The 144179-nt window shown below is 41.3% G+C and overlaps 2 protein-coding genes and 2 long non-coding RNA genes across 4 annotated transcripts; 2 read left to right on the forward strand and 2 right to left on the reverse strand.

The window, feature by feature from the left end:
- Positions 1-13665: 13665 nt before the first annotated feature.
- LOC134298712 (uncharacterized protein F54H12.2-like) lies at positions 13666-14976 on the forward strand. Its single transcript, XM_062979782.1, has one exon. The coding sequence runs from the start codon at positions 13666-13668 to the stop codon at positions 14974-14976; it is 1311 nt and encodes a 436-aa protein (XP_062835852.1).
- A 2247-nt stretch (positions 14977-17223) lies between these two features.
- Positions 17224-27453, reverse strand: LOC134298521 (uncharacterized). The gene is made up of 7 exons (XM_062978972.1): positions 26667-27453; positions 26451-26555; positions 24482-26352; positions 22280-22445; positions 22104-22184; positions 21888-21947; positions 17224-21790 (listed from the first exon to the last, which is right to left on the reverse strand). The coding sequence occupies exons 4-7, from the start codon at positions 22419-22421 to the stop codon at positions 17394-17396; spliced, it is 4680 nt and encodes a 1559-aa protein (XP_062835042.1). The 5' UTR covers positions 22422-22445; positions 24482-26352; positions 26451-26555; positions 26667-27453; the 3' UTR covers positions 17224-17393.
- Positions 27454-51785: 24332 nt separating this feature from the next.
- LOC134298522 (uncharacterized) lies at positions 51786-52912 on the forward strand. Its single transcript, XR_010005630.1, has 2 exons — positions 51786-52322; positions 52406-52912. It is a non-coding gene; the product is annotated as an uncharacterized LOC134298522 (long non-coding RNA).
- A 10005-nt stretch (positions 52913-62917) lies between these two features.
- LOC134298523 (uncharacterized) lies at positions 62918-93908 on the reverse strand. Its single transcript, XR_010005631.1, has 3 exons — positions 90899-93908; positions 78500-78684; positions 62918-66124 (listed from the first exon to the last, which is right to left on the reverse strand). It is a non-coding gene; the product is annotated as an uncharacterized LOC134298523 (long non-coding RNA).
- Between the last annotated feature and the right edge of the window lie 50271 nt (positions 93909-144179).

The following is a 144179-nucleotide window of genomic DNA, read 5'->3' on the forward strand; positions in this document are numbered from 1 at the left end:
ATTCAAACCACTGTCTATCTTTTTATGTACAATATAAATCCCCAATGCGACTGTGCAGAAACGGCAACCTACATAACATCTCTTGTGGAAAATAATTGAATTAAATATCCAGTGAGATGAAGATTGTCCCTTGGAAGAAAATACAAGAAAATATAGTAAAATCCTCCTTTAAACTCGGTTTCCTTTTCTCAACAGGCTACAAAATATATGGGTTGGGGAAGATGGGGCCCAGCACTAGGAGAGTTTCCATTCAATCTGTGGGAGGAGCAGCAATAAAACCTTAAATGGACACACTGCTCTCACAGGGATGGATCCACCAGTCAGTCCCTGCAAAGTTGTAGTAACTTACTTTTTGAAACCCAAGTTTGCTTTGCTTGGTTCTGTTACAGCAAGCAATGGCAAGTCCATTATCTAGAACCTGACTTCTGTTTTTGGCAATGCAAACAGAAGTCTTATAGAATGATGTTTTGCAGCTGCCTTCGTTTCCCCTAGGAGCATCACTGTTAACATCTGTTCCAGCTGTGAGGTTAAAACTCCAAAAGGGGATATTAAAGGAATGAAATGCATCAAATTGAAGGTACCTAGGCTTTTCTCCCCCTTGCTTTCTTCCTCATTTGGGAATACAGTTTGCAAAATTCTTTTCCACCATCTGCCTCGCCAGCACTATGAAATATTTGGAATTCATTTGAATCCCCTAATGAACATGCCATCGTGGGCCCACATCAGACAAGAGAGAGCAAATCTTTCTAATGAACAACAAATGTTCTCTGCTGCTTCAGCTACTGTTGCCTGGAGCACTGGTATGATGGATACAGACAAAAGGAACGAGGTGTTTCCATCATTTGCCAAGGGCAGCACATAGCACATGTGGAATAATCCAAGGTAGACTTCTTTGAAATCCAGATATCCAGACAAGAGTGTGTACTTTGGGAGTAAGAGCAGCATACTGGAAAAGAAGCATAGCTCTTTGGCAGAGTGCATATTTTTGAAGGCACTAAATCTCATTTCAGTTTCTGGCATCTCTGTGGTTGTATCCATATTGGGCAATTATAATAGTTCTTTATTTATTTATTTATTTATTTATTTATTTATTTATTTATTATTTACAGTATTTATATTCCGCCCTTCTCACCCCGAAGGGGACTCAGGGCGGATCACATTATAACACACATAGGGCAAACATTCAATGCCCATAAACACATCAAACAGAGACTGAGAGACACATGCAGAGGCAAGTTAACCTTCTTCTGAGGGGATGTTCGATTCTGGCCACAGGGGGGAGCAGCTGCTTCATCATCCACACTGACGGCACTTCCTCATTCCTGGTCGTAAATTAGTTAATCTTGCCTCCCCACTTATAAGTGGTACCTTATCTCCTACTTGATAGATACAACTATCTTTCGGGTTGCTAGGTCAGCAACAAGCAGGGGCTATTTTTTATTTTTAATTGACGGGTGCTCACCCCGCCACGGGCTGGCCTCGAACTCATGACCTCATGGTCAGAGTGATTTAAGGCAGCTGCTCAACAGCTGCGCCACAGCCCGGCCCCTTTGATTGTACTTTAACTGTTGTGACTCCATCCTATAGGATTCTAATATTTGCATTTTGTTGATGTACACAATATTTTGTGCTAGAAAACACTTATCTGTTTCCAGGACTGCGGTACCTTACCAAACTACAACTCCCAGGATTCCAAAGAACAGAGACATGGTGCATAAAGTCATATCAAAGTCCTGCAGCTGTGTGTATAAACCCTGTTTAAAACCATGATGAGGAGTATATTTTTCCCTCCATGTTTTCAATAATTATAGACTATTTGACCAGAACAAAAGGAAGTTTAAAGCCCAAAAACATCAGTAAGCCACAGATTCCCCAGCCACGAATGAACTACATTTCTTTTAGTGGTGCTTGAAGATGAGTTGAGATAGGTTTGGGAATTTCATAAGGCAGGAAACATGTAGTCAATTCGATCAGATCAGTCTTCTGCAACCGGGTGAACTCCAGTTGTGTTAGACCAGTGGTTCTCAACCTGTGGATCTCCAGATATTTTGGCCTTCAACTCCCAGAAATCTTAACAGCTAGTAAACTGGCTGGGATTTCTGGGAACTGTAGGCCAAAACACCCAGGGACCCACAGGTTGAGAACCACTGTGTTAGATGATAGTGTTTAGCAAGCCTCAACAACCATGCTATGTGTGGATGATGACAGCCATAGTCCAACATATTGAAAGCATAGCTTGTTATGATATAAAAGCACTGAACAAGATGGGTCCATGGTCTAATTTTGGGACAGACAGACAATCTACTGATAGGCTGTGGAATAATCTATAGTAGAGCCTTAGTGCAGAGCCAAGGGATATAACTGAGGCACCTGTCTGGCAGGTTTTGTTGGATTCGTTTCAACTTGTTCAGCCTGATGATGTTGACAAGGTTTGTTATGGTTGAGCCTTATGGCTCCGATACTGGGAGACGTGGTCGTAAGACTCCTCGGGAGTCAGACTCTCTTGAGGAGCGAGAAAGGAAATGGCTGCGGGACTTATTTGCAGAACCAACTGACGAAGACTCCTTTGAGGGTTTTACCGAGGGAATGGAGGAAGAGATGGTTAGCTCAGAGGAGGATGATATGGAATGGACTCGTGTGAGGGAGGATTTGGGTGCCACCGGCAATGATAGTATGGGAGGCGACTGGGGGGTTGCAGGATTAGACCCGTGGACGAGCTGGAGGGATGGGACGGGATCCACAGCTGGGGATGCTGTGGGGCGTAGTCAAAGGTGTTTTAGTTCTGATGAGGAGGATGATGATGAGGCACCTGGAATTAGGGTAACAGCTGACAGCGATGAGAAGTTGTAAACTGGCATAAAATGGGGTTTAGAATCCAGGGCTAATTGCGTTGGGCAAGGTAATCTGGACGAACACTTGGGCTCTTGTTGGGAATTTCCTGAAGACGGGTGTGATTCGTTTGCTGAATACCTTGGACCTCCGTCGTCTTTTTGACGGACATTAATTGCCTACTCTGGATTGACGCTGGACTGACTGACTGACTGACTGACTACGACCTTGGACTATCCCTTCTGTGATTATCGGTGGAACTGGTGAACTAAAGACGTCTGTACCTGGCCTTCGACCTTGGACCGGATTGGGACCCCGCTGACTGCTTCTGCCCTGATTGATGTGTTTGGACCCGGAGTTCGCTTGCTGCACGGAGGAGTAACAACTTAGTTAATCAACCACAGCTGTTGAGTAGCAGAGAGTAATCTGCTGCCAGTTATTTATGTTTCATTGAATCTTAGTTTACCAGTTTTTGTTTGTTTTAAGAGCCAGGCTGAAGTAAGCATTTTTGGTTTAACCCGGATTAAACTCCCGTTTAATCCGGTTTATTTTTTGAACTGTTTTTTAGTGTCTTTTCATTTTGAAGGCGAGTCTTTGCCTAGCCCTTTGTCTTTTACGGGCATTTTTGGTTCTGTATCTTTAATAAACTGTGTTGAATCTTATCTGGTGGCGTTCTGTCTGTGACAAGGTTCTTGGAGTGGTGAGGCCAACCACATGTACCCTAGACCCTTGCCCATTATGGCTCATTAAACTTGCCATTGGGGGGTTGGCAGATTGGTTTACGGGAATCATTAATGCCTCTCTTCAACAGGGGCATATACCATCTTGCCTCAAAAAAGCAATCGTGAGGCCTATATTGAAGAAGGCGGTCTTGGATCTGTCATTATTGAACAACTACCGTCCAATCTCCAACCTTCCATTCTTTGGCAAGGTCTTGGAAAGGGTGATTGCTTCTCAGCTCCAGGAATTCTTGGTTGAGACCGATTGTCTAGACCTATCACAGTCTGGCTTCAGGCCTGGTCATGGGACTGAGATGGCTTTAGTCGCCTTGGTGGATGACCCCCGCAGAGAGTTAGATAGGGGGAGTGCATCCCTACCAGTTCTCTTGAACATCTCAGCGGCATTCAATACTATCGACCATGGTATCCTTCTTGGTTGGCTCTCGGGAATGGGTCTTGGGGTCATTGCTCTGCAGTGGCTCCGCTCCTTCCTAAGGGGTCATACCCAGATGGTTGTGAGGACTCATGGGCCTTGTAGTCCTGTTCCTAGTACTATTGTGGCAGACGAAGAGGAAAACATGGGGTTTTCGCCGGTTCAGCAAGAGCCGGAGTCCCTTCACCTGCAGGATGTTGATGTTTGCCCTCAAGAATTCAGCCAAACAGGCCTTGGGCAGAACTCCCCTCCGTTTCCCAGAAAAGAATCTTATTCCAGAGAAAGGGGAGTCAGAGAAGCTCAACGGAGGAGTTTACGCATCGCTGCCAAACAAATGGCTGATTAGGCCTGCTTCCCTTGGGAAATTCTAAGGAGTCACACATCTGGACAGAGTTGGGTTTCGCTTCTCGTTCTCTAGGGAAAGAATTCTGTTGGCGGGAAAACGAGACCCAATATAGGTGTTTGGCGCGAGGGATTCTTTGCGGAGTCAATTGATCAGCTTCAGGAGAGAGATCGTGTGTGGACTTCGTAATCCCAGTTCCTTGCTTCCCGGATCAAGCTTCAAGCCTTGCCCTGCCTCGAGGTTTTACCACGAACCCTGCTTCATGCTTCATGTTTTGCTTTGTCTCCAGTCACGGATCTAGTCAAGAATCAAGTTTATTTCCAGCCTTGTTGTCAAGCTTCATTGGACTCTAAGACTCTGCTATTTCCCCACACTATTGCTTGGCAAAGTGTGTGTTTCGGTCAAGTGGATTAAAACTTTGAACTCTAATATCATTTATTGGACAATACATTTTTGGACTATATTTGACCTCATTTGAAAGGTCTGCTTCTGAACTATATTCTTCACTTGTTTTTATTGATTTTATATATTTCTTTAATAAAGATATTAGATAGAGACTGGCCTCTGTGTAAGGTTATTGGTGCCCTGCTGCCAGGGTTCTGACAATGGCGAAGCTGGGGAATACCTGCTTGGACCCCATGCCTTTGTCCTGTGGGGTCCTGCAAGGTTCTATTCTATCCCCCATGCTTTTTAACATCTACATGAAACCGCTGGGTGAGGTATCTGGGGTTTTGGAGTTTGGTGCCATCTCTACGCAGATGACACTCAACTACTACTACTCCTTTCCACCTAATTCCAAGGAAGCTGCCCAGACCCTAAACCAGTACCTGGCAGCTGTGTTGAGCTAGATGAGGGCTAACAAGTTGAAGCTTAATCCAGACAAGACAGAGGCCCTCCTGATCAGTCGTGGGACTAATCGGGGTATTGGGTGGCAACCTGTGCTCGACGGGGTTGCACTCCCCCTGAGGGCACAGATCCACAGCTTTGGGGTCCTTCTGGACTCATCACTGACACTTGAAGCTCAGGTGTCAACGGTGGCCGGGAGGGCCTTTGCACAATTAAAACTTGTGCGCCAGCTGCGACCATACCTCGAGAAGCCTGACTTGGCTATGGTGGTCCACACCTTAGTTACATCCAGGTTGGACTACTGCAATGTTCTCTACGTGGGGCTGCCCATGAAGACGGTCCGGAAATTCCAACTGGTTCAAAGGTCGGCAGCCAGGTTTCTAACTGGTGCTGGTTATAGGGAGAGTACAATGCCCCTATTGAAACAGCTCCATTGGCTGCCGATAAACTGCTGGACCCAATTCAAGGTGCAGGTATTGACCTATAAAGCTCTACATGGCTCGGGCCCTGCCTATCTCCACGATCGCATCTCCCCCTATGAACCGGTGCGGGCCTTGAGATTGGCCGGGGAGGCCCTTCTCTTACTCCCACCACCGTCCCAAGTACAGTTGGTGGGGATGAGGGAGTGGGCCTTCTCGGCAGTGCCCCCCCCCCCGGGGTCTGGAATCTCTTCCAAAAGAGATCAAGCAATCCCCTACCTTATCCATCCTTCGTAAGGGTCTAAAGACCTGGTGGTTTTGGCAGGTCTTTGAGTAATCCACTCTGTATACCTCTGACTTATGGTCTTAAAAATTATATGCTATACAAGACTCTTATTTTGTACAGTTATATTGTTTTTAATATTGTATTTTATTGCTGACTATGTAATGTGCATTGTTGTTTTGATTGGAAACCGCCCTGAGTCCCCTCGGGGAGATAGGAGAGTATATAAATAAAGTTGTTATTATTATTATTATTATTGTATGACACAGCAAACAAGATAAATAAGGTGGATTTCGTTTCACAAAATCACAAGTCGAACACTTCCCAAGTGTCTAGGACTGTGTGATGTATTTTCGGATGATACTTGCAGATCCCAGTAGGGTGGCCTTTTGCAGTTGGCAGATCGTAATTTTGCCAATGTCAATTGTTTCCAAATGCTGGCTGAGATCTTTTGGCATGGCACCCAATGTGCCGATCACCACCGGGACCACCTGCACTGGTTTCTGCCAGAGTCTTTGAAGTTCAATTATTATTATTATTTTATTATATGACACAGCAAACTAGATAGATATGCTGGATTTCGTTTCACAAAACCACAAGTTGAACACTTCCCAAGTGTCTAGGACTGTGTGACTGTGTGCCACCTTGACGTGGTGGTGGGGCTTAACTGCTCCAATGATGACTGAGGGCTGTGCTGGCGGTAGTGATGACTGAGGGCTGTGCTGGCGGCAGGTCCAACCAAGCCAGAGAGGCCTCAGCTGAGGAGCAGAACTAAGAGCACCTAACCCATTAGCATTATGGAGAATCAAACCCAAACGAAGTCTATACTGGCTCGGTCGTCGCCCAGGATAAAAAGGACCGTGGTGGATGCTGCTGATTCTGGACATCCATCGACAAGTGGGCTACGGAATCATCAAAACCCAAATGAACAGTCACAGAAGCGGCAGAAATATACAATGCCAGAAAACCGCATTATTATTATTATTATTATTATTATTATTATTATTATTATTATTATTATTATTATTGAGATGCAAGGATTTCCAAAGACCATGATCCTTTTTGCTGCATTGTTACAGCTATACTGCTGTGAGGAGGCAAAGACAGCTGTGCTGGCAGCAAGAAGAGGAAGGTTCAGGGTGGCGCATAGGCATGTAGGAAGAGATAGGTGCCTGCTTTGAGCTGCCTATTTTTAAAGCCTGGTTTGATTATGGGATCACTGGAGTTGAGGCAGTTTGAGAAAGGCAGTTTACCAGCTGTTAGGATTTCTGGGAGTTGAAGACCAAAACATCTGGGGACCTACAGATTGAGAACCACTGCTCTAGTCTGTTTAAAAACTTCTAGAGAATGAGATTCCATCACAATCTGAGGCAGCTTATTATACTGTCGATCAGATCTTATCAGCATCTTTCCTAATGTTTTGGTGGACTTTCTTTTACTGTAGTTTGAATTTGTTGTTCTTGTTTCTGGAACAGTAGAAAGCAAGCTGGCTCCATCTTCAGTATGGCATCTTTTCAAACATGGCTGTCATGCCTCCTCTTAACCTTCTCTTCTTCAAGCTAAACATTGCCTCATCTCAGAGAACATAGTTTTCAGCCCTTCTAGGTGTAAGTGTAGGGTAACCTGGTGTTATAGGTTGTTGTTTTCCTGCCAAAGAACAAAATTCTCATACAACAACTTTCCTTGACCACATGCTCACGGTAGCCTTTTCCTGAATCCTCCACTCTTCTGCCAGTCATCTCCCCAGTTATCTTTCCACAAATTCCACAGCTACAATAAAATATGGATGTGTCAGAGCGAAAACATGTTTCCATATTTATTTATTGGATATCTGGATTATCTGACTCAGAGCTTTGGAACAGCTAACCGTACTTCACTAACCAAATATAAAATATCCAGTTAACTGAAATAAAAACAGCAGAATTACTCAGACATGCAGAGTTTATACACTGCAGTAAAATTGAGTTCATGGATCTTGGGGTGAGGGAATGTGATTATTTCTGTACAACCAATGAAAACTCTTGCAAATGCAAGAATATGCAATGATATCCATCTGTAGACTGGACCGCTCTCTTTTTTCCTCTGATAGAAGCTTCTTCAGCCATGTATAAAGCCATTCCACAAAAGTTTTCATAGTTGGGCAGACGGTATGTTACAAATTAGCTGGAGAGGCCCTCCTAAGCTTTTCCAGGGGACTTGTGAAGCTTCACAATCCATTCAAAAACCTTGTGCATAATGCATTCTGCTATGACATGCATCTTGTACTTGAACCAGATCAGTCTTGAAAATTATGGACCCTTCCACATTATACGATTGTAGCACAATGGTTCCACTTCAATTGTCATTACTGCATTCCATGGAAGGCTGATGTTTATAGTTCCAAATTCTGAATGTCCTTTCCTAAACTGCAAATCCTGGGATTCCAAAGCAATGGTGCATAGTGTCATAGTGCTATGATTCTAGAAAGAACCCCTGTACAGGAATGGAGGTAGTATTTTCAGGATAATGCACATATTATCATCTAATTTGGCACCAGATGTGGGGATCTAAAACCCATCATTCATGATTTAAGCCAGAGTGTAATCTTGAAATGACATGTGCCCCCCAGGGCTATTATTTTTTTCTATTTTTTGTTATTATTATTCTTTAACATATACATTTTAGACAACATCAGCCAACAATCAGACTGTACAGAAACAGAGTATCAAGTTTACATGTTTGCACAACTAACAGAAGATGAAAAGTTAAAGCAGAATACATTGAAACAATAAACGCTACACCTGTAACCCTAACGACCTTATCATAGGGAGCTAAAATTGGCGGCAAAGGGTGATCTAGCCCCAGTCACCCATGGAGCCAGCCGGCTCCCATCAGACGATGTCATGCCAGCGCTGTGGGTGAAGAAGGGTGGAATTGGCGTGCTGCTGCCACTGCAGCAACACAGGAAGCTTCCCGTGTTGCCATAGACCTTCATGGGGGGAAGCCGCACACTCCACACACATACCACGCTTTCCCCATGGGATCAGCTGCCAGAGGAGCCTGGAGATGCAGGGCATGGGGCAGCAGCTTCCCCACACCCCACAGCAAACCAGGCCGACATGGGACACTTTCAGCGGTTGTGTGACAAGGTTGTGAGTTAAATAAACAGAAGTGAAATGTTACCTCCAATTACTATACTAACTCAGTCTTCTTTAAAAAATAATAATTCTAAATTTGACTTTAAATATGGTATTATTTTATATGTTATCAAATTTTACATATTTTTCCATCTCCAAAGACCATTGTACACTCACTTTCCCCAGACGCTAACTTTTTCTAACCCAAATGAGAAAATAACTCTCCAGAAACAGCAATTCACTTGTTTTCTAGGTCAAAATTCCTCACTACACTAATTAATGTTTTAAAAATGCATGCCAAACGAGAAGTGGACCATAAGTAAGTCCTGGCTTTGTTTGTTTTTATTTTACTTTTAAGGTCTAAACTTCTAGTTCAAACTAGTGTAAATCCACAAATCAATGAGATGTATCGAAGGGTGCATCTACACTGTAGAATTAATGCAGTTCCACACCACTTTAACTGCCATGGCTTAATGTTATGGGATCCTGGGAGTTGTAGTTTGGTGGGGCACCAGAACTCTCTGGCAGAGAAGGCTAAAGAGCTTACAACTCCTTATGATTCCATAGCATTAAGCCGTGGCTGTTAAATGGTGTCAAACTGGTCAATGATAAGTCACCTGTGTTGACTTATCATTGGCTAGGTGATTCCATGAGTCTACTCAAGCTGAGAAAAACTGTTGGATCTGAGACTAGCAATTGGATTTTCATTGGTGGCTACTGCTACTCTTCCTGTTATGTTCTTTTAGAGTGCTTTTCAGCATGGAAATTATGTAGAAATGGTGTATTCCCATTTCTTCCTTATATTTCTAATGGTTTTCCTTGGGACCCTGAGACATTCTGATGTTTTGGGTTTTTTTTAGAAATTTCAGTTGTGATTGCTATCCTTTATGCTTAGTAGTAATAGGGGCCACCTCTCGTCAAACTCATTTTTGACAGGTGCCACGCCCCCTTGAAGCAGGAAGTCCTGCCCCTTGAAGCAGGAAGTGCCACCTCCTAAAAGAGGAACTCCCTCCTCCTAAAAAACAGGAAATGCAATCCCGGGAGACCCTTCCCCCTGAGGTGAAGCCCTCCCACAGCCCACAGCCCACCCCCCCCCACCCCCACCCCTACCATAAGCCGCCCATGTGATGGGTATGTCTATGGTGCATGTTCCCTACTCCTACTGCAGGAGCTTACCACGTGGTGGGGCAAGCACAGACATGTTTCAATGAGGCATTCATGGTGATGCGTATGGGCTGAAAGGCCCCTTGCCTAGACTGACCCCTCTGCTTGAGGAAATGGGGCAGCCAGGACCGTGTGCTAGGTCTTAGTGGTGAGCTCTGTGCTCTGTGACCAACAGCCAATGGATTTAGGCCCATAAGGTCATCATGTGATACTGGGAGGGCCCATTAGGGCGGAGCTTTTAGGAATAAATACTCCATGTGAGTTTTAGTGCATCCCTTGACTGCTTTCAGAGGAATAGAAAATATGGAATCACCAGATGGCCCTTCAAGCTCAGCGTGCCTTTCAGTACCGGAAGTGCCTAGAAAGAAACAAACTGCTATGAAAAGAAGAGCTGAAAGCGGCTATAGGTATTGGGCCTATCCAAACATGTCAGGAACAACAGGACTTTCCCTACCTGTGACACCAATGAATAGTCCTAAAAAGCCGCGAGAATCCTCGAATGCTAAACCTCCGACAAGGCTTAACTTATTACCAGGTCTTTATGCTGTGAAAAATAAATTCACAGAGGTTAAGCCTGATTTAAATGATCAGGGCACAGACAGGATCGATTTGAAAAAGCTTTTCCCTGAAATGCCGAGAATGTATCATGCTGATGCTACTGCTGTTCTTGAAGAGGCGGATGAAGAGATGCTTTGTAAAACAGACTATAAGGATATTGAGAGAACGGGAGAAGAACCAACCTCAGGCAGATGCGTCCATCGGTCACTCCTAGAGGAGCTGTTGAAGGATGGAGCGGCGGAAAAGGAAGTCATGGCTGTTGATGAAAACACAACTGATGGTTTCGAGAATATTACGGTACGTGTTAGAATACTTGTTTGGGGAGTTGGTGGGGATTGGTCTGGTATGGGGAAGGGAGATGTGTGAGCAATATGAGATATCTTTAGGAATGATGAAATGAGTGTTGTAGACTCAATGCTATTTGTTTGATCTCCGTAGGGCTGTATCCAGTTTTCTGGTGATGTGGAGGATCTTCAGATTGGCGACTCTCAGACCATGGAGCTTTTCAGCATGCCGCGTGTTTAAAGCCTGTTCTGCAGAGCAGAGCTGCTATGTGTGTCTCACAATAAAATTGGTTTGTTTTGTACCCCTGTGTTCATACTTGCATTCGGTGACATAATGTCAGAGTCCGATGAAATCCTAAAGAAAATATATTTTTCGCCGGGTAAGGTAGGAAGCCTCGGAGGTGTTTGGCCGCTTTTTCAAGAGGCCAAAAAACAATGCAAAACTGTAAGGAAGGGGGATGTTACTCAATGGCTATCCAAACAAGACAGTTACACGTTACACAGGCCAGCAAGGATCCATTTTAAAAGAAACAAGACTATTGTATCTCATGTGGATTCTCAATGGCAGGCTGATTTAGTGGATATGCAGCGACTTTCCAAGTTTAACAGGGGTTACAAGTACATTTTAACAGTGATAGATATCCTGTCTAAATACGCATGGGGGTTGCCTCTGAAGGATAAGTCAGGTAGAGAGGTGTCGGAGGCCTTTAACACTATCTTCACTCAAGATGGTCGAAAACCTGAAAAATTACAGACAGACCGGGGTCGGGAGTTTCTAAACAAGGCGGTAAGCACTCTGTTGAAACATCATGGGGTTCACCACTTTGTCACCAACAATGAAGTTAAAGCAGGAGTTGTGGAGCGGTTTAACAGAACTTTAAAAACAAAAATGTGGAGATATTTCACAGCTCATAACACTTTTACATATATTGATGTATTGCCTATGTTCCTCAAAAGTTATAACCACAGTTTTCACCATACTATCAAAACAAGGCCCGTAGATGTTAACGATTCCAACGCTCTAGACGTGTGGAGGAAAGTTTATGGGCCACATGTGAAAAGAAAAGAGGAGTTATCGCAATTCAGAAAAGGAGACCATGTGAGGATTTCCAAAAGCAAGGGTAAATTTGCTAAGGGGTACGAACAGAATTTTACCAGTGAGATATTCATCGTGGACCAGGTTCTTCAAAAAACATCCAGGCCTGTATTTCTATTGAAAGATTATGCGGGTGAAGATGTCATTGGCACCTTTTATCCTGAAGAACTGCAAAAGATTAATACTGACAAAGACCGCATCTACAGGATTGAAAAAATTCTAGCCACAAAAGGTCGGGGTGCGAGAAAGCAATGCCTAGTGAAATGGTTAGGCTGGCCTAGCAAGTTCAACAGTTGGGTTCTGGCTTCCGAAGTAACAGAACCTGAGTAGCGGCAGTGTTTTTTATACGCCTAGGAAAATGGGGGGAGGTAGTTTTTATCTCACACTACCTAGCAACGCGAGTGCTAGAGCCTTCCCTAGGAACAGCATTTCAAGCTTTACTATATCTTTAGCAAAACCTCTAGAGCTCTCAGGGGCATGGGAAGTAGGACTAGTTGAGATACAGTACCCCCACACCTGGAATAACGTGACCACCGACCCACGCTTTGAAATTGCACAGGGGGAAAAGAAGTGGTCCTTCCAGCTGCAGAATGGATATTATTCCAGCATCCCCGAGCTGTTGGAATACATGAACGAGCGCATATCATCACGCAAGAGACCGCCCGATGCGATTCTTAAGTATGACCCCGCAACCAGAAAGGTCCTAATTAAACCCGAGAATCAGTGTACAATCGAAGCTGACGTGGAATTACAGCGTATATTAGGACTGTCTCCCAACATTCCTCTCAGAGCGTCAGCTTTCTCAGCAGACATCACAGGAGGTTTCAACACATTATATGTTTACACTAATATAGTGGAGCACCAGCTCGTTGGTGATTTCTACGTGCCTCTGCTGCGCTGCGTACCTGTGAAGGGAAAGAATAACGAGTGTGTCAACATTTGTTACGATAAACCTCACTACATTCCGGTGAGCAAACACCACATCGACACTCTCACTGTTGAGATAAAGTCAGACCAGAACAAAAAGATACCATTTCGCTTTGGAAAGGTGATTGTGAAGCTACACTTCCGTCCCAGGAGGACATTGGATCTTTAAAAAAGAAAATGGTCATCCTGAAATCCTATGGGGATCCCGGTCTTTATAAAAACTATTACAGAGCACAAGCTGGAAATGGACTTCCGGGTTATCATGGTATCCCCCAAATGTACGGCTCAGGACTGGGTGGGATTTTCAGGAGCCTTTTCCGAAAAGCTGTACCGCTTTTGAGAAGAGGCCTGGACATCATTAAACCCCACGCAAAAACAGCTGCGCGTAATATAGCCAAAGACATGGTCGGTCATTTTACACAGGCAGTTCTAAACAGAACAACCCATGAAAACCCACAAGAGGGATCAGGGCTGATGTATATTAGAAGGAGAAGAGGCTTAAAAAGAAAAGCATCACAAGTGAGGTTGAAAGGCCCGCCCCGCCCTGTTAAAAGGAAAGCGCAGCGTAGAAAGAAACCACAGAAGCGTCGTGGAGCGAGAAAGAGGCAGAGGATACAGTCTATGAGCGATATATTCTAAAACAGCATCATGGCTTTTATTCACGGATGTTCTGAAGAGTGCACTAAATCTGAACTAGATTTGTTTCACATTGGGCCTACACAAACTAGTATCGAGAGAAGCCTTTATATCGAAGTACCCCCACTAACGGCTCTTACAGAAGCCGCACCCTTGGATTTTTTTATTGCTGGAAATGGTGAAGACTACATGGATCTCAACAACACACTTCTATATTTGACGTGCAAAGTGGTGAATGAAGACGGAACAAACCTCCCCAACGATGCTGCGGTAGGCCTCGTGAATTACCCGATAGCCTCCATTTTCAGTCAGTTAGATGTGACTTTAGGGGACCGTCTCATCAGTCAAAGTAACAACTGCTATCCTTACAGAGCATACATTGAATCCGTGCTGAACTATTGCGAAGACACACTAGCCACGCAATTTACAGCGGGGCTTTTTTATAAAGATGATGCTGGGGAGCATGAGTCTACCGAGCTGGATGGAGAAAATGATGGTTTTATCAAAAGAGCAACCCTGGGAGCCGGTAGTAGAAAAATAGACTTGATGGGACATCTCCATGCTGACCTGTTTTTTCAAGAAAAACTGCTGCTGAACGGTGTCGATGTGAAAATTAAACTTACCCGCAATAAAAATGCCTTCTGCTTAATGAGCAATGATGCAAACAAGCGTTACAAATTACATATTTTATCAGCCTCCCTCTTTGTCAAAAAAGTGAAATTGACACCCGGTGTCCGCCTTGGACATGCTGAAGCCCTCTTGACATCTAATGCCAAATACCCAGTGGACCGTGTAAGCATGAAAGTATTCAGCATACCGGTAGGGAGCCGTGTCTCCAATCAAGAGAACCTGTTTTTGGGTCAACTTCCTAAACAGGTGGTGATAGGGTTGGTCGATAACGATTCTTTCAGTGGTGCATACAATAAAAACCCTTTCAACTTTAAGCATTATGACATCAATTTTGCAGCTCTCTACTTGGATGGAGAACAGTATCCCATGAAACCATTTCAGCCCAATTTTGAAGAGGATAATTGTGTGAGAGAATATATGAGTTTGGTTCAGACTGCTGGCAAACACATGAAAGACAGCGCACTTTTAATTAACCGTGAGGAGTATGCAAAAGGCTACACGCTCTTTGCGTTTGACTTGACTCCAGATCAAGAATGTGCCGACCACTACTCCCTGATTAAAACTGGAAACCTGAGGGCAGAGCTGCGTTTCGCCAAGCCTCTACCAACAACCGTCAATATGCTGGTTTACGGTGTTTTTGACAACGTGATAGAAATAAATCACAGGAGAAATGTCTTGTTTGATTATATGTGAGATGGATAGCCTTCAGTTAACTCATCTACTAAGCTCAAATCCCTATACTCAAAAGAGTTTCTATGGGGTGTTACCATGTGACATGCTTCCGAGAAAGCATCTGCAGCAAAGGCCGCTCGCGTAGATTATCAACACTCATCCCCATAACCTCCCCGGGGAACACTGGTTAGCTGTTTACCTGCCGAATGAAAGAACTGCAGAATTTTTTGACTCATATGGACACCCTCCTGACTATGCCTTGTTTCCCAAAACCATCGTGAACTTTTTAAAAAGAAACGCCGACAAAACTGTGTATCAATGCAGGCCTGTACAGGCCTCAGACTCTGTTGTTTGCGGACATCACTGCATATTTTTCCTTCATCAACGCTGCAAGGGACTGGACTTTAAAAATATTCACGCATTATATTCCGACGATTTGGATAAAAATGACAAAATGGTTCTTCAATTTGTAAAGAAAATGAACACAAGACCACGTGCCTCGGATATGTTCCAAACGATACAACAATGTATGTCCTGTAGTGCATTTCATAATCGTGTTTAATAAAAAGCTCCTCCTAGAGCTGCTTTTGGAATATGATACGTGTCTGTCGTTTTTAAAAGAACATTCACAAACAACAAAATAGGTTTTAAGAATATAAGTATTTTATTCATTGAAAATAAAATGTATTATAAGCTGAGCCATGCAGGGGTGCTGGCCTGGCGTTGCTTTTTAGAAGATCTGCGTGACAGAGACGGAGTTTGAGTTGGGGGTGAACCCTTAGGGTTCTTTAGATAGTCCAGAAGTTCTCTATTGGACGTATTACCAACCACAGATGTCGGGGTGTTTATTTCGGCCAAGGCCCTCATAAAGGCATCCCACCCTTTAGGGAGACGTGTGACAGGTAAGGCGTGAGTTTGGATCGCAGCTTTGACCAGGTCCAAGATGTTAGATCCGGGAATCACCGCTCCTTTATACACAAAGGATCCTTTATCATCCCATGTAGAAATATTCTTGTTTTGGCTTATTTTGCTGAGCATCAATCTCGCATGATTCTTGTATCTAGCAGGCAGGCCGTCCACCACTTCACGAAACACGGTGTCAGAAGGGGGTTGTGGTGTTTCTTCAGCAGGTGGTTCAGATAGAAACAGATTTAAACTTTGCTTCTCAGCATCCCTCTGTTTTACATGAGTTAAATATTTTTGAAGTAAGGTATCGTAGAGTCGTGCTTTTTCATGTTCGGATAAATCAGACCTTCGTAGAATCTCTTGCATTTCTCTATCTAGGGATGAGATGGCTGTAGTTCGGATGTTTTCATCCTTGGGAGGTGCGCCTCTTAATTGATCCAGTTGACGGCTGGGAACCAGATACATTTTTTCAGCATATTCCATCACTGTTTGGTTAGAAAACTGGTTAACAGAGGAACGGCAAAACTTAGCAGAGGTCCCAAAAACCCTCCAGACTGTTTCACAAGGCACTTCTTTTTTCGAAGAGACACTTTGCTGTTTCCCAGAATTCTAATAAGGCGGCACCTTTTTCTCAACGCCCGTAGCTGGTGCGGGGCCAAGGGGATGTTTCCCTTTAAAGTATTGAGTGCTATTTCTGAGATAGTAGCAATTAAATCATTGGAGCCCGTGCACAAAATGGCTTTTCTCTGGCGTGGAGGTACCTTAATAAGTAGTTTTAAAAGTTCCAGGTTTCTCTTTACACGATTGGACATATTATCCAGGAGGAGCAGGCAGCCGCAGGTCCTACGCCGTTTTAAAACAGTTGCCTTTTGTAACTCCGGGATTTTTTCTTCATCAAATATACCACAGGCCAATCTGGTGGGAAGATTCCAGTTCTTAATCTGTATGTTTCGGGTGTAGTACCATTCAAATCTATCATTAAATAACCGTGAGGTTTGCTTGTTGCGTCTGCGTAGGATTCCATGAAAAAACTCACATTTCCTGGATACATCTGTCGTGCCAAAGTAGCAATTTGTAGTTTATCCCGGGGGTTTTTAAACAGTACCATATATTTTGCATTAAGACTGATGGTTCTGTTGCTTTTTCCTTTGCAAAAAATATTTTGTGTGATGAGGAAAACACTTATATTCCGGTGATGGACATACTGGGTGAAACACATCTCCAAACCACGGTTATCGCAAGCAGGCTGCATCAAATCATCGATTACTATAAAATTGACTTTATTGGGTGGTAACAATTCATCATCATCAAATTTTTCAGGTAAACCCTGCACAAACTGGATAAAGGGGTATTTACATTGGAGTTCATTGTACAGGGGTTGCCAGCAACTGTAAAACCACACAATATTTTGAGGTAGTACAGAGAACACATGATCGGCATTATCCAGCATATTTTTTATAAAAAAGGTTTTACCACAGCCGCTCGGACCTGCTAGAATAGCAGAGAAGGGATGCTGCCATCGGGTCTGCAAATCAGTATCCATAAGGGAGCGTTGTAAATCCGTCTTTAATTACTCTTTTATCAAAAACAACCTTCTGTGTTTTTTTGAGGGTTTTCGTATGAAGCGTCCACTGACGCTTATTTCGAACAATACCCGGCTGATGTATCACAATTTCACGAGGCTGGCAGCCTTTCTTGTCCGAGACGTAAGCGAATGCCAAGTCTTTTAGACTGCTGAAATTAATTTTCTCACAGTTAGCACTATTCAGGGTGATTCCCTTAACTTTCAAACAAGCTGTGCCATCAGTCAATTTATATCCATAGGATTTTGGACCTACACTGACAAATTCTGTGATAGACCGGCCTGATGAAATTTCGTCAGTAAGATCCCCTAAATAATCTCCTAGAGCCGGTTCCCATTCCCCTTCCCGACTCACAAAAATGACACTGTCCGTGTCGTGATACAAAACACGTCTACCTAATTTATCTAGCAACTTGTAGAGTTCAAGTCTAGCATAAGCAGTGGTAAAACATGCTATGAATTCATTTTTACGCCCAGCGGTTGTCACACGGTCCTCTGAATATTTCCATGAGAGACAGACAGCCTCATCATCCAGACATTCAGACATGGACACCTTATAAGCATCAGAAAATAGAATCTGAAAGAAATCCTCAGGATCTCTCAGTACTTGTGTGACAGGTAAATTTGTTCTCTGTCCAAACTTGCCCCACAATGAGTTTAAAAACAGTTTGGCAATTTGACGTTTTGCAGGATTCACTGCAATCTTGTTTCTGCGTAAACGCACCCCCTCCCGTGCATGATAATCCCTTATATATTTAGATTTATCTTGTTTACTCACACACCACTGTGGGTAACCTGAAGCCTCCTGCTTTTGACGAAGATGCATCTTTATATACCCTGAAAACAGATCTGCAGAACGATGCTCAAAATGCCACACCTCATAAATTTCAACAACTTTGTAGCCCTTCTCTATAGCTACATTCAACTCGATTGTACACCATGTTCCAATTAACGCTCTTTCCTCATCTGTGTGGTCACAAGGGTCCAGATGTCGTGCTTCTGCACAGGTTGAGCACAGTACGAACATGAGTTTTCCAGAGATTCTGGAAGGCAAAACTGGAAAATAGAGATTTCTAGGGGGAAAAACCTTGGCCTTAACTAGTCCAAAATAATTTGAAAGGGGCTTGAAATCCTTGTAAATGATTTCAGGATGCCCCAAGGGGTACTCTTTTGTTTTGTTTACATAGGGGTACAGACTAGTAAAGTCATAATATTTCACAGATTCCCCATCTTTAGGTTTATAATAGAGGCATATTGCATTTGTACGACCCCCAAAAAGCGCATCGCGAGGTTTTAGGGGTTCAGGAAAACTGGCTTTTGCAAGATAAGCCTGGACTTCCAAATCTGTTTTTACCATATTTCTCCACTCGTGCTCCCAAATGGAACGCACTTCAAACCCTAGGCTTTGGAGCTCCGCGGTCCTTTTCTGTGTCGCGTTAAAAAGAAACTCGTAAGATTTCCCCACCACGGGGTTGTCCTCCTCTGGAGAATAACAAATCAAACAACCATGAAAAAAACAACCGAAATACTCATAGGCAACTTTCTTATCATCCACAACTGCAAAACCATCCAGAAAATAATTTCCAACTTTAACCTCCCCACCATTCAATGCGTGACGTATTTCAACTTTTTCCTTATGACTGACAAAAGAGAGCCACTGTATAGAGGCGGATGAGAATCGCTTGTACTGATTATGGTAATCATTACAACTTGGAATCGCTATAGTATTTACCCTAAGAAATTTGAACCTATACATGGCGAGAGCCACACCTGCAATGGTAGGGTATTGAAAAGGATCAATAGCGACCCTGTACCTCTTGACTTTGTCTTTTTTCTTGCCTACCATGACTTCTCTTATACCCATTGTGAGCTGCACTATTTCATGTCTGTACTTGGTACAGGCCTGCTCCAAAATCTCAACATCCTTCTGACAATAGAATGCAAGCTCTTTCTGCATATCAAAGGTTTTTGACTGGTTCTCTGCATACCAGGCTGTAAAGGCTGCCTTTTCAGCAGGCATCATGTATTCTACGCCATAGCATTCGGGCTGTGGCATTGGCCCTACATAATCCCAATTCTCAGGCTTGTTAAAATAATGTGGAAAATACCCCTTGGCATCCTCAAATCCCAATGCCTTTGGTAATTTAGAGAGTGCCATGGGTAGGTGACTGAGTGAGTCAATGAATTTTATGGAGAGTCCTACCACAGTAACACAGATCAACTTCCCACCCTGTGCTATAATTTCAACATCCAGTTTTTCTTTCACCAACTGTCGGAGTATAAAATAACAGTCATATCCCTTTGAATTGTGAGCTATGAATGTTGCATCTTTAAAGGCTCCATCTTTTGTAAACGTTTTAATAAATTGTTCAATACAGTTTTCGCCCTTAAATTCCCAGGTTTTGCCTGCAAACTTCCATGGCTCCCTTTCCCCTTCCACCTCAATTTCACCATCACTGTCTTCAGACCCACTATTCTCCTCCACAAAATCTGGTTTAAAACACTCCACAGTCTCCCCAGAATAAGCTTTTACAAAGCAAAAATTCGGCACGTGAGCCCCCGTACTCTGGTGACATTCAAAATCGTAAAATAAATATTTCACAGAAAGCTTTGGCTGTTTAAGCGGTTGCATGTAACACAAATGACCCTCATCTTCAACAATGTAACCCCAGCAGACCGTACACTGTCTCCCTTTACACTTTTCATCATCGTGATCCAGCTCCTGATAATATCGACACTTTGTACAATACATTCTCGCTAGACATTTGACTTTCTTCTCTAAACCCAGCTGTTGGTGTAATTTTAAGCAAGCCTCAGACCTACAATGAAACTTACATCGGGGGCATCGAACCTGTTTCCCTATCACATTATCACACCCCTTTCTCAAACACATTCTGCAATAAAATAGACATGAATGATGGTCATGATTATAGAGTTTGCGACAAAATTGACAGTAGTTTCGGATGCCAAATAGCGCTTTTACATTCAGAACCCCATAGAAATGCTCATCATGTAAGAGTAGAGTATAGGCTTGAGGATAAATGGGGCCCTGTGTTTTAAACAGAGCCCACTCTGACTTTTTTGAGTAATAAGCAACATCGATATTGACTCTTAAATGTTGTTCAACAGTAGAAATATCATTAAGGGTTACCTTTTTTTGATCAGACCATCCGAGTTCCATATGCAGTTTTTGAGCAGCTGTCAACATTTCTGAATCTGTGGGTTTATGTAAACTCATAACACCAAATAAAGCTCCAGCAAAACACATATTGCCACCTGCATAATTCAGGTCTATCAGATACTGTCTCTTCCTAGCAATTATTTCACTGGCTGGAATGGAACTCAGTTTTCGACGTGCTCCACCTTGTGGCGGTTTTGTTATAGTGACCACGAGCTCAAAATCACCATGAGCGCAGATTTCCATATTGCTCTGTAATAGACGACTCAGCTGGACTAGAAACTCCTCAGCATTAAAGAGATCCCTACTTCTTTTAAAAGAGAAGAGTGGATTTCGTAACCCTGAGGCTTCTAATCTCACCTGAACAAAATCTTCGGGATCAATTCTCTGGTTCAGATTGTCTAAGATGCCCTGGATCGCTGTGTATAATGCATTTATAACCTGTGCATATGACCTCACGGTTTCTAAATTTCTGAAACGGTATACCTCCCCGATCCGCAATGTGTTATAACTAGGAAAGGTAAATTGCCACCTGTGCACGCATTCTGCAAACACAGGGGGTGACCCATCATCCTCCTCACCAGAGGTGTCTTCCTGTTGAGGTCGGTACTCAACCTCGTTAGATGGGGATTCTACCTGTTGAGGTTCAGGAGAATGTCCATCCCTCTGGGTGTCTGTACTGGAAGAAGAAGCCGGGTCTGACCTCATTGAGTCTCTATTGCTTTTATGTTTTTGTTTACTTCTGGACCTGGCAAGAGTTTTTCTTGCCTTTGTTATCAATCTACGTCTCCTTTTCCAGTACAGTTCTCTAGGTGTGAACTTCTTTTGCTTTCTTCTACCCCGCTTGTGCAACCCTCTACCTATCTGATAGTGAGTTGAGTTTGTAAGAGGGTTATAATTTTTACATGCTTTAATTGCTTTGAGAAGTTTTGGAATTTCATGACCGACGATTTGATCCAATCTCATTTTTAAAGCAATAGACTGTTTATAATTGTCGTCCGCTTCATCGTTCAATCTACGAATTTCAGCAAAGCATTCCCCCGCAGTGCTCATAATTTCACAGTCATGATCATCTTCCGAATTCAGCACAATGTCATTGTTGCCTTTCTTCTTCTTTTGAGGTCTAGCTGATTCCTGAGTTTCTGGCCTGGCTCGCTTCAAGCGGGTTCCTAAAAGATATAATAAATATAATAAAATACCTAAACACAATCACGTGTGGCTATTTCTCATATTTACAGAGAGATGTTCTGTGGGGCATACAATTACCTCGAGTTTTTGAAGTTGATAGATTGGTAGTCTTTGGAGTGGGCATGTTGGTCTCCTTATCTGGAAATGCAAATACATACACCTGAGTAGCTGTTTCTCATATTTACAGAGTGATGTTCTGTTGATTTCTGTAAGTTTGTTATTTTGTGTGATTGCGACTTTGTTAATTTTTGTTGTAGTATTTATGTTCTGTGTTTTACTACCATTCATCATTACCTGCATGCTTGGAAGTTGGTGGAATAGCCTTTGGTTTCTCCACAGTCTTGAAATCAGCATCCTCATGACGAAGTGCTTGTTCTGTGGAAAACAGACAATCATTTCAGAAAAGACACACACACACTGGGTGGGCGTTCATTTTATTATTAAATAACCTTTGGAGTATAAGGACAAACCCATCATTTGAGCATCATCCACTTCCAGCTGAGAAATTTGCACATCCTCATAAGTAATTTCATCTGGTAACGGCATATTTTCTATGATGGCTGGGTACTGGATATGAACGTTAGGATAGAAATGTTGGTTGATGTTGCTCATTTCTGATGGTTTGAGTTGTTGAATCTAAGAAGGTGGAGAGGGTTAAGAGGCAAGCATTAAACAGGTTGTGCAATCATTGCTGAGACACATTTCCATACATGGATTGGACCCACCCTGACAGATTACCAGAAATTGAAAAACAAACGTTCAGGATTATTCAATCTTACCTGAATTTGGCAGCTGGAAAAGCCCCCAAAACATCATTAGATACTGAGATATGTATCTCTTTACAAAAAATGAATGAGTTGGATGCCAGGATCTTTCCTATAATATCACCTCTGCAATTGGACACTCCCACACAGAGCTGTGAAATCCTTCAACATGTGATGCAGCAAACATTTTCCGATGGCAAGATTAACTGGGGCAGAATTTTTTCTATAATATTATTTGGATGCATTTTAGTCAGAAAAATGCCCTACACAGAAGTTCATGTCGATAATGTAGCTGAATGCATCGCAGCATTCTTGCTAGATCATGAATCTAAATGGCTTTGCCGTCATGGAGGCTTGGTAAGTAAAATAAACTCTTAAAACTTTATAATATTCAATTTAATATACATTATTGTGTATACATATAATATTGATAATAATATTATATATAATATACAGTATTGTATGTACATATAATTTATTGTATGTACATATAATATTGGTAATAATATTATGATGTGGTACAATATAATACTAATATTAATATTACAATATAATACCGGTAATATTATACACATACACACACACACACATATATAAATAATATTACCGTATAGTGTCATAGTACAATATGGTAATATATGATGTTAATATTGTACTATGGTAATAATATAATATATTGTATGTACGTATAATTTGTGAGCCAAATTGCCCCCCCCCCACTTTTCTGGTAAGAAGGCCAATATATAAATATAGTAATTAGATTAATTAATTAAAACTAGCATAACAGAATCTTATTTCTCATTTTTTCTAGGAACATGGGGTGAAATACATGAATGCTCTAATGGATGGTAAAACAAAATTGTCGATTGTTGAATTTATGTTATATGTTTATAATCTAAAGTGGTTGATATTCCCTGTATAAATAAATAAAATAAAAATCTACATCCTTTTTGTTATTATTTATATAAAGCAAACAAACAAAATAATGTACCCTATTTTCTGTTGTAAAAATAAGCCGTAGCTTCCAATGAAACAGATTAAATTATAGGGTTGTTGTATGTCTTTTGGGCTGAATGGCCATGTTCCAAAAGTATTCTCTCCTGACGTTTCGCCCACATAATAATAATAATAATAATAATAATAATAATAATAATAATACTTTATTTATACCCCGCCACCATCTCCCCAATGGGGACATCTATGGCAGGCATCCTCAGAGGTTAAATTATATATAAAAATCTATTAAATGACAATTGGGTGTCTGACCTCAAATGAAGCCAGCCTAGAGGTATAGGATTGTGTATTAGGTTAGAGTACCAGGCACAAGTAATTCATTAGCCCTGATTTTCATAAGTACCCATTTGCCTAGGATGGTTTGAATGTGTATTACCTATTTCCAGAGGAGCATTCTTTTGTTACAGTAATTAGGTCAATACAGTAGATAAGCATATACAGATAATCTGCAGGGGCCTTTCATGTTCCTTGACTTTTTTTGAATGGGCCTTTCTCCCACCTAACCAAACAAGACACGGCTATGGAAATATATATAGCTATGGAAATTAGCTATATATATTTTATATGTAAAATATATAAAACTCTATTAATAACAATTTAATAATAACAATTTAATAACAAATAAATAACATTTTAATTTAATGTTAAGTGAAATAGGTACAGTTTTACCACCAAGGGTCACCCATCATAGCCTTTTAAAGGACAGGATTCAGCCATAGAGACTTTTTAAAAAAAACATCCCATAAGAGGTTGACCCACATGTTAAATTATTTTAAAATCTTAAACTATATATATATATATATATATATATATATATATATATATATATATAGAGAGAGAGAGAGAGAGAGAGAGAGAGAGAGAGAGGAGGTTGGGAGAAAGGTTTGGACTTACCAATTCAGCCAGAAATGTTGCATGGGCCAGAGGATTGAACCCAGGATGTCCCAGGGTTTTTAAAGCGTAAGGGGGTCCTCTTTTCTGGTTGGGGCCGCCTTTCCATCCGCTTTTAAACTGAGAATTCCCATTGGCTGATGAGACAAACACCCTCCTTTTGAGGTGTGGTCATATTTGCAGTTAGGCATACATGTTGTACAGAAACATTTATATAAATCTCTATTAAATAAATGGGTATCATACTTTTTTTTATTTTGAGGGAAGGGGTTGGGGAAAGGTATATTGAAGAAAATTAGCAATATACGCCTTAAAGAGTAGTTGAAATGTATTTCCAAAAGGGAAACCCTCAAATAAAAGCACATTGTGCATTATGTTTTTTTTTAAATCCATTTTTATTTTACCCCATTTTAAAATAATCTGCTAAATGGGGCATGATGGGCTATAAGGACTTGTATTTTCTAAAGGACTGTAACACTCTCCCTTCCCTATAGACATTGGGTTGTTCTGTTGGACCCTTATTTTATTATTTATTTTATTTTTGGTTGTAAAAATAAACCATGTTTCCAATGATGCATTTTAATATATATATATTAATACATGGTTAAAGAAAGGGGCCCACACTTCGCCTTGTGTATTCAGTTAAAGATCCAGGCACAGAGATGCTTATTATCTCTGTTTTTCAGAAGTCTTAAGCATCCGGCCCCACGCCACTGAAAATATGCATATCCTGATTGTCAGAAGGATCAATAAACAGGCACATATTTTCACTTTTCTATTTAGTTAGATATATATATATCATTAGAAATCTTATGAGTGTTCATTAAATGTACTTCTAAAGGTAAGCCCCTCAAATAAAAAACACAATGAGCATTATGTTGTTTTTAAATCCATTTTATTTTACCCATTTTAAAATAATCTTCTGGTAAATGGGGCATGTTGGGTTATAAGGTCGTATTTCTAAAGGAATGTAACACTTAAAGATCCAGGCACAGAGATGGTTATTATCTCTGTTTTTCAGAAGTCATCAGCATCTGTCCATGGCATGACCACTGAAATATGCATTTCCTGTTTTGTCAGAAGGATCAATAAACAGGCACGCATTTTCACTTTTCTATTTAGTTAGATATATATATATACATTAGAAAACTTATGAGTGTTCATTAAATGTACTTCTAAAGGGAAGCCCTCAAATAAAAAACACATTGAGCATTATGTTGTTTTTAAATCCATTTTATTTTATCCCATTATTGAAAGTACCATATATTTTATTTCAATGTAACACACTTTTTTGAATTTTTAAAAACAGTCATCAATAGCTGCAAGTTTTACTCTTTCTTAAAATTAGTTATAATAGGCCAAAATTTGACATAATGTTTGTATGGACGGTTTTTTAGCACAGTTTTGACTTGCTGCAGAATCTCCTGGTTGCAACTCTTCAATCCAGCATTTAGAACTTTAATAGCCTTATCAGTTTGGCCAATATATGTTACCAAATTCATAATGTAGTCCAATATTTCAGAGGTCATATACAGAGAGTTTTGACAGTAACCTATCAAAAGTAAAATATGAAGGGTATTTATGAAGCATAAATTTCCACAAATATCCTTCAATTTTTTGCTTAGGAATTTGTTGTTCCATAACACACATTCATGACTCATCTGATTCCCTGCAAAAATCTGACAACCCGGACACGCCTCAAATAATATTTCGTTTAAACAGTGATCTAATATCCCGTAAACGGTTGCTTTGGCGGTCTCCAACATGACCGTCTTCTGCTCTACATTCCCTGTTTCAGTCTTGACATCCAATCCAAGAATGCTTGACATAATCACATGGCCTGGGCGTTGAATAGCACTCATTTCAGGGGTCTCCTATAAATAATAAAATTAATCAGATTTTAAAACACGCACATTCAGTGACTACCACCCCACCCATACATAAAACACATCTCTTCAAAACTCATACTTACTTGTAGCTGGCTTGATGCTACGCAGCATAGCTTCCAAATAGCAGCGATAGATGGTGACTTCACTTCTTCTTCTTTAGCTGCCCCTGATGAATTTTCTGTAACCCCCTAAAATGATTTAAAAGATAAGTGTAAGTGCTTTCAGTTCACAATTTTGCTCCTTGAAATAGACCCTTTCAACCCTAAGAGGGATCAGAATAATAGTTTTATGTTTTTTACCTGCTCAGAGGATGGTATTGCTGGTTCTGATGAAAGTGTTTCCAAAAGCCTGTTAGCTGATTCGGAAACCACCCGGTCTTCCTCACATTTTCTTTTAGCTAAATCACAGTCATCATCCTCATCAGAACTTGAACTTATGAAGCGTTTCCTGCTTTGGGATTCATCAACTGTTGAATCAGGTAGCTCTGAGGAAGAAACACTGGCATCTGATAATTCCATATTTTCCATTCCTCTGAAAGCAGTCAAGGGATGCACTAAAACTCACATGGAGTATTTATTCCTAAAAGCTCCGCCCTAATGGGCCCTCCCAGTATCACATGATGACCTTATGGGCCTAAATCCATTGGCTGTTGGACACAGAGCACAGAGCTCACCACTAAGACCTAGCACACGGTCCTGGCTGCCCCATTTCCTCAAGCAGAGGGGTCAGTCTAGGCAAGGGGCCTTTCAGCCCATACGCATCACCATGAATGCCTCATTGAAACATGTCTGTGCTTGCCCCACCACGTGGTAAGCTCCTGCAGTAGGAGTAGGGAACATGCACCATAGACATACCCATCACATGGGTGGCTTATGGTAGGGGTGGGGGGGGGGGGGGTGGGCTGTGGGCTGTGGGAGGGCTTCACCTCAGGGGGAAGGGTCTCCCGGGATTGCATTTCCTGTTTTTAGGAGGAGGGAGTTCCTCTTTTAGGAGGTGGCACTTCCTGCTTCAAGGGGCAGGACTTCCTGCTTCAAGGGGGCGTGGCACCTGTCAAAAATGAGTTTGACGAGAGGTGGCCCCTATTACTACTATGCTTATTGTCAGAATGCCAAGTACTTAAAAATAATGATAGTTACAATATAGCACCATATTCTAAACATCAGCACCAGAACAAATCTGCTTATTTTAATGTGTGTGTAGTCAGCAATTAACTTATAGTGACTCCATGAATTTCATAGGATTTTTTAATGGAAGAATCCTTAGAGGTGGGATTTGGTGCCTTTAAGATCTATCCTAACTTTATTTCAACACATGAGAGGTTATCTCACCTGCACCAACGTATTACTAGATTCCTCTCCCTTTGTGGATTATATGAATGGCTACCAAAGAGTGTTCTTTATTGGCTATGACGTCCAAGGCTAGCATTGGCAATCTTGTTTTGTTAAAAATTGCTGTTATATTTTTGTCATTCACTTAGGAAATAGTAAAGTTGAAGGACAGAACTGAAGCTTTCCAAATAAATAAACGCTATAAGAAGACAGCAGAAGGGGGGAGGGTTGCCGCACATTTCCCAAAATGGGTTGAATTTTTGTGATAGTATCAAAGGCACATTAGCATTCATGACATAAATCGGTTTGCTTCAGATTGAAATGCGGAGATCTGTCATGTTCTCTTAGCTTAAGGGGGAAAAAAATAACAGAGAGACATAACTTCTTGCAAGAGAATTTCCTCAGAGCTTTGTTATGGAGTCTTAAAACAGCTTTGGCTTCAAGGAATACAGCAATACGCCCAAAGAGAAGAGACTTTAAGTGAGCAATTTTGTACTCTTAGTATGTTGGGGGATGTAGTGGAAGACATGTTACTGTTAGGCTGGTTGAAGGGCTGCTATATCTAATGCAAGTTTGGAGAAAGTTATGCTTTGGGGGCTGAAATCTAGTTGATGTACACCAAACATGTCAGAATCCATTCCACATGAAATTGTCACAGAAAGAATGCAGTGGCACCCAGAAGAGGCTGCAGACCTCATGCCACCCGTTTCCTGAATGCTAAGGCACTCTGGAAGGGTTAGCTATGTACTACCCATGCCACAAGAACAAACCGTTCCTGGCCATTAATACCAAGCTATCTTTTCTGGAATGATATGGCTTCAAGACCTCATAGCCCTGGAAGACAGGCATTCAGGAAATATGTGGCCTACTCTTGTGACTCGCCTTTTTCTCCCTTTTCTTACTGCCAATGCACGTGTAGCTTTTTCTCTTCTTTCCACTGCCATCTTCATTTCCATTACAACATTTCCACCAGCAACACAGCCAACAGACTTCTGTCCTTGGGTTACAAATTTAGTTCTCTAAATTATAGTAAGGTAAAGGTAAAGGTTTTCCCTGACGTTAAGTCCAGTCGTGTCCGACTCTGGGGGTTGGTGCTCATCTCCATTTCTAAGCCGAAGAGCCAGCGTTGATCGTAGACACCTCCAAGGTCATGTGGCCGGCATGACTGCATGGAGCGCCGTTACCTTCCTGCTGGAGCGGTACCTATTGATCTACTCACATTTGCATGTTTTCGAACTGTTAGGTTGGCAGGAGCTGGAGCTAACAGCGGCCGCTCATGCCGCTCCTGGGGTTTGAACCTGGGACCTTTCGGTCTTCAGCTCAGTGCTTTAACTTCACCACTGGGGCTCTAAATTGTACTCTGCAGAAAATAACATTTGCAATCTTTAATCCAGTGGTTCCCAACCTTTGACCCTCCAGGTGTTTTGGAATTCAGCTCCCACAAGTCCTAACAACTGGTAAGGTGGCTGAGATTTCTGGGAGTTGAAATCCAAAACTACTGGAGGACAAAAGGTTGGAAACCACTGTGTCTAATCCTAATGTGTATCAACCCAGAAGGAGAGGGGAAAAGTAGAAAGCAGGAAATGAGTAAAAATGACAGACGGTCTCAGCAGACATCCCTGGAAATGTTGTCATACACACATGCATATTGGGGAGGAATGAAAGAGAAGACATGCAGCACATGACCCACAAAACCCATTGGCCTTCTGAGCCAGGAAAGGTTACATTTGAGTAACCATTTCCACAATTCCGAAAGACCATACTAACTGGAGGAGTCTTGTCCAAAAGGTAATTTTCTGAGCTCTGGATTTTGGACGATCCACACAGAGGAAGATTCCATTTATTTATTTATTTATTTATTTATTTATTTATTTATTTATTTATTTATTTATTTAGTAATACAAAATCCAGTATATATATCTTCGTTTGCTGTGTCATATTATGTCTTTGTGTCAATAATAATAATAACACCAACAACTTTATTCTTAAAACCCGCCACCATCATCCCGAAGGGACTCGGGGTGGCTTACATGGGGACCGAGCCCAGCATAAACAAGGAATTCAAAATTACATAAGTAAAAACATATGACAAATAAACAATATAATTAAAACAATTAAAACCAGAAAAATAAAAATACATCAATCAACATGACAACCAGTAAATGGAAAAAGTGGGCATGTTCAAATTCGAGAGAGAGAAGGGCAAGGCTTGTGCAAAAAGCAGAACAACAACAACAACAACAACAACAACAACAATAACTTTATTCTTGTATCTCGTCCCATCTCCCCTAGGGTACTCATATGGGAACCAGGCCCAACAATATACAATAAAATACAACAATATAAAATACATATCAATCACAGCAAATTAATACATCAAAACTATAAAACGCAACATCACAAAATAAAAGGGTAGCCAGTGGCCACAGGCGACATAATGGCACTTCAATCTTCAATCTTGGAGGAGAGGAATAAAATTATAATTGTGCAATATATTGGGAGTACTAATCACATGGGCTAGTGATAAATTGCAGAAGACTAGGAAGTAGGTAAAGATAGGGACTCAATCAACTGTTCTTCTTAATCAAAGGTGGCTTGAAAAAACCAAGTTTTTAAAACAATAGGGTCGGAGCTGGAAGTAAAGTGCTGAAAAGCCAAAACAATAAATTAGGGCTAGGCAGCCACAATCGAGAGCTGAAAGGAAGAGTTATAATGAACATTGGCAGCCACCAGCAGTTTACTATACTGGCCTGTGGATGGGATGGTTGCAAGAGATGACCCCCACCATGAAAAAGGTGGGAAAGATGTCATTGCTCACATAATGCCAGTGGCAAAAAAGCAAGCAAGAGAGCTTCCAAGTCTGGAAGATGCATCTGTAATGGATTGTACTAGATGACCTTTACATATGCTCCAACAGTCCCAATTTGGCAGGAACAATTCCTATTACTCTTACATTTTCCCACTATTTCAGTTACTTTTAAAATGTCCCAGTTTCTCTCTTTCTCCCACTCTCATTTTTTGTTCTCAGTTTACTTCAATTGCTGCAATTTGAGTCCAAAGTGAAATTTGCTCTCCTTAACTCAGCAGGGGGAAGAGAAGAGTTAGAATCTTGCAAAACCAAACTCCTGCCTTGTGTGTTTTTCCACATTATTCACTTTTGCCAGCTACAGAAAGAATCCTAGCAGAATGTAGAGAATCCCAGGTCTGAATTATCAGTCAGCAGTAGAAAAGGTGGTAAGGCCTTCCCCTGCCTTGAGGCATGCCTGAGCGAGGTAGGAGGAATGCAGCTTGGGCCAACAGGTTGAAATCTGCATGGACCAATCAGTCTTTTTGCCCCTTCCAGTAGCATTTATGATCAGTTGACTTATTTCCCATTTCTTTCCCCGATAGATTGACCATACAAGGTGGAATCCCAGAATTACCTTTTCCTTCCACAACAGCTCTAGATGATGGCCTCATCCTCATCCACCCTGAAAGGATGTTTCACTCACTGTACAAAGCATCTAAGAGGAGCCGCTTAAAGAGCCAGGTATCTTTATCCTGCAGAAGAGAAGGCTGAGAAGAGACATGATCATCATATTTAAATATTTGAAAGGCTGTCATAACGAAGAGGGAGCAGACTTGTTTTCTGCTGCCCTAGAGACTAAGACTGAGAGCAATTGGTTCAAATTACAGAACTTTCTGACTGTAAGAGCTGTTCAGCAGTGGAACTCTTTGCCTCGGAGTGTGGTGGACGCTCCTTCCTCAGAGGCTTTTAAACAGAGGCTAAACGGCCATATGTCGGAAGTGCTTTGAATGTGTTTTTCCGTCACGGCAGTGGGTTGGCCTATGTTGTCTCTTCCAACTCTATTATTTTATGATTCTGTGATTCTATCTGATTGAGCAGAATATAGTAGAAGCCATGAAGCTCTTTGCCTGGTAGCAAAGATCTGCTTGACCAGCTCCAGTGTGCAACTGGAAATGCCATGTCTTGTTTCAAGGGAGAATCTTCCAAGTGATACAAGGTAAGATAATATCAGAGAGATTTTAGTCCACACTTTAAGAGAACTATCAAATGTATTACACACTCATCAAACAAGGTTCAGCACCTTACATGCCTTTACATTTGAACTAAAATCCTTTCTGGTACTGGAGTCATACCACGGGCATGGTTTCTCTCAATGTGAAGAGAAAATGTTTCTATGGTAGCAGCAACCCATGTGTATGTGTATGTGGACCCACAAGATGTATAGTAACAGGTCCTGATCTCCATATCAATGCAACTGTGAATCCACTCCATGTGGATTACAATCTGCAGCTATCCAGGGTGCTAACTGTATTTTGAGGGATAGAGTTCAGCACATCGGACTGCTCTTTTCTAATTCAGACTAAAATTCAGCACAAATTCACTATTTTGCTGACATGGGAAACAAAAGATGTGGCCACAGGACTGTATTGTCCAGCCCTTAAACAGGAAATGCTGTCCTAGGTAGAGCAAAAAGGAAAAAGATTTGGAAATGTGAACGTTATCTGGTTGAAACCCTAAGGAGTTGTCAGGCAGACCAAGTACACTGAGCTTAACAGTGTTCTGATCTGGCATGCGGCAGCTTCCTATGTTAGCCTTAACTTAAACGTAAGCAACTCCTTAGATTTCCATTTATATTTGTGTATATTTGTATAGTCTACTGGACATTCGCATTGGCCCATCTCAAGCATGCTTCATATTTCACCGGTGCTATTATGCTGTCACTGAGTTGATCATACAAAGCAGAAGTTACAAAACACATCTGCAAGAGAGACTGTTTTCACAAAACACAATTTCGTCCCAGCCATAAGCATAACTGATGTGTGTGGAGGACAGCCGGAAGGAGGAGGAGAGAAAGGGATAAGGGAAGGAGAAGATGAAAACCGTAACATATGTGGGGCAATCACAGCCTGTCATTATTAGCTAAATCTGTTCCTCCAAGAACATAGTGGCATTCTATCACACTGTCAGTATTTTATGCATTTATTTGGTACCAATCAACAGACTTGGGGCCTGAATGCTTAATATATACACATATGTATATGTACAAACCCTTGATCAGCAAGGAAGAATTCAACCTCTTTCCTCCACCAATAATTGTCACTCTTATCTCTAAAATAGTCTGAAGTGCAACAAGACTACTCTGCTCTTTCCCGTTACTGTATCAAATGCTAACAAGCATGTGGGAGTAGGCCATCACAAGTATAACCCTGCAAATAGCATTTTCATATCACCTGACACACAGGTGATCTCTTTTCAAGAGACCTCAGTTCACACAGGACTTTATCACATCAAGCTGCTATTCCATGGCAGTAACACAAGCAGCGACAGTGGATACGTATTGGCACGATTGCCCTCATTATCACATCTCTCCCTACAGTCACACAATTGTGCTGATTTGCTGATCATGGTCCTGTGCCTCTATTTCTGCATACTTTCCCTGAATTTCTGCTCTTCTTTTGCTCTGTAATGTTTTTTAAAAGTTATTTTAAAGACCATTTTGCAGTTAACAGCAGTGGTTAATTTTTAAAAAGCAAAAATTACTGTACAAAAAGCTCAGGAATACTAAGAAAAAGAGGGAGAGGGAGAGAGGAGGGAAATCCCACCTAATGTATTGCCAGCATGCCAGCACAGAAGCAGAATGGCCCCATTGCACAAAATAGGTGATGGGAATGTTGCAGAATTAATTTTTTGACAGCTTTTGCCTGTCAATACCAGATGGTGGGTTAATTGTGGGAAGGAAGCAAACCAGCAATGTTACCAGGTCATTTTGCCTCCTTCATGTGATAAAGTCCACTGTCAATTGCTAGTAATCCAGTGTGCATTAATTAAGAGCAGAAGCATTGAACCCTCTTAATACATGGGTGGGGAACATGTGGATGTTGTCACACTGCCACTTCCACCACTGCTAGCCACCAAATCAAGGGCAAGGGAACATAAAAACAAATGTTGCAGCCAGAGCCTCAGTTCATCTAGCTCAGTGGTTCTCAATCTGTGAGTCCCTAGATGTTTTTGGCCTTCATCTCCCAGAAATCGTAACAGTTGCTAAACTGGCTGAGATTTCTGGGAGTTGTAGGCCAAAATCATCTGGGGACCCCATGTTGAGAACCACTGATCTAGCTGATATTGTCAGCTTTAACACCTAGCTGCTCTCCATAGTTTCAGTCAGGATCCTTCCCTAGTATTACCTTGAGATTTCTGATATCCCTTAGTGGCCTGATGCCAGATCAGCTTGCCAGATCAGATGAAATTTGTGGGGATGTTGTAGGGATTTGTACTCCAATGATACCTGGAGAGTTACATGTTCTCCACCTGTGTGTTAAAGTATTTGTGACCCAGGATATGGAAATGAGTATAAATTAGATCCATGAAGACAGCCAGCATGGTGCAGTAGTTTGAGTATTGGACTTGTATGACTCTGGAGAACAGGATTTGATTCCACGCATGGAAATCTATGAGTGACCTTGGGCAAGTCACACACTTTCTGCCCCAGAAAACCCTTTTGGTTTGCCATAAGTCAGAAACAACTTGAAGGCACACAACAACAAGAAGATTCATGAGTTTCACTTTTACTTAGCAATTGGATGTCTTGTTCAATCTTTTTTTTTAAGACAGTTTGTATGGGCATACTAGAAAGGAAAACACTTTATCCAGTTCTCCCATTACTTCTGATTCCCAGTGTCATTCTGAGGATCATCTTAGTAGAGTAGAGGACTCCTCAGTATTCCCTTTGTCCCATTCCAAACTGGGGAACATAGTGCTTCCCTCCCTTTCTTGCTCTGATAATCACCTCCCTTTAGCTTCTGTCATCCCTCAGCATGACAGCAACACTGGACTGAGAAACCAGCAAGAGATCCTTCAAAAACTGTAGTCATCCTCCATTCCAGAGTGGAGGTAGTGAGAGATCAGGACCTGAAAGTTTATATAAGACCCAGGTTGACACCAATCCTTTCTTGAGACAATATCTTTCTCTAGCTCAGGAAACACAGAACATTGTAAACTAAGTATCCATGGTTCTGGCTGCCTAAATCAGTCAAGAGCAAGGTGAAGGTTAACACACTTGCCTTGACTTGCCTTGACCCAACTGTTGTGAAGCTTACTGACCTTAATCTGATGCATCAAGATTGGAGCTGACTCACAGTGAATTGACTAATGGAATCTGATCTCCCTGTCCCCAACTGATTTCACCTGGAACTGCTCAGTATAATTTACCTCTGCCCAAGCCCTGTCAGTAAACATTTGTATCACATTTGCATGGGCACCACAAAGTACCTCAAACAGAACGTTGAGCTAAAAAGATGTAAAATATACTGTAATTTGCTAGTGTGTTATCTTTTTGGTATCTTCTCTTTTGCAGGGGAGCTCTTTTATTAGCGGAGTCTTTCTAATTCATTTTTGTTTGCCTTTCCTAAAATTTTCTAGACACAATATATTTTTTTCTCTCCCAGTAGGACTCTGGGGCTCAGTAGATATTCTAGGAAGGAAAAATGGTATTTTAGGGGCTGAAAGTTAAATAGTGCCTTGAAAAAATAATACAGAAATACAGTAGAGTCTCTATTATCCAACATAAACGGGCCAGCAGAATGTTGGATAAGCGAAAATGTTAGATAATAAGGAGGGATTAAGGAAAAGCCTATTAAACATCAAATTACATTATGATTTTACAAATTAAGCATCAAAACATCATGTTTTACAATACATCGACAGAAAAAGCAATTCAATACATGGTAACGTTATGTAGTAATTACTGTATTTACGAATTTAGCACCAAAACATCACAATGTATTGAAAACATTGACTACAAAAACAATGACTAAAAGGAAAACTGTGTTGGATAATACAGAACGTTGGATAAGCGAAGGTTGGATAAGCGAGACTCTACTGTAATACAGAAATCTCTTGACACAGATTCGGTATATTTGTGTCACCCACTATCCTCAATCCAAGGTGGCCATTGTTTTTTTTGTGTTATCCAAGCCATAAATGGTGCTCTAAGTTATGCTTAGTTCGCAGGATCCCTTTAAAGCAACTTGTTTGTGGGAAAAGGGCTACTACTCACAGATTCAGAATTTTTTGCCATAATTCCAATACCCCTTTTTCATGATTTATTTTGGTAGATAGAAACACCTTTAAAACCACAAGTGTCCACATCACAGAAATGCGATGAAGGAGGTCTACTAAGGAAAGGATATAACCTAGCTGCTTGTTAGATAGGGACTTGATGAAATAGAATTAAGGCAATTAGAGGCAGAGTGATTAGGAAGATAATAACTGATAAGATCACTGTCTGTTTTCATTTAAGCATGGAAAGGCAGAACTGATCACACTTTTTCATAATAAACTCAATAATCAACACATTCATTTGGTCAGTATAATAGCCACTTTGAAGCCTGAGCACCTGATACAAGGAGGATCCCAATAATAAAAAGGGGAAGTGAATGGAGCCAGTAACACCCTCATGAGCCTTCTGTACTAGATCATACCATACTATTGTAGATAAAATATCAGAGAAATGACAAAATCAGTTACTATTTTTAAAAAACCCAGCAGCAATGAAAACAACAGTGCCTACATGAAGAACATTCAGATCAAACTATGTAATTTGAAGTATCATTATAATTGGGAACTAATGACAGCTCTGACCAAAGTGAGTTACAAACATCTGACTTACCAACAATAGGAGTGAGACAACAGGAGATGAGAGAAGTCTACTCCTCTGAAGGGAAATTCACTCCCGAAAGAATTGTCATGGGGAAAAGGTGTTTCAACTGGAGCTGCCTCACCAATCCGTGTTTCCACAACAAGGCAATTTTTTCAAAACCCAATTCTCACAGGGATAGAAAGTGTGGTGAAATCTTCTGAACAGGGGCAGACAGCAAAACAAACCCCACAAGGGTGTTAACCCTTTCGTATGCTATCCAAAGCTAGCTAGCTCTCTCTCTCTCTCTCTCTCTCTCTCTCTCTCTCTCTATATATATATATATATATATATGGTGTGTGTGTGAGAGAGAGAGAGAGAGAGAGAGGGAGAGGGAGAGATATGTGTATTGATACAATGCATGTAAGCTGGGCTAACATTTTTTTTTGTAAATACAGTAGAGTCTCACTTATCTAAGCTAAATGGGCCGGCAGAAGCTTGGATAAGCGAATATCCTGGATAATAAGGAGGGATTAAGGAAAAACCTATTAAACATCAAATTGGGTTATAATTTTACAAATTAAGCACCAAAACATCATGTTATACAACAAATTTGACAGAAAAAGTAGTTCAATACGCAGTAACGTTATGTTGTAATTACTGTATTTACGCACCAAAATATCACGATATATTGAAAATATTGACTACAAAAATGGCTTGGATAATCCAGAAACTTGGATAAGCGAGGCTTGGATAAGTGAGACTCTACTGTATATCAAACTATAGGGTTTTTATAAATATAAAAAATAAAATGTTGCTGAGATACTACACAAGATTTTTACAGACAATCATTTTGATGTCTCCTCTGATGATGTCACTGATGTACGGTTTGTATCCCTCCCCCCAAGTGATGCCACTAAATGAAGCCCAAGCATTGAAACTGAGAAGCCAACCTAAATAGGGATTCCATCACAGCTTATCTTGCCATTTGAAGTTGGTTCCATGTTCTTGCATTAGAAGTGTCCACTATGTTACTATTTTTACATATGAATCAGGTCACAGAATAATTTGTACAATTTTGTTTGGATCAGTATAAAATGAAATTTCAAATTGTACCTTCTCCATCTGCTATAGCAATGGCAAGTATATGCCTTATTGCTGACATGTGCAAACAAGGTTCCTCTCTTTCTCTTTTTTGAGGGTAATGTAAGCTCTTAGCACTTAAAACTGCTTCAACCATGCAGTTTCTCATCACTTGGGTAACTCAATTCAGCATAGAATATCTGACATGTGTGAACGGATGTCACCAAAAATACCTTGGATCCTGTATGGGGAGAAAGGCACGATATAAATAAAACAAACAAACAAATAAATAAATGTCTGAGATGACATGAAAATTATATCTGTGAAATTTGGCCTGTGAAATCCTGAAAGTGGTGAACATGAAAAGTGGTGATCCACCCTGTTGATGTGATGATGATGTGATGTTTCCATAGTTCCATGTGAGATCTGGGAGCAGGGTTGCCTTTCTAAGCCTCCATTAAAGTTGAAAGAAATGGTGTATCGTTTGTTTGAAAGGGGAGACAAAGAACTCTGGGAAGTCCTGTCGTGGTCATTTATGCTATAGTGGAAGATCATTAAAGAAAGGCTACTCACTTATGAAGTTTGAAAAAGATTCTAGGGAGCCCTGTAGTATCAAGGCTGACAATACAATATAAGAACAATATAAACACAATTTGTTGTTGTTATTGTCAAGTTGACTTCAGCTTATGGTGATCATATAAATAGGGGATCTTCAAGTCACTTAGTTATCTACAACACTGCTAAGGTCTTGCAAACATAGGGATGTGGCCTCCTTGATTAAGTCTATCCTCCTGTAACATAGCCTTCTTTCATTCCTGCTGCCACCCACCTTACCAAGCATTATTACCTTTTCTAATTAGTCCCATTTTCTTATGATACATCAACAGCCTCAGTTTAGGCATTTTGGCATCTAGGGAGAGTTCAGACTTGATTTGCTCTGAGACTGAATCCTTTGTGTTATGGTCATAGAACTCATCATTAGTACTACATTTGAAATGAACAAGAACAACACAATAAATGTGCTGCTGTGAAAGTAAAATAGGAGATGCAGCAATGAAAACTAACTAATAAAATCCCATAATGGATACAACTAGAGTCGATACTAATTTATATGTTGCATTGCCTGGTCAAATATATTTACCTGGCATGAAAATTACATCAGAATTGTTCAAAATAAGCATGTTTGGGGACGGCATGTGATATTCTGTGAAACACAGAGAGAATGGTGCCTGCAGACTTGGTGACAGAGGGGTTTTAAAAAAATATCCCTGCACTACTGAAGAAAAGCATACAAATAATTACTGGTCAAAATATGTTGGATTTGGGGGGGGGGGGAGGGTTCTGTGTGTTTTTATGCATTTTGTAATTTTCTTTCTTTTATGTTGGGATCCACTTGATGCTTCCAGTTTCTTTTTGTGTTGTTGCTGCTGTTGTTGTTGTTGTTGATGATGATCAACATTAAAACTGAAATGAGCTATTCACAATATTAAAACAATGTAATACATAGACTTAAAATGAATAAACAATATTTTAAAAGTGCAATTAAGACAATACATCACTGTCTAAAATACCCTTTCTTTAAAATCATTCCATTTTAATTGCCTGCAGGTATTTACAAAAGTTTTTGCTTGCTGAAGAAAGGACTGCAAGGGGGGAACCATTTTGGGTTCCCTGGAAGAGAGATCTAGAGTCTAGACACAACCATTGAGAAGGCTCTATATCAGTGGTTCTCAACCTGGGGGCCCCAGATGTTTTTGGCCTACAACTCCCAGAAATCCTAGCCAGATTACCAGCTGTTGGGATTTCTGGGAGTTGAAGGCCAAAAACATCTGGGGACCCACAGGTTGAGAACCACTGCTCTATATCAAAACTCCAATTAACTGTACCTGTGAAGGTAGCAGACTGAAAGAAAGGCCTCTGAGGATCTCAGGATCTGGACAGGTTTCTAAAGGGAGGCATGGTGTGTCAGATAGCTGGAACTTTATAGATCATAACAATAACTTCTGCAGGCCCTTGATAGAATCATAGGATCCACTTTTCCAGTCATTAGTGCCAAATATGTTGTACCACTAGAATCACAGAGTTGGAAGAGACCACAGGGGCATCCAGTCCAAACCTCTGACATGCAGGAACATACAAAACACTGCTGATAAATAGGCACCCAGTCCCTGTTTATAAACCTCCAAAGAAGGAGGCTCTACCACACTCCCAGGCAGCATATTCCACTGTTCAACAGCTGTTGAATGTATTGCTCCATGTTCTAATCTCCAGAGCAGTTGAAAACAAGCTTCTTTCATCATCAATATGACATCCTTTCAAATATTTAAACATGGCTATCATGTCTCCTCTTAATCGTCACAGCTCCAGGCTAATCATACCTAGCTCCTAAAACTGGTCCTCAAAGGGCTCGGCTTCCAGATCTTTTACCATTTAGGTTGCCCTTCTCTGGACACATTCTAGCTTGTCAATATCTTTCTTGAAATGTGTCTAAACTGGACACAGTATTCCAGGTGGGGTCTGGAATAGAGTGGACTAATACTTGTCTTGATGTAGATACTATACTTCTTTTGATGGTGCCTAGAATCACATTGACTTTTTAGCTGCTGCATCACTCTACTGATTCATGTCCAGCTTGTGGTCTACTAAGACTCCTTTCACATATATTTCTGTCAAGCCAGGTCTCACCATTCTACATCTCTGCATTTCATTTCATTCCACCCAAGTGTAGTTCCATACATTTCCCCTTGTTGAAACTCAACTTGTTTATTTGAGCATAGCTTCCTAATCTGTTAAAGTTATTTTGGATTTTGATTCTTGTCCTCTGGGTATTAATTATTCCTCCCAATTTGACGTTATCTGCAAATTTGATAAGTATGTCCGTATCTGTCTACCAGATCATTGATAAAGTTGTTGAATAGCACTGGAACCTAAGACAGAACTCTGTGGCACCCCACTGGTCACTTCTCCCCAAGATGAAGAGGAGACATTGGGGATCACCCTTTGTGTTCAGTCAATAAACCAATCACAAATCCACCTAATAGTAGCATTGTCTAGTCCACATTTTACTAGCTGCTACATAGGAAGCCAATAACCAAATCAGTCCTCTCACCAATTGCTGAATGATAAAGAAGGAGGGGACCAGAGGAGGTTCTCAGTAGATCAAAACAAAGCTTTGGTGCATGTATAAAAACTTCTACTTGGCAATCACCTTATCAGACTATACTAATCAAAATGTATTCTTTGGTATTTAAATTCTCCAGCAATATAACCAGTGAAATTCTCCACTGGTTATGGTCACTGGTCATGCTGACTAGGCGCTTCTGAGGATTGAAGTTAAAAACAAAAACAAAATCTTTCCAAACCTCTGCTTACACCCATACCTATTGAAAGCCTTCCACCAGCCTTCCCCAACCTGATGCCTTTTAGATATGCTGGATGCCAACTTCAGTGGATCCAGCACATGATGAATCCATCACACGTGGAAGGCACCAGAGCTGGGAAGGCAGACCCGCATCACTAAAAATCTCATCCATTTCTTCATACATATTTACAGGCTTTAATAGCATTTTGTTTTCAAGCCATTCTTGTGATAGTACAAAAAGAAGGGGAACTGGCACTCACCCAGACATGATAGACAATTGCTGCAGGTGGGAGTAACTTATGCTGTCAGTGTTCAATTAGCACTGAGTTAAACTAAATGTCTTGTGAATATTTCATAACAATCTGGCCGCCTCCTATGTGAACTTTCTGGCTTTTACCAAGCCTTTTCTTTCCAAAAGTGACGTGATGCAGAATTAAGTGGCAATGAAGGGCAAGTCAGGCATATTTGATTATCTGTTTTTGGTATCAAGCGTTACTTCTGTCAATCAGCTGAACATCTTAGAACTGTTCTATAACTGTACCATCATCATCATCATCAGCCACCATCACCATATCATTGCTACATCATGTGTCAATTGTAATGCTAGTATTAGATTTATCTTCTGTTATTTTCCTACAACACGTTTTCTCAGTCCAGATTAACATTCAACAGTATCCTGCAAACTAGTTGTCTCCAAAGAAAAACTGGGCCAGATTGTCCTGTTCTGTGGGTGCAAGTATCCAACAAAATTGGTAAGTTAACTATTTAATGGATGTCTTAATTAGTTAAATAAAATATTTTGATCCTACCCTCTATTATGAGATCTGAGGATGACACACAATTAAAACGATAGGATCAGTTAAAAACCATTCTAGAAGAAAACAATAGAATCATTTAATTAAAAATAAAAACATATTAAAGAAACCACCAGGATGGGAATGCAGAAAAAAGGATCAAGTACAGTGTTCCCTCACTTATCGCTGGGGTTAGGTTCCAGGACCACCCGCAATAAGTGAAAATCCGCAAAGTAGGGGCACTATATTTATTTTAATATTTATACATTATTTTAGTAGTTGTACACTATTTTAAATCTTAATCGACCAATCGTGTGTTGATAAATCGCCTCCTTCTGCTCCCGTTGCTGCTTGGGCTCCTTTTCTCTCCCTTTGATTTCTCCTTCCTCCCTTCCTGAGGCTGCAAAATGTAATTTTTTATGATTTATAATATTATTTTATCATTTATTAAAAAACCGCGAAACAGTGAATCCGTGAAACAGTGAATCTGCAAAAAGTGAACCGCAAAGTAGTGAGGGAACACTGTACTTAAAATTGACATGTAATGAAAGTAATATGAGTAGGAGTCAAAGTCTATAATAAAAAGACATGTTTAACTTGGCACCAAAAAGAGATCAAGCTGGTGCCACTTGGGCCTTCAAGGAGAGGACATTTCATAAGTACATAGCAGAGGCTGGATTGGATCACCTGTGCAATGAAGTAGGGTGCCACAGAAGAAAAGGACCTCTCCCATGTCACTGCATTATATACCCAGCCTCTGTTTAAAACCCTCCAGAGGAGGAGGCTCCACCACACTCCCAGGCAGTATATTTCAAAATTTGAAGAGCTCTTACCATCAGGAAGTTCTTCATAAGGTTTAGGGGGAACAGCTTTCCTATAGTCTGAATCCATTGCTCCATGCCCTAGTCTCTGGAGCAGCAGAAAACCAGCTGGCACAATCTTCAATATGACTTCCTTTCAAATATCTAAACATGGCTATCATATCCCCTGTTATTTTCCCTTCACCTGTCCAAACATACCCAGCTCCCTAACCTGTTCCTCATAGCACATAGAAATCTGAAACAAAGTAAGGAAAGCTGGGAAACCACCAAATGGTGATGGCATGTGAAGGCCGGACTGTGGCGCAGGCTGGTAAACAGCTGCTGCAATAAATCACTCTGAGGTCATGAGTTTGAGGCCAGCCCGTGGTGGGGTGAGCACCCGTCAATTAAAAATAAAATATAGCCCCTGCTCGTTGCTGACCTAGCAACCCAAAAGATAGTTGCATCTATCAAGTAGGAAATAAGGTACCACTTATAAAAGTGGGGAGGCAAGTTTACCTAATTTACAACGTTGGAATGAGGAAGTGAGGAAGTGCCATCAGAGTGGATGATGAAGCAGCTGCTCCCCCCTGTGGCCAGAATCGAACATCCCCTCAGGAGAAGGTTAAATTGCCTCTGCGTCTGTCTGTCTGTTGTCTCTGTCTCGGTTCGATGTGTTTATGGGCATTGAATGTTTGCCCTATATGTACATAATGTGTTCCGCCCTGAGTCCCCTTCGGGGTGAGAAGGGCAGAATATAAATACTGTAAATAAATAAATAAATAAATAAATAAATTTTGGGCTTCTGTTTCCACTTGAATTGGATGATAGTCAAATTTATGTAACAGCTACAAAAGCTATCAGACTGCAGCAGTTAGGCGCTATTGAACCTTGGGTGACTGAACCTGAAGAAGCTGCTTTCTACAGCGATTGCAACCCATAGAATGGGCAAGAATATTTTTGATTTGCAATACTCTGATGGAAATAGTAGTTCACAGATAGAGTTAGAAACACACTCTGAAACCATGAAGAGATGAAAAACACGTGGATGTACAACAATGCTGAAATAGTACACAAAATGTATTTTTAAGAAGCTAGATTCCTTACATGGATTACAGTATGATCAGTGATGAAATATACCACAGTTATGACGTACCATATGACGGAAACCCAAATGGCAAATCTGAAGAATTTCTTTCCAATTCTTTGCTTGCTTCCCAAGCAAAGAATGTTCAGTGTATTTAAAAAGAGATGGGGAGCAGGATCATGCTTCTCTCAAGATAACTACCTGACAGAATTTGCAGAAGAGTTGAAGCCACCCTCCCAACTGATGAAAGCTGAATAACATGTGTTTTAAATAAGCATTAAAGAATCTTTGCATGTGTTATGTTTTATTGGTTGTTAAACAGACATACAAGAGTACAAAAACATTAAATATTCAAAAATATAAGAAATAAAAATACACGTAAAATGAGAGGAAAAGAAAAATCAAGCACATATGTTTGCACATATATTTTATATATATACATAACTGACTGCAATTAAAACTAATCAAATACTAGACTAAGACTATTACATTTTAGTCATATACTAAATGAGTGGGTTGCTGTGAGTTTTCCAGGCTGAATGGCCATGTTCCAGAAGCATTCTCTCCTGATGTTTCGCCCACATCTATGGTAGGTATCCTCAGAGGTTGTAAGGTATACTGGAAGCTAAGCAAGGAAGGTTTATATATCTGTGGAAGGTCCAAGGTGGGAGAAAGAACTTTTGTCTATTGGAGGCAAGTGTGAATGTTGTAATTAATCACCTTGATTAGCATTTAATGGTCTTGAAGCCCAAGGCCTGGATAATTCCTGCCTGGGGGAATCCTTTGTTGAAAGGTGTTAGCTGGCCCTGATCGTTTCATGTCTGGAATTCCTCTGTTTTCAGAGTGTTGTTCTTTATTTATTGTCCTGAATTTAGAGTTTTTTTAATACTGGAAACCAGATTTTGTTCATTTTCATGGTTTCCTCCTTTCTGTTGAAATTGTCCACATGCTTGTGGACTTCAGTGGCTTCTTTGTGTAGCTTGACATGGTAGTTGTTAGAGTGGTCCAGCATTTCTATGTTCTCAAATAATATACTGTGTCCAGGTTGGTTCATCAAGTGCTCTGTTGTGGCTGACTTCTCTGGTTGAAACAGTCTCAGGAGAATTCTGAGATGTATAGTCATGCTAAATTAGACTATACATCTGAGAATTTTCCTGACAACACAATTACTGGTCATGCTGGCTGGGGGAATTGAGAAACTATAGTCCATAAAATAAAGAGGCCATCTCATTCTCCATCTTTTATCCGATGACTGTTATGTAAGTAGGTAGCTTTGCAACAGAACTTGGGAAGGTTGCTTTTTCAGACTATACTTCCCAGAGAATAACTCCCAGAATACTCTTGCCAGACATTGAAGATTGTGCAACTATCCCCCAATGCTACTTGCCAATGCTATATCTGGATCCTGTATGAGGTACCGAGAGAATACTACATTTGCAGTGAGAAGTTGCTATCTGGAATACTCTCTTAGCATGTCCATTCTAGTAGAACAAGTCTTCCGTTAATGACGTTAATCATTTATATACCTGGCACCATGGCCCATAATGTTTCTGTCTCTTTTGAGAACTGCCATGGAAACTGGAATTCTCTCCTTCTTAGAACAGAAGCCAGATTGCATTACTGAGAAAGACATTATGAGGACATTTTGTAATTAATATTTAGTGTGGATGATATGCCGTTCTGAATTCCACTGTAGATCATATGCGTTGACCTCTTTTCTAATCGTCACATAAAAGTCGTGAAGGTTCCTTGTCTTTCTAGATCCCAGAATTGGAATTACTCTTTTCTACATTGGGCTTATTTCAAGGGTTGATAGAATTCTACCAAGACATGGTGTCAATATTTCCTGTCTGAAAGACTTCTAAGGTTTTCAGAATTTCTCCAAGTGGAAGATAACAAAAAATTACCCCCACGAAGGGAATGTGTTAAGGTATACAGAAAATGTTTTTAAAGGATCAGCACCAAGGTTGGAGTAGATATATGTGTTAAGGGAAAAAAACTCCTTCTGGTGGTCATTATATGCAGGTGCTCATTAAGGCCAGTAAGTTTGGGTCATACCTGGTGGGATATAACTGGGTGTGTTTTGGGATACATGTTGCTCTCTCTCCCTTGCTCATTCTCTGGGGATGATGGGAGTTAGAGAAGCCATGCTCTCTGAGTTTATGTGATGCATACAAGGACTATGTAAGTTTTGTTACCCTGGAGAACTTATTTTTAATGCAGTGCCACAAGTTTATGATTTTGACTCTGCTGAACAAGAGTAAATGTATGTTTCCTCTTTCATCTGTGTGAAGTTATGTGTCTTTGATAGACTATATTCCGCATACACTGCAACAGGATGGTGGTTGTTACCCTGTTTCCCCTAAAATAAGACATCCCCAGAAAATAAGACCTAGTAGAAGTTTTGCTGAATTGTTAAATATAAGGCCTCCCCCGAACGTAAGACCTAGCAAAGGTTTTTGTTTCGAAGCATGCCTGCCGAACAGAACACCAGAGCATGCAGGATTGGTAAATGTACGTACCATAAAGTGTTGTACATGTAAATATTGGTAGTAACAAGAAATTCTTGATAGGATTCAGTTTGTCTGGTTATGCTGGTTTGTGATTACAACTACTGTACAGTATATAATAAATGTTCATTTTTGTTGTTCAACAATAAATGTGAATTCTTCTTCATGGAAAAATAAGACATCCTCTGAAAATAAGACCTAATGCATCTTTGGGAGCAAAAATTAATATAAGACACTGTCTTATTTTTGGGGAAACACGGTATGTGCTTTCAAATAGATGCCAGCTTATGGTGACTCTATCCAAAGGTTTTCTTGAGCAGATTTATTCAGATGAGATTGCCATAAGTTGCGGTTTTACAAGGTCTTTAGCCTTCTCTGCCTAAGAGTGTTAGTGCCTCACTAAACTGTAGCTTCCATGGTGCCACCGTGTTGAGCCATGGCAGTTAAACTGCATTAATTCTATGGAGGCAATGCACCTTGAGAGAAAGGTCAAAATGTTCTCTCTAGGGAAGAACTGACATAAAAGGAAATGCCTGGGATGCCCTCATTACACTTAGAAACATTGGAAATGCTAAAAATTGAAAGCGAGACCTTCGTACAAAGGTCTTTCCTCCCATGCCGAACCAACTTGGCCTCTCCCACAGAGTCAAACATCTATTTGCTCAGGCACAGTAGCTCTTGGAAAGCAATGGAGATTAATAGGGGCAAGTGCATTGTAAAAAGGCAGAACCTTTGCGATTTCCTTTTCTTCCCCTTTATTGAGTCCTATATTGGTAAAAGTAATCAAAAATTACCATTTTAAGCTCCATGCGTGCGTGTGTGTGCATGGCTTTACAATTCACCTGGTGCCTGCAGGTTCCTCTGAGATATTTTATTACCATCATGTTGTCAAATGTGTGGCATTTTGGAAGGAGGAGGGGAGAGGGAAAGTCATGGGGTTGTTGTTAATGCCAATTTAATGGTGTTAAAATGATTAAGCGTGGCAGGTTTTTAAATAATGAGGTATCGAAAAGGTGTTAATAATCTCTTAAGAGCTTTCATAATATTCTAGGCTATCATAAAATGTTAGTAATTGGGCCTCTTTAACTTTCATCTGCCATAAAGTAATGAGAAGGGGAGGAGGAAACCTTTAATGGTATAGCCCAGCAACTGGCAATTTTATTTTAATATTAAAGGAAGAAAGGGTGGGGAGGAAAGAGAGTAGCATTGTAACTTGGTACTACTTGGTGTGGAACAAAACGCAAAACCGAACTCCAAGGTACAGCTGAATGGGATTCAGTGTTTTCAAGAGCAACCTTTATGAGGAGAAACAAAGAAGGAGGTGATAGAAGAAACTACAGAACAAGCAGCACGGAGTCGGTTGCTTGTTATTCATTCTCCCTGAAAGGAATAAATAAACACCAAATTTAGGACTTAATCGTTTATTTGTTAACACAGGGCCCTTTCACATTTTCCATTTTAACAGCCATTGAAACTTCCTGTAAAATCTTGGGATTTGCCATTTAAGGCAGGCTATTTAAAATTCTCATCCTGAGAGCTTGAGTGAAAACCACAAAACCCAAGACTCTATACAATGTTGCCATGGAAGTTAATGTAGAAACACGGCATGGTAATTGTGGGGTGTGAGGGGGCCCATAGTGACCTGCAGCAAGTTATTAGGCTTGTAACAAATATCACCTTTCAGCGTAACATTGCTGACTTTTCCAGTTTGTACTGTCAGCCACTGACTACACAAGTTCTCAATGGGTCCATATATGGTTCTCTACCAGTCTTGGGATTTCAAGGAATTTCATCGCAATGTTTGGCTGCTCCTCTTTCATAGATTGTGCTTGGCACTGAAAGAGAGGGGGAGGGATGAAGGGAGAGAGGGAGGGAGGGAGAGAAAGATATCAACAGAGGACTGGCGAAACTGCTTTTTTTGTTTTCACTTTAGGCACATTTATAGCAACCCACCCGTCTGTGCCGCTCACCTTCTAGTTCCAGCTCTATTTGTGGAGAGCATAACCAATGTGTGTACTTTGGAGTCTGACATTGAGCCACTGAGAAGTTTGCTCACGTTCCTTGACATGCGAGATATATGGAGTTTAATTAAAAATTGTTCTCTCTTCGACAGGTTTGTTTTACTGCAAAATGTCAGGGAAGTAAGGCTGTTCAGATTCTGTTGCCAACCATGCTATACAGACTCCATTAAAAGCAACTCTTTCTTTCTCTCTGAGTGAAGCCTTGGTCTATCTTTTTCCCTTGTAGTAATTTGACAGAAACTAGGGTCTCATTGTTTTTTAAAAGTAAAACATGTGCTGTTTTTGGCCAGCCAAAGCTTTGAAAAATCAGTTTTGGAGTACAACCCTGAGAATCCCTCAGCTGACTAGGAAGTTCTGGAGCTGCACTTCCAAAGCAAGAAAGTTTCTCCCACTCACAGTCTTCCTGGTTCTATATGGACTATAGTGAGCGAGAGTAATTTCAGATAAGACTTTTTAACACACCATCTGCTTCATTGACTACATTTCACACCGTTTCAGCCTCTATTTGTCATTTCCCCCTTATTTTTCCACCACTTCTTCCATCTTTTCCCATTAGGGAGAAAAAGATGGAATAGCTGTACAGAGTCTTTTAATTACTACAGGTCAAGTATCCCTTATCCTAAATCCTAGTTTAGACGTGTTTTGGATTATGGAATTTTGGGGGTGGGAGGAGGTTTGGAATACTTGTGTTTGCATACATACATAATGAGATATCTTGGAGATAGGCTCTTCCACTTTGTCATTTCATCTTACAATATACTCAACAACAACAACATCTTTATTCTTATATCCCTCTCCATCTCTCCAAAGGGACTCGGGGCAGCTTACATGGGGACCAAACCCAGCATAAACAAGTTTACATAGTAATCACAATTAAAAACATATAACAAATAAACAATATAATTAAAACTATTAAAACCAGAAAAGTTTAAAAATAAGTACATCAACTGACCTCAACAACCAGTGGCCGGGAAAAGTGGACATATTCAGATTCGAGACGGCAGGGCAAGGGATTGTGCAAAATGCAGACTCTAGGGCCAGGCTGGGAATAAATGTCCAGGACATAATAGCTCAATTTTTAGTCATTTTGGTTCTGTCACTGTCAAATAATCTTTGCCAATCTGCAGCAAATCATACAGACCCCTAACTGGTGGAAATATCATTCACTCATGCTCCAATTGCCAGCAGAATGGACCACCTTCTCCCCATGCAGTTTATGCCTAGCTAAAAGAGGGAAGGTATACGTTTTGCCAATAGCATCACAATTGTGACTAAGTAGCAGTAATGATTACAGAGCAGTTACCTGGATCTACTTAACTGTTCTATATTCATGATAGCTATTGTGACATTATTACCCTGATTGTAATTCCACCCCAAGCTATTTTACAGGGCATCGGAAGCATGGGAAAAGATCTATTCTGCTGGAGATCAAGGCATGGATGAATGATGTTTCTTTCCATCGGGATTGTGGGGTGATGTTGGTATTGAGCCAAGACAGGCTGCAAAAGCTATCTCCACACTGTGAGATTGTAGCACTGCAATGCCACTGTAGCATCCATCTGTCTGTCCTATGGAATACTGGGATTTGTAGATTGAAGATGCACTTGGACTACTTTGCCGGGTGAGCATAATGGGGAGTAGGTTGAAGAATTTGAATTGACTTGCCAAGCTACAAATTCCAGGACTCCATAAGCCAGAGGTATAATTGTTAAAATAGTATCCAACTGCTACAATTGTGTAGTGTGAATACAGTTCCTTATTAGTTTAACTAAGTTGATATGGAACACTGACCCTTGTCCTTTAGCACATTCTGGATATGGATTGTGCTTTTGGGACTTGCCTTTGAAACTTTTTATTTCACTATTCTACTGTTCTGTGGTGGCAAAGCAGGGCATTCAGAATATATAATTGATTCTGGCTTAAAGGGAGGAGAGAGAGAGAAGTCGTTCTTAAGATTCAGAATAGCCATCATGCGGTTCATTTAGAAAAGGCTTCTTCCTATCCTTGTCTTTAAGGTTGGTATATTTAGCCATGACCTAGAAAGACCATCCTTTTGAGGGCTGAAATTGTCATTCACACAGTCTGCTGACTAGCTTAGACGTGATCCTCCTGCTTGAGCAGAGACTTGCAATGGTGCCAAATTGCAGCTGATGCAAAAGGTGGGAGAAAATGGAGAAAAATAGCAGACCTAAGCAAATGTGTTGGGGTGAAGCACCGGCAGCAATAAGTAACGTGACTGAAGATGCTTACGTGATATATTTATGTGCAGTGGAAATTGCCCATTTACCACAAAAATCTATGCAATCACATCACAATAATGATTCAGCAGTTGTAGCCTATATTCATGCTGTCCTTTCCAGGGCACTCTGTCTGCTCTGTACATCAGAAGCTCAAGCAAAAAAGAAAAGAAAAAAGGAAACACTGCAGGTTTGTGGACTCCTGTTTATCCACAAAAATGCAGCCAAGTATATGTTACAGAGGAGTAGCAGGAAACACAGTGGTCAAATATTAGCTAGTCATGGGCCCAAAATTTGTTTCATTTGTTTCACCTGTGTTTTTGTTTCATGCCGGTCATTCGTTTGGCAAGATAAATGCTAAATGGAAAAAGCAGTGAAACAAAAGGAAAGTGAGATTGGTAACCATTTGGTTGCCTGATTTTCTTCCACTTGGTGCTTAGCACTCACCTGCAAGCCCTGGCCAGGCAAGCATCCAGTGCCTAGTAAGAGGCGCTTCGTGTTCTGGCCAGGGCTTGCAGACAAGCGCTAAGTGCCTAGGAAGAGGCTCTGTGCACTCTGCTCAGCACTTGGCACTCAGCTGCAATCCCTGGCAGCCACAGAGTCTTGCAGGCCACACACACTCTCTCTTAAAGAGAGTCTCTTTCCAAGTTACTGTGTGTTGAAGAGTACAGGGGCGCCTTGCTACCCATTTTAAAAGATAATGGAACCTGAAGAAGAGCTAAGGGTTGCAAAAACAGCATCAATGAGCCACAGACTGCATTTTGCCTATCCTGATTTAGAGACGCGTTTATCTCACCAACCCTAACAACTCTAATAAATGCTAGAGAGAGCCAATAATAATAATAATAATAATAATAATAATAATAATAATAATAATTTATATCCCATCTTCTACTCAAACAAGAAGACTCAATGCAGCTACAGTTTTTGATAAAAATATAAATATAAAGTTATCCAAAAAGTAGTTAAATAATGTATCAGATTAAAAATCAAAAACATTAAAATGCTATGTACAAAACATAAAACATAAAAAGCACAGCACATCATTAAAAGTCCATCCCAATTGATTTTTAAAAGCCTAGTTGCAGAAGAAGAGCATCATGGGAGGAAAGGAGGGAATTCCAAAGACGGGGAGCAACCACCAAGGTCCCCTTCTTTGCTTCCACCAAAAGAATCTGAGAATAGAGAGAAGGATTCTCCAGAAGATCTTAAAGTTCTAAAGGTCTCTACAAGGGAGATATGGTTCTCCCAGAATGGACCTGAGCCATTTAGGACTTCATAGGTCATCACCAGAAATTTGAATTGTTCATGAACATGCACTGGATGCTAGTAGAGCTGTTGCAAACTAGGATCAGTTTGTCCAAAAACTATAGCGGATTGGTAACTGGTATTTCTCCCTGTCACCAACCCCAGTTAGCACCCTCATTGGATCATATGAAATTTATCAGCATTTTTCAAAGGAAGATCCATGTAGACCACATCGCATTAATTAAAATGAGAAGTAACTACCAAGCTATGTGTTAAATCTTCTCAGAAATCAAATATAATATATGTGTTATGGTTGAGCCTCATGGCTCTACTACTGGGAGACGTGGGCGTAAGACTCCTTGAGAGTCAGATACTCTCGAGGAGCGAGAAAGGAAGCGGCTGCGAGATATCTTTGCAGAACCATCTGACGAAGATTCTTTTGAGGGGTTTACTGAGAGAATGGAGGAAGAGGTGGTTAGCTCGGAAGAAGATGATATGGAATGGACTCGGGTAAGGGAGGATTTGGGTGCCACTGGCAATGATACTATGGAAGACGATTGGGGACCTTCAGGATTAGACCCGTGGACAAGCTGGAGGGATGGGACGGGATCCACAGCTGGGGATGCTGTGGGGCGTAGTCAGAGGTGTTCCAGTTCTGATGAGGAAAGTGATGAGGAAACGCCCGGGCTAAGGAGAACAGCTGATAGCGATGAGGACTTGTAACTGGCATAAAATGGGGTTTGGGAGCAATAGCAAATTGCGTTGGGCAAGGTAATCTGGACGAACGCTTGGGATCTGTGTGGGAAGTTTTCCTGAAGACGGGTGTGATTCGTTTGCTGACTACGTAAGTTATCCTGGACATTGGGCTCAGACGGCGGGAGGAATTGTGTGGGGTTTTGTTGTGCAACCTCTGCTTAATCTTAATAGCTTTGACCTTCCGTCGTCTTCTTGACGGACGCCATCTGCTACTCTGGATTTACGGACTGAACTGACTACGGCCTCGGATTCTCCTACCTGTGTCTGTCGTTGGAACTGGTGAACTACAAACGTCTGCATCTGCCTTACGACCTTCGGAACGGACTGGGACTACGCTGACTGCTTCAACCCTCGTCTGCTGTGTTTGTATTGGGAATTTGCCTGCTGTGTGGAGGAGTAACTTCTAAAGTTACTCAAACATAGTTTTTGGCAGCAGAGAAGCATCTGCTGCCAATTAGTTGCATTCTTTTGAACCTTTTGTTCACCGGCTTCTGTTTGTTTAATCCCAGGCTGAAGCAAGCTGTTTTGATTTAGTCCGAATTAAACTCCGGTTTAATTCGGTTTATCTTTTGAACGTTTTTCTTGTCTCTTTTTACTTTTAAGGCCAGTGTTTGCCTAGCCCTTGTCTTTTACGGGCATTTTTGGTTCTGTAACTCCAATAAACTCTGTTATCTTTTATCTTGTGGCGTTCTGTCTTTGACAATATGCACATACAATTTAAATACAATGTATTACAGTGCATTGGGAACTGGTTTGCTTTACTGGGCCTGGAAAAAAAAATGCAATAAACACTTGAAAGCACTTCATTTTTACTTTAAAAATCATTGTGATGTGAAGAAATCAAAGCAACAAGAAGGGAATGAAAAAGGAAAAGCGATGTTGGCACCCATTTCTTAGACTTCCTGTAAACTATAGGCACTAGGTTAAGAATTTGCATCTTAGAAACTCTTCCATGTCCTCAAATGCAAACCTTTCACTTGACAGGCACTCTTCATTTTCACATTCTTATTCCACTCAGAATGGCAGTTTATGCTGATGATCCAAATAGGCCATGTTGCTGTCAGAAACCTTTTCAAAACTTGAGTAAGGGCATTGGATAATTTAACCAGCTATTATAGTGCACAGCAGTTTACTTATAAATGAGAAAAAGAAAGAGAACCCAGGGCAAGCCTGTAACCAGCATCCTTCCATACAACACAATGTCAGTACAATGATCCCACTTTAACTGACATATCTGCATCACATGGCACCTTGGAACTTGCAGTTTGGTGAGGCACGAATGCTCTCTGGCAGAAAGTTCTAAGTGCATCCTCCTGAACTGCATATGATAGTATTGTGGCAGTTAATATGGAATTTAGCACCATACTTGTGTAGTGTAAAAAAAGCCCCGGAAATTCTGAGTCAGAGTAATCTGAGTATAATGTGTGTGACCTTGAGAGTTAAATGAAAAGCAGGTGAGACCCATCCCTTATCATGAGAAGGGATGGAAACCTGTTGGTGTCTTATGTTTCCATAAGCCTCCCTGTGGAAGTAATATTTCTGTCTGATACAGAACATCACATTTTTGTTCAGGGTTGCCAAAGTGGATTTGCATTTCCAGTGCCATTGTGCATGGAGGTGTGCATTGTGCATAGATGTGCATTACACGTTGCAAGTTGATGTGCATGCTCATTTGCTTGGGCATTCAGTTTGGGCATCTTGGTTCAGTTGCAGAATATTGTCATTCAACCCAAACAGTTGCATGGACATAGAGGCAACATGTTATAGTGTTGGGCCAAGACTGAATCTCTACTTGGCTAAGGATACCCAGTAGTTGATAATAGACAAGTTATACTCTATAAGCCTAAGAGGAAGGCAGTGGTTAACCACTTGTGAACAAATCTTACTTTAAAAACTCTGTACTGGGTTTGCCTAGGGATGCCATAAGTTGGAGAGGACTTGAAGGCACACAACAGCAGCAGCAGCAGCAACAACAACAGGAATTTACAAGGAAACCATCAACCATCAATATTTGCTGGAAAACTGCTTATTCCCCCTCCTTTCCTTCTCATATCCTTTTCCTGTTGTTCCATGTCTTGCTAGACAGTACACTTCCAGGTAAATATGGAAGGCACTTAGGAGCTCTATTTAACAAAGAAGCAGGATCAAAATATTTAACCTCAATCAATAGTAATAAAAGGTATAAACCTATGAACACTAAACTCCTTAGAGATAGGATAGGAGATGTAGTCAAAATAATTTTCTTTTTCTTTTTTGCTGCTTCCTTTTGTCCTGCTCAATAATCCTGTTCTTGTGCTATGTTTTACCACGTATGTCATGTATAAGAAATGTCTCGTGTATATGCACACCCTTAGATTGGCATTTGAGGATGTGTTCTGGCCAGCTCCTTGTCAAATATCAGTCGAGAAAATGCTCTCTGTTTTCATTTCTCCTTCCTTCCTTCCTTCCTTTTTCTTTCTTTCTTTCTTTCTTTCTTTCTTTCTTTCTTTCTTTCTTTCTTTCTTTCTTTCTTTCTTTCTTTCTTTCTTTCATTACTTTCCCCCTTCCTTCTTTAGTTCTACCTTGACAGAGTTACAAAGCCTTGCCCACATGCAAAAGATAACAAATTCCACCCCCACCCTACCCCCCAAATCAATCAGGATTCTGATTGATGGATGATGCTCACCCACTCCCTCAAATCCTCTGAATTTGGATTTTCAGTCTGAGATCTCCCTTCATCTCTCTTTGATTTTTCTAGGCACTGAGCCACAAGAACCGAGTGTAGCCAGACAGCTGGTTGGACTCCAATCAGGCCTCCAAAGGTGAAATCTTATATGAAAAAAACAGGAGGGGATGCAGATGGTGTCTACAAACTGTCCTAGTAATAAAGTCAAAGAGTTTAAGTCGGAAAAAGCCAGCCTAAATCCAGTCTGAAGGAGAATGCATGTGAGATTTGAGACACAGGTTTAACTAATAATTGTAGGTTCTTTAGATGGGTGAGGATTTCTAATCCATCCCACCCACTTAAAAATAACAACCTCAAATGATTTGAGGAATCAGAATGGAATTGCTTGTGTTTATCAAGCCCTGTATGTGCTGTACTGATAGTCTCCATGGATCTTACATATCTTATCTGATACTGTATTTCCTAGAAGAGTAACAATATTATTGCTAAGTAGTCTCTCCAACCTACTTCTTTTCCTGCATAACAGTCTGCCAGTTTCATTTACATGAGACCTTGCATCGATTGAATTTAATGATATTGCAGGTTTCTTAAGCTTCAGTCACATGGCCCATGCTGACATTCAAACCGAGTTCTTGATATCCACACTTGCCTGGTAGCCATCTTCACTCATAGATAACTTGGGAACTTGCCACTGTGTTTTAAGGGGAGGAAATTACCAAGGATTTCTTAAGCCTGGAAAGTCAATGTGACCCTGGGTCTATTCACACTATGGAATTACGACAATATGATTCTGCTTAGACTGTTATGAGTTCATCTATGGAATCCTGGATTTTGTAGTCTGGCGAGATATAAGAGCCCTCTGTCTGAGAACTGATAAACCTGCTTCTCTTAATTGCAAATACTAGGATTTCATGCAATGGAACCACGATTGTTGAAGTGGAATCATAGCACTATAATTCTACAGTGTGGACATCCAGACTGTATTCCTCTACCTTTTGTAAAAGCTCCTAAGGCTCTTCTTATTCCACAGGAGCTTATTAGAATACTGTTGCTTATCTCAAATGTTGGAAGTCTTCCTTTTTGGTCCGCAAATTCCACAATTCCTTAGCCACCATGACCAGTGTTTGATTACTGAGAGATTTAGAGTTGGTAGTTCTTTCAAAAATATTCTGCAATTTCTAACTGGTTCCCAGTAGCATATTTCCCATAAACACTCCCATTTATAAAATCATGTTAAATATGTTTTATCTTGTAATAGTATGCATGTATATGCCCTTGAGTCACCTGTTGCATTATGGCAATCCCATGAATTTCATAGGTTTTCTTAGGCAAGGAATGCTCAAAGGTAATTTTGCCAGTTCTCTGCTCTGAAATATAGCCTACAGCATCTAGTATTAGTTGGCAGCCTCCCATCCAAATAACAACCAGGGCTGACCTGCTTAGCTTTTAAAAAAAGATGGGATCTGGTGTCTTCAAGGTGTTTAAGCTCTTATCTATCTCTCTGTGATCCTGAGCAGCAATTGGATTTATATGCACACATGAGTGCATACCTATCAAATGACTGCATCAAGTCATATTGGGCTGTATCTAATGTGTATATCCCACAAACTGGAAATCCTTCTGCTCATCCAAGACTGGGCATCTTATTTCTGCCAATCCATTTGTAGCCTCTTGTGCAACCTGTAATTCTGCTCCTTAGAGCTGAGGAACCATCTGAAACGGAATGAACCTACGACGAGTGACAAACATAGGGTAGCCTGCAGTGTATGAGCAGAAGCACAGACCACTAAAGCAAAGCTGTTATTGGATACAACATCTTGTTCTTGTTGTCACTTCTCCTCTAGGAGCAATAGATAACTAATATAATTGCCTCCCACCTTTGAGAGTGATGACTGATGCCATGCAAACGAGAATGGGGGGTTTAAACTGCAGATCTGCCTTCCTTTGGAGAGCAGTTATAGATACACTTCACTTGAGTCCTCTGTTGTCATATTTAAGCTGTGTCTCCAACCTCTCCTTGTCCTTGTAAACACACATACTAGAAAAACTGCCCAAAAGCCTTTGCTTATCTATTTTAAGAGGAAATCATAAACCTGGGGTACGTGCTGGACCATAATACTTCTCGCTAGTCAGAGAAATAGAGTGAGCCTGACAAAACAATATTAACATTTTATTTCATCTTCTCACTTGATTGTAATCTTAAATGCTCTCTCTGTTTCTATAGTTTATACAAGAAAGATGATACTAAATGCAAGAGCCAGTAAATATTCTAGAAGCTACTGCTAAAGTGAAATTTCCTCCTCCTCCTCTTCCCTTCAGAGCAATAAGTATTAAACACTTTGAAGACCAATGTTCCTGGCAAGTAATGGAAGTTTCCCTTATTCCCTTCCAACAGGATTCAAGTGTGGGAAGGAGGAACAGGATCTCCACACTCCATGTGTTTCATGTATATTGATTTATTGCTGTGTTTATGTAGCTGCCCCATGACAGAAGTTCTCTGGGAAGCTCACAAACGGAAGTAATTGGCTTTCTCTCTGCTGAAAGCGGCCTCTTTTCTGAGGTTAAAAATTCCATGTCCTGACTTTTGATCATTAAGCAGTACAAAACTCAGTTGGGAAAGAGGCAACATGATTGCTGTCTCCTGATGCTTGAAGAGCAGTTATATGGGCGATAGAGGAAAATTCTGTTGCTCCAGAGGGTAGAACCAATGGGTTCCAATAAAAACACAGAGGATTTCAATTAACTAGTAGGAAAACTGTTAGGAAGACAAAGTATTGTCAGTAGTACAGTTTGTCTTGGAAAGTGATGTATCCTCCACCCATGGAAGTTTTTTTTAATGAAGGGTGAATGACCATGTATGGGAAGTTCTACAGCAGATTACCAGCTTTGGCAGGTGCTCATAATATCTTTTTTTGCAATTTGGGTTTATAATTGCATTATAAATGTAATGATCTGTAGGGTATTAATTGGTGCAGAAGTATGTATTCATTACAGGATATATATCATTCTTCACTTTTCAAGGGCAATTGCTGAGAGTCTGCATCACAGGCATAGACAAAAATACATAACTTTTTATTGGCCCTTTCATGACTACCCCAAACTACCATTACAGCCAGCAGGCTCACTAGAGATCTGTTCTGTTTTAGTTTTGTTTTTTTCATTTCAGTAGTGACTTGAGAAACTGCAAGTCACTTCTGGTGTGAGAAAATTGGCTGTCTGCAAGGACGTTGCCCAGGGGGATGCCAGATGTTTGATGTTTTACCATCCTGTGGGAGGCTTTTCTTATGTCCCTGCATAAGGAGCTGGAGCTGACAGAGGGAGCTCATCCTGCTCTCCCTGGTGTTGGAGATGACATTTCCAGCCCCTTACTGCCAGCAAGATGCAGGGTGACATTGATAAACATTTTCTCCTTGTTACACCACAGCTCACTGGTAAGCAGTGGCTGGAAATGTCATCCTGGGGTACGCCAATTACGTCTGTCACTTGATGTACCAGCTGGTTGTTAAAGTAGGTTTGGGGGGGATTTGCAATCATGACGATAGTACTATGATCATAAATATGAATAGCAAACAATTACAAATCAATATGGCTAGCTTATGAATTTGTAACTGCTCAACAGGATGCCAGCCACGGTTTCTTGGACTAGATTTCAGCTTTTCTCCAGAAGTACCAAAACAATTGGGATGCATTCATGCATTAGGACATTTTTCATTCTACTGGCAACACATTCTTTAGCCAGTTTGAAAGACCTTTGGTCGCAGTGTAGCCCATGGGCTAACCAAAAATAAAACATTCAATCTAATGTGGCAAAAATGAACCAAGCATCTTTAGCATATCAGTATCGGCTTCGTCAGACATCGATAAACCCAATTGCTAGCCCTGACAAGAGTAGATCGTTTCTATTGCTTCCAGTCCCATCCAGATGGTGTCAGTCATCACTCCCAAAATTGGGCTTTATATAAATATTGACTTCCCATTCACGTGGGACAAATCGTTCTCATTAGTCCATCTATCTATATAAAAGAGTGATGGAATCAGGGCACCGGACAAAACAACAAAACTACAGGCCCCCCAACCTTGAAATTTGACAACACAACCCATCATCCATGGCTCTAGGTTGATACAACAAAAAGAAAAGAAAAATAAAGTCCTAATTAGAGGGAGAGCAATAATTGTTTTTATCCAATTGCTGCCAGTTAGAGTGCTAAGCTCCACACATAGACCCCCTCTATCCTCACCACTTTCACAGTACACAAACAACCAAATGCATACTAAACATAAAGACAACCATACAACACACATTCAATACCACCACTACCTCAACAATTTCTCACCACCACCACCAGACAACGCCACAGCAACGCGTGGCCGGGCACAGCTAGTAACAATATAAGATGGAATTAAAAAATATATAGTCCAATGCTCAAAGCACTGCACCATATTCAGTCCCTAAACTATTTAATACAAATAAGTAAACATCTTCCTCCTCTTCATCTAGTGGGGAAACAAGGATAAATAATTTCTGACCTTCACCCTAGATTTCCTGGTCCATTTTATAGCTTCAGAGACACATCACCTGCTATCAACAACGTTTCTAGGCGTTAAGAAATCTGGTCTCAAGGCAACCAACTTTAATAAGTTTGTTGTTGTTGAGATGTTATTTGCCATTATGTCAGCATCCTGTAGCAATGGTATAAAAGAGAGACTTCCAGGACCCCCTGTTATCAGCAGCCCTGCTCAGGTATTGCAAACTCAAGGTTGTGGCTTCCCTCATGCCATCTTTCTCTTTTCACTGAATGCACATAAAAGGAATTCTAGTTATTACCTTGCTGAGAGTGACATCCATGGAACCCCAATCTCACTGCAGTATCCATACTTTTGTAAATTGCTTTATTTTAGGCATTACTGCCATTGGTGGATGGAATAAAGAAAATGAGGGTATCATACTTTGACCACGTGACTTATTGAAAAAGATGACAATGCTTGGTAAAGTGAAAGACAGTAGGAAAAGAAGGACACCATATTACAGGTGGGTCGATTCAACCAAGTAAGCCATGGTCTTGATTTTGCATGACCTGAGCAATGCAGTTGATGACCAGGGATTTTGGAGGTATTTCATTCATTGGGTCACCACATGTCCATGAGAACTTGATGGCAAATAACAGCCACCACCACAAATTTCTCCCGGAACCTTAAGAGTGCCAGATACATGTCCTTAAATGGTTTTAAAGAAGGGAAAGGAATCTTGTGGCATCTCTCAAGCTGGCATGCAGACAGCTGGTGATTTGATAGCCTATGGCACGAGATATGGAAAGTTCTTTCTTACTTTCTTAAAATCAGCACAGATCCCATCTCTTTCATGGTGCCCACTCCCAACACTTCTGCTTCTCCTTCTCTTTCAGTCCCCAGCAGACAATTGCCCACATTCAAGCCAGCAGGCAAATTTGTTCTTGACATTCATAAGAGCATCATGAAATCATTGTAATTGCCAGTAATTCTCTAGCATGTCCTGGTGAAAGAAGAATGGGAGCAGATAAGTGTGGTTCTAATGAGAGGTCATTTATTCCCAAGGCCATTTTCCAACCAAAGCTGAGCTTTTAATGAATAGTTTTAAAAAAATTAAAAACAAGCAAAGAAATTAAAAAAGAAAAATCCTTCCAGATTTACAACAATTCTTGCCAAGGCTACCTTTAAAAAAACCTTCAAGAAAGACAGATGGATACTTTCAAATAATGTCAGTCAGATGCTACCTTCCTCTCTCCCGCTGCCCCCTTTGGCTCACTATATATTTCCACCCATGTTCATGAAACTAGAATTAGTGACACTAATAATGACAAATCAAGCGGCTAGTGTTGTTTGACCTTGTTAAAGTGTGTTATTACATTTCTATGTCCGCACAGTTTAAATGCTGCTTAGCTTAGACATATGTTTTGCTATCTGTTTATTCTTTACAAACCAGAAATGAATCAGCTGCTGGAGCTATGCGCCGTCTGCCTGTAGGTTTGCTTCTTTAATTTAATATTTTCAAAAAGGGTGATGAAGGGCAGGATGGGGTGTGAGGTCTGGTTGCATGCCAATAGAGTCTGGGCTGACAGTACCCAAATCTTTGGGAATCTACTGATGAGGCTCAAGCATTTATTCTCTTGCCATCTCATCTTCACCATAGTATCAATCATCAAAAAGTGTTGCTTTGTGCATCGAAATCATTTCCAACAGATGACGACTTTAAAGCCCCTTCTACACTGCCATAAAAAATTCAGATTATCTGATTTGAACTGGATTATATGGCAGTGTAGATTCATATAATCCAGTTCAAAGCAGATAATGTTGATTATCTGTGTTGATAATCTGAATTACATGACAGTGTAGAAGGAGCCTAAAATGAAACTTTCACTAACAATCCCATTGCTCCCAGTTCAGCATCAGTGCAGGAATTCATTTTCTTGATTGGTTTGCTAAGTTTTTTTAAAAAAAATATATACCTCTTGGGACTTTACCATATCAGCCTGTTGTCTGATGGCATTCACATTGTTTGAGCAAATTGAAAGATACTATTATTGGAACATTCACTGGGTGATGCAAATTATTGTGATTGGTAGCATTACTTCCTACCCATGTTCACCCTACCCTATTTTGCCACAAGGTTTGAAACAACTCATCAATTGGTTGGTGACACCAATAATATGTATACATTACGAAAGATCTGGGAATCTGACCTCAGCCTGGCAGAGGGAAATGCCTCCGGGTTAGATCTGATATTTGGAAAAGGGGGGGGGGGGTTAATGTAATAATATTATTAATAACAACAGTATTTTGGGGATGATCCAAATGTTTTAAAAGTTGGTGGGCTAAAAGGAATAGAAATGCCCTCAGTGTGTGGTGATTTTCACCCCTCTAGCCCAAAAACCAATGGGGGGAATGAGCCTCGGAAGCCCTCCCATTGCCACCAATGGCACGAAAATGTTCATGTTTTTCGTTAGCCAGATGAAAATTCGTGTCGTATATATAAAAGGTAAAGGTTTCCGCTGATGTTAAGTCCAGTCATATCTGACTCTGGGAGTTGGTGCTCATCTCCATTTCTAAGCCGAAGAGCCGGCATAGTCCGTAGACACCTCCAAGGTCATGTGGCCGGCATGACTGCATGGAGCGCTGTTACCTTCCCGCCGGAGCAGTACCTATTGATCTACTCACATTTGCATGTTTTCGAACTGCTAGGTTGGCAGGAGCTGGAGCTAACAGCGGGCGCACATTCTGCTTCCAGGATTTGAACCTGGGACCTTTTGGTCTGCAAGTTCAGCAGCTCAGTGCTTTAACACACTTCGCCACCGGGGCTCTGTCGTATATATAAGTGGCCCATTTTCATTAGCAGAACACAAATACAAAAATGAGACAACACGAATGAAACTACACAAAATGAACAGCAATTCCACACGAATGCACAACTCTAGAGGAAAGATGTTGTTGCTGTTGTTTTAAAATCAATTTTCAAGAAATGGCCAGACCATTTCTTGTGTTAGGACTTGGCAGCAGAAGTTATGCCTTTCTATTAGCTGGTGGCCATCAAAGGGAAGATCCATCTCTGTTTTTCTACCTAAAGGAAATCCATACACCATACACTCTTTTCCTGAAGATCGTATTATAGGTTCTATTACTAAAGACTGTATTATGAAAGTTATGTCTGCAGGTGCTCTGTGAATCCATGTCTAGACACTCCTCCTGTTTTATGAATGTATTATTCATTCAATCAGGCTATTAGCTCTTCTAGGTTTTAGGCTACTTCACAGACGTGTTGCCATTTCAGATTTCTTATCCACCTGCTCTCTTGCTCAGTCTCCTGTACCACCAGCTGCTTTTGCTCTTCTGTGTGCAGACAAAGCTCTCTGATTAAGGTAGTTTATTTCCTTGATCCCTTCCAAACAACACACCAGAGTGACTATCTGCAGAGAAATCAACTTCAGCAGGATCAATCAGAATTCACCTAGAATGCTCCCAGCATCCTATGGAGTCTCACTGTGGTTTTAATATCCAATCTAGACAGAAGTGCTCAGGAAAATTGATGCAAGACTATTAATGATTCGTTCTTTTATTTAGTTGATTAAAATATTTCTATCCCACCACTTTAAAAAATCTTAGGGTGACATACAAGTACAATCAATGCAAGCATGACAACCTAAACAATTGAAACAGACAAAAAACAGACAAAACATGAACAAATTAAAAAAGGTTTAAAAGATGAAAAAAGTTTAAAATATCATGCACGTAATCATCTTCAGATAAATAAGACTAAATTAAAAAATAATAACAAACAGCCATGTTTTTACTCAGTGCCTAAATGAAAACCTTGGAATACCTCAAGGTCTTCCATGCTTTGGCTCAGAATTAATCCATTAATCAGAATGGAGTCAAGAAATCAGAATCTAAGAGGTGAGAGGAAGCTATAAAGGAACCAGGTAAGGTCCTCAAATGTAAAGATAAAGCAGGAGATACCCAAGTCAGAATAGTTCATGCCATAGTATAGCCAATTCCTATGTATGATAGTGAAAGTTGGATAATGAAGAGAGCCACGAGGAAAAAAATTTGAAATGTGCTGGAGGATAGTTCTACAGATCTATGAGATCAATCTTCTATGATACATGAATGGGACCTAGAACAAATCAGGCCTGAACTCTCCTCAGAAGCCATGATGACTAAACTGGGGGTAATGTACTTTGGAGACATAATGAGATGACATTTACCGTATTTATTTATCGTGTCAGTGAACCGAGGGTACAGTTATAATGTATTTAAAAAGACAAAGTTTAAAAACTTGGCATTATCCTAAATGTCCTTTGACCAGAACCAGAAGGGACTTGCAGCCTGAGACATGACTCACTAGAAAAGACGATAATGCTCGACAAAGTGGAATGCAGTAGGAAAAGATGAAGGACTTGTGACAGGTGGATTTATTATATCATTCCTGAGTTTGTGAGACCTGATCTCTTGGAGATCTCTGCCATGGAATTGGTATAAATCAAAGTTGAATTGATGGCAAACAACAGTAATATGCCCTTTTGGATTAACTACTGGTTGTCATGTCATCAGACCCTAAAATTCTGCAGATAATCTTAACTATGGTTTAATAAAAGAAGCCAAGTTCAAACCACAGTTTGAAAACCTAGCATCTTTCAACATATTATAGTACAGTAGAGTTCCAGTTATTTGACATAAACGGGCAGGCCGAATGTTGGATAATTGGAACTGATGGATAATAGGGAGGCCCTATTATCCCTCCCGGCAAGCTCCGTGTGTGTTGCTGCCTAGCAGTGCTCATGGGATGCCTCCAAAGGGCTGAGTGCTTGCCAGAGAGACGAGCTCCAAAGGGCCTCTAAAGGGCCGGCCTGGCACGTCAGATAATATGGTAGGTCGGATAACTGGAAATTGGTTAACCGGAACTCTACTGTATAATGAACCATAGTTTAGAACGTAAGTTTAATGTTACGCTGTTGTTGATTGGAACCAGAAATAGAAACTTCCTCATGGCCATGCTGGAGGAAGAAAGGGTAGGGGAGAGTATGCAAAACTAAGCCTTGTAACAATTAATGCTTCTAAGATGGCTTACTGTTATGGGGCTTCCAGTTGCAAAAGCTTGTTTGCAGCTGACAACATCATGTTCTCTTAAGTGCTCAACTTTCTACTTTTCTGTGCAAAGAGTCTGATGGAATGTGTGACCTGACACAGAGCAAGATAGAATACTTGAGTGATTCCCTGCTTAGTTAAAAGCTTGCCTCCAGCTTTCAAAACATTGTTGCCCGGAGGAATGATGTGGAGAAAAAAAAGAGGGGAGAACAAAAATAGAGAAGAAAGCCCTGCTCATTCAGTCAAGACATTCATTTTATTTAAACCCAATGTTCTGTTTTTTCATTCTCTCATTTACACAGTGCCTGCTTTAACCAGGCATTCAAGAATAGGGTGAAACAAGAGTCCCTGACCTTTTCCCCATACTTGCAATCCAGATTCAGAATCAACAGCAAAGCAAAATAACGCCATCACAAGTCTAAAAACAAAACAAAACTCAAAGAAGCTGCTCTTGAGCACTTGCCCCCTTGCCTTTTAAAAAAATTTTAACGAACAGTGAAAACACAAAATAGGTTCTGATTTGTGGAATGACAATTCTGTGTGAAAGGATTCCCTCTCCCTCTTTAGAAAACATTGAAATAAAGGATGTCTTATTTGTTTCTTGACCAGTGAATCAGTCCGAGGTCAGGCATAGTTTCGTAACAATTCCTTTTGCCACTGAGTCAGCACAAGGCACTTTGATTGCAAGCCTTTTGTTTTGACTCTGCCTTGGCAATGTTGTGTCTTTCAAAAGCAGAATGAAAGCCAACACACAGTCATTCCAAAAGGTCTCATTTCATTTCATTCTGGAGATCCTCTAAATCAGGGACAGCTACGTTATTATTTCTTGCTTTTGTATCCTCTGGTTACCAGAAACTCCATTGGAACATAATATTTTGACCAAATATCTTTTAAGTGCTTGAGTTGTATAAGGCTTTTCAAGCATGTTTATGTGGAGGAGGTGGTGCTTCTTGACCTTGCCATCTCTTCCGCTGCCCTCCTCACCACCCACCTACACCCACAGCATAATTGCAAGGATGTTCTTTGTGGGTGGGAGCTGGAAGATGAATAGTGACAAGAAGATCTTGGGGGAGCTCATCCAGACAGTCAACAGGGCCAAGGACTCTGGAGAAGTCCAGGTTGTTTGTGGTGCTCCCCCCATCTACCGTGACTTTGCTCACCAGAAGTCTGATGCCATGTTTGGTGTGACTGCACAGAATTGTTATAAGGTGGTCAAGGCAGCTTTCACAGGAGAAATAAATCCTGCCATGATAGATTCAAAATATTTTTTTGTCTATTCAAGGCTTACCTGATCAGATTGCTTCATTTCAGATGAGGTTTGAATTGCACTTCTTTTTGTTGCATCAGAATCTATCACTATCATTTTTAGGTTGTTTGTACCTCTGGTTCCAAATTTTCTGTTCACTAATTTACTGAAGTACATTATTGTTGTGTGCCTTCTAGTTGTTTCTAATTTATGGTGGCCCTAGGCAAAGTTTTCATGTTTTCGGATGAAGGTGGGGAGCTCAGAATGTCTGACCCACACAAAGTCTCCTGGTGGGTTTCCAGCGCAAAGCGGGGAATACAAACCTGGTCTCCAAAGTTGTTGTTCACTTCATTATGGGGTATACCTGTCAGTAGAAAAAATCCCAATTATTCTAGCACAGAGCTTGGGAAAAATGCAACCCATGTGCTTTTTGGGTGCTCACTATTTCAAAAAGTGATCTCTAAGACACTACAAAAACAAGCCCTAATTCCACAAAAGGTGGTAGTTCTGTTTCCTTGCCTGTTTTAGGCACTTTGTATCATATCTAAGCCGCACCGAGTCCCTTCGAGGAGATGGAGGTAGGGTACAAAAATAAAATTATTATTATTGTTCTGTGATAAGATCTTTTTTCTTAAATAAAGCTTCTAGGCTTTTGGGGGCTAGTATTTTTTGAACTAGAGTTTGCCTATACATGTAAAACACTCACACTTATGTATGTCACAAACAGGAATCCTTCCACCATTTTTCAAGAAAAAGGCTTTTCTTCTTTGCTTTGAAATAGTTGCCATTTTGTAGGCAGTCTAATATTGTTTTAATCATACCTTTTTATGTTTTTGAGCTATGAGGGTTTTTTTGTACCTGTATTCCTTTTTATCTTTTAAGCCACTCAGATTTGGGGAAAAGGCAGAAACAGAGTAACTGACAGACATATATTATTTAGTATTTAGTCCATTAACTAGACTAGAACTAGTAGTCTGTAACAAGTTGACCTTTTTTGGCAACATTGGGCACAATGAATCCCCACTATATTTCAAAAGGAATATAGTGGGGATAAATTGTCTAGTTATTTTTAAAGGGCCTTTACAGAGGCCTTTGGGCAGGAATTTTAAGTTTTATATCATTCCTTTGCTAATGATGAGGATTAAAAAAGAGCAAAAAATCTCTATTGCAATAAATATTTCAATGAGTTATTTCTCCAACATTGTACTGAGAAAGAGGAACAAATTACTTTTTAAAAACTATAATGTAAATTACACTAAAAAGAATGATTTTTCAGATTCAGATTCTACATGTTATTCTGATTAAGACAGCGGCTTCCACTGTGAATAAACTTCAGGCTTTAGTCTGAACACTAAAGGAACTATTTAAGGTTTTAAACTCCTACTCCTACAATAGTTTCAGTACCTTGGATAGCTCCTTTAAAATTCAGATTGAAATTTGATGTCTAGGGACACATCCACACTATCTGCTTAGGTAGGGAAACAATTCAATTGAGCGGATGATTACATGTGAAGTGCTGGAACTGGTTTTTAGTCCTGAATGGTGCTTATATACACCACAGAGCTTAGCTGTAAACAGATCCCAAGATCCCAGCGGCCGCTGTTAGCTCCAGCTTCTGCCAAGCTACCAGTTCGAAAACATGCCAATGTGAGTAGATCAATAGGTACCGCTCCAACAGGAAGGTAACGGTGCTCCATGCAGTCATGCCGGCCACATGACCTTGGAAGTGTCTATGGAGAACGCCGGCTCTTCGGCTTAGAAAAGGAGATGAGCACCAACCCCCAGCGTCAGACATGACTGGACTTAACGTCAGGGGAAACCTTTACCTAATGTTGTTGCTGCACATGTCTACACTGTGCATGATCTAAACATTACACTTTTTTCATGTCAGGAGTGACTTGAAAAACTGCAAGTCGCTTCTGGTGTGAGAGAATTGACCATCTGCATGGACGTTGCTCAGGGGATGCCTGGATGTTTTTGATGTTTTACCATCCTTGTGGAAGGCTTCTCTCATGTCCCCGCATGGAGCTGGAGCTGATAGAGGGAGCTCATCTGCGCTGTCCCTGAGTTGGATTCAAACAGGCAACCTTCAGGTCAATAACACAACCTTCACGTCAGCAGTCCTGCTGGCACAAGGCTTTAACCCATTGTGCCAGCAGGGGCTTCTAACATTGCACTGTCAAGCTGCTTTCAAACTGCATTAAGTTGTCAGTGCGGATGTGCCTAGGGATGGCCAGTGAGTTTCATGACTTAACAATAACAACAAAAAAGCTTTTGAAATATCATGAAGTAACAGGAACAAAAATTATTGTGGTTGACTTTTGCCTCATCTATTTAGGTAAATTAGCCAAATAACCTCCCCTGACCTGACTCCCTCAGACCTGATGAAAACATCATTCACCCATGCTCCAACTGCTAGCAGAATAGACTTCCTTCTATATAATAATAATAATAATAATAATAATAATAATAATAATAATAATAATAATAATAATAATAATAAGTTTATTTTTATATCCTGCCTCCATCTCCCTGAAGGGGCGGCTTACATGGGGACGAGCCCAACATCAACATAGGTTAAAATACAAACCATGAATTAAAACAATATGGCAAAATAAATATAAAACAACATAAAACACATCAAATGCTTTAAAAAACTAGACATAAAATACATGTGCAGAGAAACTTGTGCAGAACTCTGGATAGGACTCATAAATAGTATAAAGGTGATCAGGAAAGGGCGAAGGGACGGTCTTATTAAAACACTGATGGCCTATAAAAATGAAGAGTAGTGATAAGGTGCAATGAGATATTGTAAACAAGCTGGGTAGTTGGCCGGATTGTTCACTCAAAAGCGCTTCTCCTATGCAGCCAATGTCCAATAAGGCAGGTTGCATGATGTCACGGCAGTAGTGTCAGAAGCATGATTGAACAATGATCGTGAATGTAAAACTGCTCTGGACATGTAAATTTAAGCTGCCTTAAGTGATGGAGGTCTTTTCTGTTGGTGATTGAGAAATGGCTAGATGAGGTTTTCAGCCCATCCAATGATCTGCAATGAAATGAGAAGTTGCCATAGGGGTCTTGCTCAATCCTAACTACCAGCAAAAGAGATCTCCATCATCTGATGCAGTTGCTGCTGTTAAGGTAAATTTAGAAAGCATTTGCATTTACGACAATAATGCCACAATTGTAAATGTCAATACTGAACATATAAAAGTCCAGCTCAGGTTGTCAGTCACATCCTTTAAAAACATCATCCTGATCAACCTTTGGGATTACTGGTTGTTCTGGTGGCTGATCAAGGATTCCAATTGGTATATCTAAAAATATAGGTAAAACAATAATTTCAGTCTTCAACACTGAGGATTCATTCATGCTCATTGTGAATGTAATGGGCACATGAAGCAGGCAAAGTAATACATTCAGAAGAGGGGGAAAAATCCTCAACAAGCAGGAAGGACACATGCATTGATTCTAAAAAAAATCAATGGTGTTCCCTCTACATACAGGTGTCTAAGATTAGCCACATACCTTGAGCAAGTAGCATTTGGCAAATGCATTATCTGTATAACTTTGTTCTCATTATGCATGTCACAGAAGCATGACGGGAGTTGCCATAACAACTCTGAATTGATAGGTACCTATAGAAATATGGGACCCGTCAAAAAAGGAGGAAAGGAGAATGAAGCAGAGAAAAGACTTTTTCTCAGTTTCTCAGTCTGCCTTATTTGTGCCATTTTCCAGAATTGCTCTCCATTTACATTTGATTAGATGAGGATTAGTGAGTGGGTGTCTCCATGTATTGATCTTCTCCACTGCCATTTCAGGAAGAGGCAAGTGGTCCATAGTTCCCAGCCTGTGGGTCCTCAGAGGACATTGATCTATGACTACCAGAATCCTTCACCACTGGGCATACTGGCTGGGAGTCTAGCAACAACTGGGAACCCAACCGCTGGTAAGAAAGCAAGGCCAAGGAGACAAGGAACCTACTTTTTATTGGAATTAGTACCAGGGTCTGTCTATTCCAAAGTCTGAGTTCCCACAGTAGCCTGATTGAGTAAGGCTCAGTCTGCGTGAGATCAGGACGAAAAGGATGACATTCTGGCTGACCTCCTTAAATTTATTTATTTATTTATTTATTTTTCAAACTTATATGCTGCCACTCCCCTTGGGCTCGGGGCGGCTTACAAGAACAGGCTAAAATCAACAATTTAAAAACATCTTAAAACATCTTTAAAACATCTTTAAAAATATCTTAAAAACATCCTAAAAGCACCTTTTAAAACATCTGACAGAACTCAAAGGCCTGCCGAAACAGGTGTGTCTTACATGTCCTGCGGAAAGCCGACAAGTCCTGCAAGGCACGGACTTCAGGTGGCAAGGTGTTCCAGAGAGATGGTGCCACTGCTGAAAAGGCTCTGCGTCTAGTTGCTGTTAGACGCAAGGCCTTAAAACTGGGGACTTCCAACAGGTCTTGGTCCTCAGAATGGAGGGATCTCTGGGGTTTGTAGGGAGTGAGGCGGTCCCTGAGGTACATCGGCCCTAGACCATGTAAGGCCTTAAAGGTAAGTACCATCACTTTGAAAGTGATCCGGTGCTCAATTGGTAACCAGTGCAGCTGCCTTAAGATTGGTGTTATGTGGCATCTCATCGGGACTCCCGCAAGGAGCCGGGCAGCTGCATTTTGCACCAATTTGAGCTTCCGGATCACCGACACAGGAAGGCCGATGTAAAGGGCATTACAGTAGTCCAGTCTCGAGATGACCGTAGCCTGGATCACCGTAGCCAGGTTGTCCCTAGACAGATAGGGGGCTAGCCGTCTAGCCTGCCGAAGATGAAAAAAGGCGGTTTTGCTAACAGCAGAGACCTGGGCCTCCATCGTCAGTGAAGGGTCCAAGAGGACTCCCAGACTCTTTACTAGTGAAGACGGGCGTAGCGCTTCACCATCCAGGATTGGCAACTGGATATCCCCACTGCCTGGTCGGCCCAGCCACAGGATCTCCGTCTTTGCTGGATTCACCCTTAACCTACTGGAACGTAACCATCCAATAATGGCCTTAAGGCACTGATGAAAATTGTCGGGTACAGAATCCGGTCGGCCTTCCATCTTTAACACAAGCTGAGTGTCATCAGCATATTGATAACACTCGAGCCCGAAATCTCGGACCAACTGAGCAAGTGGTCGCATATAGATGTTAAACAACAGAGGGGAGAGAATGGCCCCTTGAGGCACCCCACAAAGTAGAGGGGACCTTTCAGAGACCAGGCCTCCCCTCTCCACTCGCTGTCCATGGTTGTGAAGAAAGAAGGCCAGCCAATTTAAAGCTGTCCCCCTGACTCCAACAACGGCAAGGCGGTGGGTCAAAAGATTATGATCGACTGTGTCAAATGCTGCAGTGAGGTCTAATAACACGAGCAACACCGACCCGCCCTGATCAAGCTGGCATCGAAGGTGATCCGTGATGGAGACCAGCACAGTCTCTGTCCCGTGTCCCGCACGAAAGCCAGACTGGAAGGGATCTAATCCGGCTGTGTTGTCTAGGAACTGTTGCAACTGCTCCGCTACTGCCCTCTCAATCACCTTGCCCAGGAACGAGAGGTTCGAAACTGGGCGATAGCTGGAGGGAACCGAACGATCTAAATCTGGTTTCTTCAGCAGGGGAGAGACCACCGCCTCTTTTAAACCCTCTGGAAAGACTCCTTGCTCCAGGGAGCTGTTTATTATCTTCAACAGAGGATCACGTAATCCCTCCATGCAGGATTTTACCAACCAGGAGGGACATGGATCAAGGGAGCAAGTGGTCGGTCTAGCTGCAGCTATGAGCCTATCGACAGCCTCTGCGTCCAGTGGGATGAACCGGTCAAGGGTGGGCCCAGCAAGTGGCCATGGAGTCTCAAGTTCTCTCCTTGTATCAATTGTGCGAGGGAATGCGAGGGAACCACCATTTGGAGCCACCCTTTTGTTGCCACTCAGTCCTTTCCCAAGCAGTAGGAACAGGGATGACTGTAGGGGAGAAAAGGTGTTCACATTTACCCTTCTTATGATCTCCCTACCATTGCTGAAAATACAAATAAGCAGTGGTGAAGGAAAAAGTTGCTTTGCCAGCCCATTCAGCTGTCTAAGGCAAGAGAAAGTCTGCATCTTCAGTCTACATGGAACTTATCAGGCTAGCAAGGCACAGACACTGAGATCTGCTTTGTCAGCCATGTGTTGCAGTTATATGTTGAATAGATGGATGTAAGGATGGATGGACAGATGTATGACTGAATTAGTGTTTGAGAGTAAGAGAAGAAGGTGGATGTGTGAATGAATGTAAATGCAGACGAGATTGGATAGGTAGGAGCACTGATCTTGTGCTGAACTTGGGGAGAAAAACATTTTGGATTATAGCTTCCAGAAGCCCCAGTGAGCCTGTTGCACTACATTTCCCAGAATCTCCCATTTGTTTGGTTCTGGGAAAGACCACTGGGAAAAAAATGATTTCACAGATCTGGGTTCTGTTCATCTGCTTTTAGGTTTGTCCCCTCAGCAGAAAAGTCTCGCCATCCATGCCTTAGAGTGGAATAGATCCTGCCCTAGTCTTTCACCTCTGGTCGTCATGATGTATATTGACTAAGATGCACACTCCCTTTTGTCATACAGTGTCATACTTAAACAATGTTGTGAAAAAAAGTTTTCAGTGAATCAGCTCAAAGTGAAGCAGCCTCCTTCTCTGCCTCTTTGTGATCTCTCGGGACTGAGTGTCCAAATTATTTATGACATCAAATTATTTTTTCAAGGACAAGAGAGTTTGAGTCACTGATGAAGGTAAGATACTGGGGCAGGAATGCAAAGTTGGGTCCTGAGGAACAAGGACAGCTATTCAGACCAGTTTAGGAAACAAATGTCGCCCCTTTAATCCTCTCCTCTGTTCCTCCACAAACCAAATTTCTCTGGAGTACGCCCTGCTCACTGTATTAAATATTTCATCACACAACATTATCTAGTTTTCCTGCAGGCTTGATGATAAGCAAAGCTATTCATCATCACAATTGAGTTCATCATAGCAACAACTGCTGTTCTCTTGCTGTGTTACTCCTACATATTGGGATCAGTTTTGAATTAGGGCTCAGTATGTGGCTCAGCCCCATAATGTATTCAGGCTGCCTGGAAGACTCAGTGTGGTTTATCCAAAATGATAACAGAAACAGGGGTTCAACTGCCGTGTGGCTGTCTGCTTCCATTTTACCACAGCAGACATTCGTAATTTATCATTTTCAATAGTTGGATTTTGCAATATTTACAATTTGTAATTTTAACTGGGTGTTTTCATATAGAATGCTAGCTGCCCTGAGCTAGGAGTTCTTCACAAGTAGCCTCTTTCAGAATGCTCCTCCTGTGTTTTTCTCAGGCATGATATGCCAGAGTTCAAACAGTTTAAAGAGACTATGAATTGGTGCTGCTTCATGTTGCTTTGGAAAGAGTGGTCAACTTTTAGCTGCTTAGTTTCTGCCATGTTTTTTTAAACAAACATCCTCTTCACAACTCATATAAGATGTGTCATGCCATACCCTCAACTGAAGCTTGGGACACCTTAGCTATGGATTTGGGGCACAGTGGTCCAAAAAAGTATATTTTCCAATTTCTACACTTCAATAGCCAAGCCCATTCCTAGTGTTCCAAAGAAGACCTGGCTGCTTCAACATGGTTACCTGAACTTTTTCCTTCTTGTTAAAAAAATATTATTTCCAGTTTTGCACATATATGCTAATAGTTAGGTGACAGATAGGTAGATGAGTAAACAGACTGAAGAAAAGACAGTGTCTCAAAATAATGAAATGATCTAATATCAAGGCTAGGAAGGAGTGGAGGAGGAGGAGGAGGAGGAGGGGAAAGAGAGAGAGAAAGAGAGAGAGAGATAACCAATTTTAATACACTTATAGGACAAATTATTTATTGAAGAGTGAAATCCTTCAATGAAGGTTCAATTTATCACTAGATATTAAGTACTGCTCTACCAAAGACTGTTGTGGGTTTGAGTTAATATACTATACATGCTTCCTACATCTTGAAGTGATGAGAAATGTTGGGGACTTAGGTTTCCTTTTTCAGATTGTATTGGAGATTGAATGATGTTTTTCTGATCCTGCTTTATTTATACAGGGTGAGTATTCCTTATCTGGAACGTGTGGGACTAGAAATGTGATGGATTTTAGATTTTTTAAAACTTTGGAACACCTAGATTTGCATATACATACAAAATGAGATATCTTGGGGATGAGTCCCAAGTCTAAACATGACATTAATTTATGTTTCCAATGAACCTTATAAACACAGCCTAAAGCAGTTTGAAAACATGCAAATGTGAGTAGATCAATATGTGCCGCTCTGGCAGGAAGGTAACAGTTCTCCATGCATTCATGCCAGCCACATGATCTTGGAGGTGTCTAGGGACAATGCTGGCTCTTTGGCTTAGAACATGAGCACCAACCCGCAGAGTCGGACACGGCTAGACTTAATGTCAGGGGAAAACCTTTAGCTATGCCTTTAAGGTGATTTTATACAATATTTTGAATCATTTTTCATGTGAAGCAAAATTGGTGTACATTGAACTACCTGAAAGCCACCCATGTAGCCAATTTTGAATTTCTGATAAAGGACACTTAAGCCATACTAAAGCTTGGTTAAATACCTCCTCTTCACACACTTTCCAAAGAAACTTGATCCTTTCTGAAAGTTGAGGTGTGTTTGTGTGTGTATGCAATTCTGTGACTTTCAGCAGTTTGAATAATTCTAAGAAGGGAAGAGGGTGTTCTTGCCTTTAAGTCTGAGACAGTCAAGTGCCCATCTTTATTTTATTTAAAAGAAAACAAGCTGTGTACAGCTTACGCCACTTTCAAGTGATGACTCGGCTGGTCTCACAGCTCCACAGCTTGCTTTCTTGGGACACGATGCTCCTGCCAATGATGCTGCGGTACCAGACATAATGAGATGAATTCTGCTTGCTGGGTGATAATATATACATCTCAATCATTCCCCCTTTTCCAACAGAAAGGTTGAATTCATATATCACCTCTCCATGCCAACTCCCAGACCCAGACAAATTGCTCAATTTTCTCAGGTAGAATATATGCAATTCTGGAATAGTTCACGGGGGTGTTTGAAGGCAGTAGATGGAGCTCACTGTATGATCCCCATGCACTCACCCACACTTTACTTCCACAAATACCTCTAAAGATTATTTAGCTGAACAGCAGGACTCAAAAGTCAACAGCAACTCAGAAAATAATCAGGGGCATGCTATCAGATTTCCCGTCACTTCACAAAAATTATTGTGAAGGTTGAGGATGTCTTAGTATCCTTATACTTTTATTAGCTGTTTAGCTGAGGACATGGTATGCAGCTGTATTTATCATTTGTTTATTCCCTCCTGTGTTTTTCAGCATTAGAATCAATGGGAAGGATAAAAGAGAGAGACAGAGAGAATACATGAAAGCAAAAAAGATCATTAAGCCCATTGTTTTTTCAGTTATGAATTCACCAGATAAGTCATAAACAAGCTACTATGCCTTCATTACGACCTTTTGGAAAAGGGCCTTATTGGTGCTGACACTCTGGCTCTAGCATTTCCTCTCCAGTTCTGTCTGCTGGAGAACTTTCCTATGATTCAAGTAAAAAGAGTTCCTTATCTGAACAAACATCTGGCATCATTTTTACAATTGAATTGCATTGTTTGTGGCTACTCCATAATTTGATCCTCTCCCCCTCTGTACTATTTGTATTTTTTAAGACTCTGTTTTTTTGTATTTTTAAGACTGTGATTGCTGATGTCCTACTCAGCTTTCAAGGACCTTGATGTTTAATGTGCAAATCAAATTTGATTGGACAATGAGCCTGAAATAGAGGACTGTTGAATTAGAAGACATGGCCACTCTATGTCCCGGTCACAGAGCAGCAAGAATGGCAAACACCAGGGGGCATTCTATGGGGCGTTGAAGGTCCCCTTGCCACACCATGCCCACTGATTATTTTAGTTAGACATTTTTTCCCAACTGGTCTCCACATCTTCCAATTCATCTCCCCTCCAACATCTTGAAAATCAAAACCAATACACATGTGACCAGACTCCAGAGTGCAGTCAATCTGGCAAAGGTTTAGAAAGAGGAAGGATAGACAAGTCAGGATTGGCTTCAGCAGTTTTCTTTTGCCTGAACTTACTTGGAATGCCAAGATATTGCCCCTCTTCTCTGTTCTCCCCTTCTGAGTTGCTAGAGTACATTACATTTGAACTTTGCAGCAACTGAATTAACCTGAGAATTAATTTGGATTGTTCCTGCCAAATTGTGAATGGAGGAGGATATAGGAAGTTTCATCTTCCACTCTGTTTGGAGTTACTCTTTTAAAAAGGGCATTCTACAAAATTTCATTCTAACTCCAATACTTTTAAATATCTACGTGAAAGTGCTGGGAGAGATCATTCAGATGAATGGGGCAGGGTGATGGCACCCAAATATATTTCTCCATGCTTTCACAAACAACCTTAGCTAGTGTCTTCTCTGAATGAATGCTTGGAGGAGTAATGGGTTGAGTAAAGAAAAACAAATTGAAACGGAATCCAGACAGAGGTGCTTATTATTAAGGGTCTTAACCTGGAATTGGAGCCTCCGGTGGCTCAGTGTGTTAAAGCGCTGAGCTGCTGAACTTGCAGACCGAAAGGTCCCAGGTTCAAATCCGGGGAGCGGAGTGAGTGCCTGCTGTTAGCTCCAGCTTCTGCCAACCTAGCAGTTCGAAAACATGCCAATGTGAGTAGATCAATAGGTACTGCTCCGGCGGGAAGGTAATGGCGCTCCATGCAGTCATGCCAGCCACATGACCTTGGAAGTGTCTACGGACAATGCCAGCTCTTCGGCTTAGAAATGGAGATGAGCACCAACCCCCAGAATCGGACACGACTGGACTTAACGTCAGGGGAAAACTTTACCTTTTTTAAACCTGGAATTGGAGTTCTGGATGGGGTTACACTACCCCAAAATACTGTGTTCATAGTTTAGGATTGTTCCTGGATCCAACTCTTCAAATGTCAGGCCAGATAGACAGTCAAGACTGACTATTATCAGCTTCGGCTGATATGCTAGCTATACCTCTTCTTAGAATTGAAAGGCCTAAAAATGGTAGCACACATGCTGGTAACTCAAGGTTAGATTTCTGCAATGTTCTATACATTGGACTACCTCTGTAATAAGTTCTGAAACCCCAGTTAGTTCAAAATATGGCAGCTAGATTGGTTATGGGTACACCTAGGAGTAAGCATATCACACCTATACTATAATCATCCAATTGGCTGCCAATTAGTTTTTGGACAAAGTACAAAGTGCTGGTTATTAATTTAAAGCCCTAACTGATTTGGGTCAGAATCGCCTTCTCCCATATAATCCACCCATACACTTAGGTGCTCTGTGCGATGTTTACTTCAACCAGTAAGAACTTGACTGGCAACAGAGTTAAACAGTTATCTCTTTTGGCTGGCCAACTTCCAAGTGGCCTCAACCATGAGGACTTCAAAACTTCCTTCTTGATTTTGAAGGTTTTGTGGTTGAGGCCTTAGTTGGGAAGCTGACTTGTGCCCATCAGTCTGAAGCTGGTGAGTTTCCCATCCTCGGCCTGATGGAGCAGAATGGCTTCCTCTTGTTTGTCAGAGGTTCTGAAGTGAGCAGCAATGCCCAACAAGCAAGGAAAAGCCATGCAGTACGTCTGACAACAAATCTTTTTTTTGCAATGTGCATCTTCAAAACTGAGGTGTGCATTACAATCGATGCTGCGTTATACTTGAGTAAATACGATATTAGCTTAAATTTACATTTTATTGGTATGAATTATTTTAATGTGTTCTATGTCTTTCAATATATGTGTTTTAATGTTCTTATGTTTTCATCTATGGTATTTTTATTGTGCTGTATCCCCTGTTAACAAATAAAATGTATTATTATTATTATTATTATTATTATTATTATTATTAGAGATAATAAAAATGAATTCTTGTATATGCAGCACGATACTGAGCAAGCATAAGTAAAGACCCACTTCAGTGTCCCGCTTTCACAGTTCCTTGATAGTACAACCCCTAATAACATCTGGCATTTTGCTAGTTAATAATAAACTTTGCCTCTTTTCTGCTTTAAGTCATGTGTTGGTTGTTTTGCTGCAGGGAAGCACACAGCTGGAGTTATTACAGCTCTCTTAAATCTCAGAAGGGAGCCCTTCAAATGTGAAACTTTTATTGATGGGACATGGGGTGGCAGTGGGGTGAATCCAGCGAGTCTGATGTCGGTGGCTCTATTAGGATTTCACCCACGCGGGCTGCTGACTGCAAACCCTCTTCTTCTCCAGAACAGCAGGGGAGGTCTAGACAGAAACTGCTGGTTTTATTTATTGTCTTGCCAGTTCCATGTCGAGCAGCTACACACAGAGCAAGCTGGAGTCTTCCTGTTCCCAGCTCAGAAGGCTGGTAACTTTTCCACTGCATTGCTGAACGCTTGCCAGCTCCGGTACTCCGGACTTTCCCAAGCAGAAAATGCAAAGGCTGGAGCACCTGCCTTTGCAGGGGAAAAGGAGGTGACTGCGTCAGGAGGAGCCATTGAAGAAAAAGGATTCCTGCAAAGCCCTTTAGTTTTAAGGGGAAAGAAGAGTTCTACAATTGATTGAACTTAAACTATAGTGGCGGCAAGGAAAGGAAATACTTAGCATCTCTTTATGTACCTTATTACTTGCAATGAATCTTGCAGTGTAGAGGGCTCCTTTTGAAGCCAGCCATCTCTTTCTCAAGGTTACTCCATTCCATACCACTGCATCGTTTTCTTGTTTTCTTATAAGAGATGTTCAGTACTCTGACTGTTCAGCATATTCAGGTCTCATTGAACCTTTCTGGAATTTTCCTCTAGGCCCTAAGGGGAAAAAAGAAGGTAATTTTAAATGAAGATGGGGTAATTTGGGGTTCCCCTATAACCCCTTAACATCTTCCTCATATGTTTAGATGGTGCTGTTTTGGCCAGTCAGGGAATTATACAGTCAGTCCTCCATATCCACAGCTTCTGTAATCCACAGATTCAACCATCCACTGCTTAAAAATATCCCCCCCCCCCCTTCAAAAAAGAAAAGAAAAGAAAGACATTCCGAAAAGCAAAGAGTGATTCTGTTATTTCATATAAGGGACACAATTCTGTTCCCATGGGGATTCCATGGAACCAAAACCCAGTGGATAGCAAGGACCCACTATTTTCTGAAAATGATTAATAATAATAATAATAATAATAATAATAATAATAATAATAATAATAATAATAACTTTATTTTAATACCCCGCCCAATCTCCCCGAAGGGACTCGGGGCGGCTTACATGGGGCCTTGCCCGATAATACAATCAAATATCAATAACAAAGCAATAACCAATTATCCCAATAAAAACATCAACATCAGTAAAAACAATCACTAAAATCGACATGAAGCATACTATGTTAAAAACAGGAGACTAATTCATAGAACCCAGGCAAAGTGCAGAATGTGCCAAAATGGGGAAAGGTAATTTCACAGTTGAAATGGACAATAAAATGCAGTATAACAATGGCAGGCTTCATTGTTTAGGGTGAGGATAACTCTCTTCTAATGAGGGATGCGTTATCTTAGGCTAATTAATCAGGGGATACATATTGGCTCTAGTCCTGGACCTTACCAGAGTTTATAAAAGGCATTTTCATTGGATTATTGTCTCTTCTGCCTGCTTCTGCCAGATGTTACTATAGAGCAGGCATGGGCAAATTTTGATTCTCCAGGCATTTTGGTCCAGTTGTTAGGAATTATGGAAATTGAAGTCCAAAACACCTGGAGAGCTGAAGTTTGCCCATGCCTGCCACAGAATTACCCTAGAGGATCTAGTAAATTCCTAGCAGGGAGACATCTTTGAAAAATTTAGGTCCTCCAGGGCAACTCTTATGGTAATTTCCTGCAGAAGTCATTTATTTCTGTTGGGTTCACTATTATCTTTTGTCTTCTGTTTCCACAGTAAGTTCAAGAACGTGTGGATCCAGGGATCCAGGTGTATTTCAAGTGGTATTCACTGGTTGTTTTCAAAATGTTTTGACCTTTGTGAATTGTGAGATGACAAATAAAATTCCTTACTGAGCTCAGCTTGTGTGGGAACTTCATTTGATATGTTTGCTTTAAGAATGGCTATGAGTATATACTATTTTTCCCCTATTGGCAAATTAAAAAGCTTTGATAATTTCTTTTTTAATTGAACATGACGGCAAACAAACATGGAAGATCTGTCCACCCCTACTGCTGAATTGCTCACCCTTGCTCTGTTTTTCTAGATCCTCCTTTCCCAGCCAAAGTGAACTTGGAAAGAGGAATGGGGAAAATCTATAGTTAACAGGTTTCTGAAAGCTTTGGGTGTAGACAAATGAGGAGGGAGAGAAAATGTCCTTCCCAAAGACACTTTCGCAAAACCAAGATGACTTTGCACGAACAATTTCTGTGTGATGTTTTCTTCTGAAATGGGTGTCATGTTTTCTCTCTCTCATAAACAACAACAATTCAGTCTGACAATAGCCAGTATTTTATCATGCTTGAGGTAACAGAGTGCCGAAAATATCAAAATATGTCCTTTCCCCCCACTTTCTTTTCTTCTTCTCCTCTTTCTCATTCTCTCTTTTGAAAAGAAAAACAGGAGAAGAAAGTCACAGCTCCCCTGTGAGAGTGATACTGCATGGCACAAACACAGAGCTGTTATGTTCAGTTTTTATTTTCAACTTTGTTTGGAAAGTAGGGTGTGTGCGTACGTACTGGTGGGGAATGGAGATAGGCAGAATGGGACGAATGCAGGTGAAATCTAAAGGAGATAGCAACACAACAACAGGTTTGGTAATGCCGGTTCTTTCAAATGTTTGGATCCAGAGAATGGACACCTTTGCCCTGAAAGCTGCCCAATAAAGAAATGGGCAAACCTAAGGGGTTTTTGTTTATATTTATTTTGGAAGCTGCTTGTTAACATATTGATTAAGGATATTATTTAAATGTAATGGCCAAGACCTATATCAAGGAGATGGAATATAACTGTATGTGTATAGGATAATGCAACAGTTATGGACTCCTGCCTCACTAGAGAATTGAACTTCACATAAATAAATGTGCAAATTTTACTCTCTCCTTCTTAGATTGAGTTGAGTACAAACTACTTTTGCACTTTGAACTCACTTTGCAGCAATTGTAGTAAGTTGAGGAGGCAAAGGATGGAAAGCAGGGGAGAGAAATTGGGACAAGATGAGAAACTGGGCATTCAAAGGAGTAATTGGGAGATGGAAGGCATGAGCCTTGGTGTACAACCATGCACAATGAACATGTACGTGGATTCACAATGAGCAACCATGCACGGTAGCACCACATTCTTAACTCTACTTTCAAAACCTTTATCTAAATATTGATGTTTAGCATCAGAAACAAATATCCAATTAATTCCGTAGTAGAACTTCCACATATGTAAGACACCAGCAAGATACTTTAGCTATACAGATGAATAATTAAAATCAGGCAAAGACCTGGTAGGGAAAATTTATTTTCATAACTTTCATTAAATAGGATTTTAGAGGTCAACACAGGGAAGGCCCTGTTCCTTGCAGCAAATGAGAGGTGCTGGTATCAATTTTTGTCTGCTTCTACAGAGCCTCCTTTCTTGTGATTTGAAAATATTTAATTAGCTTAATTGGGTCAGGGCCTATCCTCTGAAGCAGCAGAAAACAAGCTCAGTCCAGTTTTCATGTGGGTATAACATTTTAATCCTCTTTTCTCCAGGTTAAGGATACTTAATTCCTGAAACCGTTTGTCATTTCTCATTGAACCTAATGGCTCATTTAACCTAGGTTTCTAGACCCTTTACCATATTGGTCACCTTCTTCTAGCTCATTCATCAACTTCATCAAGTGTGATGCGTAACACAGTATTGAGTATGAGGGTTCACCAAAGCAGAACACGGTGCTACTATTATTTCACGTGATCTGGACACTGCAATGCTTTTGAGTCAGCCTAGAATTACATTGGCCCTTTTTGCTGCCTATCATACTTTTGACTCATGACTAGTTGGTGATCTACAAGGACCTCTAGATCCTTTCCAAACATACATAGAATCATAGAATCATAGAATAGTAGAGTTGGAAGAGACCTCATGGGCCATCCAGTCCACCCCCCTGCCAAGAAGCAGGAAATCGCCTCTCCTCATAGGGCTTGTTCTCCAGACCTTTGATCATTTTAGTTGCCCTCCTCTGGACGCTTTCCAGTTTGTCAACATCTCCCTTCAATTGAGGTGCCCAGAATTGGACACAGTATTCCAGGTGTGGTCTGACCAAGGTAGAACAGAGGGGGAGCATGACTTCCCTGGATCTAGACGCTATTCCCCTATTGATGCAGGCCAGAATCCCATTGGCTTTCTTAGCAGCCGCATCACATTGCTGGCTCATGTTTAACTTGTTGTCCACAAGGAGTCCAAAATCTTTTTCACATGTACTGCTGTCTAGCCAGGCGTCCCTCATTCTGTATCTTTGCATTCCATTTTTTCTGCCGAAGTGAAGTATCTTGCATTTGTCCCTGTTGAACGACACCAAACATATATAAATTTTATCCAGGACTAATTATTCTTTCCATTCCTCATTTTGTTTTGGTGATGTATAAGTGTTCTATTGACCCTACACAAGTGGTTCTCAGCCTATGGCTCCCCAGATGTTTTGGCCTTCAATTCCCAGAAATCATAACATCTGATAAACTGGCTGGGATTTCTGGGAGTTGTATTTATTTATTTTTTATTTCCAGAATTTATACCCCGCCCTTCTCACCCGGGGGGACTCAGGGCGGCTTACACAGTTGGCAACATTTAATGCCAAGAACATAATAATAAAACAAAAAACAGTACATATAATCAATTAAAACTATAAAAATACATCATTAAAATACATTATAAAAATTAAAACATAAGTAAATTAGATCCATTTGTCTAAGAACCTCATGCTTCAGCCTTCAATCGGACCATGTCGACGTTATCATATTACTCGTTAAAAGCTTGTGCACACAGCCATGTTTTCACAGCCTTTCTGAAACCCAGAAGAGTTGGAGCTTGTCGGATATTTGTGGGGAGGGTGTTCCACAGCCGGGGAGCCACCACCGAGAAGGCCCTGTCCCTCGTTCCCACCAGCCGTGCCTGCGAGGCAGGTGGGACCGAGAGCAGGGCCTCTCCAGATGATCTTAGGGATCTAGCTGGCTCATAGGAGGAGATATGTTCGGATAAGTAAATTGGGCCAGAACCGTTTAGGGCTTTATAGGTCAAGACCAGCACTTTGAATTGGGCTCGGTAGCATATCGGCAGCCAGTGGAGCTGGCTTAGCAGGGGGGTGGTACGCTCCCTGTATGCCGCCCCAGTTATAAGCCTGGCTGCCGCCAAAACCCGCTGGTACCCACAGTTTGAGAACCACTGCCCTACACCAAAATCTCCTATACCAAATTCAGGTCCTGTCTGATCTTGAAAGCTAATCAGGGACATGTCTAGTTAATACTTGGATGGCCAATGAATTGCATGTGCTATAGGCTATATTTCAGAGAAAGGAACTGGCAAAACCACCTCTAATTCATGGAGTCACTTTAAATTATAAGGTGTCTTGAAGACACATGTGTTGACCTTATCTTTCTGATACTGGTGGGAGCCTAATCTATACCCATAAATGATATGAAAATAAGTATGAAAAGAGATCTATCATCATACTTTCTGCTTTGTCTGTTTTTCCCCAATAATGGATGTTGTTCTCCTCCTCCTCCTCCTCCTCCTCCTCCTCCTCCTCCTCCTCCTCCTCCTCCTCCTCCTCCTCCTTTTCTTGATTTTTATCCCACCTTTCACTCAGTAAAGTGACTCAAAGCAGCTCATCTAAAGAGCAAAGAAAGTACTAAGGGTGAAAAGAGCAAAAAATTCTACTTCCTCATAGTTTTTCTTGCATGCATTTGTATTGCTTTATGTGACTACTTCATTTTTATATATACATATATTCTAAGAATACTCAGTTGGCAAAGGTTATTCAGAATAGTACCAGCCTTTAAAAAAATGTCTTCCATCCCACTACATTTCAGCTATTTGAGTCAGATGTTACTGTGCTGAAAGCAGCTGCTATTGTGACGATAAATCTGTGCCTTTCTATTTGGGGAGCGTACTAAAGTCCGACTTCCATAATGATGCGTGGAAACACATTCAGTGCTAGAAAACACAAAAATAAATTTAGTAATCCTTGCACCACGCTGCTTCACAATGAAAAGAATGGCAGCGTTCTTTCTCCCCCTCCTCCTCTTTCTCCTACTCTACTGCTTTGTCCTTTCTCCTCTCCATGACTCACACCTTTCATAGTGCTTTAAAAAAATAGGCTGAATATTCCCTCCCTCCTGGACATCTCTTCTCTTCTCATGATACCTATCTTGGCAATATAAAATCTATAGCACCACCTTATACATGCCTACACTGCTTTTACTGCATGGCAGGGGGTTAGACTAGATGGCCCATGCAGTCTCTTCCAACTCTATGATTCTATGTTGTCACAAAAGTACATCCTATTGAGTTCAATGGGATGTGTGGCCTGGCAAGTCTGAAAGGCATTAAGAGCTTACATTTCCCTTTTGATGCATTAGTTCTACCTTGGAAAACAGTCCATTGGGCTGTCTGGAGAGAGGTTTCCAGGTTTGGGAAAAACAGACCCACAGATCTGGCTACCAACCACCCCCTTTGGTGTCTTCCTGTGGCTGCAAAAATAGGGAGGTTATGTAGAATAGTGATGCCTGGAGGTTTCCATGTTAGTGGGATGATGAATACACCTTGAGTTTTAGTCTGAAAGAACTATCCAACAAGTTATTTCTTGTTATGTGCCTTGCAGTCATTTGTGACTTTTCACAACTGTAAGGTGACCCTACTATGGGATTTTCTGAGGCCAAGAGTGTGTCACTTGCCCAGAATCATCCAGTTGGTTTTCATGGCTAACTGGGAATTCAAAGACTGGTCTCTCAGAGTTGTAGTCCAACACTCAAACCACTCATCATCATGGGCAAACACTTGTGGCCGAGCGTGATTGTTTTCCAGAGGTAGAGTATTCTCAATGGAGCCATAAGTGACTGTGAAAGCCTATTCTGGATCCACATGATCCATCACATTGAGGATATAGATTTCTAAATGGAAGACATGACAAGTATCTTGACATGCCTTCCTCTTGGCACGTTTCTCCCTTTCACCCTGTATTCCTGCCTCTTCAATATCCATAGTACCATCATTGTTTCAATGCTGGTGGTATTTGCTTCTTCCAGAACTCTGAAGTTTGTCCATCTGTCTTCCCAAGAGATTTGCAGGATTTTTGAAGGCAACACTGTTGGAACCACTATGAACATACTGAACTTTTTTTGAAGTTAGGTTTCAGCATGTCAAAGGGACAGTATAGCTTAAGAGAACCTTGGAGTGTACCTTTAAAATTAGCATTAAACACACAGTAAATTAATCACCCTGCTGACATGGAGCCATTACAGGGGTACAGAGTGTACCATCCCACACAGTCAGAAATGACAAAGAGTTTACAACACCACTCTATTGTAATTCGTGTTGATTAAGATGGGACAGGTGAAATTTCTGTGCCATTATTTCAGAATAATATCAGTTTGCATTGTCTTGCAGTAGAGTGGATAAATTGGTCTATAGTATGACTCTTGTATATGTGGAGATACATTCTCAGACTTTGCATGGATGTGTAAAACCATGGATAACAGTGAACCAGCGAAATGAAGGACTTCTGGCCCAAGAATCACAGAGCCACTGAAAAACATAGAATATGAATGGAGAGGATATACATATTTTGTCAGATGTGGATAAATGAAACCACATATACTGGTCCTGTAGATATGGGGATTTGTACTGTATGTCTATTTTATGAGCTGAGTCATATGTGTAGTATCTGTGTATTCAGTCACATGTTCAAGTCCATCACTTTATTCTTTCAAAAATCTGCATATACAGCCACATCTTCATGTCTAATTTGCATTAAATTATGCATTTTGTACCCATTTTTTTTCTAACACCACCCTTGAATGCACTTCACCCTGAAACACACCTTTGTGTATCTATTTTCCTCTAACATATACATCTTACATATACATCTTGTACAAATGCCAAGAGATGCATTCTGACCTTTGGAGTGAAAAGAGTGAAAATGGAAATATAACAGTGTTCCCATTAGTGTATTTGTATCGAATGTGCAAGTTAGGTCAGCTCCTTTACAAAATAGGGACCATATTAAATCCAACACAAAGAAGTGATTCTCTGTCACTTAGAAACCCAACTCCATCCAGAAAAATGAATTATGAATTGTTGTAATATATGTGTGACAGGGGGTATCTGCCCATCTTCCATCCTGTAATTAATCCTTATTCTGGGAAGGAATTATAAAAGGAACAAAAGACTTCTCTTGGTACACCAACAGTTATAGGACATTTTGGGCTCTTCTGTTTCTGGATATCACAACTTATAATGGTTATTCCATCTAGCGAAGTGTAGTGGTTTCCATGTTGAACTAACACTCAACCACTGAAACCCTCTGAGTGTGTCTGGGCAAGTCACACTCTCTCAGCCGTAGAGGAAGTGCCCCTCTCGGTTCACCAAAAGCTATGGGAAATGCAGGAAGATTATACTTCCAGATTTCATGCCTTGTTTCAGCCAGTGAAGACCTATTGGCAATGTTCACTCCAACACATAATCAATGGGACTGCCTAGAACTACAGAAAGAATCAAAACAATTCGTACAATTGCAGGAATTTACTCCAGCCTGTATTGGAAATTCCTAGGACACAACATACACACAAACCAGTCAGATTGAGTCCCCAAGCACACATTAAATCAGGGGTCCCCAAACTACGGCCCGCGGGCCACATGCGGCCCATCAAAACCATTTATCCAGCCCCCACAGCACAAAGGCAGGAGGGGGTTGGACTAAATGACCCAAGGGGTCTCTTCCAACCCTCTTTATTATTATTATTATTATTATTATTATTATTATTATTATTATTATTAACATTGAGGCTGGGTGGCCATCTGTCAGGGATGCTTTGCTTGTGCTTTTGGTGCACAAAGGCAAAAGGGGGTTGGACTAAATGACCCAAGGGGTCTCTTCCAACCCTCTTTATTATTATTATTATTAACATTGAGGCTGGGTGGCCATCTGTCAGGGATGCTTTGCTTGTGCTTTTGGTGCACAAAGGCAAAAGGGGGTTGGACTCAATGGCCCAAGAAGTCCCTTCCAACCCTCTTTATTATTAAAAGAACTGCCGAACAGCTCTCACAGTTAGGAAGTTCTTCCTATTGTTCAGGTGGAATCTCCTTTCCTAATTTGAAGCCATTGTTCCACATCCTAGTCTCCAGGACAGCAGAAAACAAGCTTGGTCCCTCCTCCGCATGACTTCTCCTCATGTATTTATACGTGGCCATTGTGATTGAAAAGATGTGCTCATAGAACAAGGGTGCATAACCTTTAGTTCCTCCTTGTTCCAGGTCTAGTTACATCTGTTTTTCCTGTATGTATCCACTTTTACTGGTTAGAGATCATTTTCTTGATAGTGATTTCTGCAGTGAAATGGGGAGACCAAAAATGCTTCCCTGTAGGCATGGACTTCTGGGCCATCGTAACTGGAAAAAAGATTCAACATTATGTAATCTAACTGAAGCAGTGTTCTGAACTATGGTTTAATAATTTAGCTTATGTCTATTTGTGCCTCATATCCTATTAGTAAAATACTTTTTACAGTCCTAAATGGGTTGAAATTGAAAAGTTTCCTGAGACTCCAAATTTGTCACAAGGTATTATCATGAGACATAACTTGGAACCAATTGTTCCTATGTTTTGAACTGAATTTTTAAGGAAGGCACTAACTAATTTTAAGTGTATTTTTGGCCTTTGTTTTGCAGTCATGAATCTGGAATAATCACGCAGCAGTCCACAGAGCTAGCTGGGAATTTAATGGATTTAAACAGTATCACGCAGGCTCTAGAATGCACTGTTTTTTACATTAGAAATTGGGCACAGTTCCCTGTTGATTTACATCTGCAACTCTAATAAAACCATGAAACATAACAGCTTGTCATGTCTGTTTGATATATGGAAAACACCCTTAAAAAGAGAAAACAAAGAAGGAATGGAAAAGAGGGCGGTGGAAGAGAGAACAGAAGGGGGAAATGTGTTTTGCTTGGCTCTGAATGCCATGGCCTGCAAAAGAAGAAGAAAAAGAAAAAGAAGGAGAAGTGGATTTCATTTTAGCAGCAGCTTTTGAAATATTTACTGCCTCTTGCATTTAACATAATCTTTCTTGTATAAACTATGGAAACAGACAGAACACCCAAGATTACAATCGAGTGTGAGAACAGAATGAAATTTTAATATAGTTGTGTCAGGCTTAGTCCAAATCTCTCAGTGGTGAAGAATTCTTTTGAATGTGATCATGAATTTCCAACAGGTACATTGTCTGCAAGTGTACAGGATGGGCCAAGGTCAGACGCATAGCCTAAACACACTATATATGGATATGTATGTCTAGAAAAATTTGTCAAAATATCAATCCTAAAATCCTGGGTTGACTTATTCACAGGTCAATGTGAATGCCGTACCTTAGTTCTTACCAAAAAAAAAAAAAAAGAATCACCCATTCTATGAGTAGAGTGCCAAAAGGTAAAAGTCCATTCCAGGAGATTCTAAAACAAGCAACCACACCCTCTGCTATCCATGTCTTGGTGCTGATTCTGTCCTTTTCAATGCCTGCGTTGGGAAATGGCAGTGGTGATCAGGGGTGGCTGGATTCCTAAAGAGGCACCTGTACTTTCTCCTTTCTGTGGAATGACCCTTAATTTACAATGGGCCATATCAAAATCTGTCATTTTGGCTGAAAAGCCTGCTTATACATGAAGCTGAGAAATCACCTCATCACAAAGGGCTAAAATTGGTGGCATGTGCCAATTTTAGCCCACATGATGCCTTGCTGGCTCTGTGGGTGAAGTAGGATGGAACCGGGGCATGCCACTGGGAGGGCAACATGGAGAGCTCCTGTAGTGCCATACAATCTATGAGGGGAAGTAGTGCGCACCATGCACGCTCCTGTTTCCCCCATGTGATCACCCTCACGTGGATCTGGGCGATGCAAGGCGTGGGGTATTGGAATCCCCATGCCACTATCTGAACCAGAGTGCAACCACAGCTGGCAGTCTGATGAGGTCATTATACATGAGTATGTGTGTATGTGTGTATATATATATATATATATATATAGACAACCAATGTGAAAAGTCCTCATATCTCTTCTCCTGCAATATTCCACTTGTTCAGCCCCAATTCCATTTTCTAAATATTGCACCCACCTATCCCCATTCCCATTCTCATGGGATCATTCATCCATCACAAAGATGGAAGATTATTCAGTCGAAGTGGTTGGAAGAGAGCAATGCTCAGATTGGGATACAACATGGGGGAAGGTTATTTCCATGTGTCCATATAGTAAGCGGCTTCCATTTTAGCAGCCATCTGTAGAATCCTGAAATTCATAGTTTTGTATTTAGAATTTTCTGCTAGAGAACTGTAGCCCACTCACCTGGACTATAGCACTAGAGCCCTATAAGGAAAAATATCTAGAAACTATGATTCTATGACTTCACCAAATTATAAATACAGAATAGAGCAGGAGATACAATGGGCAGAATCCTGCTGGTATCTTATTGCTGTGTGCTGTGTCAAGTCATTTCTGACTTATCAAAAGCAACCATCATGGGGTTTTCTTGGCAATATTTGTTCATGGGGGTTTGCTTTGCTTTCCACTGAGACTAAGAGAGTGTGACTTGCACAAAGTCACCCAATGGCCTACCATGGCTTAGCAGGGATTCAGATTCTGATCTCCAGAGTCATATTTCAGTGTTCAAACCATTACACCACACCAGCCTTGTTGATTTCTTATGCATACATAAGTTTCCTTGTGGATGTGGCAGTGTTGTGGACGTGTTGTTTTGTCCAACGTAAAACAGCCGTAGTCAGGTCCAGGCTGCAAAAGTAGGAATGTATAGTGATGACGTTGTGCTTGGATGCACAGAGACATGCAAGCACATTTGATTGTGCATTTGGCAGTGCAACACCATTCCTGCCACAACTGCCACTTAATTCAAGAAATATAAATTTACCTTTCATTCCTTGGTGAAAGGTCTTGGCTCACAACAGCTAAGGTATGATCATGTTGTTAGGACTACAGTATGTAGTGATATACTTGCCTTTCGGAAAGCCTGCAAAACCTTGCTCTTCCGACAAGCTTTCAATGGGCGAAAAACTCGGGGCTATGTCTGTTTTTATTGTTGCTTTTATTGTTGTTTTTATTATTGTTTTTATTGTTTTTATTGTTATTTTATTTCTGTAAACTGCTCCAAGCCAAACTGGGAGTAGCGGTATACAAGTTTAATAAATAAATAAATGAATAAAATATATACTCTCTTTCTCTTATGTTTGTTGCTGCTGTGTGCCGTCAAGTCCTGTCTGATATAGTGACACTAACACAAACCTATCATGGGCCTTTCTGGAGCTGAGAATGTGTGGCTCCCCCAAAGTTGCCCAGGGGTTTCGATGCCCAAACATGGAATCAAAGCCTAGTCTCCAGAGTTGTAGTCCAATGCTCAAACCACAGCACCACACTGGCTCTCTCTTTCTCTTATGAGGATAGATGAATGCCCTCACATTCTAAGAGTAGAATAAGACTAACAAACATTTGAGTGTTGAGCAGAGGAAGGAGTCTCCCACAACTGGAATAGTTTTGTAACATAGAAATGTCCTTGCTGTTTTCAATGGTCTTTTTGTTGCCATAATGACAAGCACTGCAGCAGTTAGTGCCATTTTTAATAGAATAGTACACTCTCCTTTCTGGATTATAGTTCATCCCTGCCCCATGCAATTGCAATTTCCATCTCTTTTTTAGTCATATATCCTCCCTTACCCCTCCCTCCATGTATACTGTAATACATTTGTGCACCTCCGGCGGCGAGTTTGCATTTTGTTAAGCAAACATTTGCAACCCAAATATCATTACCTTAATCTCAGATGGAGCTTGCTCTCAAAAGCATTCCTCCCCACCGCTCTTGGAAAGTCATTGGAACGAGCATGACTGAATACTTATGACTCTGTGAAGCTCCATACTATTTTAGAACTAGCAAAAATGCCAGTCAGATTTGATGGGCAGGAGATGGTGTGGGAGACAGAAATCAGTCCTTTTACTCAACCCCACTCACTGCCTTTCCATCAATCATTTCCCCAAATTGAACACAGCCCCCAGACACTGAGAAATGCTCCCCCTCTCTATCCAGTAACTAGCTGTGTCGGGGGTGGATGGGTGGGAGGGAAATGCACTGTTTTATCATATCAGGAGCACTGAATAAACCAAATTGCTACAGTGCAGGACTTGGAGAAAGGAGTCTAGGGTCTCGTTGACACTACAAAAACCATAGCACATTTATTCCCCTTTAAACGTCATAATGCATCCCATAAATAATCCTGGTCTGTGGAGTTTGGTGAGCCATAAGAACAGTTTTTCCCAAACATTTGTCTTCCAGGTGCTGGAGACATCAACTCCCAGAAACCTCAGTCAGCTTGGCCAGTTGTTAGGAATTCTGGGAGATGATCCAAAACACCTGGAGGACCAATGTTTGGGCACCACTGTACTAGGGAGCTCCGGCAAAGAATTCTCTCACCAGACTACAAATGCCACAATTAATGCAGTTTGATATCACTTTAACTACCATGGCTTTATGGGAGTTATAATTGTACAAGGTTTTTAGCCTTCCCTGCCGAAGAATGCTGGGACCTCACTAAACTATAAACACCATCAGAAAGCCATGGCAGTTAAAGTGGTATCACTAATACTGTGCCGCTTCTGGCATGACTGGCTTAGCGGGAAGGGAACACGTGAACGATTCCTCTGAGATCTCACAGGGATTTCTAGGGCACAGATCAATTTGCACCCGGATGCCCTCATTTTGTCCTCGCACATTGTTCAGCTATGCCATGTGGTGAGAATGAATGTGACAAGGATTTTACAACACTTTTTTTAAAACTAGCACCATCACTATTTCAAAAAAAAGAGTTAAATGCACTCATATACTTAAGAACAAATCACTGGGGTCCAGATCTTAAATAGTAAAAAGATGATTGTTTGATGATGACGTTAAACTGGCATGAAAGTGTAAGAATCTGTAAGAGGGTTCCTTGTCAATGACAATTCCCCTTTGAGCTGTAAGCTTTTCAAAGGCTAAAAACTTTTCTTCTCTGTCTGCCTTCTTTCAGTTCACCTTGGAAAATGTTCTCCCTGAGTGGCCGTCATAATTGCTGATGAAGTGGATGTGTGTGTGTGAAAATAAATACTGCCGTCCTCCTCAATCAAACCTTCGTGTTACTTTTTAAATATCCATGCCATGTGCCTGGTGCACATACTGAATTAGAAAGTAGACCTTTGGCTCTAAATATTGATATATCTATCCTTTATGACTATGGAGACCAGAGGCGGGTTCCCAACTTGACCATGGAAACCCACCGGATGACTTTGGTCAAGTCACACACTCTCATCTCCAGAAAACCCAGTGATAGGTTTGCCTTAGGGTTGCCATAAGTCAGAAATGACTTGAAAGCAGACACTGCCAATGTTCTAGTTTAGGGGTAGGTAACCTTAACATACCTGTGGCCCAATTTTCCCTGTCAAGACCTCTTATGAGCTGAATGTGAGTTTCCTCATGTTTTAAAAGAAGGAAATGTGAGGGAAAATATCCTCACATATTTAAGAACTGGGACTCATGGATCCAGCAATGTTGTTCACCTTTTTCTACACAATTCCCATTACATTGGATTGACCAGGAGCTTCAGAACCATCAAAGAAATGGATGTGGGCCAAATGTTGGCCTTCCTCACACTAAAATTAAAACCCCAATATATGAGGAACCTAAATAAATGTATTAGCTTCCCCAGTTGACTACTGCCCATTACTGTATAATTCAATAGAGGTAATCCTATCAGCAACTGGTCCCATTCACACCTTGCAGTTATAGCACTATGATTCCACAATTCATACAATCATAGAATAATAGGGGTAGAAGAGACCATAAAGGCTTTCCAGCCCAACCCCCTGATGTGCAGGAATAGACAATAAAAGCACAGGTGATCTGGGATGTGTTGTATACGGAGGAACAACTTGAATTCTCAGCAAGAATGCTCTACAAATTCAAGTGTTCCATAGGTTGCAGCTATAGCAGTTGAAATGAAATTGCAGTGCTATAATGGAATAGTCTGGACCCCAGTTTACATGTCAAAGTACAGCTTGAATAAAAAGTGTCTTCGACTGTTGGGATAAGGTAAAGAGAAAAAGAGGCGTTGAGCCTGAGACGAGCCACCAAAATGACGTCTGACATCCCCATCCATCATGCTTCTGGTGGTGACTGGACAAAGGGAAGTTCTTCACTCAAATATCTCAGTTTCAAGGCAAGCTCATAAGAGAACATTCATAACAGATTGATCTTATTTATAGGACTAACCAGCATTCTGATTTAGCTACCCAGAAACAGCTGAAGAGCACAGTCAACAGTCTGAGGCCCCTTCTACATTGCTAAATAAAATTGAGTGTAGACTTATATAATCCAGTTCCAAACAGATAATGTGGAGTATCTGATTTGATAATCTGAATTATATGGCAGTGTGCAAGGAGCCTGATTGCAGCATCCTGGGAAATGTTAATTTTTATGTAAAGGCAGTTTTATAGAGAGTATGCTATAATATACCACAATAGGTATATCCAAGGTCCTTTCTACACTGCCCTATATCCCAGGTTCTGATCCTAGATTATCTGATTTAAACTGGATTATATGATTCTCTGATGCCATATAATCTGGAATATGAAGATAATCTGGGATCAGATCCTGGGATATAGGAGCAATGTGGAAGGGGCCTAAGGCTCCTGACCTGATGAGGAGGCTCCAGGAACAGGCACAACTGCTATACCAGTCTCAGCTATTCAAACATAACCCTAACCACCACCATAAAAATCCAAAATCCAACATGTTAGTCGCCTTGATTTTCACAGTATTTTCTTAAGCAATCAGTCAATCCTGTAGCCATCTCACCTTAGCACAGTTGATGATAGACTGACTGGGCACTTAGGTCACATCATCTGTTCATATGTTAGACCCAGAGATTATGTAACATTGAACCACTGCGTATGGAATTGCACATGAACTGTGCTATACGATTCGTATGTTAAATAGTGTTGATCAGTTGAACCGAGATCAAATGTGCAACTGAACAAACAGCCAAATGTACATCTACACTCATGCACAATGCACATCTGTGAGCAATGGCACCTTAACTGCAACTCCACTTCTGTGGCCATAAACTGAATGCAGATATCTCACATCAGATAAAAATGTCTAGCCATAGGGGAATTTAGGCATGCATAGGAGAACAATACAACAACACCAATTAGGGTGAAAGTTATTTCTCTTTAAACAACAGTAACTATTTTCAAATGTACACTTTGAGCATTTAGATAGCATATGCATTTTTTTTTTGCAAATCTGTATTCTTTTTTTGTTCTTGAATTGTCTTCTTCCTCCACCTCCTTCGCTGCCATCAATGCATCTGCAGCCACCTTAATCTTGTGGCAATGAGATTCATTCTGCTCAAAGGGAAAGGGGCTCATCTGCAGATGGGTAATTCTTACTCTTTCACACTCCGAAAATAAACCTTTTTGGGGTGTTAAGAACGAAGCGTTCCTTCCATTTTAATTCAGAAAAAAAGAGATGGGAAATGCTGCTCTAATATATTCTAGGCTAAGTCTGGGTTGTTAAAATCCACACTCCTTGCTCTGCCTGTGATTCTTTCTTTTCCTTTTTAAAACTATGCCTCTTTTATTTGCACAGTCATTTCATACACCAGCTTTTTCCCTAGCTAGGTGGTCTATAAAATATTTCTATTGCTGGTTTCAGCCACCGAAACATCTCCAACTCTAGCCCATAATGACAAAGTACTGCCAGTCTCGACTTCCTGAGATTTGTACCTTGAGACTGAGGCTAGCACGTCCTCCATCTCCTCTCTCCACTCCCTCCCCCCTTTCTCCAGTCATCTAAACAAGTTGCTATTCTTGCACATTAGAAGAGCCAAGATCTCACAGGGAAAGTTCTCTGGACAGCCTGCAGCTTGCCAAAATGCAGAACATAGCACACAGAGGTACTGCTGCAATCCTACACACTCAAGGAAGCTTGCAGCACCCAGTTGTTTACTCAGCAAAGGAGAAAACTGCCTGTGTCTTAGGGGTTTCTGGTAGTGTTATGCTTTATACGCGAGTAAACTCAATGTTCTTTTCCATGTCTGTTCATTCTTACTGCTATTCTAGAGATTAGCTTGTTAATCATTCACTCTACTGGGATGTGTTGCAGACTGTACTAGTCCTGTGAAATATGTTTATAGGAAAATGCCAGTGTGAACATCCCTAAAAGTATTTTGGAAAATGTTAGAGGTGATTCCACAGGACTCTAACAGCCTCATCAGAGAAGAGGAATCCACCCTGTCTTGGGGACAGAGCCCCACGCTGGACATCACATGGTGTGATGTGACTTCCAATGGAGGCCCTCCCTTCAACTGGGGTGGAAGCATTGTTGAGTGCTTCCCCCACAACTCGGGAGTCTTCCTGTGTTGTTCTGGCTCCAATGGAACCAGCTGGGTACTTGCCAGGAGGGTGACGCTTCCCCCATGCGATGGGGCAAGCTTTGCCAAGAGGGAGCTGTGCACGGGACAACGATTTCACCCTGCTGCCCCTCTCTTTTCTTGGCAAAGTGGGACGCTTTGCCTGGCTTTTCTGATGAGGCTCTTTGTGACCGTCCAAGACAGGAACTGACTAAGCTTCCTTCAGTTACTTATACATGTTTACCCCATATTTTTACCCCACATTTTTCCATCAGATTGGAAAATATCAATTTATATCCCCATACCCAAAAAGGGAAACGCTAAAGAATGCTCCAACTTCTGTACAGTGGCACTTATTTCCCATGCCAGTAAGGTAATGCTCAAGATCCTGCAAGGCAGACTCCAGCAATACATGGAGCGAGAGTTGCCAGATGTCCAAGCTGGGTTCAGAAAAGGCAGAGGAACAAGAGACCAAATTGCCAATATCCTCTGGATAATGGAGGAAGCCAGGGAGTTCCAGAAAAACATCTACTTCTGCTTTATTGACTATTCTAAAGCCTTCAACTGTGTGGATCATAATAAACTATGGCATGTCCTTAGTGGTATGGGGATTCCAAGTCACCTTGTCTGTCTCCTGAGAAATCTGTATAAAGACCAAGTAGCCACAGTAAGAACAGATCATGGAACAACAGACTGGTTCAAGATTGAGAAAGGAGTATGGCAGGGCTGCATACTTTCACCCTCCCTATTCAACTTATACACAGAGCACATCATGCGACATGTGGGGCTTGAGGAATCCAAGGCTGGAGTTAAAATTGCTGGAAGAAATATTAACAACCTTAGGTATGCAGATGATACCACTCTGATGGCCGAAAGTGAGGAAGAGCTGAGGAGCCTTATCACCAAGGTTTTTTTTTTCCATGTCAGGAGCAACCTGAGTCGCTTCTGGTGTGTGAGAATTGGCCGTCTGCAAGGACGTTGCCCAGGGGACGCTCGGATGTTGTGATGTTTTTACCATCCTTGTGGGAGGCTTCTCTCATGTCCCCACATGGAGCTGAAGCTGATAGAGGGAGCTCATCTGCATTCTCCCCGGGTGGGATTTGAACTTGGTAGCCTTCAGGCCAGCAACCCAACCTTTAGGTTACAAGGCTTTAACCCATTACGCCACCGTAAAAAAAAAAATCACCAAGGTGAAAGAAGAAAGTGCAAAAGCTGGGTTGCAGTTAAACGTCAAGAAAACCAAGATCATGGCAACTACACCTATTGATAACTGGCAAATAGAGGGAGAAAATGTGGAGGCAGTGACAGACTTTATATTTCTAGGCACGAAGATCACTGCAGATGCAGACTGCAGCCAGGAAATCAGAAGACATTTACTTCTTGGGAGGAGAGCAATGACCAACCTCGATAAAATAGTGAAGAGTAGAGATATCACACTGGCAACGAAGGTCTGCATAGTCAAAGCAATGGTATTCCCCACAGTAACCTATGGATGTGAGAGCTGGACCATAAGGAAGGCTGAATGAACGAAGATAGACGCTTTTGAACTCTGGTGCTGGAGGAAAATCCCGAGAGTGCCTTGGACCGCAAGAAGATCCAACCAGTCCATCCTCCAGGAAATAATGCCCGGCTGCTCACTGGAGGGAAGGATATTAGAGGCAAAGTTGAAGTATTTTGGCCACATCATGAGAAGACAGGAAAGTTTGGGAAAGATCACGATGGTGGGGAAAATGGAAGGAAAAAGGAAGAGAGGCCGACCAAGGGCGAGATGGATGGACGGTATCCTTGAAGTGACTGGCCTGACCTTGAAGGAACTGGGGGTGGTGACGGCCGACAGGGAGCTCTGGCGTGGACTGGTCCATGAGGCCACGAAGAGTTGGAAACAACTATGCGACTGAGCAGCAACAACCCCACATTCAGGATTTGTTCTTTCTGAGTATGTTACATTGCTGAGGATGAAGGAGGCACACCGGCACTGAAGTAGGACTTTCACCTTTTTGGTAATGCCTTGTTGGTGTGCCACCTCCCCATTGTCAACCATTTCCTCCATTATTGATGGGAAAACTCATAATCAGCCACAGATCACACCATATTACTATCACTTATTTGGTACAATGAGGTCATTCTGATGCTGTATCAACATGCTGGCACTGAAGTGACGTCAGGGAGCAGGATTTCCTTCTCTCCAACTCTCCCCTACTCTTCCTCACTATTCTCAAGGCAGTAATTCTTTCATTTGAAGTTTTATTTTTAATGTTTTAATAACTTTTGCTGTAATTGTAAATATTTTTTTTAAAAAAAAGTTAAGAAGCAATATAGAGAAGCAGAACTGTAGATGGGTGGGATAATGAGGCTAACTGGAGCATACATCGGTGAACTGGCACAGTGGCGCAAATGCAGAGAAGCTTGATTACAAGTTTGTTCATTACAATATATTGCTGCTGTCAGTGATTGTGCAACTGCCGTGGGATAATTCCAGGTTTCTTTCAAAATTATTGCAGTAAACCAGGTAGAATGTACTTGTAACTTAATTTTTAACATTGGCACTGTTCAGGGATTTCATTGCACATGATTTACTTGTGACTAAGTATTAAGAAGTCAGCATGGAGCAAAGGTTTGAGTGTTGGACTAGGCTTTTGGAGACCAGGGTTTGAATCCTCATTTAGAACTTTATTGCAGCATCTGTTGTTCTGCAGCAATGGTGTCATCTAAATGAAAGGAAACATATGTGGTGAAACAATCACTCTCTCCCTTCTCTGAAATTGCACTACAGGGCTGCTTTGGCAATGCAGAGTCTTGCGATCAGCTCACTAATTTTACTTGTTTTACTTTTTTTTTTTACTCCCCCTCCCTTTCACTTGGACAATCCTAATGTTTCTTCTTTCTGTCCACTGGGCTCAGTCTGTTTAGGTGATTAAAAAGGGTTGCAGATCCATTAACTTCAACTCATTTCCTAGTAAACAAAAGGTGGAGCCAGTCAGCTTTCCCAGTTCAGTCCAGCCAAATATTGGCTTTAAAGCCCGTCTGTGTGAGAGTATCTTCCCCTTCTCGCCTTCATGTCCTGAATTAAATATTTTGGGCAGTTTTGACAAGATGAATCAAAACATGTTTCGCACCCTGCTTGGGAATAGTGAAGAGGGGAAAAGGGGGATCACGCTCTTTCACAATACATGATTGCAGAAATATCACAACAGCAGTGAAAGGGACCCTTCACACCAGAGGCATTATTAAAACAGTAAAATATTGGGAATCACTGATGGGTTACTCTGTCTGTGAGAAGAAGTGTTCCACCAATGATTGCAATGCAAAGCAGCTACAGGATTTATTTATTTATTTATTTATTTATTTATTTATTTATTTATTTATTTTATATACTGCTCTTCTCCCCCAGGGGGACCCAGGGTCAAATCCCGGGAGCAGAATGAGCGCCCGCTGTTAGCCCCAGCTCCTGCCAACCTAGCAGTTTGAAAACATGCAAATGTGAGTAGATCAATAGGTACCGCTCCGGCGGGAAGGTAACAGCACTCCATGCAGTCCTGCTGGCCACATGACCTTGGAGGTGTCTAGAAATGAAGATGAGCACCAATCCCCAGAGTCGATCACAACTGGACTTAACGTCAGCGGAAAACCTTTACCTTTATCTTACTTCCAGTTTACCAGTTTTGTGCGATAAAGTCCATAGTCAGGGAAACCCACTGGGTGTCCTGGGCCAAGTCACAATCTCTCAGCCTCAGAGGAAAGCAAAGGCAACCCCACTTGGAACAAGTTGTGTTAAGAAAAACTCGTGATAGGGTTGTCTTAGGGGAGCCATAAGTCAGAAATGACTTGAAATTACGATCGATTACACTATGTAACACAATTTTTGTTCCTGGGTTATAAATGTTATTTCCTATTTGGTTCTATCACAAAAACATGGAAAAAGCTTATTAAACTACAAAAACTTTGTTTTTGCAGAACATCCTGCAGCACATTTTGCAATAGTTTTTGAGTGAATATCTCATAGAGTCTCAACCAACTGAACATAGTCTGTAGCAGCCACAAAAATGAAGTTTCTGGAATATAACAACTTTCAAAATAAGTACCACACGATTGAACAGGAAATAACACTTTCAAACCAGGAACAGATTTTTTTTCAAATTTTGTTGCATTGAAATTGACATTGAAGTGCTATGGACAGATTTTGACTAAAGGGAAAGGGAATATAAATGTTGTAAACAAACAAACAAACAAACAAACAAATAAAGGCAGCAATTATTATTACAGCTGACAATGTTTAAACCTATCCAGGTATTCTAATCATGTCTTCTTTCTCTTATTTTGTTCAGGTAAACATGTATTAATTGACACACATCTCTGTGTGGCAGGACATGCTGTCAAAAAGGGTTCAAGATTATAGACCTCAAGACCTAGGAATTAACAAGTGAATGGCTAACAAAAATGGATAATGCCATTACATTTTTAAATTTGAGGTATAGATTTAAGTGGCAATTTCACATTAACAAATTCTATAATGTAGCCTGCCAGTTAATTAATTAAGTTAGAGAGGGTGCAAAAGAGCCAACAAACTTTGCATTTCCCAGCTGGTTCTTTAGCTAAAATGTTTTTATGTTGAATTTTTTAAAAACCCACTTTTCTTGATTTTTGTTATGCCTCAGGGTTGGGAAATTGCAATGCTTAACTCATAAAATCATAACCTCTTGTTTTAGGACATTATTAGATTATGATAGTTTAGAAAAGATCAAGGTTAGTTTGAAAAGATCTACATTGTACAATAGTGATTAGCAGAGATGTGAATCAAAAATATTTGATGGCTCTCATTGGACCAATATCTAGTAAAAATGAATGTAATAATGTTTGATTTGTAGTTATTGCTTCAAAGATTAATTTTATTCAGAATTTTCCATTAACAATATATTTTATTTAGTTTCAATTATATGTTTGCATCCAAAAGATTATTGGCTAGACTGAATTTGTGCACCAGGTTTCATGAATATTTAGTTGCATCTGAAGTAAGAAATGTTATTTTTTGGACTCCTAATCCTGGAGTCCTCAAACTGGTTTAGTCAATGGTAATATTGACAAGGGGATTCTGGGAGTGGGAATCCAGAAAATGTAAAGTTTGCACATTTTAATATTAGTTGTGCCTAAAATCAGTTGCAATGTCATATATGGGTTTTTCTATAATGGCTCAAAACCTTATGTCAGACCAAAGGTCACTTCTGGATGTCCAAATGAGAAGTTTTGAGAAGTTGGGGAATGCTCCAAAGTTTTTGGTGAAACTCTGGAGCAGCCCCACACTTTGGGATGAGTGTGGACAACTGTAACCGACTTTAATTCAAATTGGGCTGTCACTGCAACCCATTTTTTCTGTGCTCGACAGCAAAGGGAAACAAGGGACTGATTGGGCCCATATTATCCCTCCCTCCCTGTCACTGTGGAAAAAGGCTATGGAGCTCTGGAGACCTCCTGGGCATCACTGGGCAAGATTGCTCCCACCCTTCTACTTGGTCGCATGGTTTGCTGATGTTACCAAACATGTTTGGCAAGGATCAAGAAGAGCTCTGTGGCAATCAGGTAGCAGCAACAGGTGACATTCAAGGTAAGGTGATAGTCCAGCAAGGCCAAAATAGTTTTGGCCCCACTGACTATCTGGACTGTTTTGCTGCCTCCATCATATGGGCAGTGTAGCCAACACTGGGGCCAGTCCAGAATATGACTTCTCCTGTCTGATCTCAGCATGTGTAGATGTGGCATTTATTGCCTTTCTATTCAGTAATAGACTTAATGAGTGGTTCTCAAATTGGGGTCCCCAGATGTTTTTGGCCTTCAACTCCCAGAAATCCTAACATCTGGTAAACTGGCTGGGATTTCTGGGAGTTGTGGGCCAAAAACATCTGGGAACCCCGGGTTGAGAACCACTGATCTACTCTAATGGCAACTAGCAATTGAATTTACATATCTTCCAACATTTCAGAGATGAAAACTAGGACGTGTGTGTTTAAGCAACATCAGATAATAGTCAAGATGTCAAATGTTTTTAAAGAGGAAGAACTCATAAATGGAGTCTATAGGGAAGAGTCAGTATCTGCTCCTCCTCTCCTTTACCACCTGCTCAGTTAAATGGGTGTGAAGTGTTTTTGCACTTTAAACTGAGGCCCCTTCCTACACAGCTGTATAAAATCCACTGTGAACTGGATTATATGACAGTGTGGACTCAGATAATCCAGTTCAAATTAGCTATTGTGGATTATCTGCCTTAATATTCTGGATTATATGGCTGTGAGGAAGGGCCCTCAGTTTGCAGCAACTGAAGCAAACTACAGATAAAGGGAGAAGTGGCAGTGGGAAAGAGAAATTGGGACTTTCAAAAGCAACTGAAAAGGTGAGATGGCAAAGGATGAATTGGACTGTTTCTCTGAGCATAGATTCAGAAGAGACAATATGTGGTAGCAATGAAAGTTTTAGAAGTAGCCAGTGATGCTCACCATGAAAGCTAAAGGGCACATCACTACATTCAGCATTTTTTCTCATTCAGAAAAGTGTCACATATGCACTAGGAGCTGTATAAAAATAGAAAAAATTGATTCATGCTTGCAGACACAAAATATAGAAAAATAAAACCCCATGGGACAAAAGATATGAGGAACTGAAGGCAAAACACATGCCAGTTTGGAGATGAGTAAAAAAATGTAATTGGGCAAGAATTGTCAAGATTTTTGAAAAGTCAGATATTTATTAGAACCTTTATTTCATTAGAAAAGCAGCATTTTATTATTCCAATTAATTCTGCAGTCTCAGAATGGCTAATAACAAATGACTCAATAAAATCACAGCCAATACATAACCAAATTGCAATGAAAGAAACACAGATAACATGAAAGCTTGTGTACAGGATGACACATCATCAGGAGAAGAGGCTCTTCCAAATATTAGCATTCTCCAAGGTTGAACAGTTTAGGGTGAAGACAAAGGCAGGGTTTTCACAGCAGTTCCAGTAAGTTCTTTTCCCCATGACTTCATAGTTTGTCTTAAAGACAAGTAATAAACAGTAAACAGAATTGTTATGAAGGAACTAGATCAGATCCTCAAGTGTAAAGATGAATGACTAAATATTAATTTCAGGACTGTTTATGCCATAATATTTTTGGTTGCCACAAATGGGTGCAAAAAGCAGACAGTGAGCAAAGCTGACAAGAGGAAAATCAACTCAGTTATAATGTGGTGCTCAAGGAGAGTCTACCGTGGACAGGCAAATGGGCAAACAAATAGATCTGAGACCTATGACTTCATCACATGGATATTTCTTCCCATTTTCTCTCTGTTTTCTCATGCTAGCAAAAGGAAGTCCCATTGACACCATTCCATGATGCACAACCACTTCCTGTGGCTGCCCATGGGAATCTGTCTTGCCAGCATCCGAAAATTGGGAGAAGACTTTGTTTTCAGGAGTCTGGTGTTACCTAACTCCTGATTTTAAAAAATGTGGGGAAATGAGAGAAAGTGGGAAGAAGATAGTGAAAGACTTTGAGATGGCTGGCCATCCTCAAAGATGGACCTTGCTGGGAGAGAATGGGATAAGATGGTTTCTCCACTCTTCTCAATACATTCCTTCATTTTCTTCCTTCCTGTCTGATGAAGTCTTTAACTTTCCCTAGAAGATGAAATGACAAAAAGTGAAGTTATTGTGGTTTGGGCACATCATAAGACACCATTATGCTTTACAAAAGATAATGGTAGGAAAAGTGGAAGTTGTTGCGTGCCTTCAGCTAACTTAAGTCAAGCCTCAGGAGACCCTGCATTATTTATACCCACCATCATCTCCCCAAAGGGACTCAGGGCAGCTCACTGAAGCACTTCAAAGTGTCACATATAAACAGACAGTACATAAACATATAAAACAGCAATCTAAGTAAATACATTGGTTTTTCTGGGAATAAGTCTGTGATTCACCCAACATCACCCAATGAGTTTCTATGGCCAAGTGGTGAATCAAACTCTGGTCTCCAGAGTCGCAGTCCAACACTTAATTCACTAAAAATGGAAGGCAGTAAGAAAAATAGTAGACCATATTCAACAAAGGCTGCCATGGCCCAGAGATTGCAAAACCTGAGCATGTGAATGTTGGAAGTCTCTCACTGGTTTATCATCAGTCAAAGCCTACTAGATAGCAAATAATAAAGCAGAATTGTGATGTAACTTTCAGTCTTCATCTGATTCACTGTTGTTATTTTAAAAAAGCTTCAAATATACCCATATTTCACTTTAAAGAAACAAGCTCAGTAAACTTTTTAAAAGTCGCTGCAAAAATACTCTGAGGATGAAGGCAGGCAAATGACAAAGTGCATAGGTGATGTCATGAGTGCGAGACAAAACACGTACCCCACAGCTGGCCTTTTTCCAAGTCAATAAAACCAGCAGAATTGACTTTTCCAGAGTTCACTGCAGAATATTAAAACACACACTGTCTGTCACCTCTGTTGGGACAGATTCACAGACGGCTGCATTATTTAGGGGGCATCTGGTGAAACTAACCAGAGGAAAGGTTGGGAGATCAATTTAAAAATGTGTGTTGGGAGACCAGACTAATAGAATAGCGATAGGAAAGGAGATATGGTTCTTCAATGGGATTAAGGTTGGAAAAGGAGGAGGGGGGGGAGGCTGCTAGTAAAAATGAAGCACCTCCTCCATTTAGGCAATTACATTTACATTGATTTGCTCATTATTTATTGATTCAAATATATGAGAATCAGGGTGGCTAACAAGTAACATTAAACAGCTCAACAGTTTAAAAGCAGTAAAATAACTTAGGATGAAACATACTATGCTAATTGGGCTGCATCTTCAGTCATTGTAGAATTAATATAGTTTGAAACTACTTTAATTGCCACGACACAATGCTATGGGAAACTAGGATTTGTAGTTTGGTACAAGCATTATCTGGCAAATAAAGCTAAAGACCATGTACAACTACAATTCTCATTATTCCATAGCATTAACAATGGAAGGAAAAGTGGTGACAAACTGCATTCATTCTACAGTGTAGATAAACAAGATTTAAATGTTTTAAAATGAGGTATAACAATATTTGGGTGGTGGGCAGGCATGTTTTAACTTGATGTCTAAATGAAGTGAATGTTAAAACCTGTTGGGCTTCCAGTGAGAGGGCATTTGCGAAGGTGCTTTCCTATGTCCCATCCAGTCTTCTGACCTCAGTGATGAGACATTGAAGAGTTCTCTTTCCCAGCAGACCTTAAATCTCAGGCAGATACATATGAGGAGGCACTCCCTCAAATATTGAGGTCCCAAGTTGTTTAGAACTTTAAATGTAATCAGAAACACATTGAATTCAGTCCAGAAGTACATTGGCAGCCAGCGCAATTTTTAAAAGACTGACATTACATGTTGTCCATAGGATATTTTTGTTAGCAGTTGAGCCGCTGCATTTTGCACTAGATGCAGTTCCAAGTCTTCTTTATCAACAGCCCCACAAAGAGCACATTATAGTAGTCTAATTGGGATTTGTTGGGTAGACCCTTGGCCTGCAGACACATAATGGTGACAGACCTCTTGAGGTTTAGAGGAGGCTCTACCAGTCGCCCAGCTTCTAGAAACAGCATGGATTGGTGCCGTTTTGTAGTTTGCTGTGTAAGGAGGATAGTTGTTTGCAAAATGGGTTTTACAATTAAAATTTTTTGGTGAGATCTTACATCAGGGTTACGTTGTGTACATTCCTGCCCTAACTGTGTTACGTAGTGTACCTCTCTGCCCCAATAAAATGGCAACATTGCACAGTTGAATCAAGATAGCAAACATGGAAATGAATAAACAACCACATATACAACATTCCTCTTTATAAAATGGTGCATCACATGGAACTCCACTTCTGCACAAAATGTCCAAAAGCTTCTATAGTCCAATATATGCATATATAAGACATCAACAGAATTCTGGCCCTTATGTTCACTGTTGGTTTTAAATGCCACCGAATTTTGCACATTAGGAAGGTCTGTAATATGATTCCCTCTCTTTTGTTTGTGGTTCAGAATAAGATAGTGTTGCTGTTGTTTTGTTCAACTTGGCTTCTTTCACAGACCCTTTTTATTGTCGCACTTACCTTGAAATCACATCTGTCATCCACAGCCAAGCTCTTTCATTCTTTCTGATTCATCATTTGCAAAAACATGCAGTCACCTTGGAAAACATAGATTGTGAAATTTCCTTATTTTATATATATATACTTTATTTATATTTCACTCTATCTCCCCGAGAAGACTCAGGGTGGATTACAAAACACATATATGGCAAACATTCAATAGGACAGACAATACATAGACATGTACTTATGGGCGCCTTCCATTACCTCCCTGCTTAAAGGGGTACCTATTTAGCTACTCACATATCTATTTTTGATCTGTAGGGAGCTAGGGCTGTTGGTGGGTGCTCACCCTAACCCAGGCTTGAAATGCCAACATTTTGATTGGCAGGATATTTTGCTGCTAGCTGTTTAGCCCACTGTGCTAAGTCCAAAATATTTTTTATTTTGATATGTTATGCTGGTGCAGTAGCAGCAATATCAACAACTGTGATGTGACATGAAAGTGTTGCGCACAAACACAAAATGGCTGTGTCCCACTGCAATCTATGCAGAGCTTTGCATTGGTGCCATTATGGTTGAACTTTGAGGGATAAGCCACGAGCTAAATAAAAAAGACCACACAAGTCAGGAGAGACTTGTAGTAGGGTTGTTTTTTTTTTTGCCTGAGTTTACAGGGAAGAGCAATTCTCCATCTTTTCCCCTCCCTACTGTTATTGAAACACTGGAACTCCAACCAGCCCAAAAAACTGCAGCTCTGAGTGCACCCAGGCTTGGATCCTATGAATGATCAGAAACCTAGTTTCCGGCAACTTCCAGTATAAACTCACCAAATTGTACCAAGCACATACCAATACCTTAGGGCATATCCCATCATATCATTCAGGAAGGAACATCATCCCTTCACAATAACTCCAAGAGTTCCTCAATGGACCCAGGAAAGAGCTACAGGGGTTACCCAAATCCTGAGCAGACCTTAGCTCTGGGAAGCCATTCAAATCCCAAACACCCAATCAGACTTTCTCCTTGGGGAGTCCATTCAGGCCATGCCAACATCCTTACCACCCATTGTTTAGCCAGCCAAAACCCATTGTCTCACTCCAAGCAAATATGAATGAAGCTATTAGCCTCCATTGACTCAGATCCAATCCACATTCTTTTCCTCCCACATCCGCCAAGGGTAGACCAAGGAAACAGTCACAAAACTTCATATTGAGAAATGAAAATTTATTAAGGTTCCTGCCAGACTAAGAAACCAATTAGCAACAATGGATGCTGGAATGTCCTATCTAACTAATACATGGATCCTAGCAGCCCCACGTTGTGCCAGTCAGCATGCAGGGCAGCAAAAATCCATTGTTTCAAACTGTCGTTAAAGTCCTATAAATATTTCTGTATGTTTGCATTGAGGTATGTCAATCTTTAGAGCATAGATTCTTCTGGTAGAAACTTGGGCCAAGGTGAATAAACACCTCTGTTCCTTTTGCCTTCAGCCCGTCCTTGCATTATTTGGTCTTTAGAGCTTGGCACGCCGGGCCCCCAAATCCATGGGTCTTGAGGAAACTGAAATCGGTTAACACTACTTTGGCACTTTGAACTCAATTTGCAGAAATTCATGTAACTGGAAGACAAGGGAGTGGGAGAAGGACAGAGAAAATGGAGCATTTTAAAAACAGCTGAAAAGTAGGACAATAGATAATTAACCAGGACTATCCTTGCCAATTCTGGACAGGGCATTAATGTATGAGATGTAATCATAAGCAATCACCCAAACAGGATGCAATGAGCTACATACACCACTAGATGACTTACTAATTCTGAATGGGGTCTTCCTTCTATGTATGTTTATGTGCCTTGGTGTTGCCTGTTGATTTATGGCAACCTCATTAATTTTGTAGGGTTTTCTTAGGAAAGGAAAACTCAGAGGTGGTTTTGCAAATTTCTTCCCTCTATGCCCTCCCCTTTTTCCTGTTTTGCAAGTCAGCCTTCTTGGCAGAGACATTTATGCTCTAACACAAAAGTCCCTTGAAAAATGTAAACCACCAAATTCCACCCCAAACAGAATCACAGGGAGAGAAAAAGCCATGTGTCAAGGGAGTAGGGGGGACATAAAAATGAAACAGACTTGCAAATTAGTGAACAGTGTAAAAGAGCAGCCAACAGAAGTAAAGGAAAGAAATACTGCTTTTTTATTACTTCCATTAATAGTTTTTATTTTCAGTTCTTAGTGGGAGAGAGTATTGTTTACAAATCTGGGTACCTGATATTTGTTGGTGGCTTCCCATTCAAGTGTGGATCACGGCAGACACTGCTTGGCTTTAAAAACTGAATGATCTGATACCTGTGGGGTATTCAGGCCCTAGCCTGAGGAAATGCAAATAATAATTCTATGGAGTTATGATCAGCATACAGCTAGAAGTTACAGTCAAGTGACCCATTTCTCTTGCTTCCTACACTTTTATGTGTTTTGCCATAATTTTAGTCAATTGTTTCATGTCCCAGTCTTTACAAAAGCAGAAAACAATTGGAAAATAATCCAATAGAATCATAGAATCATAGTGGTCCATCTCATTGATTCTATAATAGGATTATAAATTTACTGTTATTGTGAACTGTTATGTCTAATGGTCACCCTAAAGCAAACCTATCATGGTTTTTGCAAGATTTGTTCAGAAAGGTGTTTGCTTTTGCCCCCCTCTGAGGTTGAGAGAGTGCGATTTGTCCAAGGCCAGCCAGTAGATTTCCCTGACAAACACAGCTTCTTTCCAACACCCTTACTTAGGCTTCGCTATCCACTGGGCTAAAGTACTCATTCGTGGGGTTAAATCCTGTCTTCTAGAATATGATTGCCAACTCAAGATAGAATGGATTACAGTGTTCCCTCACTTATCGCTGGGGTTAGGTTCCAGGACCACCTGCAATAAGTGAAAACCCGTGAAATAGGGTCACTATATTTATTTTAATATTTATAAATTATTTTAGTAGTTATACACTATTTTAACTCTTTATCAACCAATCGTGTGTTGATAAATCGCCTACTTCTCCTCCCGTTGCTGCTTGGGCTCCTTTTCTCTCCCTTTGGCTTCTCCTTCCTCCCTTCCTTAGCCTAGAAATTGTAATTTTTAATGATTTATAATAGTCTTTTAAGAGTTTATTGAAAAACCACGAAACAGAGAATCTGCGAAAAGTGAACCGCAAAGTAGTGAGGGAACACTGTATCCCTTCTTGGGAAGGATTGCAGTTCTTCAGTTTACTATTTTTCTCATATCAGATAAGATTAAAAGAAAGCTAATTGAGTATAAGTATAGTTGCCACTGTATTTAGCATCCAATCACAATCCTACTGGTGCATATTCAATACCTTGATGATTGTCACGACCCAGGCTGCAGAGCACCAATAACCATACACAGAGGCCAGAATCTATCTAATATCTTTATTAAGGAAATATGTAAAGTCAATAAAAATAAGTGTAGAATAAAGTTCAGAAGAAGACCTTTTGGGAAAGGTCAATTATAGTCCAGGAAAACAATGTCCAATATGAAATATTAAGGTCCAAAGTTATAATCCAGTAACCGAAACACTCACTTTGCCAAGCAAAGTGAGGGGAGAAGACAAGGTCCTTTAGTCCATGAAACTTAGGCAAGGCAAGGAAATAACTTGATTCTTGGATACAAGGCTTAATTCAAGGCAACAAGAACAAGGAGCAAAACAGGATCCGTGGTAATTACGTGGCGAGGTCCGGGAAGCAAGGCAAGGTCCGTGAAGCAAGGCAGGGTCCCGGGAAGCAAGGCAGGGCTGGAAACGAGAGCAAAGGACTTGGATTCGGGAGTAGCGTAGTCCACACACAACCTACTCCCGAAGCTGACGAATTGACTCCGCAAGATTCCTTCGTGGGCAAAACACCTAAGTAGGGTCTCGTTTTCCCGCCAAAGAGCAGTTCTCTGGGGAACCAGAAACGAAAGCTATTCTCTGAGTCCAGATGCATGACTCCTTAAAGTTTCCCATGGGAAGCAGGCTTAATCAGCTGAATGCTTTGCAGCGATCCTAGCGCTCCTGCGAGACGCCTGCTGAGCGCCCCTCTGTTGTTTACAAAAATCATGGCGAGAAAATGGGGGAGATTTCGGCTCAGGGCTTGTTTGACAAACTTCTGGAAGACAAATCTCCTGCAGGTGCAAGGGCTCCAATTCTGGCTGAGAAAGCTCCAATTCTGGCTGAAACGGTGGGAAACCTAAGTTTTCCTCTTCATCTGTCACAACAGCGCTAGGAATGGGACTACATGGCCCATGAGTCATCACACTATCCCCCTCCTCAAGCCCCCTCTCAAAAATGGGCTCTCTCCCCGAGGTGCGGGGCCGCGGCTTGGCGGGGTAGGTCTGATGGAAGCGGCGGGTTAAATCGGGGGCATGGACTGTGGAAGCGTCTTCCCAAGAGCGTTCTTCGGGGCCAAAACCCACCCAGTCAATGAGATACTGAAGGCGGCGGCGATGAAAGCGAGAATCCAAAATGTCCTGAACCTCAAATTCCTCCTCCCCGTCCACCAAAACAGGAGTGGGGGCCGGCCGGTCTGCATCAGGGCGCACACCATCCGCCGGAAGGAGCAGGGAGCGATGAAACACTGGATGGATGCGCATAGAGCGCGGAAGTTGGAGTTTGAAAGTCACGGGGTTAAGTTGCGCCACCACTGGATAGGGACCAATGAAACGGGCATCTAGCTTCCGGCAGGGACGGTGGGAGGGCAAGAAGCGAGTGGATAGAAAAACCCGGTCTCCTACCTTGATTTCGGGGCCCGGCTGGCGATGATTGTCAGCGTGGCGTTTATAGTCCTCCTTGGCTTGATCTAGTTGCTGAAGCAAAAGTTGTTGCACCGCTGTGAGTTCTTGTAGCCAGTCCTCTGCTGCGGGAACTTCTGAGGTTTCAATGACAGAAGGAAAGAAACGTGGATGGAAGCCGTAGTTTGCAAAGAACGGGGTTTCTTTAGTTGAAGCCTGGACACCATTGTTGTAGGCAAACTCCGACAGCGGCAACAGGGAAGCCCAATTGTCCTGCTGATAGTTTACATAACAGCGAAGGTGTTGTTCCAAGGTGGCATTGGTGCGCTCAGTTTGCCCATCCGTTTGGGGATGGTGAGCCGAAGATAAACGAGAGTCTATGCCCAATAGTTTTTGTAGTGCCTTCCAGAAACGGGAGGTGAATTGAGACCCACGGTCTGTGACCAAGCTCTTGGGCAACCCATGTAATCTGAAAACATGTTGAAGGAATAAATCTGCAGTCTCTTTGGCCGTGGGGAGGCCATCACAGGTAATGAAATGGGCTAACTTGGTGAAAAGGTCCACCACCACTAGGATCGTGGTGAATCCAAGGGAAGGTGGTAGGTCAGTGATAAAATCCGCAGAAATTATTTCCCATGGACGGGATGGGGTAGGAAGGGGATGCAGTAGCCCCGAGGGCTTCTCCCTTCTTGTCTTGGAACGCTGGCATACCGGGCAGGTGTTGACATATTTTTCCACATCCTTGCGGATCTTGGGCCACCAGAAATCTCTTAGGATCAAATGCATGCTTTTAAATAGTCCGAAATGCCCTGCTGGCTTGCAGTCATGACACAGACGAAGGGCCTTTTCCCTGCCCGGTCCTGGAGGGATGTAGACGTGATTTCTATAGCAAAGTAACCCATCCTTAAGCGAGAAGGGAAATTGTAGTCCTTGGCGAAGTTGATCCTGAGCCCAGGCATCCGCCTGTTGACTGGCCCTGATTTCCTGAGCACAAAGGGGCCCTGGAGTAGAGGGAGTTGATTCAATTGGAGTGGATTTGGTGTTCCCCACTGTGAGCGTGGCAAAGTTCTCGGGCTGCAGCAATTGGGATTCAAAGGTCTCTCTGCGCCCTGCAGTATATTCTGGTTTCCGTGATAGAGCATCTGCTTGCTTGGTTTGAGCTGGGGTTACATAATGAATCTGGAAGTCAAAACGCTCAAAGAATAAAGCCCAGCGCTGTTGCCTCTGATTTAACTTGCGGGCAGTTCTTAGATGTTCTAGATTCCGATGATCAGTATGGACCTCAATGGGAAATTTGGCCCCTTCTAACCAATGTCTCCAAGTTTCGAAGGCTGCCTTTATGGCCAAAAGTTCTTTTTCCCAAATAGTGTAATTTCTCTCTGGGGCTGTTAGTTGACGGGAGTAAAAGGCACAAGGGTGGAGATGATCTCCCACTGGTTGCAAGAGTACAGCCCCAATTGCCACATCGGAGGCGTCAGCCTGCACAACAAAAGGGGTTTTGGGATCTGGGTGCTGAAGGATTGGCTGGGACGTGAATAATTTCTTTAGTTGCTGGAACCCTTTCTCTGCTTGCTCCGTCCAGCGAAAAGGCTGTTTCCCACGGATGCAGCTGGTGATTGGATCAGACCAGCGGGCAAAGTCTGGAATGAACTTGCGGTAATAGTTCGCGAACCCCAAGAAACGTTGCACCTCTTTCTTGTTGGTTGGCGCCCGCCATTCCAATACTGCTGAAACCTCTGCCGGGTCCATGGAGAGCCCTAGTGGTGAGACACGGTATCCCAGAAAATCTACCTCTTGTAGATCAAAAGCGCATTTTTCCAACTTGGCATAAAGTCCATGATCCCGCAATCGTTGTAACACCATTCTGACGTGGTTCTCATGTTCTGATTGTGATCTAAAAAACACCAAAAAATCGTTCAGGTAGATGATCAAGAACCGATCTAGATAGTCCTGAAAGATATCATTGACAAAATGCTGGAACGTTGCGGTAGCTCCACATAAACCATAATTCATGACCAGGGACTCGAATAATCCGAATTTAGTCTGGAAGGCGGTTTTCCATTCGTCCCCCTCCCTGATGCGAACTAGATTATAAGCCCCCCGAAGATCCAGCTTGGTGTAAACCTTGGCCCCTCGTAGCCGATCTAATAGGTCCGAGATCAAAGGCAGGGGGTAGCGGTTCCGCTTAGTGATATTGTTCAATGCTCTATAGTCCACCACCAAGCGTAGGTCCCCTGACTTCTTTTTCACAAACATCACTGGGGAAGCGGCTGGGGATTGAGAGGGTCTGATGAACCCCTTGCGGAGGTTTGACTCTATGAACTCCCTGAGAGCTTCTTGCTCTGGTTCAGTCAAGGAGTAGAGGTGTCCTCGCGGGTTCGGGGCCCCCTCCACCAAGTCAATGGCACAGTCATAAGGCCTATGTGGGGGTAGTCTCTCGGCTTCCTTTTCATTGAAAACATCCCAAAAGTCTGAGTATTTCTTGGGCAAGGTAATGATGGATTCAGCATCTGTGGCGTGACAGAGCTTGGCTACAAGACAATGATTTTGGCAATATTTAGAAGCAAACTGCAGTTCTCTGTTGGTCCAAGAGATGCTAGGGTCGTGGAGTGTCAGCCATGGGATTCCCAAAATCACAGGGAAGTGGGGAACCTCGGTAACAAAGAAGGAGATCTCTTCCATGTGTTCCCTTATCCACATTCTGGTGGGCTCAGACCATTGGCTTACTGGACCTGTCTTTAGGGGGCGGCCATCTATGGCTTGCACCACCCGGGCGTTCTTGAAATCGTGATATTGTAATCCCAGAGAGTCGGCATACTCTCTATCAATGAAATTGTTTGTCGCTCCTGAGTCTATCATGGCATGGATCATGACGGGTCCTTTTTTCGCTGACCACAAGGTGACCACTAGGAGAAATAGGACCCCGGTTGGCGGCTCTTGAGTGGGGTTTTTGACCGGGTTGGCGAGCCTCTCTACGCCCGGTCGCTGGCTTCCCCCGCCGGCTTTGCGCCAGCCGCCTCGGACGCCTTCGTCTCCACGGAGGACGCCGCCGCCAAACGAGCGGCGGGCTTTCCTTTGGCTGGACACTCTCTGGCAAAGTGGCCCCCGTTTCCGCAGTACCAACAGAGGTTTAAACGTTGGCGGCGGGCCTTTTCGGCAAGATCTAGTCTGGGACGCACATTGCCCAACTGCATCGGCACCTCCTCGCTTCCTCTGGGGTATGGGGCTGGTGGCGGGGGTCTCCACACTGGACGCGGCTGGATGCCGGGCGGAGCGGGAGGTTTTGCTCCAGCTCTTCCACTCTGGCCTCGGATCCACTGTTTTCTGTTGGCAAGCATGACTTCAGCTCGTAAACATTGATCAATGAGTCTTTCAAGAGAGTTTGGAGGGTCCACTTTGGAGATTTCCTCCAACATCTCGATGTTAAGACCCTCCCGAAACTGTCCTCTGAGGGCTATGTCATTCCAGCCAGTGTTTTGGGCCAGCACTCGGAACTCGGCTATGTACTGGGACAAGGGTCTGTCCCCTTGGGAAAGGCGCCGGAGTTTGTGGCCGGCCGCCTCTAAATTGTCCTCGATCCCCCAAGTCGCCTTAAGGTGATCCAAGAAGTTTAGCGCGGAACTTAGATGCGGGGAGGCTTGATCGAACAGTGCCGTCGCCCAATTGGCCGCTGGCCCGTCTAGGAGACTATAAATCCATGCCACCTTGATGTCTTCTTGGGGAAACTCGGCATTTCGGGCCTCTAGGTATGCCTGGCATTGGCGACGGAAAACATGAACCTTGGAAGCCTCTCCAGAAAACTTGGTGGGCAACGCCAGGGCAGGGAGACGGGCTCCACGTTCCTTCAAGCCCCGTATTTCTCCCTCCTGCGCATGGAGCATATCACGGATCCTGTCCACTTCATCCTTGGCGATGGTGTAGCTGAGTGGTTGGTCACCCGGTCCGGCTCCGGTAGACATTCTGGCCTAGGTTAAATGGTGCTTAGGGTGGCGGAGTCAAACTGTCACGACCCAGGCTGCAGAGCACCAATAACCATACACAGAGGCCAGAATCTATCTAATATCTTTATTAAGGAAATATGTAAAGTCAATAAAAATAAGTGTAAAATAAAGTTCAGAAGAAGACCTTTCGGGAAAGGTCAATTATAGTCCAGGAAAACAATGTCCAATATGAAATATTAAGGTCCAAAGTTATAATCCAGTAACCGAAACACTCACTTTGCCAAGCAAAGTGAGGGGAGAAGACAAGGTCCTTTAGTCCATGAAACTTAGGCAAGGCAAGGAAATAACTTGATTCTTGGATACAAGGCTTAATTCAAGGCAACAAGAACAAGGAGCAAAACAGGATCCGTGGTAATTACGTGACTCCGCAAGATTCCTTCGTGGGCAAAACACCTAAGTAGGGTCTCGTTTTCCCGCCAAAGAGCAGTTCTCTGGGGAACCAGAAACGAAAGCTATTCTCTGAGTCCAGATGCATGACTCCTTAAAGTTTCCCATGGGAAGCAGGCTTAATCAGCTGAATGCTTTGCAGCGATCCTAGCGCTCCTGCGAGACGCCTGCTGAGCGCCCCTCTGTTGTTTACAAAAATCATGGCGAGAAAATGGGGGAGATTTCGGCTCAGGGCTTGTTTGACAAACTTCTGGAAGACAAATCTCCTGCAGGTGCAAGGGCTCCAATTCTGGCTGAGAAAGCTCCAATTCTGGCTGAAACGGTGGGAAACCTAAGTTTTCCTCTTCATCTGTCACAACAGCGCTAGGAACGGGACTACATGGCCCATGAGTCATCACAATGATGCATAAATGGTGCACAAAGCAATACCTGAATGTTGTTGATGACGACGACGATGATGATGAAGAAGAAAATGATACCACCACATTTGAAATATTAGGAAACACTCTCACAATCTCTGATAATTTAATGATTTTCTTTTGAAATAATAGAAGTTATGTATAAACATACACTTTGCAAGCATATGAATAGATGATTATATATATATATATGTGTGTGTGTGTGTGTGTGTGTGTGTGTGTATATATATATATATAGAATTGCTGTGAGTTCTGGCCATAAAAGCCTTCGACAACGCAATTACATATATTGTTAGCCTAATGTAGAATCAAATGACTAAGCACATCTATCTGTCTATCTACTATATTTCCCTGATGTATACTATAGTGCATTTCTTTTAGTTTTGCCCCTTTCTTAGCTTCATAATGGCCTTTGGGGATACGATGAGAGTTAAAATTAAAGCAGGTCAGGTGCCTTAATTTATGTGATGATGGCAATGACACGAAGCTGCAGCTGTTAATATTTTCATTCCTTTTTCTCTCTTCTCCCCGTCCTCTTCCCCACGCTGTTGTGTGCCACCCGCATGCTTGCCTTTCCCTAGGAGCTGCTTTGCACCTGCGACCTCTCCCTGCTTCCCACCTTGAACAAAACACTCCAGGACTCTGGAAAGCAGCAAAAGTGCTCATCAAGCAAGGGCCAGAGCTGTTGCGAGTGTGTCTGTGTGTGTGTGCGGTGCGTGTGCTTCCGCAGTGGTTGCTTGGCATAGAAGATGGGGCTGTCTGGCCGCAACTATGAGGTAACGTCTGGCTTTTCTGCCAAGCTGCAGAACTAGTCAGACACTCCCAGGGAGAGGGCTCGGGCTGGGTAGATGGGGGAGACATAAGGAAAAAGGAGAGAGAAAAAGTTAGGTGAGGAATAATCTTCCAGAAACTTCCTTCCATTGATCTCTTGCCTCTTTGCTCTCTCTGGGTCTCTGTGTGAAGTCGCATAACCACATTACCACATTATTTCAAATGCAAAAGGATTTTCTCAGCCGCTTCCGATTTTGGAAAGTAATTTCACGAAACTGATTATTTCTTCCCCCACAAGACACAATGGAAATGCAAAAGTAAAGAAATAACTTGCTTTCTCTCTATCACATATATACACACACACATTCACCCGCATAATGCAGTTTAAGCTTCAATTGTCTATTTCTGCAAGCTATTTTTGGAAACAGAGAGATAAAAATACAAGCCGGTTGAACCAACCTGGGTCTGCAGCTGCATCTTCTTTCTCTTTCTCATTCACGCTCTCAATCTCTCTGTTTTTCTCAGAGCCAGGTAGAAAATCTGTTTCTTCTATCATAGCAACTCCATTTTCTTGCTAAAGAAATTGAATTAAAGGATTACCCCCCACCCACCTCTGTGACTACTCAGTGTTCAGCTCTTTTTCATTTATCCTTTGGAGCTTCATTCGCAGAAGTAGGTTTTGTTCTCTGTTTGTGCGTGTGTGTGTTTTTTGTGAATGAGGCAAAGAGTTGAGTGGTTTGTTTATTTATTTATTGACTTGTTCATTCCTTCTGAACTGAAGAAGGAGAATTAATCTGAGCTTTGGATTTGGGTTTCGGCAAACAAATCATATGATCTCTCTGCTTAGTGACAAGGCTGCGCTTATGTAAAAAGGCTCGTTCTTAAGAGGAAAAGACTTTCTAAAGCACAGTGGGGGTGAAGCATCTGTTCTTAAAGTATGGTCAACCAATGGGACCTAGTGTTGGTGATGTAATGGCTCTCATGCTATGCTTCATTGGTTGAAAGATATAGTTGCCTGAGTTTAGGCTAGAACACAGGTGGGAAACTTAAACTCTGCAGGTAAGGATTTTTGCAAAATGTCTCTTTAACATTTGAAAGGTTTCTGTCTATAATAAAAGAGTCAGGGTCCAGTCCTGATGGAAGTCTCCAGCAATGTATTTAACACACACAAACACATTTCCTCTCCAAATGCAACAGATTTTTTTTTTTTTAAAAAAGCAAGTGTTCACGTTTCTAAAGAACTTGCTCTCTGAAACAGAATGTACTGTACAATTGTGCACATGCCTACACAGACCTCAATCCCATGGATTCCAGCAAAACAGGTAGAGGACTGCAGCCTTAGGCTATCTGTGTCAAATATATTGAGTCAGGTAAAGAGAAGGTTGAGAGGGGCCATGATAGCCATGTGAGAAAGGAACACATTTGTTTTCTGCTGCTCAGGAAAAGAGATTCCACCTAAACATTAGAAAGAAATGGTAAGTCCTGTTCAACTGTGGAATATGCTGTTTCAAAATGTGGTAGAGCCTCTTTCTCTGGAGGTTTTAAGCAGTGGCTGGATGACCATCTGTCAGGGGTGCTTTGATGTGTGGCAGGACAGGGATGGTTCTTGTGGTCTCTTCCAACTCTATGATTCTATGTGGCTACCGAAAAGTGGCCACTCAATTTAAAGGGCCCTTTAGATGGGCTGAGTCTCCCACACCCTCCAAAAATCCATTTTAGCCTTCTATACAGAGAGTACTTGTGTTATTAGCTCAGCATGAAACTTAGCATCATCATTATTCTATCTGATGAGAATTTCAAACCAGTCTGCTAAAAGTGCTACAAGTACAACAAATTAAAAAGTGATGAAAATGGCCATGATTATATTTTTTGTTCTAATATTCAGACAGACGTACCCTATTTCTTTCAAACCTTGGTGTACTTAATTTTTTATATATAGAGGAAAGAAATTTTTCATTGGCCTGGTGAAATTCTGAGTAAAATCTCAAAAGTTTTTCCTGGTTACTGAAAATACCAGACCCTGCTTTGAAAGCTAAAAAGGGTCAGCTCTGATTGGAATGTGGATGGGGAACTAACAACAAGGTGCTGTAGGCTGTATTTCAGAGGAAGAAAATGGCAAAACCATTTACGAATATTTCTTGAGCAAGAAAACCCTATGACATAAGACCTAAAAGCACATGCACACAGATGAAACATATGATAGGAAATGTTAGTAGAGTTATTTTGTGCATCCTTATTGATTGAACATTGTCTAGTGGTTTATATCACTTTCTGCTATTCTCTGTCTTCCAGCATCACTACCTGCCTCTTTTTGTCTGTTTACCTGTCTTCCACTTAGAGCAGCATCCACACGTCAGTGTCACTTCTACTACATAACTGGGAGGTTCAATCAAGCCAAGTAGGGACAGGTGCAAGATATGGCAAACTGGGGAGAGAAGAGGAAATATGGGGATTGGATTTGCATCAGCACAAAATGAGGTGAGGGAGGTAGGAAAGGAGGAGGGGCAGTGGTGGAATTCAAGAAGCATTAGAAAGAGGAGTTTCAAAGATATGGGGTGATACAAGGGGGGGGGGGAGAAAGAAGGGAAGAGGGAAGGTATGGCCAAGTGGAATAAATATGAGGCAAGGCAGAATGCAAAGGGGATTGTGTGTAGTGCATAGGTGCATTTTCAGACGTTTCTTAAAGGAGAGGAGGGGAACATTTTTATATCTTTAGAGAGGGAGTTCCAGAGACGGGAGCAATCACGGAGAAGGCCACCTCTCTTATTCCCACCTACCAAGTTTGTGATGGGGGAGGGACCGAGAGCAGGACCTCAACTGATCACAGTGAACAGAATGGTCTGTATAGGGAGATGCAGTTAGACAAATAACCCGGACCCAAACTGTTTAAGGCTTTATAGGTAACAACCAGCACTTTCTATTTAGCCTGGAAGTGGACTGGCAACCAGTGGAGCTGCCACAGCATGGCAGTCATCCTCTCATGATACAGCACTCCAGTTAGAAAGCTAGCTGCTGATCTCTGCACTAATTGCAGCTTCTGAACTATCCTCAAAGACAACCCCAAGTCGGGATGTAACTAAGGTGTGGACTACCATGGCCAAGTCTGGCATCTCAAGGTATGGGCACAGCTGGCACACAAGTTTTAACTGCGAGAAGGCACTCCTGGCCACCGCTGACACCTGGGGTTCCAGGATTACTGATGACAGGCACCAATTCAGGACCAGGATGGCATTCTTGGCATTTGGTGGAAAGGAGTAATAGAGTTGGGTGTCATCCACATAAATTTGACACCAAACTCCAAAACTCCAGATGATTTCTCCCAGCAGTTTCATGTAAATATTAAACAGCATGGGGGACAGAATTGAATCCTGAGGGACCCCACAGGCCACGGGCTAGGGAGTCAAACAGGAATCCCCCAGCTCCACCATCTGGGTCTGCCCCTCCAAGAAGGTCTGGAGCTGCTGCAGAACAGTGTCCCCAAGCCACATTTTGGAAAAGCAGCCTAGAAAGATACTAAGTTGATGGTCAAAAGCTGCTGAGAGGTCCAGGAAAACTAGCAGGGACACACTTCCCCTGTATAGCTCTCTTCATAGATCATCCACCAAGGTGACCAATGCTATTTCAGTTCTGTAACCAGGCCTGAAACCAGTTTGAAATGGATCTAGATAATTGGTGTCATCCAAGATACTCTGGAGTTGTGAGGCCACCACCTTCTCTAGAACCTTGCCCAGAAGGGGAAGCAATGCAACATCAGCAAAAGTAATTCACTAGGATGGGAGCAGTATAATTCACTGTGCTTTGGGTTCCACTGCATAATGGATTAAAAAACCCAATAAAATATAAGAGATCTTTTAGAAGAACTACATATTTTATCTGTTTTAGTAGTATGGCTATCTGAACCTATTGTACCTTGGCCATATCATGAGAAGACATGGCTCATTAGAAAAGACAATACTGCTTAGTAGGGTAGAAAGCTGGAGGAAAAGAGAAAGACCATATTCCAAATGAACAGACTTTGCTTTTCCCCCTCTGGAATAGCTGAGACCTTGCTCCTGCACCTCCCTTCATTTTCAGTGGATCCCCTACTTTACTTGTGTATACTTGTGTATAACCTAAAATGACTTGACTCACTTTTAAAGGCCATGTCCCCCTCATGTGCCTTTAAAGATGTACTGATGAAAGGTATAATGGAAAGGTTAGAGCCCAAGAACTCTATTTTTTAACTATTGAAATATATATTACCTGTCCTATGTTAAATTATATCAGATTAAAATATTATAAAACAATTAAACTAGTTTTTTAAAAAATTACAGAAATCCACAATAAATTAAGTCAACATGACTAATCATGTTCACCAGGCCCTGAAATCTTGGATGAAGAGATGGATGTTAATTTGTTGCCAAAATGAGGCCAATGTTGATGCCAAGTGGGCCTCCAAAGGGAGAGCAGTCCAGAACTGGGTTGACTCATCTTCTCTCGTCCCTAGAAAATGATTTGCGCCCACAGCTGGACTCTCAGGTGGGCTTGCCTGGCATGCTTCTTTTACAGAAGCAGGAGTGCTGACACGGCCTACCAATTCCCTCAGCTTTCCCTGTTCTTTCCAGACTTATCTGCCATCCTTAAAGCAGCTGGAGTAGAAATGGATTTACCTAACAACCATATTTGTTGCAAATTGCCCCAGATGTAATGCTTGGTCTTGAGCAGGTCCATTAGCTTTATGAAATGCTTGCTTGTGGTGGAAAGCTGCTAGAATGGATTTAGTGACATACAACAACACAGCTTTCTGTATTTTTCTCTTTCCTTATGAAGAGGGCTTGTACTTCCAGATTTATCACTATACCACTGAACCAACTTGTGGCTGAAGGAACAGCCAAGTTCAGCATTCTCTCTGTGTGTACGCGCATGTGTATAAGATACCCTCCAACTCTCCTGATGTGGGAGGGTCAGCCCCGATTTGTTGTCCCATTTTTCAGCTGCTTTTAAAATACCCAATTTCTCTTTCCCTTCCCACTTTCCCCCTTAGTCCTTGACTTACAAACTGCTACAAACTGAGTTTGAATTGCAAAAGTCCCCATTTAAGCCGCCCAGAGTCCCTTGGGGGAGACGGTAGAGGGATACAAAAATAAATAAATAAAGTTATTAAAAGTAATTTGCACTCAATTAAATAAGCAGAGAGCATGAAGAGAAGAGGCAAATCTTGTCCTTTCCAGTAGGCAATGGCATAGGCAAGAGCCAACTAACTGCGGCAACCTCTACTAGCTTATGTTTCCTCCGCATTAATAACTTGTGCTTTCTTGACCACACTTTGTTGTTCCTTGGCTACATGTGTGCATGTTTTTATCTGTAAAATGTTGGAGGGTACGGTATGTCTGCATGCTTGAGCTCTATTACAAACTGTGAGAACTTGAGCAACATGACAGGTCTTCAGCCATATAGTATGAGTCCAATACGAGACACAAAGAATGTGATTGAAATTTAATGGAAACTTCTGTTACTGGAAAGTTTAGACGGTTCTAAGTTATACATGAGGCAGCAATTGCATTGGCTTTTAATTCTGCCCTCCACTTACATGCACACATAATAAAACTTTGGGTTGCTGATCCCCAATGTTATATTTTTGACCTCTGAGCAAGGACTCTCCAAGAGAGATAGATCTTCTTATCAGAGGTCCCCACTGCTATACATGGTGACACTCCCCATTTCCCATACTCCACTCCTGAACCTTTAAACCAGCCTTCTTTATTAGGTCAATCTTTCCTTATAGCTTATATAAGCTTTTTAAAACTTTGACTCTACAGGATAGTAAATGTCAATTCAAGTGTTAATTATATTTTTATATTGGAATACAAATGGCGAGCCTGTGAAGAACCTGGGTGTCCTTACAAAAAAGTGGTAATGAAAAATTAAAAACAGCTAGCATTCTCAAATCAATTTTCACTTTGGAGAGCTATAAAGCCTCATTCCTTCCTTCCCCACCATCTCATTTTCTCAGCTTTATGCTTGTCTTGTCAAAAAGTGTGTCGCTTAATAATTTTCAAATCAAAAAGAGAGAGGGGGGGCAGTGAGAGAAACCAAAATGGGGAAAAAACAATAACAACAGTGCAAGCTTTATTAAGCCATGTGGGTCTAGGGAATTGCAAAGATCACCTATCTTTTATTTCACAAGCCACAGGGAGAATGACAAAGAAGATTCACCCCTATAATTGTGTGGATATTATCCTTCTGTGGCTATTAATGGCAGTTGTTTGCCGAGTGTTCCCTCCTTATAATTTTCACAGCTTGTTTGTGTCATAAAAGAGACACAAATCCGGTAGCAGATGAACACCCTGGAGGTACCATATTTATCATAATATCAGACGCTTCTCTCCGGAAATGCTTAAAGAAGAGCATTTGTGTTTATTTATTTATTGGCTCTAGTGCAGAATTCCATACGGTCTTCTAACCAAGTTCATTAAAACTAATGGGCAATGCTAAGTAAAAAACTTGCTGACTGCAGAGTTGGAGCCTCTCTCCCTCTCTTTCCAATTTCTTCTAAGGCATTCATTTCTAATTCCTAAAAAACCACTGACTTCATATTTTTAAGCTTCTCCAAACTCAGTATCAGATCCCACGGGGCTCTAGCCCTCTTTTCCAAACCCCTGGCAGTGCATTTACTTTCTTCTGAGTTAACTACTAGACCTAATTAAACAGTACTGTCTCATCTGACTGGATGATATTCTTACAGCCTGAATACAAATTAAAATTCCAGTTCTGTTAACATTCAGGTCAGTTAATCAGAATAAACCTCTTTCGGAAAGGAAGAAGAAGAAGAAAACCTTCTAAAAGACCAAAGTAATTTCAAAGTCAGTCATACTCATAACTTGTTTTTAAGAAGGTGGGTTGTAAGATCCTCCGGTGTACTAGATTTTTCAAGGAAGATGGCAAGAAAGAAAACGGAAAACGGAAGCCTATATATATATATATATATATATATATATATATATATATAGCATGGCTAGAGCAAAAATGTGGCAATATGAGAAGGACCCAAGGAGCTTCAAAGGGGGTAGGGTCTTAATTGCAAGGAAATGAAAAATGTTGTTTTTTTTTAGTTCAGGAAAGTGGTCATGTTGATCTAGTATTCATGTAAAAGCTAAAAACACACAACACACACACTACTGAAAAGGCATTCATTTGCCAATACAGTCAGCCTGTCACATTCACTGGGGTTATGGGGACACGACCCCCATGAAACCATGAATAAAGATATTGCTATTTCTTTCTACCTGAGAGAACACCACTCTAGGAACTTTTACGTCTTCCAGCATGACTTTATAGCCAACCTGTGCTGGAAGCTGTCTATATAATCCCATCAGGGGACCTCGAGATTCCTAAGAAAGTGTTTCCTCTAGAAATCTCTATGTTCTCCAGCATGAGTTGAGGAAATTAACCAAGAGTCACACTGGAGGACCTAGAGATTCTTAGAGAGAACACTTTTAATCAAATCTGTTAATAATCATATCTGAAAAAGTCAAAACCATACATGCAGATGGAGGACTGTGTTACAGAATAGAACCTCACTGTTTAGAACTTGGCAGACCTTGGGGAAATTACTTCTTGGATTCTGATTCTCAAAGTGCCTAAGCCTATGGATTGGAGATTCCATACCTCCAATGTTTCACAGAAGAAAACCAGGAGACATGTAGCCAAGCAATATCAGTGGGGTGTGTGAGTATATGCCTTGACACCTTCCAATTTATGGCAACCCACACATTTTATTGGGCTTTCTAGACAAGGAATATTTAGAGGTGTTTTTGCCAGTTCCTTCCTATGAAACATAGTATCATGCCTCTGTAAGATTTCTCACTGTTTACTCCTGTTAACCCCATTTAGTTAGAGGAGATTCGTATTTTATGTATAGTTTGTGGGGTTAATCTAGATAACCTTGTATTTGAAGCCTCCTTCACAATATCCCTTTAAGACTCCTCTCAGGGGCGAGGCTTCAGCCAAGGCCCTTCTAGCTCCTTGAGGAGTCAGGCAGTGTGGTATTGGAAGGTGATAAGTAAGGAAGGTGGAAGAACCATAAAATAGAATGTCACATTGAAGCCACACATATCACGTCAAAGCCACACAAGTCACATCAAAGCCATGCAAGTCATGTTGGAGCTACCCAAGTCATAGAAGTTACATCAAAGCTATATAAAAGTAAAGCCACAAAGTAAAGCCACGTCGGAGATATAACAGATTTAGAGGCAATTGAAACCATATTAAAAGTGACATCCATTCAGAACTGTGGTTGTTTTTCAAGGACTTTAACTCTCTCACAAAGACTGGCAGTAAAACTTTTGAGGAGAGGAAGTTTGAGATCTGTTATTTAATAAATTGTTGCTTTTACTTCAAATGTATAGCATTCAATCTGTTCCCTGCATCACAGACACCCAGGGGCAGTTCAACCGCAAGGCAAATTAGGCAGTTGCCTGTGGCACCATCCTCTAGGGGGCGCAGTTGAAGCACTCCCGCATGCGCACGCATGCGTACACATGCACGCTCCACCTCCTCCTCCCAGGGTCGCTCCTCTCGCCTTCGGCCTGGGCCTGCCTTCAGTCTGGGCTCGCCTTCAGCCTGGGCCCATCTTTGGGCCTTCGGCCATGGACCCGCCTTCGCACGTGGGCCTGCCTTTGGCCTGTGGCTACCTCCGGGGCCAGACCTGCCTCTGGGACCAGGCCCGCCTTAACCCACACCTATGGCAGGCATCCTCAGAGGTTGTGAGGTCTGTTGGAAGCTAGGTAAGTGGGGTTTATATATCTGTGGAAAGTACAGGGTGGGAGAAAGAGCTCTTGTCTGTTTGAGGCTAGTGTGAATGTTGCAATTGGCCAGCTTGATTAGCATTTAATGGCCTTGCAGATTCAAAGCCTGGCTGCTTCCTCCCTGGGGGCATCCTTGGTTGGGAGGTGTTAGCTGGCCCTGATTGTTTTCTGTCTGGATTTCCCCTGTTTTTAGAGTGTTGTTCTTTATTTATTGTCCTGATTTTAGAGTTTTTTTTAATACCGGGGGCTAGATTCCCTTTTGGTGGCCTTTTAACTATCTGCCTTGATATTCTGGGTTATATGGCTGTGTGGAAGGACCCTCACTGCTCTTCCACACAGCCTTATAACCCATAATATCAAAGCAGAATAATCCACAATATCTGCTTTGAACTGGGTTATCTGAGTCCACACTGCCCTATATTCCAGTTCAATGTTTGGCTCTAAATTCGGAAATATAGTAATTCCTACATAACATTACCATGTATTGAACTGCTTTTTCTGTTGATTTGTTGTAAAAATTAATTTGTAAAATCATAATGTAATTTGATATTTAATAGGCTTTGCCTTAATCCCTCCTTATTATCCAACATTTTTGCTTATCCAATGCTTTTATTTTTCAGTGACTGGTTTTGGGGGGGGATGCCAAAATTCTGTTCACTTACACTTGAAAATTACTTAAGGCCAGCCCTGCAGACACCTTCCAAATAAATTAGTGCGGGGGCAGAACACATAACCTCCAGCACACTGTGTTTATTGGTGGTCCCCCATCCATGTATGAATTCTCCTTGGCTTCTAAGATGAGATGGGATTTGGTGCCTTTAGAATATTTATGTCAATTCAGTGTATTGGTAAGAGGGAAAAGTTATTTATGAAGAAAAATATATAAACAATAAGAGGTTGCAGCAGTTCTTTTTTACCTGAGCCTACTGGGAAAATAGCAACCTTCCCTTTCTTTTATTTTATAACCCTTCTGAGAAAGTTGAATGAAAACTACTTCCACATTTTGAACTAAGCTCAATCAGTTTAAGCAAGAAGAAGACAAAGGGGGAAAGTGGGAGAAGGGGAGAGAAAATGAGACATTTTCAAAGAAAGTGAAAATTTGGGATGTTGGGGGATTCATCAGGAGCGTCCTTGCCAAGTCAGAACAGTTAAAAGGTCTGGGATTCACAGTTCTCTTTCTCTCTCAATATCTCATCATGTAGTCATTGTGCTTTCTGAAGCAAATGACAAGACCCCCCCCCCCCCCCATCTCACGTACAGAAAATGGTCAGACTGACATTTGGCAGCATTTACTCCTCTTTGCTCTTGTAACCTTTTTCTCACTGAAATGTATCCTGCTCCCTCTAAGCTGCTATCAGCCTTGCTGGACAAGAGGGAAAGGATATTACAAGCATGATACCATAATGACAAAAACCAATTATAGTACTATATTTCCTCTATTTATAGTGGGACCATAAGCATAGTTACTCAGAAATGAGTTACATTAATAATTTCAAAGGGACTTTTTCCCAAGAAGATGGGTGGAAAAATCCATGCTTCTTGGGTTAAAAGCTACATGTCATAGTGGTGCCAAATGGGAGTAGCAAACCAGATATTCACTAATGAAATAAACAAGATATGTGTGGTTTGCTGCTGAAATTGGTTGGCAGACCACAAAACCCCTGTTAAAATAAGCACTTCCTGCTTGTTTTAAAACATTTCATTTTTTTTCTGGTTTTCTGTTATGTTTCGGCAGCACAGCAGTGATAGTGGTGTAACCGGCAGCCATTTCAAGAGGTGATTAACTTCCTGGATGTGCCAGAGTTACCCACCTCTGTGTTAATCACAATACCACACTTACACCCCTGTGCAGTCTGAATCCACAGTCAAGGTTCAACAGGCAATGAGCAAACTATGTAGAGGATCGGCTTGCTACGAATCTGAAAGTTTACACTCAAGAATGCTTGAGGAATCCAATTCTTGAACAATTCTCTATGAAAATGTCTAGATCTTTGAGGAGTACCATAATTCATACACTGAATCTTGGCTATCCATTAGATTACACACTTTCTTACAGCACAGTTATGGGCTATTTAGTAGTTTGAACACATATTTTAAAGCGGGACATGTAGTCAGGGGAGGACCTACAGCTCTCTGGCAAACAGTTTGAAGTAATTTATTACACTACCAATCCCCACATTCTGTAGGATTGAGTCATTGTAGTTCAAGCGGTATCACACTACTATAACTATGTAGGATGAAAGGGGCTTTGTTAGTCCAATATATCTACAATGTATACCTAGTATATCGCATTGTAGAACTGATGCAGTTCGACACCACTTTAACTGCCATGTCCAATGAACAACGGGGTCATTGAAGTTGTAGTTTCACAAGCCTTCCCTGCCAAAGTATGCTAGTGCCTCAGAAAACTATAACCCTTAGGATTCCATAGCATCGCCATGACAGTTAAAGTGATAACAAACTGCTATAGTGTAGAGCTAGCCTAAGTCTTTGTTGACCACAACTTTTATTAGCATTGTTCATCCTGCAGAGTTTCTCTCTAGTTCTGTTTCACCAAGGAGAAAGATGGGGAATGTATCAAGTAGCAACTGGAAAGTATAGAATCAAAAATAGAAAAATTCAACTTTACATACATGGGTCTTTAGGCCCACCAGTCTTATAGCTAGCTAGCTATCACCTGGTAGAGCCCTCTTTGAATTTCTGGGCCTTTTTCTCCCTGGTTCCATCTTAAGATTTTGAATATTAGGCTTGGACCCAGATCAGTTTGACAGAAAGTGATTTGTAATATTCTGTGATCTGTTTTGTGTAATCCCTTGAAAACAGAACGGGGAGGAGGGAACCGAAAAACTGGGCAAAACGAATCAAGATCTCTCAGGGGTGCTTTGAATGCAATTTCCTGCTTCTTGGCAGGGGGTTGGACTGGATGACCCATGAGGTCACTTTCAGCTCTATCTATATATATAAAAGAGTGATGGCATCACAGCGACTCACAAAACAACAAAAGTACAGGCCCCGCAACCTCGAAATTTGACAACACAACCCATCATCCATGCCTCCACGTTGATACAACAAAAAGAAAAGAAAAACAAAGTCCTAATTAGAGGGAAAGCAATAATTTTTTTTATCCAATTGCTGCCAGTTTAGAGGGCTAATCTCTGTCCACTTTGTCTCCTAGCAAGCCAAGGGACAGCCAGGGTTCAGTTAGGGGACAGGCAGACTTAGGCTTCTTCCACAGATTATCTAATTAGCACTGGATTATATGGCAGTGTAGACTCAAGGCCCTTCCACACAGCCCATTTATAATCTTATATTATCTGCTTTGCACTGGATTATCTTGACTCCACACTGCCATATAATCCACTTCAGTGGGCATTTTATACAGCTGTGAAGAAGGGGCCTCATATAATCCAGTTCTAAGCAGATAATATAAGATTATCAATAAACAGTAGACTCTCACTTATCCAACATAAACAGGCCGTCAGGATAAGTGAATATGTTGGATAATAAGAAGGGATTAAGGAAAAGCCTATTAAACATCAAATTAGGTAATCGTTATACAAATTAAGCACCAGAACATCATATTATACAACAAATTTGACAGAAAAAGTAGTTCCATGTGCAGTAATGCTATGTAGTAATTACAGTAGAGTCTCACTTATCCAACACTCGCTTATCCAATGTTCTGGATTATCCAATGCATTTTTGTAGTCAATGTTTTCAATATATCGTGATATTTTGGTGCTAAATTCATAAATACAGTAATTACTACATAGCATTACTGTGTATTGAACTACTTTTTCTGCCAAATCTGTTGTCTAACATGATATTTTGGCGCTTCATTTGTAAAATCATAACCTAATTTGATGTTTAATAGGCTTTTCCTTAATGCCTCCTTATTATCCAACATATTCGCTTATCCAATATTCTGCCAGCCCGTTTATGTTGGATAAGTGAGACTCTACTGTACTGTATTTACAAATTTACCACTAAAATATCACAATGAATTTAAAACACTGACTACAAAAACATTGATTATGAAAAGGCAGACTGTGTTGGATAATCCAGAACATTGTATAAGTGAATGTTGGATAAGTGAGATTCCACTTTAATATGAAATAATTACTGGGATAGAATAATGCAGAACAATATAATCTCTAAAACCAGGACAGTAAATAAACAGGGGAATTCCACACAGGAAACAATCAGGGCCAGCTAACACCTCCCAACAAAGTATTCCCATCATCAAAGTCTGGCAAATCCTCTGTTTTCTCAGGGCCACAGACAGTAGAAGCACATAAAATATCGCAAACAACACCACTCTGAAAACAAGGGAATTCCAAACAGGAAAGAATCAGGGCCAGCTAACACCTCCCAACAAAAAATTCACTCAGGGAGGAAACAGCCAGGCTTTAAAGCTGCAAGGCCATTACATCCTAATCATTTTCCTAATTGCAGCATTCATACTTGCGTCCAACAGGGAAAAAAACCAATCAGAAATATAGTATATTCACAACCTTTAGGAAATAATATCCCCTGATGGCGCAGTGTGTTAAAGCGCTGAGCTGCTGAACTTCTGGACTGAAAGGCCACAGGTTTGAATTGGGGGAGCGGAGAGAGCCCCCACTGTTAGCCCCAGCTTCTGCCAACCCAGAAGTTCAAAAACATGCAAATGTGAGTGCATCAATAGGTACTGCTCCGGCGGGAAGGTAACGCCGCTCCATGCAGTCATCCCACATGACCTTGGAGGAGTCTATGGACAATGCCGGCTCTTCAGCTTAGAAATGGAGATGAGCACCAACCCCCAGAGTCAGACATGACTGGACTTAACGTCAGGGGTAAACCTTTACCCTTTACCTGTGATGTCTCATGGGCCTTGTAGTCCCGTTCCTAGTGCTATTGTGGCAGACGAGGAGGAAAACATGGGATTTCCACCGGTTCAGCTTGAATCGGAGCCTCTCCACCTGGAGGATGTTTGTCCTCAGGAAGTTAACCAAACAAGCCTTGGGCAGAATTCTCCCCCGTTTTCCCGAAAGGACAATTATAATAGAGATAGAGGAATCAGGGAGGCTAATCGCCGGAGTCTCAGAATCGCAGCCAGACAACTAGCTGATTAGGTCTGCTTCCCTTGGGAAATTCTAAGGAGTCATGCATCTGGACAGAGTTGGGTTTCGCTTCTTGTTCTCCAGGGAAAGTGTTCTGTTGGCGGGAAAACAAGACCCTATATAGGAGTTTTGCCACAAGGGGAACCTTGCGGAGTCAATTGTTCAGCTTGAGGAGAGAGATCGTGTGTGGACTTCGTACCCCAGTTCCTTGTTTCCCGGATCGAGTTTCCAGCCTTGCCTTGTTTCACGGATCAAGTTTCCAGCTTTGCCTTGTTTCACGGACTTCTTTGGACTCAGTTCATGTTTCATGTTTGCCTCGTTTCAAGTTTTGATCTAGCCAAGAATCAAGTCTATTTTCCAGCCTTGTTGTCAAGCTACTTTGGACTTTAAGGACCCTGTCATTTCCCCACACTTTGCTTGGCAAAGTGTGTGTTTCGGTCAAGTGGATTAGAACTTTGAACTCTAATATCTTATATTGGACAATACATTTCTGGACTATATTTGACCTCATCTGAAAGGTCTGCTTCTGAACTATATTCTTCACTTGTTTTTATTGACTTTATATATTTCTATAATAAAAATATTAGATAGATTCTGGCCTCTGTGTAAGGTTATTGGTGCTCTGCAGCCTGGGTCCTGACATTACCTTAACTACCATCAATTCCTCAATACTTTATTTCCCATACCACCATATTTCGCCATAGCAAAGCATGGCCGGGCACAGCTAGTTATTCTATGATTCCATGATTCTATGAGAGCTGGATTTATTGTCTACTGGAAAGGATGGTGTTAAGCCTGAATTTTACCTGAGGAAGGGGTCGGCCGTTGGGCTCCTGGAGAAGATCCAGGTCTTTTCTTCCTTTCCAGCAGCAGAAAAGTTCTCTAGGCTCCTCCTCCAGAGAGGCCCCTGCTGGGAACACTTTCCCTGCAGCACTTGCATGGGGCAGGCATTGAAAAGTCTCTGAGTTCCTCTTGGAGCATGATGGGAGTTGAAGTTTTTCTCTCTTTTTTTTCCTCAGCCAATAAAAGGCCTGGTTATGTCCATGCTCTAATTGGCTGAGAATGGACACAACCAGCAACTACAATTCCCAGAACTCTCTCTTGTGGTTTGTATAATTTTTAAAAATGTTGTGGTAAAAATTTAAAATAATTCTAAAAAATTAGTAGATTGGTGAATTGTTCTGAAATTTGGCAGGCCTGTAGTTGTAAATGAGGTTTAAAACTGAGGTAGGTTTCATGCAGATAGGCCTTGAAATGACAGAGGACTGAGCCATTAAAGTTTCCCATTGTAACCAATGGGCCAAATCTTTGCCGAATGAAAACGACAGCACTCCTCCCGATTTGAGTAATTTCCTGGTAAATAGAATGAGGGGTTAGCCAAAAAGGTCCCCAAAATGGCATGCCTTTTGGCAGAATTTCACAAGCCTACTGACTACACAGGCTTTATGACTCAACATCAACAGCAGTTCCCCTCTCCCTGCCCCCCACTCCAGCTACTTTCTGTAGCATCATCATAGAAAGACAAACCTAGAAATCTCAAAGCCTGCACAATTTTCCCTTGACCCTCAAGGTGGCCAAATAAAAGTATTATTGTAATATGGGTTTTGGATTGCTACTATATTAGGACATTGCAAAAGGCAGATCAAAGTACTTTCACTTGGTTTCCTTCGCCATGCAGTTATTAGAGATGAAAGCTTGAAATGGAGGGTCGTCTCTCATAGAACTGAGCACATAAACACATTCTGTGTTTATACCATTGATCTTCAAAATCCACCCTTTGTGTCATTGTCAGAAGAGGACCAAGGTAATGACTTGTTTTCAGCACCAGATGCTCTATTTAACTATTAGCCATCTAAATGAGAAATAAGGAAGAGAGCCTATATTTTTCTTGGATCAGAATGATAAAACTCACAGCTTTTCCCTAAGTATATTGTTTCCTAGACATACCTTTAATAGCAGAAGGGGGAAAGCAAGAGAATTTTGCAAGAGTCTTCCTAAAATGTAATTACCCAGCCTTCAGGTTAGCCTGGCAGGATAGTGGCATTCTGTTATTTGTTTTTCTAAATAAACACCTCAAATGATGGATACGCTGTCAGGAGAAATCAAATCGCATGGGATATAACTTCAAGGAAATAACTTTTAGCCTTCCCCACTGGATCCCCTTTTCAGAAATTCTTTGCAAAAGTATAAAAAATTTAAACGGTTTGTGGGCATGGCAAGACATGGTGTTAATAATTCAATTCCACATCACAAATGTCACCTTCAGAGACTTTCCAAAGTGTTACAAAGTCATGTAAAACACACCCACTACAATACACAGAAGAAAGTAATGGGAGGATGACCTGTCTACAATAGTACACCACAGTTATCAAGAGCTGGTGCCTCTTCTTTCTGGAGAATGGGGATTTAGACTTGGGGTGTTAATTGGTTTCACCCATGTTTTCCCCGAATTTCACTGCTTCTTTGTTGCTCATATTGTTCATATTTTAATGTAAGGACAATACTGTATAAATCCACCAATCTGTGGAAGTCACACTACTACCCAAAGTGGCTACATACTGGAATGAGCAACCTCATTACTTCACATCTCTCCTTTGCACAATAGAGGCAGTTCAGTGATCCATGGTTCTGTGGTCCTATTGCCACATACTAGGCTTGTGTATTTTGGATGAACCTTGATCTAGATCCAGCCCATTGGCAGCAATTGGGGAGGGGGGGTGTTCATGGGCTCCCCTTCTTGTCATTTTCAGGGTTATCAGGATGAACGTGGCTGCACTTGGAGGACACATCTACCACTGCTGGCCCACCAAGTTTCATAACATTTGGGTCATCCTCTGAGATTTAGGATTTTTCTTTCTTTCTAGAAATAATATCTCCTTAAAAGTTTCCTTAAAAAGTATCCCCAACTGGTCCCATAGAATCATAGAATCATAGAATAGTAGAGTTGGAAGAGACCTCATGGGCCATCCAGTCCAACCCTCTTCCAAGAAGCAGGAAATTGCATTCAAAGCACCCCTGACAGATGGCCATCCAGTCTCTGCTTTTCTTCTGCAGGCTAAACATGCCCAGTTCTTTAAGCCACTCCTCATAGGGCTTGTTCTCCAGACTTTTGATCATTTTGCCCTCCTCTGGATGCTTTCCAGCTTGTCAACATCTCCCTTCAATTGCGGTGCCCAGAATTGGACACAGTATTCCAGGTGTGGTCTGACCAAGGCAGAATAGAGGGGGAGCATGACTTCCCTGGATCTAGATGCTATACCCCTATTTATGCAGGCCAGAATCCCGTTGGCTTTTTTCGCCACCACATCACATTGTAGACTCATGTTTAACTTGTCCATGAGGACTCTAAGATCTTTTTGACACATACTGCTGTCGAGCCAGGCGTCCCCCATTCTGTATCTTTGCATTCCATTTTTTCTGCCGAAGTGAAGTATCTTGCATTTGTCCCTATTGAACTTCATTTTGTTAGTTTTGGCCCATCTCTCTAGTCTGTCAAGATCGTTTTGAATTCTGTTCCTGTCTTCTGGAGTGTTAGCTATCCCTCCCAGTTTGGTGCCATCTGCAAACTTGATGATCGTGCCTTCTAACCCTTCGTCTAAGTTGTTAATAAAGGTATTGAACAGAACTGGGCCAGAACGGAACCCTGTGCCATCCACTCATGACTTCTTTCCAAGATGAAGAAGATGCATTGGTGAGCACCCTTTGGGTTTGTTCGCTTAGCCAATTACAGATCCACCTAACTGTAGTTTTGTCTAACCCACATTTTACTAGTTTGTTTGCCAGAAGGTCATGGGGGACTTTGTCAAAGGCCTTTCTCAAAACCAAGTATGCTACATCCACAGCGTTCCCTGTATTGACCCAACTCGTAACTCTATCGAAAAAAGAGATCAGATTAGTCTGGCATGACTTGTTTTTGGTAAATCCGTGTTGGCTATTAGCAATGACCACATTTGTTTCTAAATGTTCCTTAATGATATTTTCCAGAATCTTGCCTGGTATCAACATGAGGCTGACTGGATGGTAATTGTTTGGGTCATTCTTTTTTCTGTTCTTGAAGATAGGGACCACGTTCGCCCTCCTCCAATCTGCTGGGACTTCTCCCATTCTCCAAGAACTCTCAAAGATAATTGCCAGTGGTTCTGAAATAACCTCAGCTAGTTCCTTCAATACTCTTGGATGTAGCTGATCTGGCCCTGGGGACTTGAATTCGTTTAGAGAGGCCAGGTGTTCCTGGACAACTTGTTTCCCTATTAGAGTTGGATTTCCCCTAATCCTTCGTCCATTCCATGTTGCTGAGGTTGAAGATTTCTTTCTCTTTGTGAGAAGACAGAGGCAAAGAAGCCATTAAGTAGTTCTGCCTTTTCCCTATCCCTTGTCACCATCACCCCATCTTCTTCTCGCAGAGGCCCTATTGCCTCCTTGTCCTTCTTTTTCTACCAACGTAAGCAAAAGGTCTTTTTTGTTGTAACATCTCCAGAAGCAGCAGCAGGGCACTCCTGCCAAATGTCAAAGATACACTTTCACAAAAACCAAATGATGGTGATTATTATTAATTGAAATTAAGAAGGCAGAGAGATTGCAAAAGATAGGATTGGTAGAGGAAGGCTGGTAGATCTTGGATTGGTAATGTTTTTTGCTGGTACAATTCATTTTAATAGTATTTGCAGCAATAATCTTTTATGTCCTGATGAAGGTTAGAGTTAGAGAGAGAAATGGGTTCTGTTGGCTTGGGAAAGCTTCTATAAAAGCCCAATTGTTATTATTACTTGTCCGAACGTGTCTCCCGCTACGACCCACCTCGAAATTTAAGATCTTTGGGCGAGGCCCTAGGCAGTCCTGCCAGCCTCACAGGTGCGGCTGGTGGGGACAAGAGACAGGGTCTTTTCAGTAGTGGCTCCCCGCCTATGGAACACCCTCCCAAATGATGTCAGGCAGGCTCCTTCCCTTCTATCCTTCTGTAGGAAAGTTAAGACCTGGTTGTGGGACCAGGCTTTCGATTAATAACAGCAGCATCAATTATCACCATCTTGGAACTCAATGACAGACCAGTTATCAGATTCGAAATGCGCCAACTGTGTATTTATATGCATATTTTTTATCAATGTTTAATGTATTTAATTTTTAACTGATTGAATTGCCTGTAATATTTTTATACTGTGTTTTATTGTAAGCTGCCCTGAGTACCCTATGGGTGAGAATATATAAGTATTGTAATAAATAAATAAATAAATTATTATTATTAGGCAGCAACAGCCAAGTTATTATTATTATTATTATTATTATTATTATTATTATTATTATTATTATTGAATGAAATTATGAAGGCAGAGAGCACATATAAACAACAGAGAGAACATATTTGCAAAGGAATGAAATTATAGGTATTGGTCGTAAGTTTAGGTAGATAGGTATTAGTTTTCTGAGAATAAGGCTTTGCTGTTTGCTGGAATATTATTAATTATTATTATCTTTTAAAAGTTTTTCTGAAGTAGAAGAAGGAGGATAAAAAATATGAGAGTAGAGGGGAGGAGAGAAAACGCTAAAGGGTGGCTCAAGGCTCAGAGGCACCCTAATATTTTTAAAGAAAAGCACACCCACCCACCCAAGAGAAGTCCTTTCTTCTCTCCCAAGTCCCCAAACACGTGCATCCACCCACCTGGACTTTCCAACTCCCAGTCCCACTAAATAAAAAGAATAAAGAAAATAAAGGAAAATCAAAAATATTCAATGCTAGATGCCAAGCCAAGGAAAAAGCTAAAGAAGAGCTGCAAGCGATTGACAAGGGAAGGCAATTGGACTGAAGCAACACCTCTCAGAGCCAGGAAATAGACATAGCTTGCGTAAGGCACCTCATGGCGTTTTTCTACTCCGATTGGCCCAACAGGCAGGGCTCACAGAGAAACCCCGTGCAAGCATGTGGCAGCCTCTCCATGTGCTGTGTGCTCCTGAATAGAAGGGAAGTAGCTGCACCCGGCAGCTATGTGGGCTGTTTTGGGTGAAAAAAACATGGTGGCCCTACTCTTGCCTTTACGGTCGTCCAGCCAGGCCGAACAAACCGAACAAGCTGAAGGCAAATAGCCAAAATTAATCAGTGTACAAGTCTACCACATAGCCTTGTAACTTCCCCTTCCAACAATCCTGTTGCTTTGTAATTTTTATTATTTTTAAAGCATTTTCACAGTTACCTGTCAGTGGTGGGGATGGGTTAAATGCAGACAGGTAGTGTAAAATGCAGGGCAAAGTGTGATAGAGGCTGTCACTTAAGCACCGGTTGCAATAATGCCCTACATTAGAGATTGGTTCAAATCTCTAATCATTGTTGGATCAAAACCTTTAACTATTGCCTAGTTTTCTCTTGTTTTGATCACCACTATTTTTCAAACTTTTCTTAACAAATTGAAAAGTCATACATTTCCCAAAACTCATCCCTTATGCCAAGTTGGGGAGTGGGCAGGAAGAACAACTCTATGGGATACCATAAATCTGTCTTCCCATTTTAATTGGAATAGCAACCACTAAAAGGGCTTTAGAAATTAATTTTTTTGGAAAAAGAAAACTGTAAAACGCAAGCCAACTAGTAGAAAGTAAAACATAAAAGATCAGATGAAACTTAAACGAAACACCTATGTCAGCACATTGAATCTCTAACAGTTTGTAAAAAAGGCACAGAAATTCTTAACTGTAAAAGCATAAAGAATATGTTTCTATGTGAAAGTATTAACATAGAGAAAAGTGTAACCAAGAGGAGGTCTAAGGGGGAAATGGGCTACTAGCCCCCCCCCCCACAGTTGCCTATCCCAAACTGTAAAGTAAACTGTTTAAGATGTATAACCTGAACTGCAAAATATGCTTGACGCCTTGCATAGTTCCTTTGAAATTCAGACTAAACCCCAGAATAGATTCACTGTCCATGGACATTGGAAACAACAGCCATGACTGGTGCCTTGCCTGGCAAATTCCAAAATTTGAAAAAATATGTAATCGTCAACACTTCTGGCCCCAAGCATTTTGAATAAGGGATATGTACAAAACTTTTTCTGGAAGATAACTGAAGCATACCTGTATATTAAATTGCAAACTTGTAGTAATTTCTGTCTCATTAAATCTACCAATTAAATGGTAGAGAAAGCAGATAAGGCTTTCTCTGCTCGATTCTTCAATTGCTAATTTTTCTGACATAGGTGGAATCCTATTCCTACATTGCAGGATAAGAAGTCACAGCTTTCACACTTCCCATCTAATTGGTACCTTTAAAACTATTGAGAATCTCTGGATAGCAACTTCAGCAACTCTAGTTGAGGGTTATTTCAATATTTCACAAGATTTATTTTTAGATTTAATTTGTATGCCTCAGTTCAAATCCGAAGTTGCTTATCCTGGATTGTTGGAGACTTGAAGGGTTTTAAAAAACACTAATGGAAACAAATGTAAAAGAAATTGAGGGAGTGGTGGCCTTTGACATTATGTATGAAAAAGAAAGTGAGGCTCCCAAACTTGGGAGATAAATAAACAAACAGAAATCAGAAGGAAAGCTTATTTCTGGAAATACAGACTGATGTCTAGCCACAATGTAATTAAGGATCTTAAAGCTTACCAAAAGAGTGGCATTTCATTCTAAGCTGTAGCCACATTTACAGTAGAAAATAATACAGTAGAAAATAATGACAATGAATTTTCATGGGAGCAAAGCACAAGATGTTCATGAAGAAGGAAAGGGGGGGGGAGAAGTCTTCTAAATACAACACATCTTGTCAATGAAGGCAGAAAAGCATTTACTTATACAGTTTATTGAATTTATATCCCACCTGTCCCCTGAGATACAATAATGGTTTACAATAATTGTAAAAAACATGCTAAAATAATTATTTACAAAGGTTTTTTAAAATCACAATACTATCATTTTTTTAAAGTTAATTTTTTTTAAAAAGAAGTTCACTAGTAAAAGGATTAAAAATGGAGCACACTGCTTTGCACGCAGACTTTTTGTTTGTTGTGTGTTCTCAAGTCTTTGATTCATGGTGACCATGACTCTATCATGGGGTTTTCTGGGGCTGAGAGTGTGTGACTCTCCCAGGCATCCAGTGGGTTTCCATGGCCAAGTGGGGAATCAAACCACACACTACTGTTCCATAATTCAACCACAAAAGCCTTACTGAATAAATATCTTTAATCACTGGGTGAAGGCAAACAGGGATAGAGTCACACAAGGCTTTGAATATGGCAGTTCTTCTTCCTTTCAGTCTCTTTTCCACACTGTAGATATCTTTTGCCTGACCTTTTAAAGGACCATATATGCTAGTTTATCTTTCCTACATTTTGTGGAGGAAGATTATCTCTCAATATACTTGTAGTTTACTGCTGTTCTGTTTCACTGAATGGTCCAAACATTTCCATTTTGGGGGTAAATAGTACCTTCATGCTTCCCACACATCTTGAAGAGCTTTCTGTTCCTTAAGAACTGAAATGACTCATACCTGGCTGAGACCTTGGTTCATACATAATGGAGAAGGAAGCAACTCAGGTGTGATTCATGCACAAAAATGTCCATTTTGCAGAAGCAAGTAGGGGCATAGAAGCAGGATTCGAGGTAAAGTAATAGCTACCAACAAGTGAATCATAAAGAGAGGATCCGATTAAAAGAAACCTATATACATCTATGTATTTGCTTAGATGAAGGCCAGGCAGCTGTAGTGGATGCCAACGTTATTTCATTCAAAAATTAGCTAAATCCACAACACAGAAGTAACCAAAAATCTAGTTTTCACTTACAGGCTTTGGGGGCTGGTGATGGTGGTGATTGCAGTGTCAGGGAGAGATTTACAAGGTAAGATGTCATTTTAAAACTGATAATTTACCAGTTCTGAACATCTTGGTAGCATCTTCTAAACTCTTCCATTCAAATATGGATGAGTCCATGAGCTTGGGGTGTGGGGGGATTGAGGGATGTTCAAGGGGCTCAATACAGTAATGGGGAGCTTCATGTGTGTTATGCCTTCTTCATCTCGTCTGTCTCCTCAAAGCTTGGATTTTTCACAGAACCAGCTATTCACTAATTGCTTCATTTGATTTGATTACTAGCTTACCTTTCTCTCCCAAAAGCTCAAGTCAGCTGCAGAACAATATATATATATATATATATATATATATATATATATATATATGAACACAGTGGTTGAGATAGTACATAATGCTTGTGCAGTGTACAACTACACACATAGTAGCTGTTCTCCTGAATACACATATTATGCAACCAGCAGTGCATCTACTAATTTTCCTGCCTGTTGTCCAGATGTCCAGTCAGAAATGTTCAATGGCTGTTTCTGCAGTCTGAGTGAATGAACCAATAGATTCAAAACAGACAAGCTATCCAAAAATGCACAACTGCATGTTAAGTTACACTCATCCCATCTAAGGGCACTTCCAGACAGCCTTACAATCTGGGACAAATTAGTGGGGCAAAAAATAATGGTACCTGACATCAACTCCAAACATGGGGCTGTCAGTTCCTGTATATGGTCCCCAGCCATCCTAACAAATTCGTTTGTAGCAGATTTTAGAAATGTGGAAGATGAATGGAGGACATCTGCCAGAAGTTTCCTTTTAAAAAAATTTACTCTCCGAGATGTGGTGGACCTTATAAGCACTGATGCAGATATCCGAATGTGTACACAAGCAGATTTCTTGTCATTATCTCTCCTTACCCTCCTGTTGCCTTTATTTTTTCCCTCTTGAACCCCGTTTCCCTTTGAGGTCACTAGCCTGCCATGCTGGGGCCCACTGTGTTAATTCAAGTTCTGTTTAATTTCATAAGTATCAGAACAAAGGAATGGTTGCAGAGAGTTCTCATGGGAATTGCTTTGTATTTGTGCTTCCATTTAGCTACCTATGTGTCCATGGTTTCATTTGTTTACAGTCCTCATCAGCTGTTTGGGGATTATAAATGTGCGCATGTGCTGAAGTAGTCCACAGCAGCATATAGGAATGAAGTCACATGGTTTCCTTCAATGTAGGGATATACAACGATGTGAATATGCACATTTTCCAGTCAAAATCGGATTTTATGTGCACCTTCTTAACACTTGTTTTTTGGCTGTTAGTGGAATCCAGCGTGCATTTTCAGCAAATGTCATGTACCCTTTTTTATCCCAGTTTCTCATGTTGTGGAGAACTCAGGCAGGGGGGAATAATTTAGATAGTAATATAGATTTCAGAGACTGAGATGTTAAAAAGAACAATAACACTTTTATTGAGGCACAAGCTTAATGGTTGCAATTCTCACTTAGAGGCACTTGGATTGACAGTTGCAAAGCTAGAATGAGGTGATTCAAACTTCCTAAAATGTCACTTCTTTCTCCACTGCTTTAACCTGCAGTCACCCTGTGAATTTCAATCACAGACTATCTGTTCCTTATCTGGAAACAGACTACCTTAAAATAAGCCACCAAACTTATTTTAAACTTGGCTCAAAATCAAACATCTGAGCCACCCTGATCCCTTCAACCAGAATCAGTCTTAACTGCACCTTCTCAGGCACATACTCTAAAAACCAACCTTCCCTGTGGTTCTCTGACCACAGACTGAGTTTCCCTCCAAATTCTACTCTCTCTTCAGCTAAACACAGTTGGTTCCGCTCCCTTCTCCATGGCAACCACTCATGAGAGCAGAGTAACAGAAACACTGACTCTTTTAAAACACAGTTAAACATGGCATCTGTAAATTTAAAAAAATCACACTTCGTGTCACGACCCAGGCTGCAGAGCACCAATAACCATACACAGAGGCCAGAATCTAACTAATATCTTTATTGAAGGAATATATAAAGTTAATAAAAGCAAGTGTATGAAATAGTCCAGAAATAGACCTTTCAGGAAAGGTCAAAATTAGTCCAAAGAAACAATGTCCAATATGAAATATTAAGGTCCAAAGTTGTAATCCAATAACCGAAACACTCACTTTGCCAGGCAAAGTGAGGGGAGATGACAAGGTCTTTTAGTCCGTGAAACTTGAGCGAGGCTAGGAAGTAACTTGATTCTTGGGAAAACGAGGCTTGATTCAAGGCAACAAGGAAACAAGGAACAAGAACAAGATCCGTGGTAATTTCTTGGCAAAATCCGGGAAACAAGACGAGGCTGAGTCTTAGAAAGCAAGGCAGGATTCGTGGAGTAAACAAAGCTGGGAACGAAGGCTTGGCGACAGGAACGGAGGCTTGGAAGCGGAGTAGCTGTCCACACACGCTACTCCGGTTGCTGACGAATTGACTCCGCAAGATCCCTTTGTGGGTAAAACACCTAAATAGGGTCCCGTTTTCCCGCCCAAGAGCAGTTCTCTGGAGAACCAGAAACGAAAGCTATTTTCTGAGTCCAGATGCATGACTCCCTAAAGTTTCCCATGGGAAGCAGGCTTAATCAGCTGAATGCTTAGCAGCTATCCTAGCACTCCTGCGAGACGCCTGATCGACTCCTCTCTGTTGTTTACAAAAATCATGGCGAGAAAACGTAGGAGATTTAGGCTCAGGGCTTGTTTGACAGACTTCTGGAAGACAAATCTCTTGCAGGTGCAAGGTTTCCAAATCTGGCTGGGAAAGTTCCAATTCTGACTGAAACGGCGAAAAACCCAAGTTTTCCTCTTCATCTGGCACCACAGTGCCAGGAATGGGACTACATTGCCCATGGGTCATCACACTTCGTTACACATGTATTTTGTGGACTGTATAGAAGAGCCCTAATTTGAAACACTGCAATTCTAGGAAGATGTTTAAACTCAACCCTTCCTCCCTTTTTAAGGTGCTTTTGTTTCTCAGTTTCATGGAGGAACGACCTGAGAACCTTTCACCGCACCTGCATTCTTCTTTTTTATTGAAGTCCTCAAAATGATTATCAGGGGTGATACAGTTTCACATCTGGTTTTCATTTTTGGATGGACTACAATGAAGCTTAAAGTATTTGGGAGTACCACCAGTGAGTACAGCCAATGGGGAATGAAGAAAATTGGCTCCAGACCACAATGCAGATATTCACTCCCTCTCTAAAATATAGATCTGAATCTCATTCTTAGTCTCAAAACATGAAACCAGTGGGATTAGACTATGTGTTGACCAACCATTCAACAATGAATTGAATGGTGAAAATAATATGCCAGGTTTGCATAGTTCATGCGCAATTGCACATTACTTGATCCTATATAATAACCTGAGTAGCAGCAGTGTATTGAACAGAAGTGTTGTACTGATGAACCAAGAGACCAAATATGCAACTGAAGGAATAACCAAATCATACATTCTGCTGCCTTGAAAAGTAATGTGGATGATCATTACCACATTTCTGCAACCTCCAAATAACTGTGGATGATCCACATTGGACCAAACAACCCAACCACTTCTGTCGGGCAATCTACATAGGTATAGGGCACCAACAGGTTTCCAACTAATGGGTTTACTCTAGTTAGGACGGGCTGAATCCATAGGACTTCCCTCTGTATATCTGTTCAGTTTATTCATACCCATTATTTGATAGATAATTGTTTTAAAAAACAATTATTATAAGTATCAGAACATTCTCTTTAACCACAAATAAAGAATAAGCAAAAGGGAACCAAATTGGGGTTTGTTTGTTTTTTTTACATCTCTCACACTGTCTTGGGGTAACATTCAATGCTGAAATCCAAGCAAGCTTTATCTGTATAGGAAGTCTGAGCCTGATAATAAAATGTTACCATTCCAAGTGCTGTTTAATAAACCACCCAGACAGAGGGAGCATTATTCTGTAAACTCTGCTTGGTGAGTAAGTCTCCCTGCAGTAAGAGCTGAGCATGCAAATCCCACGATGGGGGAGAGGCAGCACTTTTTGACCCAAACAATGTCTAGACAGGCTGAAAACAGATAAATTAGCAGGCGAGCAGCGGAAAGCATCACTCAGAGGCAAACCGGTAGATATTTGTCACCTCAGCAATGGTTTATCCGAAGATTCAAGGCCTGGCGCAATCTTTCTGAAAACACAATGTTTCCCAGCTGCTCTGCCTCCCTTTCTATCCCCCTTCCAAGTTTAATATATTAACAGTTTTCTTAAAAAAAGAATTCACATTTTCAGGGGCAGTAAGCATCTCACGTCTTTCTACAGGCCACTCTAATGAGGAGAACCATCATGGTGCATTTGAGTGTTGATCTATGACTCTGGCAGAGTAGGGTTTAATTCTCCCCTTAAGCAAGTCACATGCTCTCACCCCTAGCAAACCTTGTAATAGGTTTCTCTTAGAGTTGCCAAAAGTCAGAAATGGCTTGAAGGCACACACACAATAACAGCAACTGCAACAACAACAAGGCTGCAAGATAGATTTCAGAATAATCTGGGTATGGCAATTCCAGGGATGTCTATTGGCTGAGCCTTTATTTTCACCTGTTCTTGTAGGTCCTTGCAAGAAAATAATCGGATTGCAGGGATTGAGGGAAATGGAATGTACTGACAGACATGGGAAGACTCAAATTGCATTTTATTTCTTTCAAAAGTCAAAACAGAGAAGTACAGAGTTATGCAAGTGGGGTGTTCCACTCATGCAGAAGCTTAGCCATCTTTTTTTTTTTTTTTTAAAAGTAACTTTCCAAGTTCTGTTACAAAACTTGACTGCCCTATGGAAATGGCTGACAGAGAAGCCAATTAGATAATATGTTTGCCATGTTGATCCCACTTTTTTCCGGAGTGGCTATCCCAAGCAATGAAAGGTGCATGTCTGTCACAACACATGGTTTTCTTCACCTCCATAGCTTACATTCTATGTCCTTTCTTTTGGGATTAATCACTGGAAATTCAACACAGGCTTAACTTCCAAGTCTGATGCTAAAGAATATAGCTCAGAGTACATTCCCTTGTTGGAGAGGAAGCAGGTTGATCCAAGGAAATATTAATCTAGTTTAACTGTCTGCCAGACTATGAATATGTGAGTGCCTGAAACTGTATTTAAGCATTACTCCAAATGGTTTGGAAATAATGTGAAAAGAAGCCTAGGGTTGTTTTGTTTTATTGCTTTCTTATGCTGTTCACTTAGGGACTATATTGAGTTTTTGTTGTTAAGTTGAAATAAACTATTTTTTTAGCCAGAGAAGATTAGCTATGAGGTGATTCATAAGTGTAATAAATATACTGTCTAATATGCTTTTGGTCTGTTTAATTATTTACTATTTTGAACTGTTTTCATTTTGTCAAATTGATTTTATTCTAGGCCATCCTGAGATGCCACAAGAGAAGGTAGGCTAGAAACATTTCAATCAATCAATCAGACAATCAATTAATTAAAAACAAACAGCAATTAGTATAAACCTGTTTTTTGCCT

Source organism: Anolis carolinensis, chromosome 4 (assembly GCF_035594765.1).
Source record: "Anolis carolinensis isolate JA03-04 chromosome 4, rAnoCar3.1.pri, whole genome shotgun sequence".
NCBI lineage: Eukaryota > Metazoa > Chordata > Lepidosauria > Squamata > Dactyloidae > Anolis > Anolis carolinensis.

Excerpts from the sequence above, each read along its gene's own strand:
- LOC134298712 (XM_062979782.1), top strand. The coding sequence starts at position 13,666 with ATGGCTTTTATTCACGGATGTTCTGAAGAGTGCACTAAATCTGAACTA.
- LOC134298521 (XM_062978972.1), bottom strand. The coding sequence starts at position 22,421 with ATGAGCAACATCAACCAACATTTCTATCCTAACGTTCATATCCAGTAC. Across the intron at positions 21,948-22,103 it reads ACCAACTTCCAAGCATGCAG|ATAAGGAGACCAACATGCCC; the intron begins GTAATGATGAAT and ends TTGCATTTCCAG. Across the intron at positions 21,791-21,887 it reads ATCAACTTCAAAAACTCGAG|GAACCCGCTTGAAGCGAGCC; the intron begins GTAATTGTATGC and ends TATATCTTTTAG.